Source organism: Epinephelus lanceolatus, chromosome 15 (genome assembly GCF_041903045.1).
Source record: "Epinephelus lanceolatus isolate andai-2023 chromosome 15, ASM4190304v1, whole genome shotgun sequence".
In the NCBI taxonomy this organism is placed as follows: Eukaryota; Metazoa; Chordata; class Actinopteri; order Perciformes; family Serranidae; genus Epinephelus; species Epinephelus lanceolatus.
Genome location: NC_135748.1, coordinates 19,404,087 through 19,543,956, shown reverse-complemented (window position 1 = coordinate 19,543,956; position 139,870 = coordinate 19,404,087). Strand labels below are relative to the sequence as shown.

Below are 139,870 nucleotides of genomic sequence, written 5' to 3'. Positions count from 1 at the left end.
AAAGGAAGCAGTGCGGCATAGAGAGTGAGGGAGAGTGTCTTGTGGACGTTTGCAAGAGACAGTCAGAGACCCCACAACATAACGCAGTGTCCTTCCAACTCACCCTGCCTCTGGTATCAACCCCCTGCAGAATTAAACAGATTGTTTTTTCCACAACTCTACAGGACATGTCCAAACAGCTTGAGCCTGTCCACTAAATGAGGTTAACGTCCTGTAATTGGGGCGCTGACCTTCCAGCTGGTCTGTCAGGCTCGTCGAGAGATGAGCAAAGCGGTGGTACAGATGCAGATGACGGGGTGCTGATGTCACGCCACACCTCTGCGCTGCTACAATTTGTTGTTCCGGTTGTAGGGACGAGTCTAGACACAGCGGACTGCACTCTGATAGAGCAACATGCCCCTATAAAGACTCAGCCTGCGGGTGACTCAGACAGTGGGCCTTCAGTACACGCATATTTCATGGAATTAAAGGTGGGTGACAGACAGCAGTCAGTCAGCAGAATGAGCTGCGATGAGTCACAAACATGAACCTAGGGTCTGAGTATTTAAAATCTGACTCGTAAAAATCAGAGCAATTCAGGCAAAGAGCTGAGTCATCATTAAAACACACCATGGGATGCCAGACACTCTCAAAGCCAGGGCCTGCTAGAGCGTGTATCCCTGTTGCTGAGCTGGCTGGGCTAGCTGGTGTCCCCAAGAGAAAGGACAGCATGCTGGAGTTGAAAGACTGTCCGTCCTGGGTCTCCAGACAGAGAGGGAATGAAGTTTCCCAGTGGACTGGGCAAGTGTTTCCAAAGCTGGGACAAAGGAGCCGAAGGATTGCCCTACAAGCTTGTAATTACTGCGTGCTTGAATGGGGCTAAGGAGCTGTTTGGCTGACACCATTGGCTTTCAAACAGGCACCCTACCATTTAGCCTATTGGCTCGCCCTGTCCCCTAATCTTCCCCTGCTCTAAGGGCTGACTGGGCTGTTGGGCAGCAGGCACAAAGGTCCCTCTGTACTGGGCAAGACTGGGGCCCCATTCCAACATAGTGAAGTCTTTGAAAACTGCCTGGCACGGGAACCTCAGTGTGGCTGTGTATATGAGTCCTGCCAGGAAAACCAAATGAATGAGATGCAAGGGCAACTGTAGAAACAGAGATGGAGCAAACACTGAACCAGAATTTGGAAACAAGGGAAGAATCAAAGAACTAGAAGGATACGTTCACGATGAGCACAGGAAGGCAGAGGACGGGCTCACCTGGACAGAAACATAGCAACAACGTGTGGTTGGGCAATATGTTAAAAAACTGCCACTGGCCATTCTCAGCTCGACAACCAGCAATTGCATACATATTTGCACATGTGTGTGTGAGTGTGTGGTTGATCCACCACAATCTGCCACTCAGTCAGAAACACAGCCTCCAGTTGGTCGACAAGTCAGGAACACAGACTCTAAAGTTAACAAACTCAACCCAAGGCATCATGGACAACTGACAACAACAATAACTATTTTCCACACATATAAATAATCACAGCAGACATTCAGTGTCAGATTTATCATTATGGATGTATTTTACAAAGTCTCCAAACAGATACTGCAGTTTATGGCTGGATTTCAAACCTTCTGTAAGGGATATGATCGCACCGGAGCAGCATGACACTTAGCTTCTGGCCAATAAACAGTAAGCACATAGCGTTCCATAGACATTTAACTTTAGTAACATTTTCCTAATCAGTCCTGGTAAATGCTTGGTGGTGAGACAGACAGAGACAGAAATATAAAACTACTATATTAACCGCTCTAACAGTAAAGTCCTTTACCCAGCTCCTTCAGTCTGCATGTCGAAGTATCTTTGAGCAAGATACTGAACCCTATATTGCTCCTGATGGCTGTTTCATAAGTGTGTGAGTGTGTTAAAAGCTGTGTAGCAGGTGGCATCCTATACGGTAGCCTCAGCCACCAGTGTGTGAATGGGTAAACGTGACTCATGGTGTAAAAAGCACTTTGAGCGGTCGGAAGACCAGAAAGGCGCTACGCAAGTGCAGGTCCATTTACCATTTGTTTGTATGTTCATATCTTTTTACATGTTTGAAATAAATATCAACATCAAATTAAGTAGTACTATTATGTTGAAGTTTAATGAACTACTGTTAAGATACAGTTAGAAAAGGACTGTTATAATGAAATTAATCAAAGCAGAACCACTTGTGCTTTTATTCTAGGGATAGACCGATATGGATTTTTTAGGGCCGATGCCGATACCGATTTTTTTCCATCACCCTTAGCCGATGACCGATTATGGACTGCCGATTGTCTTGAGCCGATATTTGGGGCCGATACTGCTTTTGCTCCCCCAATTTACATTAAAAAAAATGACACAATGATAACAAATATTACAGGTCTCAAGTTTAAAATAAGAAACATTTATTGAACAGTAAAAAATACTAAAACAAGATGGGAAGTTGAGGTAGAACAGGCAGAATATTATTATTATTATTATTATACATTCAAATAAAAAAAGAGTTCAGTGCTCTTAAATCTTCCAGTAATGTCTTTATAAAATAAACAAATATTTAAGCTGAAGCATAAATAAAACAACTACTGTACACAGTAGGATTCAACAGCTTTGTTCAACTTAACCAAATGAAATGAAGAAAAGGGAAAAATAAATCCGCGAACTCATGTGCGTATTGGCCAATGCCGATACAAGTAAAAAACTCAAATATCGGCCCAATATATCGGCTGGCCGATGTATCGGTCTATCCTTATTTTATTCTGAAGCACCTGGCTCATCTTGGGCTGAAAGTGCTAATGTTTTTGCTGTGAACTTATAGCTTCCAGTCAACAGCTAGCTGTTAGCAGAAGGTTAAACTGTTTAAGCTGTGGTATTAATATGAGAATTTATTCACTGTGAACAAGAAACAAACTGATAGCTCTCCAGTTCATATATTGGTAATATTTGCAAATCATGCTGGTGCTCCATGGTTGCAAAATGCGACTAAGTAGTCACAGTCTGGAGCCCTGCAGATACAAAAACACATGCCTCGCCTGCTCGAACACTATTGCCCAAGAGCGATGGTCTGGATGGGCGAGAGAGAGAGTGACTAATCATTTTCCAAACAGTAGTTTCATAGATCCCATGTGGAACAAGCCACAATACACAGAGTATAATCAATACAACACCCATCGCCCCCTACATACTGTACGTCACATTTATCTTTCACTTGCCTGATCAGACCGCATGAGATGTTCCATTTGCCCCAACACTGGGTTTACTTGCCTCATGCAAGTATTAATGTCACTCCCTGATTCTCCACTGTCTCTATCCACTGAGCAGCAGTTCTCACTCAAAAAAGGACAAAAATCGCCCAAAAAAAAAAACAACAACCAGCAATGCACTGAGCCAATTGCTGATAGCCATTTTGTCTCTGTGTAATTGCCCATCTCTACAAGAAAGATTACAACAAAAAGCAGAAAATTTCCTGTGTTGTGTTTGTAAGAGTATGACTCACACCACATATGAACTGACAGATGACTGAGATTTGGGGAAGTAACATGGGAAAAACCTGCCGAAAGCTACAGACTGGAGCCAGACTGCAGTTAAACTCTTCCACAGTGAGCAAGCTTTCCCACAAGGCTGTGCACCAGTCAGACAGAAGACTGGAGCTTCAGAAGAAAAAAAAAAATCAGCAGTAATAATAAATCCACTGACTCCTTCTCAGCATCATTTCCTGTCAAGGAGGGAGTTTTTGAGGAGTGAAGGGTTAAACTGAGGTCTTGACATATTCACCGAGGTGTAGCCTGACCACGGCCGCCCATAGGCGCAACAGATGCGCAGGAAGTAACAAAGCATCTCCACCACTCCCCTGTCTCCCATCTGCTCTTTTTTAAAACTCTTTTTCTGTCTGCTCCCTCCCTCCTGTACGTGCATCTGGCTGAGCACCAGGCACAAACCTGCCCGCCTGATTGAGCAAACCTGAGAACCTGACACCTCCAGAGAAAAACAGGCAGGCCCGCTGGCAAACAAACGATACTAGCATCATCCAACCGCGAGCCGACATCCTGGAATTTCACCAATTTCAGTGGAGGAAATGATGAACGTCTGTGGAGGGGAGGGGAGCTGGGAGGGGGGAGTGGGGAGGGGGAGCAGGGCATGTTCGGGCAACTTCTTAGAGAGAAGCGCAACACTGACTGTCACAGTGATAGTCTGTTATAAAACACTTTAAAGTCTGCCACCACTTTAAAACCACAGTCCTCCATCTTTGCAGCCAAGTTGCACTGAGAGCTTTGATCTATGAAACACCAGCTCCAGATGAAGTAGAACGCCACGATGAAATGAGAACTGAACCAACGAATTGTTCAACCGACCACACATGCAATGCAAACACCGCGTGTAGTTGGAGTGCTTCAAAAACCGGTGGCAGCGGATCGACATTCATCATCACCATTGTTCTGTGATGTGCTGCCGCTCTGCCCCGTCCCTGGGCCCCTCGCTATCACTGCAGCACAGTTCAGTGAGTAATGGGCATAGCTAACCACTGGCAAAGTGAATTTCACTCACAGCCTTACACAAGAAGACAGCTCTGGAGGAGCGCCAGGATATATTCATTGCCATTATCTCCAGCAGGGTGTCCTCGATCCTTCCTCTCTTCTTATCCAGAAGTACTCCACCGGGGTTTCACATTTAACGTGAGAGAGACAGCAGGATAAATAGACACTTGAAACACTTGACATAGTTTATAGTTAGAAATGGTAAACCCCGTCCGATTTCCAGTGTCATTATCTGGGTGGGCCGGGGGCTTGACAACGAAAGCCTTTGTCCAGCTCCTAGAGGACCATTTACCTCTTAAAAAAAGCTAATTGCATTGCTAACAGCTTAGGTGGTCTGCTTGTCCAGAGTAAAGAGGGATCACTGCTTCTTATACTCTAATCTATTAGCTTTCCCATCAAAACAAAAAGATGAAAAAGTCCATACTCTTAAACAGGCTTGTATTCCATTGATTTAAAGTATGTAAAGCCATCACCAACAGAAACTTTACAACTTTATGGTCAATAAATACATTAATCTACAGAGGGCCGAGCCAGAGTTGGTTCTGTGGCGTATATGCGCTGTGGTTTTATAGATGACTTGTCTTTATTGAGGAGGTTCAGATTTAAGCTTTAAAAGGCTATACGTTATAAAGAGCAATGGAGAGGAGGCAGTGTGCTGCTGCCTGAAGAGGAATGTAAAAAATTCTAATGAGGTGGCTGCCTGGCTGCTGCAGCAGTTTCGGAGCTGAGGTTTAAAAAAGTGGAAGTCTGCTCAAGGCTGCACTTTCCCTCTCCCTGCCCTCTCCGCCCGCTTCCAACCCTGAGACTCCATTAGTCAGACAGTGAGCTCCTGATGCACACGGACAGGTACATGCACAGACAATGGCTCACACGCATGACAAAGCAGAACCTTGGAAATCAAACACCAAATTCTGCAGAAACTACAAAAACACGAACCAGTCGATTTGGCTCATAAGAATAAACTCACGGGACAATAGCTATTTCTGGGTAAGACGATCCAAACTGCTTGTTTCTGCAAACATCAAAGACAGCACGTCTCTGTCCCCTGCCGGCTCGTGGAGATTCTATTTCTGCAATACCTGTCTCAAACTAAAATTTGCCATTCTTGGAAATCACATGTTTTAAATGCAAGTTATAGTCTCTGTGTAGAGTCCAACAGAATGGTGCAGGGATCATGTTTACTTGGTGGCCAACCTGGAGGCTAGCATCACCCTGGTTCCCTTGAGAAAAAAAGCAAATGTAATTTTTAGATTACTGCAAAAAAATAAACTCCATGGCAAACAAAAGTTTATGATACTTACATAAATTAACACAGCTTTTATGATTTTGAAAGCATAAACGCAATAACTATAAGTAAAAAGCTAACGTTTGACTATAAACGTACTACATCACAGTCGCATGACTTCATTATCACCATCACAATGAGGCTGTAAAGCATGATGATGTTCTGTAGTCTAGGGCTGCAACGATTAGTCGACTAATCGATGACTAATCGACTATTTAAATAATCTGTGACTATTTTAGTAGTCGACTAATCGGTTTGAGTCATTTTTCATAGAAAAGTACTATAAAAGTACCCCAAAATACTCTTCTTGCAGCTTCTTACGTTCAGATATTGGCAGCTTTATACACTCTCCCATGACGGTGAACTAAAACCCTTTGGTGTGTGTACGAAACAAGACATTAGATGACATCATTTTGGGGTTTGGGAGAGACAGACCGACATTTTTCAACATTTTAACACATTTTTCGATAAAATGATTAGTTGACTAATCGAAGAAATAATCGACAGATTAGTCGACAATGAAAATAATCGTTAGTTGCAGCCCTACTGTAGTCTCATTTAGTCACTTGTTAACAACCGCCCTTTTCAAGACATATAATGGCTTCAAATTCACAAGTGGGGTATTTATTGACGTATTTTATGTTTTAAAACAAAACATGAAAGTCTCGTAAGCTTGTGTTAACCACAGACCCTATTTCAGGCATCTGACCAAAAACCAATTTAAAAAAAAAAAAACTTTCTACTTTGAGACAAGGGAATAAGGAGAGCAGAAATGCTAACTCATTTCCATGTTTTAGGACTGATTCCTGCAGCACTCTGTCAGAGCTGCCCAGAATAAAAACATTTTGTCTCCCTTACCTCTCTTAATATCAATGAACAATAAATGTTTCGTAAACAAACATGGCAGCGATGTTTAACTCTGCAGCAGTGTTTCTGGCTTAGTTGGGCACCAAACTGTGCCCAGCACGAAGTGTTTGCAGGTGGGAAGTGGGATTATGTCCTTGTTGCACAACAATAGATGCAAGGTTGTGAATTGTAGCCCTCTCAACCACAATCATTGTTCAGTCTGGACCACTTTAGTCAAAGAAAACTTCATGGCTCTGTTCTGGGGCCTCTCAGCCTTTCCTAGGCCTACGCACAAAGCCTGAGGCAGACAGAGCAAACCTCCCTGCCCTTCCATGCGCCTACATGGAAAGCCTAAGGCTGGGAGAGCAGCATCAATGACAAACAGAAATGATATTGATAAGTCAGACACAGCAGGAAAAGGAGGAGCTGGGGTGGAGGTGGGTTGCAAAGCAGCTTGCAGAAGAAGCAGCAACAGTAGGCAGGTCAGAGCAGTTTAAATAGGGCGCCCTGAATGACATTCACCAATTGGCTGCATAGAAAGGAATCATGTGATCTATCAGCTGACTCCCTTCCATCAATCAGCTGCTCCATCAGTTTGAGATCAGCTGATGTAGCTGGGATGTGAGCTGAGCTTGACACCATGTCCTGCCTGAACTAACGCTATGCTCAATTTCTTTTCAATCTTTTTATGAGGTTATGAATAAAGGCAGTATGTCCGAGGAAAGTTACATCCCTATATCTGCAGTGTGTGACCTATCATATATCTCTATTGAGACTTCAGAGCCCTTCCTACTGCACGAAAAACCCCACTAACATCTGGCTTTTGTATATCATGAGGAAGGTCAGCTCTAATCTGCTCTGATCGGCAGTGATGGAAATACTATACCCCGGACTCGCTAATTTTAGATACTTTGCCAGAATGATGCAATGACAAACTGCCACAAAATATCATCCATCCAAGCAGCACTCGAACATTATGTAAAATTTGGTCGGCAAACAGTTTCAGAGAAAGACAAGTAAGTACGAGATATAAAAAAACAAGTAACCACCATTGCATTTTCAGTGGCCTACATGCCGCTTTCTACTGTTTTTTAACCTGTTTTCCAGCCTGTCTGTGACGTTGAACGTGACACACCAGAAAACCCAGCAAAAAAACCCCCATTTGTCGTGGGTTTCAGTTGTTTAAAAAGCCCACATACAGGCACTAATTTTGCTGGAAGAAGGGTATACTGTAAACTTTGCTGTACCCATGTTTCATGAACTGAAATCTGACAACTCTTTTAAGCAAAGTACTACATTTCAATAAGTTCTGGTCACTTCCAGAGTTTAGTAGTAAAGAAGTACGGTAGTAATGTGAAGTAGTGTAGTAGAAGTAGTAGTAATAGTAGCAGTGGCAAAGGTGGTGTGTGTGTGTGTGTGTGTGTGTGTGGGTGTGCTGAAATGTAGTTACAGACACAAGTCTTGTGTAATCACCGGTGATCAGGGATTTACCTGTTAGAGCTGTCTGGTAGAAATGGGTCAGACACCTGTTGATCACTGGCAGGTTCTCCAGTCAGATGGACGTGGCTTTTGTGTGTGCAAGTGTCACTAGACTGATGGGGCACCATGAAGATGAATGCAGTAAACCTTACCACGAGTGTTGGTGTTGTGCCAAACACTGATGACTAAAACCCAAAGTTCACCCTGTCAGTGGCCACAAGACTCTTATCAGCGGCTACAGGTGCTTGATATGCATACTCACATTGTAAACTTTAGCATTTTGGGGCTATTGTGGCTAAGTTTAACTATTCAAAATGAGGAAAGGTCTCTTAGATCACCATTAATTTGCTGCTTCTTTAAAAAAAGCTGAAACAACAAATTCCTGGACCACTGCAGCCCAGGTACACATACAATGGGAAAGGGAAGAGCTATGTAGATTAAATACAAGCAAACTCCCTACAAGCACATTTTTGAGCTTTTGTTTTATATTAATCTAATTCTGGCTTTCTACTTTGTTACTGAGCACAGACCAGTCAGTTCAACACATCAAGAGAGCTAGCCTGCTGAGGTTCACTGGAAAGCCAAACACACTTTGATATCAGGTAGCACAACCAACACAGGAGCTTCAGAAAACATCTTGAGACATTTAATATGACAATTCCACCTCAATCCTGCTGCTCTGCACAGAAAACTTACTGGCAACTGTTCTCACACAGGCAGGCAGCCAAAAAGCGCACCAGTTCCTCCAGGTGAAAAGGATCTGTGATTTATATGGGAATGCTTCTGTATGTGACTTCTGAGAGAGAAAGCTTTCAATTTCAAACTAACCCCAAGCTCTTGGAAAGTCTCCCTCACCTACTGTTTCTACTGACAGCTCCTATAAGAGGCAGTCATGCATCTGATTTTAACAACTGTAGGTTTATGGCTGCTATATTGGAATATATCCACTTCTTACATTGTAGTACGCAGCCATTATTTGCTGAACTGTGCAACCAGGCCACTTGGATTAAACCCCAATGCAATGGGAGCATTTCCCAGCAGCGTGCCTTGTTAAACAGGGCATTGTGGGCCGGGGCGGAGAGCCGTTTACAGGGGCACTGCATTTCCTCTGTTCCCCTAACAAAAGGTAAAGATGCCCATCTGAAAAGCAGTGAACCTATGTGTTACAAAACAAATACTCCCAGCTCAGCATGGGGCTGGCACACGCCTCTGTGTGTGTGCTCAAGTGTCTGTGTTGGGATGAAGCAGTTTCCATCAGTTGAGGATTAAAATAGAAGGGATGCGAGAGTAGCAGCGGTATAATTAACAGTGTTGATGCGAGAAGGAGGGCTGAGTGAATAGTTTGTGTGTTTGCCGTCTATAATTCCACCTCTCCACGTGCCAGAAGACGGGGGATGGGGCTCAGCCAGGGGGCCCGCCAAACACTTCCCCAAGCCTGCTATTACTTCATTCTCTGATCACAAGCACTCACGAGCAAAACAAATCATGAGTAAAGCCCACAGTGCTGCTCACACATCTTATGTATCTAGCATGTTAAGACTCATTTTGACTGGTGGATTGGATCGATGTCACATCCCTGCCAGCAGCAGCAGAGTTGTGGAGCGATAGGAACATCTGAACAAGGAAAAACAGAGTGGGTCAATCAATCAATGTCATTAGGTCATGGTCTTTTGATTGTACGAAGGCCCGTGCCGGAGATGATGTGTTTCGGTGTGACGCGTGCACCGCTGTCTGCTCGAGGCTGGGGGCATCCAGTGGTCACACACTCTGCATGCCAGAGAACCCTGCTGTGTGCATGTGTGTGCCCATCAGCGATTACCGGTCACTTGCCCACTGCCAGTCCTAGCTGGGCCCACGCCAATACAGCCATTTACTCCCGTGGCCCATGGCTACTGACAGTGGAGATAAAATGGAGGCAGTCAATAATATTCCTGAAAATCATCATGCTTAGAGACAACAAGCATGCATGACACAAGCAGATATCAATTACTGGAATAACCAATCATGTAGCCCCATTGCTGCTATTGGAAACAAACTAATCAGTGACTACATTAAGTCTATATGCACAAAATTGTTGTTATTTTGCCTTTATTCCGAAAAAGACAATAATCCTACTAAGGTGTAGGGGTGGGCGATATAGCCCTAAAATAATATCACGATATTTCAGGGTATTTTTGCGATAACGATATAATTTAGGAACAAAGACCTGCAATAAAATAAGAGCCATAGTCTTATAGTTTGCCTTCAAATATTCAGTAAAAACTTAACAAAAATTATCTCTCATTTCTTTAGTCTGTGAACAACAGTAACTCAGAGTGAGATTCAGATTCTGTGCACAATATTAATAGTACAACATAATAAAATCTTCCACAAATTACAAATTACACATTTAAACAGTTCCCAAATACAAAAAAATGTACCCTGTGACCTATTTAAATCAACAGGTGACTTCCTTCTCTTATTGTAAAATCCTAAATGACTGAGTTGTTTTTTTCCCACCTGGACCTTTATGCTCTGCCATTTCTCCTCTAATCATTACGCTGTAACCTGTGACAGGCTGTTATGATACATATATGTAGTTTTTTGTCGAGCCACAAGCATCACGTAGGTTTACATTGCCAAAGGTTTACGATCACAACTCCAGTGCGCGCAAGGTGGGAGAGGAGAGGGAGAGACACTGTGCTGCTGCCAGAGGAGCTACTGAATGAGTTCCCTCTGAGCGGTAACTCACTAAAAGATTCTGAGAGGTCCAGATCTGTTCATAAAACATTCAGGACGCCACAGTTTATTCCACACTACTGAAGCTGCTCCTCTTTTTGGAACTACCATGGAGTCTTTTATAAGCAACAATATTGCTTTCAGCCATGCTTGTTGTTGCCCTGAGTAACAGTATGCTGTCAATATGTCAACAAGTCGAAATATTGCGAGTATCACAATATGAATTTTTCACATCATATTAAAAATTACACTGGTATTAACGTGAACAAGATGATATGGCACACACCCACTAAGGTGTTTACATGGCTAATGAAAATGAGTATTCCATTAATATTCCTGTTTCCAGGCAGTTGTGCATACTCTGATTAACATGTCCAAACATGTCGTTTATCATGTCAAAATATGGAAAGGTAGACAGATGACTTCTTTCTTTGCATCAAAATAATATAATTTTTTTTTTTGAAGTTTTCCATTGGTAGCGTACTTGTTGGATGGTCCTCAAAAGGTTGGCGTTTCAATATTTGCGTATATGAAAAAATCTGTTGATATCCAAGTCTTTCATAATGTTTAAAAGTAGGAATTCTTCATCTGGCCAGAAATGTGGGATTTTCTTTTGGGTAGACATCTTCACCCCAGTCCTGCAAACTGTTGACCAGTTAGTTCATGTATAAGATATCCATGACAATGCACAGAGTTGACTGCGAACAGACAAGAAGCACCAACTGCAGTAAAACCCCAATTGAAATGCATATTCTGAATGCGCTGAATACACGTCCAAAGAATGCACCTAAAACCTGAATAATACCAGGATATCCCACATACATAGTCATTCATTCATAACACTGTCTCATTCAGAATAATAGTAGAATATTAGTGTGCATGTAAATGTAGTCACTGTTAAAATTTCAAACCTGCTAGTGAGAGCTCAGAGGACAATAATGTTGGTGTCCCAGTTGTCTTGGGTCAGTGAGCCTCCAGGTCCAAACTGCTGTTGCTTGCAAGTTTAGTCTTATCAGCCGTTACTGCTCTATTTCAAACTGCAACTGTGAGACTTTATGCATAAGCAAATTTGTTGTATGCAAGTGTGTGTTTTGGACGAAGACAGGGCCAGGGTGAGAGCACTTAGGTCTTCGTGTACAACTGCGTATGAGCAGCAAGGTCAGTCGACAGTGGCCCGACAGATTCTCACAGTGGAGGTGTCAATATGACAGATGCCTGTGATGTTTGGAAGTCATCCACTGCCCTGTCCTTTCACATCCTCCACCCGATTACACAGGTAGCAAACAAGCCAAATTGCAGAGGGCCATGAAGACAGAATCCTAATGAGACCACCCTTACCACAATAAAGTGCATTTTAATTTATCGCTAACTCAGAGTTAATCAAGCGTTCAGAGGGAAAAACACAGCCTGTGTGCCCATGCAAACACCAACCTTGTATTTGTTGCTAAAACACAGACACATTAACTGAATTCTCAGATCAGATAACAGCCTTGCAGGAGAAAAGAATGAAAACACTGTCAGCAACAAAGACACAGATAGTTCACAGGGAACATGAAACCCACAATAGGAACTCTTTGTGTTGCTAAACTGGGATTTTAAGAATGGAATACTTTGGCAATGACATGTTGGTTTGTTTTTCATTTTGACGGGGCTGTCTCGACAGGTTGTGGCAAGGTGATGTTATGGAAATGGAGCAGTTGTGATGGCTTGATAAGGCCGTTTGGGAAGGGTCGGGACCCTGCTGAGCAAACATGAGAAACATGAGCTTCACTGCAGCAGCAGCAGCATTGACCACAAGCTACTTAAAAGGCCCCCGGAGAATGCAATCAAATCTATCATACCATGCTCTACACATCCTTTAGAGTTCATTTTCATCAGTCAAACTGAGCTATCAATCGATCAACAGCTGCTTGGCCGACAAATACACCTCTGCAGCAATCCGAGTAAAGCCCATCAACTAATTTGATTACAGAGATGAATAGCCATAACGGGATGCATTGCAACCGGGCAAGGATTCCCCACAGACTAATATCAGTGACAGAGGAGCACGAGAGCACTGCTAGGAAACAATAGGATCCTTAGCTGACAGAGCAGCAGTCAAAAGGAGAACACAGGCAGCCATCGGGGAAGGCCAGAGTCAAGGTGAAAGCTTGATTAATATCCCCTCACATTGGCCAAATAGCTGCTGTGCTGCCACCACACATTAATTGTGTGCCTAGCGCACAGAATGTACTCTACAATTTTGTAATTAACCCTTTTTAGTTTGCAAGGAAGAAGGCGGTAACATAGGATCTTGCCAGATAAGCGATTTTACAAGGTAACAGCAGCACAGGCTGCAGTGCAGGGGACACGGGGAAAGCTTCTGTGTGAGTTGACATAAGAACCAGCGCAGTGAAAAGGGGGGGGGCAACAAAGGAAGGGCTTATTATCCTCACAGAAAACCTCAGGGGGATTCTCTGCCATGTCTCTGGAGAAGCCTGGCTGACTGCGTTGTCCCCTACAGCTTGGAGGGCAGCCTAATTCCCCCACTGAGGACTCAGTGGAAAGCTCAGGTGTGCCTCTGTAATCAGCATTACTGTGCTGAAATGAAAAGTAGTTTCTAAACGTACAGCTCTGCACGTGGAGAGGCTCGAGGGGGACTAAAAAACCACGACAACAGTGTAGCAAAGTTCTACACATAAACCATTTCCAGTCATTGATTTTGGCACGTGTCCCGTGCATAGCCCAGTGCACTTCCAGTCCAATTATAAACAGTCGGGCCGCAGAGTTAATCAATTCATACAGAGTCATTTAGACTGCGATAAGTCAGCTAGTGTTGCATAACAGTGGTGCCCTGCTGCTGGCACAGTCTGTGCCAGAAAACCACAGTGCAAACCTGCACGGCGTTCTGCTGCTGGCCTGCACTGCACTGCACTGTGTTTACTGGCACACTCACGCCAGCTGTGCAACTGTGGTTTATCATGTCTCTGAGCCAGTTCCATGCAAACCACATCTCATTTTAAACAGCGCAGTGTTTTCGATACTTTCCATTAAACACCAAGTACAAAACACCACTGGTTTTGAAATGAACAACAGCACAGAAAAGCGACCACATTAACATCTGCTTCATTAATCAGACAACATCCGACACTTGTCCCAGTAATTCTTCAGTTTTAGTCTTGGTTCACGGATACAGGGTGAAGCAGAACGCAATTAACACGGCCTCCCTCCCCTTTGTCCCCCCGGCTGACAATAATCAGGACTTTGCATCCCCAAAAGGAGGAGGATGAGAGCATGCAAGTTTTGACTGGAGCTCCCTCATTTGCATCTGCCAGAGTACCAGAGTGGTTGCCTGAGTAATGTTGGTAATTTAACACCTAATTTCTGGGGTCAGTTAAAAAAAAGAGCACAGCAGCAAACCAGGATGTGTACAGGTGCCGGCTTTCTCTTTCTAGTAGCAAACACCCACTGGTGACTTCCTCCTAATCAGCATTCAAGGCGAGTATGAATGCCACGTAAACACAAACACGGCACCAACAACACCTCCTCCCTGAGCTTTAACAGTAATGATACGAGGCACTCTCAGAGCAATATCTACATGCATGTATTCTGCAAACACATGCCCATGTTGATATTTACAAGACAGCTTTCAGTCTCAAATGTGTTTCTCGTGTTGCGACGCTGTCTGCAGGCAGGGTATCCAGGAATACATCAATGAAACACACAGGAAACAGGCAGCCAGAGAGGAAAGGCTGGGAAAGCAGCCATGTTTGTTATTAACCGGCCCTATCTGCCCTTTGCACCTGGAGCAACATGGGAAAAAAGAGTATGGCCTAATTCATCAGACACTGTTCTGTTGTACACTGCTTAATGCATTTAGTTTAACATCAAAATTGAGTGTATGTTTTTGAGAGCTGCATGTACACACTGCAGGAGTGAGAGTGGGACATTTTCCTACACTTCACTCAGTCCACCTGAACTTCTATTTGTTTATAAAGTCATTTGAGTCTCGCAAAAGACGCCTTTGGTTCACAGTGGTCTCATTCTTCTGTCGGCTTTACTGAGAGCAAAGCAGGAACTCACAGGGTGGAAAAGGATTCCCTGGATCCAAAGCAAAGGATGTGGAATTTTGGAGCAATATGAGGAGGGATTTTTTTGAGTTTCAGTACAGGAAACAAAGCACAACACAAACTACAGACAGAGTGCTTTCACTATTCTAAAGGACAGTTTTTGCTCAGGGTTCAGAGAGTCATGTTTTCCAGGAGAAAACCTCACACGGTGTATTGTTGTGCCAGCATTCCTGTTTTACTACACCTCGGATGGTGAACGTGGCTCCTGAAAGTTTAGGAAAACAGTTGTAAGCATGCACAGGAATGAGGACAAGCTGAACAGACCTGTCTACGCATTGAGATCTGTTTTGAGCTCAGCCATGACCAAGCCCTCATGCATTCCTGCCTGCTTCTCAGATTTCTGTCCACAGGAGGGACAACAGCAAAAAAAAAAAACCCTCTGTGGTTTTTTTTTGTATGTGGAATTATTTTTCCACCGCTGCCCACACAGGCTCTGCATGGGGCACAGGCCTGTAACGCCGCTTGATGTTTTGATTCTTCTCCGAGCAGAGTTCTGTGAGCCGTTCCAGCGCGAGTGTGCGCAGGCCAAGCACGGAGACAGTGTAGCAACTGGCAGACATGTCGAGACAATACCGAGCACGTCATCACTGTGTGGCAGGGGAGATAGCCTGCAGCAGCATATCATCATCATCATCATCATCATCATCATCGTCGTCGTCGTCGTCGTCAGAATTCCACATTTCATTATGGAAAGTTTTTTTTTCTTCCTCTCACTTTGAGTTTTTCTTAAGTGGTTGTTTGTCAAAGGGTTTTTTTTTTCTCCGTCTTCCAATCCCTGAGCCATGTCGTACTATTTTCAGCATGTATGAGGTTTGATGGGAGCAGAGAAGGGGAATTACACAGTGTCTGATCTCTACATGACTGTGGGTTTTGGTTTGGGGTTGAGAGTTGGACGCAGCATGACAGAACCAGTCGCACAGAGGTTGCTTTAGTTCATGAGCGAATGAGTAACAGACCACCGAATAGAGACCCAACTGTTAATCAGGTAAGGCCCAGATCAGAGTCTTAAGGCAACACACTGCACCTGTCCCACTCGGTGGTGTAGTGGTAGATGATTAGATGGATGTGCTACCGTGGATGGATTACTAAACGGGCCCCAAAGTCTCAGGGTACCCTCTGGCCTTCACTTACAAAATGTCAAATTAGCACGTACCGAGCAGGTAGGGCCTTAAAACGACCACTAAACAACCAAAAAATACAACAAGTTACCTCCAAGAGACATAAAATGACCACAAGGAGATGCATAACAACCTCTAAGAGATGCAAAACCACCACAAACTCTGTGTGTCTTGCTCCTATGTAGGAGAGGTGGTGGGGCTCTTTGCATATCTGTGCCCTGGGGCCCACTGTCTCTTAATCTGAGTAGGTTACCATAGGGGGAAGTGGGTATACTCCCCTATATATTCCAATGGCCTTCTAGCTGACAGAAAAAGAGGTTGATATACCTTGTCTACCTGCGTATACCCTCCACCACACCACTGGTCCCACTACTGAGCTCCCTCAGTGTCGTGAGCCCCACACAGTCTCCCACATACATAATTACAGTGTCCGAACTGCCGTGCATTTTTCTGCAAGGTTAAAATCCCCCAAACTTTGTAGCAGGTGGGGTGAAAAAGAGGGGGAATTTTTCCTTTGTCTGCACGCATTTACTCTGTGACAGTGCACTGAAAAGGGATTACATCATCACTATTGTAGCTTCCGAGCCCTCTGCTTTCCTCCATTGGCTGGCATACAGTGGACTGTCCGATCCAGACAAAGACAGAGCATTCCAACAGTTTAGCAAGCAGGAAGCGCGGACCCGTAGTCACACCTCATTACAATCAAACTCATCAACCCCCCTCGGGTCACCAGCGAAAAGACAATCACACGGAAAAACCAGCAGAGGTGATATTACCATCAAGTCATTTGACTTCTGACTACAGGCTGACTAACGTTAGCCAGACGCATCACTCATGTTAAAACTGACGGAGCTTCCCCTTTTTTTCTTGGTGTATTTCAGGCGATTACTTAAGGTTGTGTCAAAACTCATGACTCATGTTGGTGTCGCTAGAGATAAACAAGCATGAAGACACTGGCCTTGTAGCTGACATTGGCTGCACTGGTGCACCAGATCATCCAGGGTCACATCTGAAGGTCTGTTTAGTTTGTCATCTAGTCTGTCATCAGTGACAGGCAGCTAGAGGTGACAGGGGCGGCAGCCAGTCAAGTATGACTACACATTTACAAAAGATGAGATCAAGAAGTGTGAGAATTTTGCAACTTTAAAGGAGCAGCATGTCAGATTTTGTAGCATGCAGCCAGATGAAACTTCTCTGTTTGCTAAGCATGAGCTCCTGGTTAGGATTGCTTCAATGTCTATTGGTCAGGAAGTTTTTTACTGGGAGCTGAACTATCTGCAGAAGTCTCTTCCTCTCCAAAACAAACAGACCAGCTGATTTAAGCCAATAAAAACACTAAGTAAAGCAATCAGTGTTCTTCCAATGCTGTTCGGATTGCAAAAGAGGAGCTGCTTACTCTGACAGATGTGAAAATGCTAAAATGCAAATGGCCCTGTCTGGAGCCAGTGTTTGGTTTGTCCATTCAGGGCTACTGTAGAAATGAGGTGGTGGAACATGGCTGACTCTGTAGGCGAGAACCTGCTTCCTATCTAGATAAAAACGACTCATTCTAAGGAAACGAAAACAAAGCAATTCTCATTTTCAGGTGATTATACACTAAAGAAAACATAAGTATTATATTATATTCCATTTCTGCTAATATATACCCCCAAATTCTACACACTGCACCTTTAAGACTTTGTTATAGTAACCCAGGAGGTAGCACATCACTGGGAAAAGAGTGCGGCCAAGAACCCACTTTATGACCATCAAACCAATAAAGAACAATGCCCCCTGAACTCGAGAATTAATCATAACAATAATCTCATTATTCCTTATAAAATGTAAACAGTTAATTTAAGCATTTCGTGATGGCCACTTAGCATAATTGCAGCCCACACATTCCAGAGTGGCAAATTATAAAGCAGCACAATGCTCCTCTTGTTGTTGTCTTTTATCTCTGCTCGAGCTATTCCCTTCGAGCCAGTGCAGAAGAGACAAAAGAAACATAAGCTCAACTTAGCAACAGGAAGCATCCCTGCATTGCACGTTAGAAAAAGACTCATGCGACAAATGAGGCACAATAACTATTGTTATTGTTGTGCGAGAAGTATGATGTAAAAAAAGTGAAAATAGAAACGCTGTCCTTCAGTCATGAAGCAGGGGGGAGGAATATTTATGCTGATAAGAAATGTGAGAAGCAGCAGCTTTTTTTTTTCTCAAGGAACAATCGTGTTTGGAGTTTACATTTAGCAATGCTGTAATTACAGTAGGTGGGACACATACCCTTTAATATGTACCCTGCAATATATTGATAAAAATGTAGGCATAAATAAAAAAAATAACAAACAAATGGGAGCAAATGTAATTGCAACCATAAAGAAACTTACAAAATTGTTTTTTTTATGACTACCAGATCTATTATTAAGTTGTACTGCAGTTTGGCATGTGATTTTTCCACGTGGTGTTGCCGTACCCAAGCAGACCACAGCTCACAGGGTGTATTTAGCTAAGGTTAATGTCTGTATTGTGCTATATTCGTCATAGCTGATGTGAAGGCTGAGTAAAGTGTCAATCACTTGTGTAATGCATGTGTAATTCATTCAGACAGTAGTAGCTTTCATTCACTGCATATTCATATGGTGTATAGCCGTGCTTCCTCACGATAAATAATATATAATACAGAAAATATGAGTGAATTTTTTTTCTGCAGGGGAACCCCAACAGATTTGGTCCCCCCAATGGTGACTCCATGGCTACGGCCTTGACATTTAGGCACAGATGAAAGTACATCATATTAGCCTCACACTGCTATGGCTGCAAGTCTCACTAAATTAAATGTTTAGACCCACATGTGCAGTCATCTTATCTTAACCTTGACTGGTATTTTTGTTGGCCAATTGTGCCACATTAAAACAGAGCATGCACACTTTCCCCTCGCAGTAATACAAAGCTCCTGCATTTGAATTAGATTCATTCTTTATAGGAAATCCCATCAAAGAAAGCAAGACGCAGTCCAGTGTGAATAACAGCGGCGATTTAGACGGGACAAAGCTGAGATTAGACTCACCGCAAGTAAGAAAAAAAAATTGCAGTGCAGTGTACGATCAGTCATGCCCACCGCAGGTCAGCTAAGCCTATCAAGAATGCCAAAAATCCCTGATCCCTGCCAAATCCTAAACTCCAGAGCTTCCTTTATGCACCTGACTCGTGCCAAGTTAGCCAACAAGCTACTGGAGCAGTTCAGTGCCCAGTGAGTGTTAAAGTCCCACCTGCATGGTTGTGACTGGTTTGTTACAGCTGGTATTTTGTAAATATGCTAGTTTCGGGCACAGTGGTGCATGTTTGAACTTTGAAAGGTTGGTACAGTTTCCTGGTTGTTGCTATTTAAACAAACCTCTGTTTGCCTTGTTGCTCTGCATTGCCAAATCTGCTTCCTCTGTATATTCCAAAAAGTCCCTATGACTTGTTTTGGGTATATTCTGCACATTATGCATGGATAAATCAGCAAAAGGAGGGTCTGGTGTCATGTGTGTAGACAGGATTTAACATCTAACATGGTGTATTGATTAAGCTGAACCTTATCCACCATTCATCTTGGCCTTATCTGTCCAATACATGATAACCCAGGCAAGGCTGTACATATCAGAGCAGATGTGGCACAAGGAAATCACCTGCCTTGAAATCCCTCCTCGTGTGGCAACAACACACCATGCTGAAAAACACAGGTTTTCGGGTGGTGACAGTTACACAAGCAGACACATCCAACATGAAGTGGTGTATGTGCACGACAGGGCTACCACCTGTAAATCGTCACCCCAAAGCAGTGCCTAGAACAATGCCCTTGACATATACAACGACGCGGCGGGTACATGTACCCTGACAGCCCCGGTGATAGTCGGGTAGAAACGTTTCTCACCGACTCCACTGTTAGTTAAAGGGGAGAAAAACACTGGCACTGATTGCGCACTGGCTCCACACTGCACCTTCACACGGCACAAAGATGTGCTTTGTCCACAGACAGCCGACAGATGTGTAGTGAGCACCTTGTACCGAGCACCGACACCCCGCACATGACGAGCACCACGGTCCCGACTCACCTTTCCTCCTCTCGGCTTCAAGCTTTTAGATGTCACACAATACGAAGCGGGTTTTTCCTCCTTTTGTTTCAACTCGTAACAAGGTCCTGGAAGTCCCGACACTCAAACTGCGCAGCGCTCTTCCTTCCTTGCCCTCGCGGGAAAACGTATTCGCTCCGGTTGAAACCGAAAATGCCCCGGTGTCGTCCTCCCGAAGGCAACTTGGAAGTTTGATAGAAAGTTACGGGTTTGCCTGGCTGCGCTATGCAGCTGCTGGAGGGATGAGATCATTCAGGCTGCTTCCCCCCTCCTCCTCCTCTCTATCTCTCTCCCTCACTGGCTCGCCGTGCCCCGGAGTCTCGCGAGAAGGCTTTGCTGGGGAAAGCAAACGTTCCCGTGGCAACCGCGCACACCTGTAGTGGGTAGAGGAAGAGGACGGGAAAGGAAGAGCTCTCACTCTGCCTGGAAAACAGAGCCTGTGAACTCTGCAAGCTAAATTACCAAGACAGTAGAGATACACACTTCCAAAAAAATACGTAAAGCTATTATTTGATGAAGTCAGTGAAGTCAACAGGCTTATATTTGTGTGTCATGACATCTAAATACAATGTGTGATAGGCTGTCTTCCATGAACTTTCTGGACTCACTGAATTTATTTTAATTTAATCTATTCATGCCTTTTATTTTGCTTGTTTGTTTGTTCTTGTCTTGTCTTGTCCTGCCAGGTTTATATGTCAGTAATCTGTATACTGTGAGTATTATCGTTGTGTATTGTGCTGTCTTTGTTTCCCTGCTTTGCAAAAAGTTCAATAAAAATAAAAGGGCCTATATCTGGGACATTCCTTTTACACAAAACTGTTGCTCAGCAAAAATGGAAAATATCCTCCTGAGACCTGAGCTTTTGTTTCGTATGCATTTTTAATTTCTCCTAGCTATCTGGGATCAGTAGGACCTGATAACTATTAAAGAATCAAACACTGGCAACGACAATAAAGTCCCAATGTCCTCAAACAAGTACTTCCTAATTAATAGCCTTTTAGCTTGTTGCTGTTGCTATAACTGGTCAAATTTGTTGCCATATCAAACTACAAACATTATTAATCATGAATAAACAAGTTTCAACCATAAGATATGATCAGGTTTTGGACCTTGTCCACTTTTGTGTCGGGATCAGCTGCAGACTGACTTGGCAGAGATGGCTGCCATTTTGTTTTTATATGTATTACTGTATTGTGCTCTTATTACCGCTAAATGGCACAAATAGTGTCCACGAACGAGGACAACAGGCCTAAGTTAGGTAGAATGAAGTTTAAGGTCAAGTAAACCCAAAATATGATGTCCTCATATTAGGACACAGGGTCTCAGGAGGATATGATAAAATAGTTTATTTGAACTAGCATGAATATCATGTATGAAAATTAGGCTTTGAATGACATATCAGTGAAGTGTTATGATGCTTGTGTCACAGCACCCGAGGATAACGGCAGCTGACACAACACCACTGTATGATGCTAAAGCAATGTTCATAACTTGGATTAATTTTTCTGAAAAACACTTTTGATTCTTTCATCCATGGGCCCATACAGACTAAAGAAATATGAATTATTTACTGGGTAACTAAGGAATGGAAGCATATTCTGACTTCATGACAGCTTCAGAAGAAGAGAGTCACCACTTGTTTTTTCATCGTGCCGTTAAAGCTGAATGAATTACAGTCTTCTCTGGTGCTCATGGTTTCTGTAAAACGAAATGCACAGAGCTAACAATGTGTAGCATTGCCATATTAACAAAAGTTCAAACATTTATATTTGTATGTGCAATCTAAGCAGCAACTAACGATAGCTCATGTGGGTAGTCAACAGTCCGGTTTTATACATATAGGAGAATGAACTGCATAGCAACCAGAGCAGGCCTCTAACTGAGACGGGCCTTTATTTGTCAAAATGTGTAGCTACATTTGGCTAGTAAAAGGGACTGTGTGTTTCACTGGGACTTGGCTTTTAACTGAAGTTTTACAGAACAAACACACACAAAAAAGATGGTGAAAACATGACTAATGACAAAAGACTCCCAAAGCTGCTGGGAGAAATGGGCCACAGCACTGCAATTCATCTCATAAATTCTCTGTAAACATGAAATAATTTAATTAATTCTTTATTTCTTTTATTCATGATCAGTCTATTTATTTATAAGTTCTTTATTTCACTGAACTCCTTGGCATATTTTTATTTTCTATTCTTTTTTATTTTTATTTATTACTCATTTATTTATGTGTCTACTGTTCAAACAAACTGCCCCTGGTGGGATTAATAAAGTTGTTTGAATTGTAAATCTGATAACACAGCAGCAAGATCTGTGAGGTGTTTTGACCGTAAATGGGCGTCACACATAACAAAACACCCATGAAGACTGTTATCTGTATCATCTGTATAATCCTGCACGGACCATTTGCACTGTGGTGCTGATCTCTAAACTGTACATCCAGGTGAAGATTTCTGCGTGGGTGGTTTTAGAACATGTGTGTTTGTCCTTCCCAATAAAAACATGTAAGTAAAGGACTTTTATTTTGACAAATTTAAAGACATACACCATATATTGATGCAAAAAGACACAAATTGGTGCATTATAATTCACTAGAGCACAGGATTTTATTTTATTTTATCTTATTTTATTTTATTTTATTTTATTTTATTTTACTGATTAGTCAAGTCAAAGTTTATTGTAGCCCAGTCACAAAGCCTGCCTCAAAGGGCTGTACAAATTCTAATTTCAGTTCAATTTCAATTCTAATTTGACCTATAAAGTCCAAAATCACAAATCATAATTAGCCATAGAAGGCTTTAAAGCATACAGCATAAGGAAAAACTCCCCCCCAAAAAAACTTTTAACTGGGAAAGATGGGAGAAACCTCAAGAGGAACAACTAAGGATGGAAAATGGATGGATGGACTTGCTTTGTTAATGTTAACCTGTGTTTCCTATGCCAATGAAGCTTCTTTGAAACTGTAATTAAAATGAATACCCTCCAGTTTGTAGCCTACTCCAAACTTACACTTGTATCTTTTTCTGTGTAGGTCCAGTTACACACCTTATTATGTTTTACTGCTTATGTTTGTTTTAATTTAAACAAAATTTATTGTCTGGTTTCTGTTTTAATTTGCTTAGATTTGATCTTTCCACTGACAATAATGAAATGTAACCAGACACATGAGAGCTCCAGTGTAGGACCCATTTACTTATTGCTCATTGGAAACTAGCGACCTTTGACCTACTGTTGTAAATGTCTTGTTATAATTAAAGTTGGACAGATTGAGACAACATGTAGAGGATTTTGCTGCAAATACATGCAGGGTTATTTGGACCAAGCATGCGAATGAAAAGTGTTGTCGAGAGATGATTTGTGCAACACTTTCAACACAAATTAATGCTGCTGTTGGTCATGTATTGCCACTGCTGTGGACTGTATTGTCTCTATGATGAGGTCACTGGTTGCTATTCATTTATCCTGTTGTATGTTTCTTTTTACTCTGCCTGGCTCAGAAAACGCCCCTCAGAAATAAACAACATTTTTGTAATTGAATTGAGCATGTGATGAGACAGTTTTATTCTGTTATTTTTATGAGACTTTATTAGAGAATCGAATTAAGTGAATCATCTCTCAAACATAAACAATCTTTGGTGGTATTTTTCTGCAAGCTGGGTGTGCAGGGGAGCAGTGCAGAGGGGTGGTGAAGAGGCCCCTGGTATTCCTCCTCCAATATTTGCTGCCTCTAATAGGCAACATTACTCACCTGACTGTCAACCCCAGCCCAGTAGGCCTGTGGGAAATATATTAATCAAATGTCCTCATGTATCACGACGACAACACAAATATTCAAACGTGATATGCAAAGACAGTGAGTCAGGCTTTCTACAAACGGATATAAAACAGAGTCAGGTGACTGAGTGTCTCACTGCCGTCCCCGCAGCAACCTGCCAAAGACATTAGAGCGCTGCCTGGTCTGTGTAACCTGTGGCTGTGACATCATCGGCTGATGTGGATGTGAGCGGATGTGCAGAAAATCCACTGCTAATCTGCAGACCTTGCAAACAATGCACACTCTGCATAGAAAATTAAAGCTGGATAAGAGCTCATTACACAGTGGCAAGGTCAATGCTCTTGTAAATGCATGATTTGGGACTTGTCTCTGAGTGTCACTGTGGTGGTAAAGCATTCCTGCAGCTGTGCAGGGCCACTGGTGTCAGCAAATCTTACTTGGAAATGTAGATTCAGTGAATTTGGTAGAGACAGAAGATCTCAACAAGTAAAGAATGAATCAGCAGCATAGAGGATGCATAATGCAGAGGGATGGCCTGTGAGCTTTTAAATGTGCAATGATAACGTGCAGCATAATTCCACACCTTTCCCACTGTATTTCAAGCCTCATTACCGTGCCTACACAGAGCTGTTTCAGACGTGACAACAGCTATTCTTGTCAACCGTGCATCAGAGACACACATCTTCATAGCAGGTGCATCGCTGGTTAGATGGTCCAATTAAAAAAAGATACATCAGTGAGAGAGAGTATTGGATTTTAGGGTTTTATTCCAGTGCAAACATTTTGGGAGTGTGTGTGCTGTGAATGTTAATTCATGAAAGAAGTTCTATCTATCCAGAAGAATCTATGTGTATAATCAAAACTGTAGCACCATCTGCTGGCCAGGCTTGGATAAGACAAGAAACAGAAGAAAATACCTGGCTTTTCTATAAGGAATGCCCACTTTTGTATCATGGTACATATATTCAGTTTCTTCCTCCACTACTCTTAAGCACTTATGAGGCCTCAGATAATATTCCCTCAGCTTTTCAGAATATCACCCTCATTTAATAAGGTCTAAAAGTGTGGAGGACAGCTTTGACTGTGATGGATGAGAAGTCATTAAGAGGTGAAGGCTATTCTTAGGTCTTGGTTAATCTTAACAGTCTTTGAATATCAGGCTCTATGTCAATGGTTGGGAACTTTTTGCTGTATCTTTTAAAGGGCTCTCCCTCTGGCCCGATGAGGAATTTCTCAAAGTTCCAAGAGACATCGGTCCTGCTGATGGGACTCCAAACCAGAAATTTGGGGTCCTGCATGAGGGAGGTGGGGTCGTCATCGGGGTAGGGGAGCTTGTCTTTAAGATAGGCAAAGACCGGATGCGTGTTTGTTCCGTTGACGTCACACTTCTCAAAGATGGTGAAGCTGGGCTTGAAGCCGCCGCCTGGACGCACGTGCTGCAGGGAATTCAGGATCTCACCATTGCTGCAGTTCTCCTGCAAAATACAAGTGTTTGTTTTCATATTGTCGGTGAAGATTCTCAGCTATCCAGATTATGGTAGTCACAAGTGCTATATCGTAGGCAACTGGACTTTCTTTAGTTCTGAAGAAGCTTCTTGGATGAGAGGCAAAAGGTCTCCAAGAAACTCTAAGTCCAGTTGCCTACAGTATAGCACCCATGATTGTTTTCATATTGCCTAGATGTTTTGTACTTCCTGGCAATATTGTAATGGCTCTAAGGCACATAGTTAGCCTAATTATGGTGATAACTGGAATTAAGCTGATTACACTGAAAACAATAAAAGCATCTCTATAAGTGTGTCAGGCAGATCCTTGAAATCTAAATGTAATATCAAAGCTAAAGTAGCAGATATGATTTTCACACTATGCAGACTTGTTGTTCTGATGGAGCTGCTGTCATGGCATCAGGACTGAATGGAGTACAGACTCATCCCCCAGGCTCTTTTCCTGTTATATACATGATATTGGATTTTTTGCAAATATTCGATGTGCTGATATTGAACAGCTCATTTGACCGATAACCGATACCGATATATCCACTTTTTTCCCTACCTAATTTTAGTGATCATCAACTCTCTTCTGTAATGGATTTAACAATATATTATGCATGCATACTCTTATCATGATGGCCCACTTTATAGTAGGAAAGCACGCAATTTCAGCACATCATCAGTATCGGCAGAGAAAAGCTTTAAAATGAAATATTGGCATTGGCCTGAAATCAACATTTCTGCTGATAAGATGACACTTTAGTTATACAACATTAATTAGACAAAATAGGTCAGATTTGCTCTGGTCATGAAGTGTCAGGGTTGTTTCAGGTAGAGCATCATCCAAGCCTGGTAAAGTGGTATTAATTATACAGTATTGTTTGAAAATGATACATGAAAATAAATATGCCATGTTTTACATGCAACCTAAGGTGAAGCAGGTTTCTTTTTGTTGCTCAGTGAATGTGTACATTTTGAAAAGCATTGTATGTTACGTCAGCACCTGACGATGGGTCATCATGATGAGAGTGGGCATAATAACATATTATTCCACGACAGGAATGACTTCATATTCTCTGCAATTAGGCAGAAAAAATGTGCATCTATCAGTATAGCAATTTTGGTCAAAATTAGTTGGGAAATATCAGCATATTGGATATCAACATAAATGCAATGTTATGCATCCCTACTTTACAGGTATAATGGGAATTTAGTCTCAGTGGGTGAAACAAATATTGGAAAACCAAGATACAAAGAGAAAGCTCAAAATCCTGTTTAAAATGATCAAACAACTGATTAAATTGGCTTTAAACAGAGTTCAAGTGAAGCCTGCAATACAGAAAAATGTATTTTATATCCAGAGAAAGCACTAAGGTGGGTGAGAATCTGTATTAACAAGTCAGCTCATACAGCAGGTTTGACATGAATAATAAAACATCATCTGCATATATAGTAAATTGATGAGATTTACGGCCTATATGAAGACCAGATATTGTAGGGTTAACCGACCTGATATCCAAACTGGTTACAGGGAAAACCCAGGACCACCAGCCGATGTGGGTACTTGCTCTGAAGCTGGTTGAGCTCACTGTAGTCCCGGGTGGTGGTGCCTCAGAGCGAGGCCACATTCTCTATCAGGACCACCCGTCCCCGAAACACGTTGAAATCCACCGAGTCCCCCTCCAGCGTGGTGGCTTTCAGGTCGTAGAAGGTCTTGGCGATGAACGTCATCTCGACTCCTGTGCTTCCTCAGTGGAGGCAGAAGGGATATCAACGTGTGACTGTATCCAACTGCTCGGTCACCTGACTCACTTGGGGCAGAATGCTGCCTTTCATGGGTGTCGAATGGCTCTGCAGGAAACTGATCTACACCTGACACACGACACTCTTTTACTTTAAGTCCCAGATAGACTGATGTAACTGATTGTAAAACCACACAAGTACATGAAGTAGTTTTTGCATCATTTACAATAATGTGTGTTATCTATTTGGGATAAGCTTTTAAAAGTGTTTAAATTTTGAATATCTTTGCATTTATGTGCCGTTAATGATTGGAATACTTTTAATATTTAAGTATTACTCCGCGTATGTGTTTGACATGCTCATTGTAAAAGGAAAATAGGGAAACAGCATGTATTATGGCTTATCTCTACAACATGTATCAGTTTCCTCAGTCATCAAAAATTTAAAAGTGTGATCACCTGTCTTTCAGAGCAGCTGATAAAAAATAAATGAACCTACTGTCTGAACTCTGTGTTGACCTAACTTCACTCTCAATCCAAATGTAGTGACTCAGCAAGGCTCAGATACCCAATTCATTTCTTTTAAATATGGCAATTTAAATTTATTAACTTATACATTGCTTAAGTTTTTTTGCAACATCCATGAGTTTCAAACATTATATTAAAATGTCATATCTGTGGCACCTCAGAAAACCCTGAAAACATCATATTAAGCAGCAGTAATGCTGCTTAAATGCATAACATACAGTAGGCAATACCAGTCACATTCATAAAACAAACTGTACATATACATTCAGGATGGTAAACAAACATGCACTGCATTTAGAACAATCATCATCGAACATGGCACAACACTGCCTCCGTCGAGGAAATAAGCTCATTGTAAAAGAATCCAACCCTGCTTGGTTTGAGTTTCGAGGTGTAAATAATTTAACTCTGTCCTCTGGCTACCTTGTTGTAGCATATACACTGTTTGCAACTGAATAAAACGACCTCTTGGGTATGGATCCACAAGTTACCAATCGATTTGTCGATATACAGTGCACAATATACAAGTTATAAATAAAGAGAGCGTGTGCACTGGTAGTTTTGTTGGAGTAAACGGATACAGAGCAACCTTCATGCAGGGTTCAGTGATAATGCAACAGATTGAGCCCTCTGCTGATGGCTGCTGCTAACTACATTTACTGACTTAGGAAAAGTGAAACCAAAGGAGCACCCTCCTGGCCAACAGGTCACAGTATCTATGAACAAGGCAGAGGAGTGCTGAGTCAAGTCACAGTGGGGAATGAAATGTCTTTAGCTACAGTATTTGCCGTGTGACGGCCCTCTTTCTAACAGGCGCAGCTCTTCTGTGTGTTGTTGTTGTTGGTGGCGGTGCTTTCACTGCTTTTCTCTTCTTCCAGTCCAGCCTGCGCCAGATAATCATCCAGAGATCCCAACAAGTTGTCCACATCTCTCTTGTGAGCCTGCAGTACCAGTTCTGTCACACGAGTGAAGGCCTGAAGGAAGGAGCAAGTCAAAAAAAATACTTTAGATAATAACTAAGAATGTAGCAGGAAGTTCCCCGCAGTGTTTCATTCACATTTTTAACGTGACAGTGTCTATTGAGTTGCATCCTGTCTCCTACCTCAGTGATGTTACTGCTCGTGGAGGCACTGGTCTCAAAGAACTCCATCCCATAGGATTCTGCTAGCTGCAAGATCCAGTTGTAATGGTTAGAAGGAAGTACGACAAAAGGTGTTTGATAGCTTTAGCCAGTTTTCTCCACAAGTAAATGAACTCAGGGTTTAGGAGACTGGATGTTGGCACTTATTAACTGGCCTTTCATTTGTTTTTAAAGTGGAACTAGACAAGGGTCAAGGGTTTTCACTTTATCTTTATGAAGTACATGTTGATTGCACTGTAATGGCTACAGAATAATGACACCATCAACATTTCGATTGGTTCCATATAAGCCTTGCTTTCACTATGCAAATCTGTCTGTCTCTAGGTATGATCTCCTGGGAAAATGAAGGCTCAATTTATAGCACAAAGGAAGCATGTTAACCATTGCGCAACCAAAACGGGAAGAGGATAGCACTTTTGTTTTACCTGATAACTATCAGTTGCTATCCACTTTCCAATGGCTATCTGTATACATTTTTTGAAATTACTATCTCAAGTAGCGGAAATGGTGGACAGTAGAACAACCACTGAAGAAGCTTCTTGGATGAGAGGCGAAAGGTCTTCAAGAAACGCAAGCAAGTCCAGTTGCCTACGATATTAGCACTTACTAGAACAACCAAAGTAAAAGGACAACCAAAGGTAATCCTAAGTACTATATTGTAGGCAACTGGACTTGAGTTTCTTGAAGACGTTTCACCTCTCATCCAAGAGACTTCTTCAGTTCTTACGGACTGGTGCGGAGTCGCAGGCTTACTCTGTGTGGGTGTGAACCCTCACAGAGTCACAGAGGTCGCATGTGAATCGTTGATACCTGGCCATTATGTGTCGTTAGAGTTAGATGGGTCCAGGTGTGAATGGGTGTAAAGTCATTTGGGGAGGAATCCCAAGACTGCGTTGCCGGTGGGTAATAAGTGGTGTCGTAGGCCACCTCCTGTGTTTAATGATAGGTCGTTCCAAAGTAACAAAAGGGGCAGAAAAAAAGCTGAGAAGTCAGTTTCCACTTGGGTCATTTTTGGAAAAAATTAAATTCTGTTTTTACCATAATAAAGTATTAAACCAAACTGTTGTATTGAGGTGTTTGTCTTTTAAACAAGTCTGCCTACCATTTAATCCTAGCGACGACTACTGGGCATTTTTTGTTTCTTTTGTATGTAGGGTGTCTACAGGTACAAGACACTTTAATTCAATGCTTTTTAAGACTTTTTCAAAATTATTTTCAACCAAATTTAAGACTGATCTTTGAACAAGTCATCTTTATCTTATTTAAGCATTGCAGGTAAGTTTAAAGATCAGTATATATACAGTCCAATGCACAGGTAGGTTTTATGTAGGAATATTGTTATTAGAGTGAGTTAGGCTGCAGCCAAGACCACCTAAATGAAACCAAGTCATGATCAAGACCAGACCAGTGAAGAGTCCCACACCGCATGACACACTCAGGATAAAATGTGGAACATGAAAAACCATAGGCACTGCCTCAGAAAACAAATGAAAATTCCTCTTATTTACCTCTTTTATATCCACACTGTATAGACGGTATGTGTGTATGTAAAAGTGCATCATGAGAAATGTGTTGTAAATAATCAAAAGGCACTGCAGAAGTCAATTTTATGTTTTTTTTTCTTTGATTACCATAAACACACACATACAAACATACAACATACAAGTTGAAACCAACTCCTATACCTTTAATAAACTTTTTTACACATGCAATTTTGACTAAAATTAAGACTATTTAATGACTTTTAAAGGCCAAATATTTGTAAAGTTAAAGACATTTTAAGATTTTTATGGACCTGCAGACACCCTGTGTATATCTACAACATCCTACATGTACATTAACACCATCTTATGGAACTCTGTCTGTGTGTCTGTTCCACGTTTTTCTCCTCACTGACTTGGTCAATCCATGTGAAATTTGGCACAGTGGTAGAGGGTCATGGGAGGATGCGAATGAAGCAATATTACATCAGTTGGCCAAAGGGGGCGCTATAGCAACCGATTGAAATTGCAAACTTTGAATGGGCACATCTCATGCCCCGTATGTCGTAGAGACATGAAACTTTGCACAGAGATGCCTCTCCTCGTGAGGAACAAATTTGACTCAAGAACCCATAACTTCTGGTTATATAGATTTTCCGCCATATTGAATTTTTTTGAAAAACACTTAAAATTGATCTCTTCCTAGAAGTTTGACCGATCTGCATGAAACTCTGTGAACATAATCTAGGGACCAATATCTGAAGTTCCCTCTTGGCAAAAGTTGGAAAACTTACTAAAACTGAGCTTCTATAAGGCAATGAATATTGCGGAGGGCGTGGCTCATCACATAAAGGTGTATAACATCTCAAGGGTTTCACCGATCACCACGCAACTTTGTAGGCATATGACCACACATAATCTGAGGGGACCCCTCTATTATTGATCCCATCAAACAAAATGGGGGCGCTAGAGAGCTAATTTATTATCTAGGCCTAACTGCTATATCGATTTTTACTAAACTTGGTAGATATGTAGAACAGGACGCCTCAAGGTGACTGGAGAAATTTAACTCTAATTGGCAACTGGGTGGCGCTATAACAACAGAAAAATGATTAAAAATGGCTAAAATACGACCGAGCACTGTGGCTCCCCCTATGGACCAATGTTTTGTTTTTTTCTAATTTTTGGTATGACTAAGTCATGGTACGGTATGCTGTACATAATCACGGAAACTGTCAGTGTGTCATTCTGTCTGTCCCACGCTTTTCTACTCACTGACGTGGTCAATCTATGTGAAACTGCACATAGGCATTGAGGATTGGCATAGGTAGAAGGTGACAAAGCTACCAATGGGTATGGACTAGTATAAGTTATATTGCAAAAAAGACCACAAAAAAACACTAATAAAACCCACAAAATAAGTTTGAGTCACACCTTGCTTCCTTGTTCCCTTGTCACCTGCCTCCTCAGCTCTTCATCAGACTTGTTTCCTACCAAGATCCTCTGCACCTTGCCTGGGGCGTACTGCAAAACAACAACACCCAAATACCAGACAGACAGCACCGAGATAAGGGACTTCATCATCTTGTCACTCACACTAAGCCACTGGATGTGCAGGAAGCATCAGCAGCGCACTGAGAGGTAGAACAAATACTGAGTGACCGTGAAGGGCAAGCGAGTGAAATGAGAGTGCTTATTGGACTTACTTCATCCACATCACCGACCCACTTCACCAGGTGCTGAAAGGACGACTCGCTTGTGATGTCGTACACGAAGATGATACCCTGGACAAGAATCCATGAAAAGGGATTAAACAATGAATGCTACAGTAACACATGTGAGGGTAACTTGATCATACGGAGGGGTCACCTGTGCACGCCTGTAGTACTGTTTGGTGATGGTCTGATAACGTTCTTGCCCGGCCGTGTCCCTGCACAGAGGACAAACACACATCAGCACAGGAGGACCACACAATATGTCCATCATTAGCGTACTGAAAGTGCAATAAAATCATACATGACTCACCATATCTGTACTCGCACCCTGATGCCATCTAGCTCTAGTGTTTTCATCTTAAAATCAACTCCTATAACAAAAGAAGCAGAACACATTAACAGACACATGTTGTGATGCAGCTGCAAACACCTTCACAAGGTCAAACTGGAATCACTCGAGCACTTGTGACAGATTGGTGACAAATCTGGGCTATTGTGTGTTAGTGAGCACTTAATGAGTCCTGCTCAGAGACACTATTATCCCAAATGAGTAGTAGCTCAGGCACAGCATAGTGTCAGCTTTTAAATCACTGTGTGGCCACCAGGGGGACGTAACTGATGTGAACTACAGCTGTGTGTTTTAGCTGCTGGGTAACAGGACATATGTGACATGTGACAGGACAGGAGCTGCTGCCAACAACCAGGATGCATCACTTAAAATCAGTTCATCAGTTTATATTAAAGTCAGTAAATCAATTCTTGTGTGTTTTGTGTGTTATTTGGTTTATAATTATATTTTAGTCTTCCTAAACTGTTCTAACTAAAGGCCTACTGTATCAGTGGTATATTAGCTTCAGTAATAATTCATATGCTGATTATTTTCCTGATTATTCGGTGGTGGAAAAACACCCGTCACACTTTTGTGAAGTCAACATCTGCACGTTGCTTATTTTGTCTCACTAACAGTCCAAAACTCTGAGATCACTTAAGACAGAAAAGCAGCAAGGCCTCAGAGTAGAGAAGCTGTAGCAAAATAATGTTTCTCTGAAAAATAAAATCAAATGGTTCATTTATGGGGCTTTTTTTCTACAGCAGACCTGTCAAAGTAGGACAGGAGATGCACTTGTGTTAATAACATTAATAACATTAGTGTAGTTCAGTTTTCACACTTGCAGCCTCAGCTCAGTGACGATATATATTTTATTTTAATATTTTAATTTTTATATCCTAAGTAGCGTAATGCACATTCTATTTTTACTTTATTTTATTTCATTGCTTCATTACGGAAGCATATTGCACTCACTTGACAAATAAAATAAAAAAATCTGTTTTACTGAGTAATTTTTTCTGTTTTTCAGTGTAATTTTTTCTGTTTTTCATGGTATTTTTGTTTCTGTTTTTCGGGGTAATTTTTTTCTGTTTTTCATGTTATTTTTGTTTCTGTTTTTTGGGGTAATTTTTTTCTGTTTTTTCATGTTATTTTTGTTTCTCTTTTTCGGGGTAATTTTTTCTGTTTTTCTGAGTATTTGCTTCTCGCGAGATTTTGAAGTATCTCCTCTCCTCGTTCAGGAAAAAAAATTACCACGAAAAACAGGGAAAAAATTACTCAGAAAAACAGAAAAAATTACTCACAAAAACAAGACTTTTATTATTTGTCAAGTGAATGCAATACGCTTCCGTACTTTATATTTACTTGCTTTTATTTCATAATCTTATTCTTACTTCTTATAATTCTCTTTTCTTTACATGGGAGCAACCGTAAATAATCATAATTTCCCTTTGGGGATCAATAAAGTATTTCTGATTTTGATTAAAGGTATACTATGTATGATTTTAAAAAAATGTGGAGAGAAAGAAAAAAAAAAAGTAATTCCCTCTCAATCATCATTTATAACCCACTAGTGTTTTTATCTGCAAAGAGACTCTGCAGCCCTCTCCCTGTATATCTCTAACTCTCGCTTTATTTTCTGTGTTTGACATGTTCATGGGTGTGTACCCCTACGGCACTCAGGTGAGGTTGCAGCTTCATAAAAAGATGTGACAAGGTGCCAGACCGTAAGCAGCAGGCATCCAAGACAGACGGCAAAACCCCAACAGGTGCAAATCTGGAATCTGGAACAGTGTGACAGTGCAGATCCACTTCCTGTCAAGCAACTAATCAAAGAGTTGACTAAGCATTTCAGCTCCACTATACTTTCCTGTACTACACTATACTGTACAACTGCACTTTTTGCTTTTTCTGAATAGGGCATTTTGTTGATTTGGTGATATTTAAAGAGAGAGTGAAACAGTGACTGACTCCACAAGCTGGCAGAATTTCTGCTTAAGAAGTTATATCCACGAGTTTGATTTAAATATGAGACTTCAAATGAATCAGAGAATATGCCCTCTGTACACTCCAGTAAAATCATATGAAAAAATCTAATGGTGTTCCTTTAGTCAGTGTCAGGTAAGATAAGATAGATTTACAAAGATGTGCTCAAAGTGCATTCCGTATGTGCGACAGTCTCGGCCACATATTTTTTGGTGTTGACAAATAATACATCCACTGAGGGATGCCTGGTCTCCTAACCAACTTAAAAATAATACTTGGAAGAAAGAATGATTTTCAGGCACTCATACATGGAGCAGGAACAGATGCATTTGTATTAAGTTAAAAAGCTTTTACTCTAAAACATGGCTGCTTACATTTAAATACCGACCAGTACCAACCAGAGGTCTCTGTCAGGGTGTAAAAGGGTGCACAGGAGTCAAGTATTTTATAAGCTTGGCAGGGGGTGTCAGGCAGTCTTGGTTAATGAGTGAGCAAAGGTAGGTGACAGCATTGGATTACAGTGAGAGGCCATTTTGAAAGTGACACACCTCCACAAATGTTCAGCGAAAGAAAGAAAAAGCCCTGTACTAAAATCAAAAATTACTTCAATTACTACAAATATATATAAAAATAAATAAATAAAATAATGAAAAATTATGTAAAAAAAAAGAAAGAAAGAAAGTAAATTAATACTGTACTGGAATATGTACTATTTGATGATATATACCTTTGTTACACATCTCTTTTTTTTTTTTTTTTTTAAAAAGTAAAATAGTTAAAGAAAACTTTATAGGGTACACACACTGTTTAGAAAAGGATAAAGAGGAAAGACAGTCTTAAATCATGCTGGTTAAACTGCTGTAAACCCACAATACTCTTTGTATCTGCAAGTATATTCATGTACTATAATTTTTTTGTAATCGATTGTCTGCTTGCAATTATCCCTTTTAATAATTGGAAGAAAAGATAAGACCGTGTGTGATATTGGGCTTAAGAAGACAGTGTTTCAAATTCAAATGTATTTTTATACAGTGTTAAAGAACTTATGTCATGGCGTGTTTTCACTTTAAAACAAAAGCAGTTTCACAGTTGGTCCTCTGAGCCTTCGTCATGTGTAGCTCACTGTGGTCATTCTTGTGGGACATAAAACCTTTAAGCTTGCCCATCCTCCTGAGACCCTGTGTCCTCATATGAGGACGTCACATTTTGGGTTTACTTGACCTTAAAGGAAATGACCACTTTAGAATAAAAATACAGACAGTACTTACTCACCTTCATGCCGACAAGAAGTCCAGGGTAGTTTTTGGATCCACAAAACTCATTTGGGGTATCGGAGGATAACAGCTAGCCAGATTTTCCACACACTTGAAGTGCATGGAACCCCACGTCCAAAATCATTTTGAAAATGAAATAAAACTCCGCTAATGCATTTTGAAAACGTCAGAACGGCTCGTCTGTCGTAACCCAAGTGCCCTGAAGCCGCAGCATGCAAAACTGACGAAGATGTAATTTACTCCACTTTTATAGCATCATTTCTCACCATGGTCAGTTAGCCTGCAACTTGCAAGACTCAAGAACAAGAACGTCTCTGAACGTTCTCGAGTCCTGGGCACTTGGATTACGACGGACGAGCCGTTGTGACGTTTTGAAACGTATCAGCTGAGTTTTATTACATTTTCAAAATGTGGGTACCATGCACTTCAAGTGTAGCTGTTATTCCGGCTAGCTGTTATCCTCCGATACCCCGAACAAGTTTTGTGGATTAAAAAACTACACTGGACTTCTTGTCGGCATGAGGGTCAGTAAGTACTGTCTGTATTTTCATTCTAAAGTGGCCATTTCCTTTAACTTAGACCTGTTGTCCTCATTCGTGGACACTTTTTTGTGCCATCTAGTGGCAGTAAGAGCACAATACACTAATACATGTACAAACAAGATGGCAGCCACCTCTGCCAAGTCAGTCTAGCAGCTGATCCTGACACGAAAGTCGACAAGATCTAAAACCTGATCACATTGTATGGTTGAAACTTGTTTGATTATGATTAATAATGTTTGTAGTTTGATATGGCAACAAATTGACCAATTTTAGCAACAGTAACAAGCGTTTAAAACGGTCTCATTTGAGGACATTGAGACTTAATCATTGACAATGTTGAGTTTTTTATACTTATCAGGTCCTACTGATCCCAAATAGCTAGGAGAAATTAAAAATGCATTCCAAACAAAAGCTCAGATCTCAGGAGGATATTTAGAAAATGTGTCAGCGCTGTGTCACTAATGTTTATGTAACATAAGCAAAGCCATGTCTCCAACAGGTCTGTTTAAACTGCCGCAGTGTCAGAGCCTTCTTGTTCCCACAGCACTCTGACAGACACTGTGCTGAGAGAAACGGGGAACACAGATGTGGAGGGAAACCTTCTTACATTTCCCAATAATCACAACATCAGAGATCTAAAGCTTTCTCACATAACTGGGTTTAATCCCATGTAAAGCTCTCCTGAGATCCAGCGTGCAGCTCTCAAACCCTTTACCCTGAATTCACTCAGCACTGCAGCACTTTCTCAAACAGCCACAACACAGCACACAGCACACAGCCCAGCATGTGTCCACTGTTCTTCTTTGCCTATGTGGAAATAATTTACTTTTGTTTAAAGCCACTTCCCTTCCACTCATTAGCCAGGAAGGGGCAGCAGTGATATGAGGCACTAATGTGTGTATCTGTCTTCAAGTGTCATTTTGTGAATAAAAACAGGATATTTAACACTTTGAGGGCAGAGAAAATATTTATTTTCCTGTGCACCTTCCTGTCCATTGTTACTGTGACAGTTAACATCCTTTAATATCTTTCTTTAGGGATATATTTGTGTCAGAAAATATACATGTTAGTGTGGTCAGTGCGGCTTTGTGAGCACTAGTTTTTCAGTCAGTTTAACCTGAGGCACTTTGCACTAATCCTACCAGCTCAGCAGGCCTGTTTAAACACTCTGACACAAAATGGAAAATTACACTCAAGTTTTCTTAAATTCAATTAAAAAGTTGCCTCCTATACATTTACTCTGTAAAAAAAAACTATATACTGATGTTTATCCGGTTCAAGCTGCGGCCGACATGGAGCCACAGGATGGGTTTTCACACAGGCGTCACTGTAAACTTGTTGCATGTCTTACCGATGGTGGAAATGTGTGTGGGGTCAAAGTCACTCTCCGTGAACCTGCGCAACATGCACGTCTTCCCGACCCCCGAGTCTCCGAGCATCAGCAGCCGGAACAAGATGTCGTACTGTTTAGCCATGACCATAAACTATAATAGAGGACAAAGCATGACTCCTGCTGCATGTAGCTCTGGGCTCTGTGCTGCTGTGTGCGGCTTTCAGGGACACTCGGAAAACCCTACCTCTGAACTCGGTAGGTAACTCACAGCAACTGATGCGATTTTATAAAAGCAGGCTGTTTAGGTGGGTTTATTTGGGAATATTGCAGGTTACTTAATGTTTCCAGGCAGTTTATTTATTTGCAGTACTGTCCACACAAATTTATGGCTTTATTTGGGTCTATATTACAGCCCAGTATTTTAACATACACTTTTTTTGGTCTTATTTAATCCACGTAATGTAATAAATGCATCACCTTAGCTTTTGGTTTTGTCATGATTTGCGCACTTTCTCCTCTAAACTTTACACTAAGTCAAATACTGTAGATGATATCAGTTGGACTTTACGTTCCTGAGTTTTGCAACATTTCCTAGGTTCCTTGAAGGCAGCATCCCACCTGCATCCTTGAGGAGGCAGCCTGTGTCAGAGGGAGTGTCAGCCGGGACTCATCTCACTCAGCCGATCCTAAAACCAATATTTAAGACAAACAAAAGTTGCAGAGCTGTGGCAAGGTATTAGAAGTACTGAGGTCACGGGACACGGGGTTTCCCCAACGTAACCTTATCCAACAAACAGCACTTTGACTTAATACCAAACATTTAATTTTAAGATGAATAAAATGTAACTTTCTTTCATTTATGTTGTACCTGTGCACTGCCAGTATGTAACGTTGGTGGGAAATACTAAATCCCTAATTCATGGTCATTTATTTTTTATTTCACCTTATTTGTGCATAAAAATAATCAAATCTTAATATTTAAAGTCTAAAACTCTGCCCAATATGTGTGAAATCCCTCAATGTAAACACTTTTGATGTTATGCAATACACAGACTTTCCCCAAACATCACAAAGAATATGTCATTTATGTGTCATCAACAATAGCTTGAGTGCAGGCACCTGTCTCCTCAGGCTCCTAATGTCTGCTTAACCTGCTGACACTTGCATCTACATCACTTTTCCTGTGCTGCGTTCAGATGCCTTAAACCTCCAAATGCCGAGCAAATTTATTTTGAAATCATGGAAAAACAATAAGATAAGATAGTGATAAATGTCCAGAAAACTATATGTATAATTTTCCTAATCACATGTTTACTTTGTTCCCCCCGTGATTTTCTGGTTATTTTCTTGTACTTCTACTTTACTAATTTCTTGCTAATTTTTGGGTAATTTCTTTTTAAGTTGTTCATTGCCATCTCCCCATGTTTTTGAAAGAAATCAAGCCAATTTGCTCAGGTTTCAAAGGGTTAAAGGAATATTTTACCAACAAAATGAGAACTTGTATATTAATCACTTACCATGTTTTACCTTTAATTTGTGAAGTAAACTGTTTTTCTCACATGCTTCAACAGTGAACGAAGAATCCAAAAACAGAAGAGCATTGTTGACAAATTGAAGTAAAAGGGGGCCGTGTTTAATGGCAAAACTACGCTGAAACATCCGTTTACAAACTCTCACACAACTCGTGCAGTTCAGTCCGAAGCTCATTTATCCATGTTCAGTACTTCCTAAACACACGTGCTTTTGCTAAAACTTTGCTATTTAAAACACTTCCATGTCAATAGTATAAAATATAAATATTAAGGTTTTACCCAAAATGCACGTGTTTGGGAAGTATGAGAATATGAGTGGATAAATAAGACTTGGATTATACTGCACAAGTTTTGTGTAAACAGATGTTTTGATACAGTTTTACTGTTGTTAAACCCTTTTATTTCAATTCATTAAGAATTTTCTGTTTTTGGATTCTTTGTTCATCGATGAGGTGTGTGAGAAGAGTTTTGTCATGAATTCAAGGTCACATGGGGTGAGTAATTGATATAAAACATGTCTTTTGTGGGTGAAGTACTCATTTAATATCTGAAACTGAAAAAAAAAATATATTATGGAATGTTGACTAGATTTGTACCCCAAACCACAATTCAAATAAAGTGATCCAGAAACATGTGACATCCTCCAATAGTTGGCTGAAGTTTCCCTTTTGATCGCTTCGATCCTATCAGCATTTTCTTCAATTGGATTTAACACGTGATTATTTCATTAAATGTTTAAAACCTGAGCAAATTGGCTTGACATGGGAAGAAGGCCCAAAAAATGCAAGAAATTAGGAAAAAAGAAAAAATTTAAAACAAGATAATAAAATTTAAAAAAAAGTAAAAAAAAGTTAAAAACAAGAAAATGACCTGGAAAAAGTGCTGAAAAATTCTGTAACATAATTTTAAAATAATAATTATAACAAATATACATTTTCCTTAACTTTTTTCTTTTAATAGTTTTTTTTTTCATTTTTTGCAGTTTGTGTGACATTTCTCACGTTTCTTATAATTTCTTACTTATTGCCCTTTTTCCCATATTTTTGAAAGACACTGCACCAATTTGCTCAGAGTGCAAAGGTTTAAATACTTGCGAAACATGTCTGAACGCAGCACAGGAAAAGTGATGTCGCTCCAGGTTTCAAAGAGTTAACTGGGATGTGAAATAAGTTCACTCAGCTGTTAATCTCGAACCCCAAACACATTAAAAAAGTAGTAACTAGGGAAGGTTAGTGCACAGAAGATACCATGTCATTGAAAACACGTTGAGTCAGAAATACATCCCAAAAGGATAAAATAGTTTTATTTATAGTCTCATAATAAAGGTATGCCTTAACTTGCAAGACAACCGTTGGCAGTATGTACAACATACCTGTAATTTCCATGGAATGGAACAAACAAATATTGATTACGTACACACTAATTTACCTCTGCAAAGAAGGAAAGAAAAGAAATAAAGATAAACGTTCCCAGCACAGGCAAATATTTCCAGGGAAGGCTTTTCTTTGCAGAACTGACACCATTTAAGAGTATACAGTGTTATATACTACACACTGAAATGGACTTCCATTAACAAAAATAAAGTTCACTGCCCTTTAACTGCATTGCGTAACATTCAGTATCCATTAGGGGATTTTTTTTTGTTTTTTTTTTATACCCACATTTTATCTGATATTAATAAAAATAGAGGAAAATAAATAGTTGAACCTGTGGAAAGTCCACTGAAACAGCAGGTCAACTTATCATCCTCCTGTGCTCTCTGGAAAATCCAAATCCAAACATAAAGGAGATCAGGCGTGAGGGTTAGAAATCAATTTGATGCGTCACTATAAATAGAGGAATTCATTTGATTACACAAACATTTTCAAAGACAAAAACGTCAGCCACCTACACTGAATAAGGAGGGTTGCATCTTGCATAACAGACACGTTTTTTTCAAAAGCAACTTCACATTCTTTTTCTGGAAAAGTATGAATATTAAAAAGGTAAACTACCCCTAATTACCATTTTCTCAAAGGTCGAAAAGTCTCACAACTCCAACAGATTGCAGAGGTCGTCCCGTCCGAAACAACCCAAAGACGAAAAAAAATTATATTTTGTGTAGCTTTACTAAAGCGTCATACCTTGTCGTCTCCACGTTTGATTATGAACGGTTATCATGAGGTTTGAAAAAAGCATAGTCCTTCAAAACTGCAGAGCTGCCTCACTTTGGGGGTCTTAAAAGTCGTTGCTGGGCCACGAACGGAGTGACGGGATGCTTGCCAGGAGGAAAAAGGAAGGTAGAAGCGTTTTATACATAATAGCACCTCTCTCACACAGTCTCCACCTTGTCTCCTGGACTGGCGTTAGAAGGCAGGACTGAGTGCGGACAGGCGAGACGAGTCGGGGCTGGTGGGCAAAAAGAGTCTGTTTGGAGGACCGCGGGCGGTGCCCCGAGTCTAGCTGGGCTCCACGCGTAGCTTCTTTCTGTTGGGCGGCTCGTCCGGCTCTGATTCGGAGCTGGAGTCGGAGCCGCCGTCAAAGGCGGACACCGCGCTGCCCTTGCGGTTTGTGTACAAGCTGCTGTCAGAAGAGTAGTTTGTCTGGAGCTGAGTGTTCCCCTTGGCCTTCTCCAGGGCACGAACTGCAGTGGCCACAAAGACAAAGACGACAGTTGATCTTATCACATATTACATATAATAACGGACAGACAACATCACATTTTATTGTGAAAAGACTTTAACAAGAAGGGAAACTCACCCTGCTGCTCCAACAGTGCATTTTGTTTCTTTAAGTCATCGATGTCTTGCTGGTGGGTGTGGTTTTTTCGCCTCATGTACTGGATGTACTCGGTGGCTTTGTCTAGAATCTGTGCTCGGGACGCCTGTTTGACAGAACTCTGTCAGCAAAAATTTCAGAGAGCCATGTGGAAAAGCTGCAGTGTCTGTTTGTTCAGGCAGAACAACACCAACAGAGCCACAACAGTTGTGCAGTGATCACATTGATATAAATGTATGTTGCAATTAGCTTCTGCATTATAAAATAAGGGTAAAAAAGGACTTTTTTAAGGGGTCAGCAACCTTTGGCACATGTTATAGAATAGTCCCTAGCACGAATGCTGAAGCACCGTCACACCTGCATAGCGAATTACGCCATTGTAACTTGAAGTTAATTTGACCGATTCACGGACTAAAGACACAAACATATACACTGAGGACATGAACTGGACAATCTCATACGGCATCATGAAGGTAACACTGCTTTGGGGATGGTTGACACAACATCATTTTGCTTGGCGAGCCACAAAATGATCCAATGATAGACCTTGACCTGGCCCTTGACAGCTTTTTTCCCCCGGCTAATTCAGCATGTTGAATTGGCGTCGGAGCCATTTAGCTTAGTGCACAAGCAGAGAGACGAAAGTGAGGAAAGTAAACAAACGGCCAAGTCAAGAGGGCATGAGACTGAAACAGACTTGTTATATAAGGTAAGAATTGTTTTTCTAGCCATTGAGCGCTTTACCATAAACAGTTCGTAACCGTTTGTGTTACTGTTTCCTAGCATACGGTAAATATCACTTGTTCTTTCAACTTTTGGTTGTGTTGTTTAAGTGCTAACTGGCTAACTAGCGTCTTGTATCCGTCCTGTCAATTCTCGCTTTCCCACTTTGACTGATTAACACAGACAACAGCTGCCTGCTAGTAATGATGAGTTATTTCCTCACACACAGACACAGAACATACATGGGAGTTGGCGGTTAGCTGTAGTCTCTGCGGTGTGTTCAAGTGCAACTTTTTGACTGAGATATAAATGAGGTAAGGCGCACAACAATCGGCCTTGAACGACGCTAGTTCAACTTTGCTGTCGGTTTGGTGTGTCTGGGCCTTTAGAGAGCTGTCCAAGCAGAACATAATAAAAAAGTATAGCCTTTTATGGATACAAACTGGAATAAAATCTGATAATGTGGTTGAGTATTATGGATTTGGAAATGCAGCTGATGAGCTGCAGACTTTACCGCTGTGGGTGACCACGTTTACCGAGCTGTGAAACCAGTCAGAAAGCACAGCAGTGTGCACAGCAGTGCAAGATGAGAATAGCTGCAGCATTTAGCATTTTGACCTGTTCGTCATCAGTACCAGAGAAATGCAGCTTTATATTGCTTGTGCTGAAAGTATTCAGGTCAACAACAGTTCTCATGCACTGCGAAGGTGCTTTGCCTGTACATGACTAAATAAAACCTCTTGGCCATAAAGTGCAGTAAAGGAAACAAGAGCCCAAAGGTTGATCATTCACCGTTTGGCATCTGTTTGTTTACCCATCTCTGAGGACTTGCAGGTCAGACTTATGCTAATAGTAAGCTAGCATTTAGGTAGATGAATGCAGGGTCACACTCGCATTTCATATGAAAAAGGTTGCTGCACCCTGAGACAGACAGCTGACATAAGTCTTACCTTAAAGATGATTTACTATCTTTGCTGCTAGAATATATGAAATTCATGTATTTTCCTCTCACCTTCTCCCCTTGTAATGCGGGCACAGAATCTCGCAAACCATGAAAGCTGTCTTTAATGTGGTCCCTGCGTTTGCGCTCCAACGCATTGTGATGGGCTCGCTTGTCTGCCTGCAAAAGGACAGGCAGGGTTTACACTCAAAATGAAGAACATATATTCAAAAACACACAAGAAACAAAACCAAGAAAGAGACGAGACAGTGTGTTTACTTGACTCCCATGTGACTTTTTACATTAGAAAACAGGGAGTGATTTAAAGCTGCAGTACGCAAATGCTGCAGCTTTAAATGGCAAATAAGCAGAATAAGTAGTGGTGTTATCTTTCACTGGCTCCTTGTGTGTACGTGTGTAAATTTCCTCATTTTGCTGCCATCACACAGCAAGAACCTGTGGTGTAAGAACAGAGTTTACAAGGATATGATCTGTTTACAGAATATCAACTGAAGATGTTTGCTTTTAGCTGCCTGAAGGGTTGGACCAGCATATCCTGACAGTCTTGATACTTCATTGTCATTCACAGGAACTAAACATCAACTGCAATGTCTACCTTCTCTCTGTTGTTGAAAGGGACCAAACAGAACCAAGAGAAAATTAATACATAAAATCAATATCTCCCAAGTAAAACAAAATGCTGGCACATCTGGTGGAAGGGTTGAACTCATCCAATGGCTCTATTTGAGAGACACAAACTTAGCACTTGGTGTGGAAACTTCCCACACCCTGATTCTTAAGCAATATGGCTGAAAAACAGCAAATAAACTTGAATGCACTTCCTGATCTTCTTATAGTTACCATACATACAGTAAAGGATACGTACATACACATTTTAACTAAGATGGCTGCGTGTTACTAACAAGAGATGCCAGTGATAACAAATACATAAAATGAAAACTAGTCCTCTCCTAAAGTGAGGAGTGCTGCAGGAAGAGCCACTAAAATCATAACTTATTTTCATATTAAGGTTTAAACTATCCTGTAACATGTTCAAAAATGTGAGCTTAACAGACCTAACACTATGCTGTGGCTCTGGGATCCGAAGCTGGAGATCCCAGCTTACTGAAAGAGGGGGAGGGGAATCCATGGCTCTGAGAAATGTGTGACCAGATCGAGGATCTGACACGATTTTATAAGCACACTCACTTAAAACACCACAGCTCATTTGTGGGCAGCTAGATGCAGCCTGTTTGTTCACTATGGGGAATTTAAATTAACATGTTCAGTATGTTTCATGTTGCATTTGGCAAGTATGTGAGTAAAGTCGAGCAGCAGCAGGATCCACGTTGCAGGAGAACGCATTATAAAAGGTCCAGAAAGCTGCAGGGAAATAACAGACAAACTTGACATGTCCCTTATTGACACAACATGAAAACACCAACACAGCCCTCTATAGTGTCTTTTGTGCACAGCCGCTTTTTGGGTTTTGTTGCGCGTGTACTCGTGCTATTACGGTACCATTGCTTGAGATGGCCAAGATGGACGTTCAGAGACTCACTGAAGGAGACCTAAACAAAGTTACATTAACTACAATAAAGTCTCTCATTCCACATATCTAATAAAACAGTACTGAAAAATAATAACAATAAATATATAAATCCACTTCTTCTGTACGCAACATAATCTGCCAAGTATTCTTTCTCTTTCAAACTTGTCTCTCATTATACCCCATTACTCCAGAAATGCCACACCGAAGCTTAGATGCCCCAAAAACTAGTTGCAAAAGCCCCACCTGCCCCTTAATTTATTTATATTTATATAAACAAGCTCTATTTTGATGCTTTCTGTGCACTTTGGTGCCTTATTTTCATTAAAAGTAAAACAACTCTCCCAGTAGGGGTGTGTCATATCCTCTTGTTTACAATAATACCAGTATAATTCTTATTATCATATGAAAAGTTCATATCATGATATTTGCAATAATTGGGCTTGTTGGCATATTGATGTCGGACTGTTACCCACGGCAACAACAAGCATGGCTGAAAACAAAATAATTAGCAACTCTGTGTTACTGCTCAGAGGAAACTCATTGAGTGGCTCCTCTGGCAGCAGCACAGCGTCTCTCCCTCTCTTCTCTTGCCAATTCAGTCAATTCATTTTGTCAAAAACCTTTGTTAATGTAAACCTATGTGGCGCTCGTGGCTTGACAAAACACTGCATATATGTGAATGTGCAGTAGTTCTGGTATCATAACAGCCTGTCACAGGTTACAGCGTGATGGTTAGAGGAGAGTGGCAGAGCATAAAGGTCCAGGTGGAAAAAAACAACTCACAGACTTAGGATTTTGCTAAAAGAAGGAAATCACCTGTTGATTTCACATATATAAATCCCAGGGTACGTTTTTGTATTTGGAAACTACAGTAGATTTTATTTTGTTGAACTATTAATACTGTATACAGGGTCTCAATCTCACTGAGTTACTGTTGTTGTTTACAAACTAAAGAAATTAGGTAATTTTTCTTATTTTTTTTAATTAATATCTGAAGGCAAACTGTGAAACTAGATCACTTATTTTGTTAGAATACTGTTTTCTTAAATCAATAATTAAAAAAATATATTTTTTTACTATATTTGTCACATAATTAAGAATATGGTTATCGCAAAAAACACCCTGAAATATCGTGATATTATTTTAGGGCCATATCACCCACCCCTATCTCCCAGTGTGAATCACTTTATTTTCATTCTCAATCAGAAAATGGTAGACTGGCCACCTTGCAGCCTCTCGCGGGCCACACTGGGCCCACGGGCCCTAGGCTGAGTGTCATTTGTCTATACATTACAATGCCTATTTATAGTGGAGGTGATGGGACTCAATGTAATGCAGTGACCTTTTTGGCCGCTCCCAGCACCTGTACCGTAATTACACAAAAAGATAAGCATCAAAATCCAAACGACGGCTGTGTCAACTGGGTTTCAAAAACGACGGCTCACTTTAACGCAGAACCACAAAACCACGCTATTTCGACTTTCAGTAAAGAGCCAGCTAACAAGTTACCACTCCAAAAACACTTTAAAAAAATAGCCTACTTCCTTTTTGTCTAAAAATCCAGTGTTGGCCAAGACACCCAGCTAGCCAGCTAGCTAGCAAGCTAACTAGCTCAATCAGGTAGCGTAGGCTGGCAGGAATGTTAAAGTTGCTGTTTGGCTAACAATCCTGGCTAGCTACTTCTAGAGGAAACTAAACCACATACATCGCTGTCGACTTCGATGTCATCGTTTTCGCTCATTCTTCGGTAAACGGGTGCGAGAAAAGAAAACAAGCAGCTGTCAAAACAAAGTGCAGCGACAACTTGAGGCAAATAATGAAATGTAGCACGGAGCTTTGCTACAGCAGAGACATGACGATCGACGGGTTCTCTACACGTGATTCGCCTACACATGGACGGGAAAACATAAACAGCGCAGGCGCGACGGAACGAGGGCTTGTGGGTAATGAAGTACTGCGTCAACATGCAGCCCATTTTTTAATGGCGCTGTTCCTTAAGTGCGAACTACATTTCCCAGAAGCTAATGAATTTGGACGCGCCCACCAAAATATACCGTTATCTCCTAAAAGTTGCAAACAAGCATCAGGACATTTATTGTCATCACTCTAATGGACTACAACGCTCTGGTAGCCTATTATAAGAAGTAGAATTTCATCATTTTGTCATTTATACATTAGTGATGTCTTAAACATTAACATTCATATCTGATGTAAGATATTATCTGTAAAAATAGCTGCTATGCAAAAATGATTCTGTGCATAAAGCATTGTATTACAGTCTGCTGTTCCACTGGTCATTGTGAGCAGGGCAGTGTGTGACAATAACTAAGCTCTCCTCCCAGCATATGATTATGAGGCCAGATGGTGTCCTAGCTCACTATGGCTGCCCTCCCCCACTCACCATTCATGGCTGCACTCTTACCTCCATAGGGCCTTTAAATAGCTCCTACGGCAATCTATCGCTGCTTGTAAACACACTGCACCACTGTAATGATGTCATATTTTATCAGGGATGTGTTTTGCCTACTTGGAATAAGACAAACACTGGACATGGGTTGTTTTAGATCCTTTAAAACAGCATCATTAACACCTGCACCTGATCATTAATATTTCATTTAATAATGAGACAAAAGAGGGTGTCTCTGCAGCATATTACCTTCACTGTCATCACTGTATCATCTCTCCAACAGTTCAGAGCTGAAACACTGAGAGCAAGACAGAGAGACAGAATTCACTGCTGGGCTACTGGCAATATGAAATCCATGTCTATAGAGCTGTGAAAATTGCTTATGGCAGCCTAATTGCAGTTATTGTAAATCTAGACTGAAGCTTTAATGAAATTTCTAATTTTAATAATTTGTTATTTATATAGTCCACATTTACTGACTCTATACTTGAAGGACCCCGTGTTTCCTCATCTGACATCACAATGAAACGCCTCTCCTCAGCAGATAACTGGAACTGTGCCATCAAACAATGATTTCCTCTCACTCTGTGGGGAACGAGAATGCCATTTTGGCGGCATTCATGGCCCTAAGTGTAAAGCTTCGCAAGCGTAGATCTGCAGGATATTTATAATGACCATGATCATTTTGAATTAATTCATATACTAACTTACATATGTCCAATTCAGAATGTAAGCAGTACTCACAATAAGAGCTGCTGACTCTTCAGCTGCTCTTTGCTTCATGAAAGCAATCCAAAACAATGAGCAGAAAGATGGTGAATCTCTCCGCAGGGCTGAAGGGAAGAGTTTGGTATTTCTTTTGGTATACAAGAGTCCTGAAGTTAAATTTCATACCTTCGAAAGATCTTTTTAAAAGACTTTTAAGACATCATTGCCTCTTTGACTTTGAGTCCAACCATTTGTCCAAAAAATAGCATATCCCCATTCGCTTGATAGTTTAACACCTGGAATAGAGGAGCCAAAACTCTATCAAACTGCACTCAGTCAGTCAGTGAGCACACTAGTTGCCATCCGTCTCACCTAAAACCTTCCTATTTATGACTGAACTGAAAGCGAAAAACATCTACAGTCAGGTCCATAATTATTTGGACAATGATACAGTTGTCGTCATTTTGGCTCTGTACACCACCACAATGGGTTTTTAATGAAACAATGAATACCTGCTTAAAGTGCAGACTCTCAGCTTTCATTTAAGGCTTTTTTCAAAAATGTAGTATGAACCGTGTAGGAATTACAACCATTTCTTCACACAGTCCCCCAACTTTAAGGGCTCATAAGTATTTGGACAAATTAACATAATCATCAATTAAACAGTCAGTTTTAATACTGGGTTGCAAATCCTTTACAGTCAATGACTGCCTGAAGTGTTGGACACATAGGCATCATCAGATGCTGGGCTTCTTCCCTGGTGTTGCTCTGCCAGCCCTTTACTGCAGCCGTCTGCACTTCCTGCTTGTGTTTTGCCCTCAGTTTTGGCTTCAGCAAGACAAACACATGCTCAATTGGATTCAGGTCAGATGATATGACTTGGCCATTGCAGAACATTCCACTTCTTTGCCTTAAAAATGTCTTTGGTTGCTTTTGCAGTATGCTTCAGGTCATTGTCCATCTGCACTGTGAAGCATCGTCTAATGAGTTTTGAAGCATTTGGTTGAATCTGAGCAGATAATGTAGCCCCAAACACTTCAGCTTTCATCCTGCTGCTCTTGTAAGCAAGACAAGACTTCACTAGAATAAATACAGAGGGTTTATCACAAGATGCAAACCATTGGTTAGCCTTAAAAATGGAAGGCCAGATTAGAGTTTGTCAAAAACCATCTAAAAAGCCTGTACAGTTGTGGAACAGCATACTATGGACAGATAAAACAAAGATCAACTACCAGAATGATGGGAAGACAAGAGAAGGAAGAAGGGAAGGAACTGCTCATGATCCAAAGCACACCACCTCATCAGTGAAGCATGGTGGAGGTACTGTTATGTCATGGCCATGTATGGCTGCCAGTGGAACTGGTTCTCTTGTATTTATTGACAATGTGACTGCTGACAAGAGCAGCAGGATGAAAGCTGAAGTGTTTGGGGCTACATTATCTGCTCAGATTCAACCAAATGCTTCAAAACTCATTGGACGATGCTTCACAGTGCAGATGGACAATGACCTGAAGCATACTGCAAAAGCGACCAAAGACATTTTTAAGACAAAGAAAAGGAATGTTCTGTGATGGTCAAGTCATATCATCTGACCTGAATCCAATTGAGCATGCGTTTCTCTTGCTGAAGCTAAAACTGAGGGCAAAACACCCAAAACACAAGCAGGAAGTGCAGACGGCTGCAGTAAAGGGCTGGCAGAGCATCACCAGGGAAGAAACCCAGCATCTGATGATGCCTATGTGTCCAACACTTCAGGCAGTCATTGACTGTAAAGGATTTGCAACCCAGTATTAAAACTGACTGTTTAATTGATGATTATGTTAATTTGTCCAAATACTTATGAGCCCTTAAAGTTGGGGGACTGTGTGAAGAAATGGTTGTAATTCCTACACGGTTCATACTACATTTTTGAAAAAAGCCTTAAATGAAAGCTGAGAGTCTGCACTTTAAGCAGGTATTCATTGTTTCATTTAAAACCCATTGTGGTGGTGTACAGAGCCAAAATGACGACAACTGTATCATTGTCCAAATAATTTTGGACCTGACTGTATGCTCTCTTCAAAGCCAGACTCCAATACTAATGTTTGTTTTCTTTTAACAAAAATGCATGTGTTTCGGAAGCAATGAGCATATGACTGGATACATGAGACTTGGATTATACTGCACGAGTAGTGTGAGACTTTAAAAATGAATGTTTTGATACTACTTTCGCAGTATCGAATGTGGTCCACAATCATTAACCTGCCATTTTCTGTGGAGGCAGGCGATAAAAACAAAGTTTTCTTCATGAATCCAAGATAACATGGCATCATTAATTGATTCACAAATGGTAATTTTGTGGGTGAAATATTCCTTTAAAGGGAATACTTTGCTGATTTTCAACCAGCTCTGTATCATAACAATGTAGGTGGTATGTGTAAATGAACTGTCTAACCTCCCTCCATCTTAGCAGCACCCAGATCTCCCTGCTGATCTCACAATCCCCTTTATTCCTATCAAAGTTACTCAGCGGCACATGAAGCCAAAAAATTCAATGTTTCGACTGTCACTGCAGTGATAGTCGAAACATGTCAAGGTAAACTACATCTCCTTAAAAACTCATTGTCTGAAAAAAAGAAACCTTTCAACACTGAATCTAATTTGAGTAGACAAAATGAACCTATTTACACTATGAAGCCAAAAAAGTTCAACTGCTGAGTATAAAATTACCCAAATGATTGGAACTGCTTCTACTGTGTACGGTACAGCAGGAACACAAGAGACTACCGCTGACCGAGCCGACTAGTTCTGGTTAAGCGCTCCACTGACTGGAATGGGGATAAAATTATTCAATCATAGAGCTTTTCTAGACTTTCTAAATGTTACTGGACCGAGTGAATCAAATTCTGATAGTGAAACAAATGATTTTGGAGGTTTTGATGCTCAAAACAAAAATGTATCCACTGATTCATAGACGTCTCTTTTACTAAGTCAATGAGAAAAAGTCTTTTTGAGCCACAGGGCATCATTTGATGTGATGTATTTACACCATTTGGCAACTACCAAAAACTAGCTTCAAAGTGATTACATCATACTGTTTCTTGTATTGTAAACACAGAGGGTGAAAACACTGACATCAAATGGTAAAACTAAGAAGCGTTGATAACATATGAACCAGGATTCTGATACTGTGTTGCCTTTTACTTGCCTTAAATGTTGTCTGAAACATATTTTAGCTCACTGATTAGCTGTTACACAAGAATGTTGTTAATAGCAGGCTATTGTATTGTTTCCTGTGTTAAAACAGACAAGCTGTCATGATGTCACCCACCAGCAGGAGCCCTTATAGGTCCGATGTGGCGCAGTGCATTCTGGTAGTTGTAGGATTTCTACCTCTTGAGCAAAGGCAACTGCCACAGCCTTCTGCCTCTATTTTCTCTGGTCATGTAGCACCAATTTCAGCAGTAAAATACTACTTAGACTTTTAAACATTTCTAAGGCTCTAAATTGTTGCTGTTTATCAGCTTTTGATATTTTAAGACCCTACAGACACCCTATAATAACATTCCCATCAGCCCAGCTGAACTTTGTTCAGTGCTAACAGCAAATGGCTAATGCTAACAGCCTTGCGACTGGTAGACTTCAGTATCACAGTGTTAGGTAGTGCCTTGCTCTTTGTCTTTATGTGTATGTTTTCTGATACAAAGTTCAGTCCCATAACCAGTTTATTTAGCCAGTTTTAATTACATTATGGCACTGATGCAAAGCACTAAAAACTGCAAAAAATACCAAACTTTTCATTCCAGGCTTTTCAAGGCCCCCTCCTCCCACTGGGGCCCTGGGTAATCAGTCCAACTTTTAATCCCTACTACGACGCCCCTGGTGATGCTTTTATTCCAGTGTGGATTCGCTGATGAATCTTTAAGCATCCCAAATGTCTGAAACTGTCCCCACACTGGTCACAGACGTGAGGTTTATCTCCAATGTGGATACACTGGTGGATTTTAAAAGGTGTAGACTGTCTGAAACTCTTCCCACACTGGTCACACACAAAAGGCTTTTCTCCAGTGTGGATATACTGATGACTCTTGAAGTCCCCTAACTGCCTGAAACACACCCCACACTGGTCACAGACGTGAGGCTTTTCTCCAGTGTGGATACGCTGATGAATCTTCAAGTTCCATGGGCGACTGAAATTCTTCTTACAGCGGTTACAGCGGTGCTGTTTCTCTGTAGTTCGGGTGAGCTTATGTTGGTCCAGCTGTTCTTAACTTATACTATCCTTGCCCTCACCATGGGGTCCTTCTAGGTTTTTGCAGGCGTGTTTCTATGAAGTAAAAAACAAATGGACAGAGAAAGAGACAGTCAGTCACAAGCATAAGAATATAAAATGGAATCCTAATTTGTAATTACTTGCAATAAAGTTGTTCTATACACCGCAAGTAGTGCCTAAGTAAGAAATTATCAAATTCCACACAGTAAATTACTGTAAAACTTCAATAAAAAGCCAAGTCCCAATTAAACACCCAGTCCCTTTTACTAGCCTGGTGTGGCGACACATTTTGTCTAAATCAGACGCCTGGTCTGGTTGCTGAGCAGCTCATTTAAGAGAAGATTAGTTAGCTATTTAGGTCACACATACACATATAAATGTTTAAACTTTTGTGAATAAGGAGTAGTAAGAGCACCAAAGAAGACATTTATTTATTGAAATTTACTGGCCTGGTAAACAAGAGAAATGTGTGGAATTTGATAATTTCAGAGTCAGAATATTTGTCCATTCCTCAATTACCCAGTAAGTTATTCATATTCCTTCAAATTTCAACAAAAGAATCAAAAGGTTTTTCATAAAAATTAATCCAAGTTGTAAGTATTGTTTTAACTGGATAAAGTGGTGGTGTGTCAGTATGCCGGGTGCCGTAATCCTCTGGTGCCATAAAACCAGTGATGCCCTGTCTGTCAGAGCTAGATCAAATAAATGATTCATAATTGAGCCTAATCTATAAACAAGTTATATTCCATCCATCCATTCATCTTCTAACCGCTTCATCCTCTTGAGGGTCGTGGGGGGGCTGGAGCTTATCCCAGCTGACATTGGGCGAAAGGCAGGGTACACCCTGGACAGGTCGCCAGACTATCGCAGGGCTGACACATAGAATGATGAGAAACATTAAAGGCCTGTCCCAAATATAACTGGACATTGTCACCTGCAGTGCACCCATGACTCTCATGCATAGTTAGTCTACACTGCTATTTATTTATATTCATATTCATTTAACTGGTCATTTATTCCATTATGCACTTTAAATACCAGACGCCTCTTAGTCCAGGGCTCCTTACACTCTAAGTGTGCTTTTATTTATCTGTATATGTATATACTATGTACACATGTATGTATACATGTGTGATGTGTATGTATCTTCTATAACTTGACATGATGTGTATGTGTATATATATTTTTGGCAACTTATTATCTCTATATTTTTATACTTGCAATGTGTGATATGTATATATTTTTATCTTTGTATTTTTATATCCTGTAAGTGTATGATGGCACCTTGGGGCTGGGAAAAAGTGCAATTTCATTCCCATGTACTCTGTATGTGGAAATGACAATACAGATACTTAACTATAGACCTGTTGAGTTCAGTGATTTAAGCAATCAATAGCTGGAGCTACTAACTGAAGTTTTACGGTATAAATTATAGTAACCTACCTTCACTGGTGAACTCTTTTGCTGTTTGTGTTACCCTTTTTTTTACCACATATTTTTCCATCTGCAACAATGTAAAATACAGTAAAACTCATCACCCAAACACATGAATAAATAACCATCTGTTTCATTGACCTTGAACCATCAGATAGATAGCATTTATCCAAAATAGAGGTATTGTCTCTCACTGTGCTTTAGGGTTTGCCTTTTTTAATAACTGCAGCTTTAAAATTAACTAATGAGTTGATTGCACTAAATACCAACATGTGTTTTAGAGTGTAAAATAAACAAAGATGGCTGGTTCCTGGGTTGGTTCCTCTATCAGTGTCTTGTGGTGAGATACTCAGTGGTGTAGAGGGTTGCCTGTACCATAGAAATATAGTATCATTGCTAACAAATGTCTGAGTGAGTGTGATAACAGCGGATATAAACCAGGGCTTGCGCAGGACTGAGTGACAGAGGGGGTGTGTCCATGGGTGCAGATCCCGGGGGGGACGGGGGGGACATGTCCCCCCCAAATTCTGAAAAACTATATTCTAAATAGCTTAAATGATTGAAATTGAACAAATGTATACAGTAGTCCTATATACTGGGAGAAAGGGAAGATGATGAGGAGAAATGGGAATCCGTGAGAGGCGAGAGATGAGAACGTGAGTGGACATAACATGCCTGAGACCCTGAAACTAGAAGTAGCATTAACTAACAGCGAAGCAGTGAAAAGGAGGGTAATGGCTGGTTCCATGTACTACTGGCTGTTTAAGAGAAATAAACAGTAAAGGTAAGCATATGATTCTCTTTGTAGTGCTTTTTGAATGACTTGGTGATGGTGATGAGCCTCTATGAAATCGTGAAATATGCTGGCAATCTCAAGCACTCTGTGGGCATGATTTGCACGCGTGCAATTAAAAAAAAATCACAACTGATTGTGCCCCCCCCCCCCCCAAACTTGTCATCAGATCTGCACCCATGGGTGTGTCTGTCCCCCGGTCAGTGACAAGGCGTGTAGGGCTGTGGAGAGCTTAAAACGCGGGTGCTTGGAGCCTCAGTCCCGGACACCAGCAGAGCAGAATAGCGACACTGTATTATCTCTTATGTGAAGCCATGTAGTGATGAAGGACCGCCGCTTAAAACATGTCACTAGCAAGGCTACCTCACAGTCCAAACCCTGTTTGTGTCCCCCAGAGAGAAGAAGACAGGTGTCAGTGCTGGCACCAGCTCTGGGGGAAACATACAAGTTGTAAAGTCTAACCTGAGGAGTGATGGGCGACTAAACACCTGTTTTAGACTCAGAGACACTGAATACTGACCTGAAAGACAAACACAGCCGCGGTGTAAGATGTCGACAGGTCGGCTCAGCTCCTTTAAAATAACCGCCGAGTGAATGAGAGAAATGACTACTTCGTCCCGTCCTCTACTTCTTCTTCGGGGTTTAAATGGCGGTTGACAAACCAGTTTTTAGGTGTATTACCGCCATCCAGTGGACTGCTGCTGGACTGCAGTGTAGTGCAGTAGATAGGCAGGAAACAAAATAAAAACAAAACACCTAATTTCTCTCTATAATTCCTGTTCTCACTTAAGTAATAAACTAGAAGCTGACGTACTTTCCTATTGTCTTGTAGGCAACCTGCATCTCCAGAGCCATATTTATTAACTCCTGTATTTATTTTACGTCTATTTTTACTATTTTTGGCACTGTTTTTTGCTCTTTGCTCCTTAAACACTTCTTATCTTGTATTTTTTTTTAATATTTTGACTGATACTAGGCCCAGTGTGTGACCTTGATCTGTGGAACCCTGTGGTTGTTCTGGTTGTTACTGGTTTGTGAACATTAATTGTTGTTGCTGTAATATGTGTTACTCTCATTCAAAGCATTCTCTGACACAAGAATTTCCTTCAGGATAAATAAAGTTATATCGAATTGAATTTTCTCCAGTCAGCCCATAACGTCCTTCATTTTTCATCACATCACCTGCAATCTATTGGTATGTTTCACAGTTTCCAGTTTGTTACGGTGACTAGAGGACGTTGGGTTCTCATGTCACCCTCATGGAGTCTGTTTCTGACAGTTTGGTCAGAAACATGCACACCAGTAGCCTGCTGGAGGTCATTTTGTAGGGCTCTGGCAGTGCTCCTCCTGTTCTTCCTCGCACAAAGGAGCAGATACCGGTCTCTTGATGTCTTCTCCATGCTCTTGAGACTGTGCTGGGAGACACAGCAAACCTTCTTTAGTATGGATGTGCCATCCTGGAGAAGCTGGACGGCCTGAGCAACCTGACTGGGCTGCAGGTACCACCTCATGCCACCAGTAGTGACAAGGATACTAGCAGAACACAAAACTATAGAAGAATCAGGAAGTAAGGATAAGGAGAGAGCAACTGTCTGTTGCCACCACATGATAAACCGTAAGTGCTAATATCGTAGGCAACTGGACTTGCTTGCGTTTCTTGAAGACGTTTCGCCTCTCATCCAGGAAGCTTCTTCAGTTCTAAATGACTGGTACGAAGTTGCAGGCTATAAACCCTGTGTGGGTGGGAACCCTTGCGGAGTCGTTAAGGTCACAATGACTGTGATCTTAACGACTCTGAAACTAAGAGCTCACATGACCCCTACGAGTCTGCAAGGGTTCCCACCCACACAGCGTTTACAGCCTTCAACTTCATACCAGTCTTTTAGAACTGAAGAAGCTTATTGGATGAGAGGCGAAACGTCTTCAAGAAACGTAAGCAAGGCCAGTTGTCTACGATATTAGCACTTACGATTACCATGACCTAGATGACTGACAATATTCACCGACCACATGATAAACCATTCCCTTTTTGGGCTGTCTTGCTTTTGCCTCTACTTTGCACCTCTTGTCACTTTCATTTGCACCAAAGCAGGTGAAACTGACTCACAATCACTTGTGCTTCCTAAATGGACAGATTAATATCCCTGAAGTTTAATTGACTTGGTATTATACTGTGACTATTAAATGTTCCCTTCATTTTTTTGAGCAGTGTTTACTAGCTGTGGGTGATATGAATGCTGATATCTCATGATAGTCTAGAGAATGTTGAGATTTTATAGGGCCTGGTCACAACACATCACACACCTGTCTCCATGATATTAAAAGTTCCATGGCTGATAAGCTTCAGCAGAATAACGTCTGTGAGTTTTGGGAAGAAGTTAAGGTTATCAGTAACAGTAGGATTAACTTGCCATCGAATTTTGATGGGGTTACTGGGTCTGACAATATTGCTGAACTGTGGAGAAAACATTATTGGAATATTTTAAATGTGTTAAGATGCATTGTTTTTTTTTAAAGAACTACTAATATAACATCAAAATGTAATGAATGAATCCTTTAAACTGCTGTTTCTGTAAGCAGCTCCACTGAATGTCAGCACGTGAGGTGCATTAAGATTCAAGGTAAGGCCCCTTTAACTTTGACTGAAGCATTAAGGCAACAACATTCAAGCTTTGTCTGAGATTTGTGATCAGCTGTGTGATTTGCAAATAAAAGGTCTTGGTGGACAAAGTGCCCCAGGCTCACAATGAGAGAGGGCCCCTTTTGAAAAGACTGATAACTCTGCCAGGCAAACTGAATCCTCTGCATGGTTGCATCACATTAATTAAAGGTCTGTTTACACATGCAAGTTGGGCCAAATGAGTAAAGTGCCGAAGCAACGACATTCTTTCCACATTATCTCCGCCACCGATGCCCAACATTTCCACAGTGCCCTGAAAAAGAGGAACTATGGAGGAGGAACTCACTGAGGAGGAGGGATGACTTCCAGTAATTGGACTAAGAGCTGGATTCACTGGAATTCTGTGTATCACGTGAAAACGAAAGCAGTTGTGTACAGAGTGGGGCTTTGATGGTGATTGCAGTGTTTACACCTCCTGTGTTGCCATGAGCCCATGTGACAGAAGAATGGGGGGAGGCAGGGGCTTCACACAGGGAGAAAAGGAGCAAGGCACAAGAATGTGAAGAGAGATGGAAACAAGAGCGTGGGCGAACAAAGTGAAGTTGTAGTAGCTGGAAATTAAGGTAAGAAAGTGACTTTATTTCTTAACTTATCATTATGATATATTTTTATTAGTAAGGCATGAAGACATGCTTATTGCACAACGACTTTCTTTTTCTTTTTAAATAAAAACAGTAACAATATATGGGTGTCCGGGACGGTTTCAGTATTTAAATAAGTATCTTCAAGTTAGGCATCTTTCAGTGGGTGTCATGTGTAAGTGTAAATGTAAATGTAAATGTATTCTCTTTAACTCTCAAAACGTATGTCAACTTCTCCATCACTAAAATTTCTTGGAGAGTTTCCAGCCTGTGTTCCTGTTTTGGGGACTCTTCTTTGTGCCAGTGCCTTGTGATAGCTTTCATACTTGACTCAAGTAAATATCTTTTCTCATCACAGCACCTTTTATGTACCCGTGATACATCACAAGGCAGGCATTTGGGATTTTATATCCCAAGGCATTTTTAACAGCCACATGAGTATTTTCCCATTATATGACCTGATCCTTACAGTTCCAAAAAACATGGTCAGCCTCCCTGTTCCCACACAGCCTCCAGTGGCATTGCTGTACACCCAGCTGCCTGCTTTTTAATTTGGCTGTTATGAAAAAGCGGGTTAACATTCTTCCAGCAGAACCCCCCCCCCCCCGTGTCTCAACGACACGGGGGGGGGGGGGGGGGGCGGTGGTTGCACAACACTATTTAGGAGGATTACATAATGTCAGATTCTTGTTTACACCTGCAGATGTACATATGTTGACATATCTGCAGGAAAATAAAGTAATAACTGCTGAATTTTAAAGATTACACCAACTACACACAATCAGTTGTAAAACTATTTTTTTAGCTACTATCTGAGCCCGGTCTCACTCTGAAGTTGTCGAAATCCCGCACTTGGGCAGCGACTTGCGGCATCGGAAACCAATGAAAAAGGCGTCGTTAAAGGCCTTTAACGTCGGCATGATACACAGCCGGTTGCCATTATAGTTTATTCGCACCCGACGGCGTCAGGGGGAAATGCGGCGGGACAAGGACGAAAGATTAGGTGGTGAAAGTCCAAGTGGAGCGGACTGGAGGGGTGGTGGATGGGTCCAACAAACCACAAGTTTCACCCGAGAGAGCGGTGTTCGCATCCCGTGAGATACTAAAGCAAAACCCTGTTCTTTTTTTCCTAAACCTAATCACATGCTTTTGTTGTGTTTGTTGTTGAAGGAAAAAAAAGTCAATTCGCTGCATTGTTCCGACGTAGTGCATTTATTTTGAAAGAGACTGTTTGTAAATGATTCATTTCCTGTGAAAACAGAAGTGTATTGTAGAAGCAGACAATGCACGTAACAGGCAGAACTTGACAGTGTCCCAAAACGTCAACAACCAACGCACCCAAGGTACCTTGCACTTTGTATGTGAACGTGGAAACCAAACGTCAATATGTGACAAGGTTGGAGTGAGAATATGTTGACTATAAGGGGTTTTGAGGTTGGTAGTCAATGGGGAAAGTGTTTTTCAAACTAAAGATTGATTTTTTTTTTCTTTTGCAGCACTTCTTCAAGGCTAAATCTATACTCGGTTCTCTTAAAAATCCCCTCCGGACATGTTTTATACCATATAATACATGTCTGTTTAGAATAGTAATGTGTGTCTGATGTGGGTTTTACTTAAAAAGTTAAATTACTTGGTAAAAAAAAATCCAGAATATGCAAATATTTTTCATAAAAAAATTAAATGCTGGACATAAACGTTCTTTGAAAAGAAGAAGAGGAAGTACTCTATGCAGAAATATTTAAATCCATTTAATAAATCAAAATTATCCAGAAAGCAGCAAGACCTCTTATTTAAGAAGCTGAAACCATGAAATGTTTTTGCATTTAAAAAATGACTTCAACAATCATCATATTTTAATGATTGTTGAAGTCATATAAATTTTTCTTTCTTGACTAATTGTTACAGCTGCCCTTTCATATGTATTTTCATATGATTCGTGAGCAAAGTTCTGAATTTGTTAAGTAACTAGTAACTAAAGTTATGAAATAATTGTAGTGGAGTAAAAAGTACAAGATTTCCCTCCAAAGCAGTGGTTCCAACTGGTGGGTCATGGTCCAAAAGTGGGTCGCAGGTCCACTCTAAATGGACTGCAAGTGACTCACAAGCGTGTCAAGTTCGAGAAATCACACTTCATTTTTATGTACAGTGAATTTCCAGCACAGAGCTTTTATTTTGAAGTGCTGTTTTCTGCTGTAGAGTGAGTAACGGACACCTACTTTACAGAGACAGCAAACTATCTTGACAACACTCTAATATAGTGGATGGTCGGTAGGTTGGTAGGTCGATAAGTCGAAAGATAGGTCAATTGAGATAGATAGATAGATAGATAGATAGATAGATAGATAGATAGATAGATGAGCCCTATTAAAGTACTGATTTAATGAATAAACAGAAACTACATTTACATACAGAGCTGAGGTGCTTGTTTAGGAGCGCAAAGTAAAGTTAAATAAGTACCCAACTAAATTAAAAGCACCCCAAATTTGCACCTCAATACATTACTTGAATGTTGACATGCAGGTTAATCTGTGACTTTAAATTGCCCATAGGTGTGAATGTGAGTGTGAATGGTTGTCTGTCTCTATGTGTCAGCCCTACTGTGGTAGTCTGGCAGTCTATCCAGGGTGTGCCCCACCTCTCACCCAGTGTCAGCTGGATAGGCTCCACACCTCCTGTGACCCCCAACAGGATAAGTGGTTACGGAAAATGAATGAAATTGACCATGTCAGAAACAAAGATGGAAGGATTTTGGAGTTCTTGGCACAGTAAGGGTTGATGAATCATTCACCCTTGTACAATATTAAACAGACAGCAAGTATGAAAAAACTTGTATTCAAAGAAAAAGAATAAAGAATGAACAAAAACTTCTTCATTTGGAAATTTGCAACGTGCTAAAAGCAAATGAGTGGGTTCATGAGTGACTTATAAGCTGCTTATATGAGATACATTACATAAAAAAGGAAAGTACTCAAACTATACAACCTAATACTGAATTGACTGCATCTATATATGTGTATAAAAGTCTAATGAAGAAAATCTAATACCTTTGTTGTTAAAGTATTTGATGTTCTTTGTGTGACAGGTGAAAGACACAGCACTGTAAACACACAGTGTTTGGACGAGCGCGACAATGAATGTGACAGAAGTCTACAAGGGAATAGCCAATATCTATAAAGAGGGAAATGCCTCTGGCAATGGAAGCATGGGGCTCTTCAACATCCCCCCCTCCATAAACAAAGCAACCAATGTCTTCTCCATTGTCATCCTCTTCATCACCATGATATCTCTCGGCTGTACGATGGAGATTTCCAAAATCAAGGTCCATCTCTTAAGGCCAAAAGGAGTAGCCATCGCACTGCTGGCCCAGTTCGGCCTCATGCCCCTGACTGCTTTCTCTCTAGCCAAAATGTTACAGATGGAGCCCCTGAAGGCCGTGACTGTGCTGATCTGTGGCTGCTGTCCAGGGGGAAACTTATCAAACATTTTCTCCCTGGCCTTAAAGGGGGACATGAATCTCAGGTAAACCCTCAGTCATGGATTGATTCCTGTCTTGTTGGAAGATTACAAAGTCTACTAACACAAATGTTCCTCTCAGGTGTGTTGGTCTACTAATGTTTCTTTATTCTCTGATACCCTCCAAGCATCGTGATGACCACCTGCTCCTGTATCGCAGCACTGGGTCTGATGCCTTTGCTGCTCTATATCTTCAGCCAAGGCTTCCCCGGTCTGGAAAATGCTGTACCGTATGCCGGCATCATCTTCGCTCTCGCATTCGCCCTGGTGCCTTGTGGCATTGGCATTGCCATAAATCACTACAAACCAAAGTACTCATCAATCATCATAAAAGTGAGACTCCTAAAATGCATTTTCTGTTAAAGACAGTCCTTTTTTCATAGCAGACATTAGTTGGGTTTCCATCCACCTATTTTTATTCGCATTTTCAACAATTGCGAAAAAAAACTTGAATGGAAACACCAGAAATTTGAAAAAAGTTTTAACGCTTGGAGGGGGTGGAAAAGTCAGTGTATCGATATTAGGAAAATGCGACTTTTGGCAATGGAAACAGATTTAGCGAATAAACGATGACGTAGGCTACCGAATCCTACTTCTACTTCACTTCCACTCCACGAGTCCACAGTTTGGGAGTGAAGTGCTGCTGGACAACTACTTCCCAAAAGTCCTTTATGCGCCTACGTTCCCATACACACGGACAACGACGCGATGGTCCCCTTCTCCCAATTTCTAACAGTAGTACTCTGGTCAGCGAGTGTAGTCTTTCTCGTTTCTTTTTCAGGACACTTATGTATGACAACACTGATATGAGTGTGATGAGAGCTCTCGGAATAGCCAAGAAGTTCCCAAGGAATCTCTCCATCTCGTTGTAGTCATGGATGTGCCGGTAGTTGTTTACATCAGTTGTGGACATGAGACGTTCTCAATGACGTCATCTCACGGCACCCTCTTCTTCTACAGGTGTTCTTTTGCATTTTTATTTTTCACAAGAAGCGCCACCTACTGCTTGACCTGATGACTCCCAATACTGGCAAAACTTTAATGAATGGAAACATGCATAAATTCGCAGTTTCTTTTGCGCATTTTCACAAAATTCGCTTAAAATTTGCGATACATTTGGATGGAAACCCAGTTATTTTTGACATATCGTAGGAGAGAAAGCCAGCCTTTCACTGCTACACATCCTGCCTTTTGTAAGAAAGAGTTTTTTTCCCACAACTCATCATTACATGGCGTGGTTATAATTTGTGGTCCAAATACAAAGGAAGCCATAGTCCTTTAAACTAAGAGCAGACTTGAAGGTTGCAGATACGTTTTGCCACATTTGTGAATATGGAAGAAAAGCGAAGGAACATGTTTTGGTGCTGATGTTCACGTACCAATTAGGGGAGATAAACAGACCCCATTGACTCATATCACTTTCTCGACAGGGTGGTCTCGGCATCCTGATGGTCTCCTGCCTTGTAGGGTTCACCCTGTTTGGTATCGTTGTCAAAGACGTACTGTGGATGGTTCTAACACCCGATTTCCTGGTTGTGGCTGTGCTGATGCCACTGATTGGCTTTACGCTGGGATATGTCATGTCTGTCCTATGCAGACTCAGTCCAAAGTAAGTGATTACACGCTAGATGTACCCTTATCTGAGTTCCTTTCTTGGTTTTGTTTAATTTAGGGATTTATGGTGGCCTTAAGAGGTGAACCGTACCATGCATTTTTCTCATGAAATACTAGATATTTCATGAGAAAAATGCATGGTACGGTCTATGCCATTGCTCCAACAGCCCAAAATTCTGAAACCCCATTAGTCTGAAAAATGTTCCATTGGACCAAAAGCCCATTGCTTCAAAAGCCTGTTATCCCAAAAACAAATGGCCATTGCTCTGAAGTCCCGTTTCTCCAAAAACACAAAGTTTCTGCAGTTGTTTACCAACCCATCCCTGCTTGTCCAGCAACTTTTGTACCCCTAAACGAGGGTATTTTGTTAAGTATAAGCCAACGGTATGTTTATTGGGTTAATTCAGCAGTCTGTAATGATTTGGTACGGTGAACGATAACGGAAATGCTAATGCTAGTTTGCTAACTAGCTAATTTGCGGTCGTCATTTCCGGAGAGCAATAAACGGCCGTGTTTGGTTTGAGACAACACTACCCTGTCGAAATTTGCACACTACGCCAATTAGTACATACTGCATATAGTATACTACATAGAAGTATACTAATGGAAGTATGTGATTTGAGAAACACCATAAGACTATAAAACTCTGGGAAAAACAGTGGTTGGCTCCTGTATAGTTTCTTTGTTTAAAAACTAAAAGAAACAAAGGCACCTTCATACAGAAAAGAAAACTTTACAAGAAACAGTTTATAAAACATAAATTAAAAAGTAATGTAAATGTAAGTAATGTGAAAACAAATAATGTACCTTGCCAGACTGGAACACGGTTTCCTCACACAGTCGGAGACATGTAGGTGACTGGAATCTATATGTTTAAAGAATCATGTTAACATTACATAAACAGGACTGAAAGCATATTTTTATAAACAATAAAAACATCTTTGTTGAAGAAAGGCCCAGGTGAGCTCCCTGTCCTTTTTATAGACTCCACCAGTTGCTTATACTGCCTGTTACTTTCCCTACATTTAAAACAGCAAAATTCTACTGAGACATGAATGCATCAGTACTCTTCATCACATAATGTAACATGTAATAGTCAGCCCCTCGCAGGAGCCATTTTTCAGTTTTATAAGTACCTTTACTTTTGATAACTTATGGAGATTTTGCTAAAAACACTTCTCTCTTCACCTGTCCCTCAGTATTTCAAACTTCAGCTTTTTAAAATAAGTGGAGAAAAGCTTTAAATGAACAACTGAAACCTGCAAATTCTGTTATGTCAATTTCTTTCTTTCATTAGCAACAACACAAGTGCGTTTGAGTATGACATTTGAATAATGTAATATAAAAACTAATGACTCTCCTCTTTTTAGATGCAGCAGGACAGTCTCCATGGAAACAGGGTGTCAAAACATCCAGCTGTGCTTTACCATCCTAAAAGTGGCCTTTCCCCCTGAGATCATTGGACCCATGTTTTTTTTCCCAATGTTATACTACACGTTCCAGTGTGGTGAGGCCCTTCTGTTGGCCCTGTGCTTCAGATGTTACCAAGCATTCAAGCCGCCATCTGAGGGTAAGTGTCCCAGCTACCTGTGTGCTTCTGCAGAGTGAGATCAAAGGATGCAGTGGTCTAATATCTCCCTTCTTTTACACAGACGGTGTTGACATTAAAGGGGCAATCGAGGAAAAACAGAATCCTGTGAAATGAGGATGCAGCAATTCAGCATCCTCGCTGTCTCCATATCATCTACACATTCCCCACTCAGGCCTTAGATACTGACAGAAAGACTGTTGAAGCATGTGCAACTAATATTACCTAGTTATTGTTTACATAATCAGTATTTATATTTTTGTATTCAAAATATCTGATGTAAGATTGAAATTTGCAATTTTTATGATTTGAGTATGAATGAATGAGTTTATGAAATCTACTGAAGTGTCAATTGTTATTTTTTAATTGGAGAGTTGAAAAGCAGTCTGATGAAAAGGAAGGTTATAGACACCCCAAATAGTATTTAATCACAATGGCGGCAAGGTATATATACGTACATATACATTATATATATATATATATATATATATATATGAGTCAGTCACCATAGTCAACCTGAATTAAAACTTTTTACATATCTTAAAATACCATCTTCATGATTAAAATAATGGCCTTGGGGTTGTATGCCTTCGCTGACCAGTCAAATTGCAGTTAAAGTTTACATCCAAGTCCGTCTAGACTCACATGTAGCCATGACAGTTGGCAATGTTTCAAATAGGTTATGGATCTTGCTGCAAAGAAGCTAGCTGAAGTTATGCCGTTCAATAATGGCCAGAGAAGTGTTTTTGCATAACATTATGATGCCACAGTGAAGTTAACCTTTGACCTTCTGGATATTTAAAATGTCATCACTTCATTGTTTTATTCTATTAGACATTTGTGTGAAGTTTTGTCATAATTACATATGAATTTTCGAGTTATGGCCAAAAACATGTTTTGTGAAGTGATACTGACCTTGACCTTTGACAATCAAAATGTAATTAGTTCATTCTTAAGTCCAAGTGGGCGTTTGTGCCAAATTTGAGGAAACTCTCTCAAGGCCTTACTGAGATATTGCGTTTAGGAGAATGAGACGGATGCAAGGTCACAGTGGCCTTGATCTTTGACCACCAAATTCTAATTAGTTCATTGCTGAGTGCCAAATTTGAAGAAATTTCCTTAAGGAGTTTTTAAGATAACACATTAGCGGGAACGAGTCCAGTGCAAGGTCAGCATATGAATTCTTGACTTATGGCCAAAAACACCTTTTGTGAGGACACAGTGACCTTGACGTTTGACAACCAAAATCTACTCAGTTCATCACGGAGTCCAAGTGAACATTTATGGCAAATATGAAGACATTCTCTCAAGGCCTTCTTGAGATATTGCATTCACAAGACTGGTACGGACGTATGTACAGATGGACAGACAACCCGAAAACATAATGTCTGCGGCCACAGCTATAGCCAACATGGAGGCATATCAACAAAAACTCAGTTCGTCAGTCCAAAAATAAAGTCAATGGACAGTCAAACAAAGTCAACACTGACATTACACTAATCTGTACACTTGCTCGTTGTTGTGTTGGACCTACCCAACCATGTTTACAGTGTACAGTGTAAGCAGCTCCACTGAATGTCAGCACGTGAGGTGCATTAAGATTCAAGATACGGCCCCTTTAACTTTGACCTAACCATTAAGGCAACAACATTCTGACTGTACTTCTGCAGTCAGAATGTTGGATCAAGTGAGAGACCAGTCCATCTTTTTCGCTCTCAAACTTCGACCAAACTCCAAATGGTAAAACTTTCTGATCAAATGTAAATCAAGATCAAATGTAAACATATCGCCCCATTTCCTATCTAAAATGTCTTCAGAAACATATTTTAGTGCGCTGTTTGGCTGTAGTATGAGAATTTGTGAACAGGAAGTGGGCGCCACACTGTTTCCTGTATTGTAAAAACAAAGGCTGAAAAACACTGAGATCAAACGGTAAAACTAAGCACTGTTGGTGAGATATGAACCAAGATTCTGTTACTGCATTGCCTGTTTCTCACCTAAAATGTTTTCATAAACACAGTTTAGCTCACCATTTAACCGTAATTCAAGGTTGTTACCAGCTGGCCACCATGCAGCTTCTCTACCTCTTGAGCAAAAGCTGATGCACCCCGTCTCCTCTGTTGTCTTTGGTCCATCAGACCATCTTTGCAGCAGTGATAGAGAGCTGGTTGATGGCTTGAGCTGTAGTTGACTGCAGGGTTGACACTCACCATGTTGCCATGTGCCCATGTGACAGAGGGGGAGGAGGGCAGGGGATCCACACACAGAGAAAAGGAGCTGGGCACAAGAATATGAGAAGAGATGGAAACAGGAGCGTGAGCGAACACAGTGAAGTTGCAGAAGCTGGCTGGAAATTAAGGTAAGAAAGTGCCTTGGTTTCTTAGCTTATCATTGTGATATCTTTTGATTAGTTAGGCATGAAGGCACATGCTTTTAGAACAAAACAATGGCTGCTTCAAACAGGAGAAACAGATGTTTGGATGAGTGGGAAATTGGTAAAGTGGTTGCACAACACTCTTTGGAAATACAGGAGGTTATATAATGTCAGATTTACATCTGCAGATGGAGATATGTTGACACCTCTACAAAAAATAAAGTATTACACACACCTACACAGAATTAGTATTAAAGCTGCTTTGATTGTTGCAAGTATAGGGGGTTTTGATGTTGGTAGTCGATGGGGAAAATGTTCTTTAGACCACAGCTCTCCTAATGATCGCTTCCAGACATATTTTCATACGTATAAAACTACTCTGTTTGGAATAATAATTTGTGTCTGATGTGGGTTTTCCTCAAGAAGTTAAATAACTTAATCAGAAATCCAGAATATGCAAATATTTTTCATTAAAAACTGCTTCTGAAAAGAATGGAGGCTTTAATTTTCCACATCACACTTGTGTAAGCTGCATACTGGACTGAAAGTGGCTGCCACACCAGATGTGATGACACATAGTCACAATTATACACACGTCTCTCTGTGCTCCCCTCAGCAAACAGCAATCCAATGAAAGTCAGGTTTGGAGTAAAGCTATTATTGTAGCTGTAAACTGGGAGGGAGTATTTTGATCCTTTCCTTAAGTAAATTAACTTATATCAAACTGTAGAAAAACTTGATAGCAAAAGTCTTGCATTGAAAATGTTACTAAAGTAAAAATATGTAAGTACAATTAGGGTTAAAAGTAAAGGTGCTCAATGCAAAAAAATCACTTTAATAAATCAAAAATAATGTCCTTATATTTGAGGAAATGTTTTGCATGGAAAATGACTTTAACAATCATCGAAACTACAACATTTCCCAAAAAGAAAAAAAGAAAGAGAGATTGAGATTAAGATATTTCTCAAACTTAAGGGCAGTACTTGAGTAAATCAGCTTCTATCACTGGATGAAACCAGCTCAGCAAAATAAAGAGCAAGTCATTCAGTTACATATATTGGTGGTAAAACAAAATAATGAGTTACATGGCAGTTCCAGATGCCGTTATAGTTTAACGTCGCCCAGCGGTGTTAGAGGGGAACGTTACGGGACTAGGACCAAAGTTAAGGTGGTCAAAGTCAAACTGCGACAGGCAGGAGGGGTGGTGGATAGGTCCAACAAACACCAGCTTTCAGAATGGTGTTTGCATCCCGCAAGATCGTAAAGCCAAACCCTGTTTTTTTTTTTTCCTAAACCTAACCACGTGCTTTTGTTGCCTAAACCCAACAATGTGTGTTTGTTGTTTGACGAAAAAAAACCCATCAATTCGTGGTCTTGTACCGACGCACATTGCATGTGGACGTGGAAAGTCCATGACCAGACGTCAATATGTGACGCTGTCAGAGTGAGAATGTGTTGGCCATGTGGGCCAGATTTCTCCTTAGTCATTAGTTCAAGGTCCCACAGTTTATTACATTAAGCATTATACTTGCGTTTGACCACGTCGTCGAGCTAGTTTGCTGTCTCTGTCAAGTAATTGTCAATTAGTCACTCACTCTACAACAGAAAACAGCACTTCATAATAAAAACTATGTGCTGGAAATTTAGTGTGTGTGCTTTTTTTTTTTTTTTACAGACTTGACATGTTTGCGAATAATGTACAGTCCATTCAGAATGGGATGCGACCCACCAGACCCACTAGCGCACTGCCACTGAAAATAATTCCCACGAATTCCCTCAATACTGAAATGACTACATTTTTATATATGTATAAAAGTCTAGAATCCATTACTATAATACCTTTGCTGGTTAAGTATTTAATTTGCTTTGTGTGACAGGTGAAATCCGCAGCACCATAAACGCAGTGTTTGGATCAATGCAACAATGAATGTGACGGAAGTTTTCAAAAGATTTGCTGACATCTCCAATAATGGAAATTTCTCTGGCAATGGAAGTATGGGGCTCTTTGACATCTCCCCTGTCATAAACGCACTCGGCAACATCTTCTCCATTGTCATCCTCTTCATCACCATGATATCCCTTGGCTGTACGATGGAGATTTCCAAAATTAAGGTCCATCTCTTACGGCCAAAAGGAGTAGCCATCGCACTGCTGGCCCAGTTCAGCCTCATGCCCCTGACTGCTTTCTCTCTAGCCAAAATGTTACAGATGGAGCCCCTGAAGGCCGTGATTGTGCTGATCTGTGGCTGCTGTCCAGGGGGAAACTTATCAAACATTTTCTCCCTGGCCTTAAAGGGGGACATGAACCTCAGGTAAACCCTCAGTCATGGATTGATTCCTGTCTTGTTGGAAGATTACAAATGCATTCAATCATTAACTACTTAAGCTGGGACAGCACAATTGGTTGTCATATTACAGACTGTTGATGAACTGAAAGTTCCTTTCAGGTATGACAGTTTACTAATGATTCTTTATTCTCTGATACCATTCAAGCATTGTGATGACCACCTGCTCCTGTATCGCAGCACTGGGTCTGATGCCTTTGCTGCTCTATATCTTCAGCCAAGGCTTCCCCGGTCTGGAAAATGCTGTACCGTATGCCGGCATCATCTTTGCTCTCATGTTCTCCCTGGTGCCTTGTGGCATTGGCATTGCCATCAGTCACTACAAACCAAAGTACTCATCAATCATCAAAAATGTGAGACTCCTAAAATGCATATACTATTAAAGACAGTCCTTTTATACAGCAGAGATTTTGACGTGTCATAGGAGAGAAATCCAGCGTGCATGCATAATGCCAGGACCCTGAAACTGCAGCAGCTAAATGGAACTCAGTACATTCATTTGACTATTTTCACCTGTGCTTTTACTGCTACACATCATGTCTTATGTGATAAAGCTCTGTTGGACACAAAGTGTTTCCCACAACTCACCACTTCATGGCGTGGTTATAATTCGTGGTCCAAATAAAAAGGGAGCCACAGGGGCATTGGTGGCTTAGTGGTAGAGCAGGCGCCCCATGTACAAGGCCGTTGCCGCAGCGGCCCGGGCTCGACTCCAGCCTGTGGCCCCCTGCTGCATGTCCTTCCCTCTCTCTCTCTCCCCCCTTCACACTTAAGCTGTCCTATCAGTTAAAGGCTAAAACACCCAAAAAATATCTTTAAAAAAAAAAAAGCGAGCCACAATCCTTTAAACTAAGAGCAGACTTGAAGCCTTCAGACGATATCTACTACATTTGTAAATATGGCAAAAAAGAAAAGAAACATGCTTTGGTGCTGAGATTAAAGTATTTGGGGAGATATACTGACCCCATTGATTCTCCTAACACGTCTCTTTACTTTCTCGTCAGGCTGGTCTCAGCATCATGGGTGTTACCTGCATTGTAGGGACAATCCTATTTAGTGTTGCCTTCAAAGACGTACTGTGGATGGTTCTGACACCTGATTTTCTGGTCGTGGTCACACTGATGCCAGTGATTGGCTTTACGCTTGGATATGGCATGTCTGTTTTATGCAGACTCAATCCACAGTAAGTGAATACACGCTAGACGTATCTTTATTTGAGTTGCTTACTTGGTTTTGTTTAATTTCAGGATTTATTTTGGCCTGAAAAGGTAAGTGCATCGAGTAATTCATGAGAAAAAATAAAGAAATAAAGGTCACTTTGTGAACGTTTTTTTAATGCCTCTGTGCCAGCAACAGCCAGCTTTATAATTCTAAGTTTTGGGGTTGTCTGTTCATCTGTCTGTTCGTCCCATTGTCATCATTACGATATCTCAAGAGCGCCTTGAGGGCAGAAACGTTAGCTTGAACTTAACAATGAACTGATTAGATTTTGATGATCATAAGTCAAAGGTCAAGATCACTGTGACTTCATCTGTCTCATTCTTGTGAATATGACATCTCAACAACAGCTTCAGGGAATTTTTTCAAATCTGGCAGAAATGTCCACTTTTAGTCGTGGGTGACCTGATTAGAATTTGGTTGTCAAAGATCAAGGTTACTGTGACCTTGCATCTGTCTCATTCTCGTGATTGGAATCTCAATAAGGCCTTGAGAGAGTTTCCTCACATTTGGCACAACGTGCACAATGTGCCAAAATTTCAAACAAATGTCTAATAGGATATAATGATGAAGTGATGACATTGAATATCCAAAAGGTCAAAGGTCAACTTCATTGTGACATCATAATATTCTGCAAAAACACTTTTCTGGCCACAATTCAACGTCATATCTCAGGAACAGAGGGGGAGATATTTGGTCAGATACTGAATTGGTCACACTAATCTTGAAACTGTGCTGATTGTATAGATCTGTGCTGTTAGGGAGGAAGATGTGTGAAAAATCCATATTTTCACAGTAATAGATGAATAATTTTAATGCAACTTGAGCGTTTTGCAGAGGCATACAACTGCAAGGGGGTAATTCTAGTTTGTTCTTCTTTTATGCCGCATTCCCCCTGCATGGTACAGATCCATGCCAAATTCTGAAGCCCCACTGATCTGAAAATTGTCCCATTTGACCAAAAGCCCATTCTTAACAGCCTGTTTTTCCCAAAACAAATGCTCAATCCTTCAAAGTCCCGTTTCCCTACAAAAAAATGTTTTTACTGACCCTTCATGGCGTTTGTCTGCCATATTTGAGCCACTTAACTCAGGTGTTTTTTCAAACACAATGGGTTTTTGGTCCAGTGGGACATTTTTCGGACTAACGGGGCTTAGGAATTTTAGGCTGTTGGAAAAATGGGCAGTCCTCTGTGGTACAGCATGGCTCTAACTGACTTTTTTGGTTTTCCATTAGCAAAAGCTCTGGATAGTACCTGGTACTTTTTGGTACCATCTCAATTAAAGTTCCAAACAAGCGGAGCTGTTACTAGAGGGTGGATTGGTCAGAGAGAATCGTCACTAGAAATGTTTCTTGCACGACACAATACCTCTTGTACAAACCTACCATTTTTAAATACCAAGCTATCATCACCTGGAAATTAATTCTCTTTCATTAGCAACAACACTATGTAATATGTAATATTAAAACTACCTCTTTTTAGATGCAGCAGGACAGTCTCCATGGAAACAGGGTGTCAAAACATCCAGCTGTGCTTTACCATCCTAAAAGTGGCCTTTCCCCCTGAGATCATTGGACCCATGTTTTTCTTCCCCTTGTTATACTGCATATTCCAGTGTGGTGAAGCCATTCTGCTGTGCCTGTGCTTCAGATGTTACCAAGTATTCAAGCCACCAACTGACGGTAAGTGTCACAGCTATCTGTGTGTTTCTGCATAATGAGACCAAAGGACGCAAAAGTCTAATATCCCCCTTCTCTTATACAGATGGTGTTGACTTTAAAAACGGGACAGAGGAAGAGATTACTACTATCAAATGAGGATGCACCTCTCACTCTCTCAGTATCACCTACATATTCTTCATTGTTCTATACAATATTAACTACAGGTAGTGCCTGTTTAAGTAGGACGTTAATGATTGAAAAATAATGAAGTATTTATATTTTTGTATTCAAAATATCTGATCTAAGATTGAAATGCACTAATTTTATGACTTGAGTATGAATGAATGACTGAAGTACTCTGTGTGTTTGAAGTCAGAGCAGATGACTGTGACATGTGGGGTCCTACAGGGATCCATTTTGGGACCCGTCTTGTTTAATCTCTATATGCTTCCATTAGGCAGAATCACACAAAATAATAATGCAGCCTACCATAATCATGCAGATGACTGGTAAATATACATATCACTTTCACCAGGTAATTATGGACCTGTAGAATGCCGGTGTCACTGTATTGAGCAAATAAATGATTGGATGTGTCAACATTTTTCTCCAACTCAACAGGGATAAGACTGACAATTATCTTTGGCCACTGAAAGAAAGACAGTGTCAGCTCTCACCTTGAATCCCTCTCTCTTAAGGGTCACACAAGAAACCTTGGCATTATCCTGGACTCAGATTTAAATTTCCACAGCCACATCAAATCCATAACGTCATCTGATACCATTTAAAAAACATTGCTAGAGTCAAAGCAAGACCTTGATAGGCTCACCTACGCCTTTATTTCCAGATTATATTACTGCAGTGGTCTGTTTGTATAATTTTCAAAACAAGCTGTACGGCAACTTCAGCTTATTCAAAATGCTGCTGCTAGGGGGACCTGACAAAAACTTGGAAATATGACCACAGTACTCCAGTCCTAAATCCTTACACTGATTACTTGTAACTCAGAGAACTGATTTCAAAATTTTGCTGCTTGTGTATGAATTACTTTGTGGTTCAGCGCCCAAATATATCTCTGACATACTTGTGACATATGAACTTTTCAAGACCCTGAGGATATCTGGGGCTGGCCTACTGACCGTCCCAAGAATCAGGACAAAACATGGTGAAGTAGTGTTTTGTTATCATACAGCACAAACCTGGAATAACCTCAGATATACCAGATATGTTAGACAAGCCCCGACTCTGAACATTATTAAGTCAAAGCTAAAAACATCCCTTTTTACACTACCTACTCCATCCTGTAATGACTGCAACCTCATTTTTAAATAATATTTTTTTTTATCTTTGCAAATTATTAAGTTGAATTTAATACTTTTTAATACCTTTTTTAATACCGTCACAATATTTTTTAATACCAACGCGACTTCAAGCTGCAACTGTGGTGGCAACCTTTCGAACTTCAGTGTTGGGGGTAACTAATTATAAAATAACGGATTACTGTCATTTTCTTACTTAACTTTCTGAGTGAGTAAGTGTAATGCTTACAATTCAAATCAAGTACCTATTATTACAGTTACTGGATACTTTGTTACTTTTTTGCCTAAAAGAAAAACACTGACCTATACACAATTATTTGTTATTTAACCCTAACCCAAGACAAAAAGTTATTTCATTGTTATGTGTAGGAAGAGCACACACCACTTCTCCAGCGCTACACTCTTTCTTTCACCATCATTCTATCTCAATGAAGACAGAATGACAAATGAAAATCAGAAAAGGTTTAAAAAGTTAAAAACAGAAATGTTTAATTAAATGAATTCAACATTTAACACATGCACAGTTCAAACAGAGAGAGAAAAACTGTCCAACACTGAGATAAAATTAGAGATGAATTGAGAGGGGGGGGTAGTTGGGAGATTCCCGCACGGCTCTATAAAACTAAATGATGTTCTTGTGACTCAGGACACTGAGAATCTCAGCCTGGATGAGGAGACGAGGAAATGAGAAACTAGAGGGTTATGAAGAGCTTCCTTAGCTGCCAGCTTAACAGTTCCAATATCTGACACTGATGAGGAAACATGACCTTTGAGAAAATAATCATCCCTTATTGGATGTAAAGCTAAAATCTGTAGCCTTTGATTTAATCCTGACAGTGTCTCCAGGATGTCTGAACCTTTGTCATAGGACGGACCATTCACACTGCTGTGACAAACATGCTATTAATCTCAACTGACATATAGGTCATAACCTCTGCATATGTGGAATACGTAACTGTTGCCAAGCAACACAATAACTAACCATCAATTTGATAAAATTGTACAACAACTGCAATCAAACACCAAAATATTAACAGAGTAACACAATTTTCTAACAGAAAAAAAGTATGTTTTCCTATTCCACGTGTACGGTTATCCGTGTGTGTGTGTGTGTGTGTGTGTGTGTGTGTGTGTGAGAGAGAGAGAGAGAGTTACAAGTGCCTCAACTGTGTGGCCTTTTCCTCTATTATTTTGTCCATTTGTAGCAGTTCAGCTTTTTTGTCTTTGAATCTTCTGCGAAGAGTGTTAGACTTTGTGATTAGCTCGGCCATCTTCGTTCCTGCCTTTCCCTCAGCCATGTCAGCTAACTTGTCTGCGTCTATTTGGAGTGACTCAGTCACACTGCTGAGTACCCGGCGCTTGTTCCGGAGGTCCTCAAGCTCATCCTCTGCTGCTTACCTCTTGAGTCCTTGTGCAGCACTCTCTTTCTTTTTTCGTTCATGCTCCAGGTATAGCCTATACTGTGACCTTGCTGAAGCAGCAGAGGCCAGGAGCTCCTTGGTCAAAGGCACTTTGAGAATGCCACCACAGCCGCTGACCTCATCACAAATTAATCTCAGTGCTTCAAGAGATTCGTCAAGGTTACACGTTTCCACCTCCTTGTTAACTGAGAAGCCCCTCTCTACGGTGGCTTGTCCATGGGAGAGGAGGAGAACACTTTGGCAGAACCTTAGCAGCTCAGGGTGGGACGTGCTGAGTTTGGAGTGCAGAAAGACATCCAGACGCTGCTTCAGTGGTTGAAAGGACACAAATTCTTCATCTCTGCCCTCAACAGAGAGTAAGGACGTGAACTGCTGAATGATGACATCACCTACAATATTGACAGGAAAGTTAAGATATAATTATTCATGTCAGTAATACATTCCAGTCAACTGCTTCATCATCCATTTGTAGTGTACATACATCACAGCATGATATAATTATTCATGTCAGTAATACATTCCAGTCAACTGCTTCATCATCCATTTGTAGTGTACATACATCGCAGCATGACATAATAGTATCCACATAGAGCTACGAGTGCATATATTTAAATTTGGCAAAAGCAAGACATTTTCATGCTTCTCAGAGTAAAAAGGCAGAAAATCACAAATGAAATTTCTAGCACAAGACCTTAAGCAATTTGCATAACCTATCCATTTCTACTGTCCCTATACAATATTTTCTTACCAGCTGGAATGCCACCTGTCAACTGTTTTCCCTGGACGAACATTTGTACTATACTCTTCATCTGTGTGATGCACCACTCAGGATCTCTGTTCATTCTTGTGGGATCCAAACAAGCAATCTGCCTGACCACAGGGAATTTCAGGGGACATTTTTCCTGCAGCTTCCTAACCACCTTAACCAGGCACTGCAAACATTCTCGCCTGAAGGTGAGCACAGAAAGTTCACCTATCTTGCATCCTGGTTTGCCCAGAAGCTCCTAACAAGGAACATTAAGGAACATGCATGTCAATAATTAGACAGGAAATGTTTACTTTTTAAATCTAAATCTGAATAAACTTCTTATGATGATAATAATAATACTGTACTGAACATATTGCATTTGCTGGTTGATTTGTGCAAGCATCACAATACACATATACACCTCCAAAAAGCCAAACCAAATAACCTACAACAAAATTACCTTGATGGCACACTCAGCACCCAGGCCTATGTCAAGATTTCTAAGGGAGACCCAGTTCTTCTCCTCAGACACCTCGATTTGGGTCAGCTGCCGGGGGGTTCGGTCCTGTAGGATCTCCTGTTTCACGAACCGCTGCAGTAAACTCTTATAATGACAACAAGCAGTTAGTAACCAAGTCATTCCTATCAATTGATACAGGTTAATCAAATTCTAATTAATTAATCAAAATCTTAACAGTGATAATTACCATCAAGAGCTCGGTCAAATCTTTGGCCAAAAATGGCAACACTGGCTCGTCTGTTTGGTATCTGGTTAAGGAGGGGTTAAAGCTTCTTGATATGGCAAGAAAGAACTGCAGTTTCGGGATGATAAGAGGGTCCCCTTGTGCTGCCAAGATGGTGTCGTATGAGGCCGTGCTGGGTTTTTAGACCTTCTTCTTCTCTGCAGCATCCACGTACATTTGAAGCATGGGCCAAACTGCTATTGCTCTCTCTGCCACTGGAACATTTTCGATCCATCTATGGCCGCAGAAAGGAAGGGGAAAGCAAGAGGACCTGGTGAGGTTGGTGAAGTCCTCTCTCCGGGCAGGAACATTGTGGAATAGAAAATGCATCCCTCGCAGGAGTTTTTCAAGCTGCCATGCTGTGAAGCCTGCCTTCATTGCGTTGTGGAGGGTATGCAGTCCACAGCTGCCAACATTGATGACTTGAGCACCTCCATGTAGCTCAGCGTGCTCCTTTTGAAGGAGATCCATCAGCTTAAAATTTACATTTGGGCCATCCATTCCGACCGACAGAAGTTGCCTCATGTTCAGTTGTGCAACACATTCCTGTGAACACACAGGGAAAAAAAAAAGTTAAAAAAAAAAAAAGTTAAAATAAAAAATTGTTGAAATAAACTGCATTTAGTATACAGACATGCTTCAACATTGAGAATTCAGACAACCTTAGCCTACAACTATGGCATTACATTTTCCTTAAGTACAACATGAGCCAGGTGTTGGGCTACATATGACAGTGAGATAAGTCATAGGCTTTGTTGTTTTTTAATTAAATAAATCTGCCAATATAATAGCTACTATTACAGACGATGAACAGTAGGCTAAATCGATTAAATCATCACAAATCCATGAAAATGTTCAAATGCTTTGCATGAACATCAATGCCCCTATGTAAGATGGGGGTGTGCAAAGCATCCAGTATTTGTATTTGTATTTTTATTTGTTGAGGGATAAAAAGTATTCGTATTTGTATTCGAATAAAATTCAAATTAGGTGTAAAAATGCAGGTTTTTTGAGTAACACTTCTAATTAAGAATATGTCAGTGTAAAAACAAGTATTCTTTAATTAACCATTGTAAGAATTATGGATGTATATGCAATATTGGTTGTTTTTTCATAAATACAGCAATAAACATGTAACGAGGAACATCATTGAAAAGAAAATAACATACTAACAGCGATTACCTCATCAATGCTTAAACCAACAAGTAATAAATTTCCTTTGAATGAATGGGGGTGAGGGGGTTTACTGTTGGTTCTCTCTCTCTCTCTCTCACTCTCACACACGCACGCACACACACACACACACACACACACAGTCCCTTTACTGTCTTTCTGCTCGAGTGGGCTGCTTGTCTGTTCTTCTGAGCTCCCAGATGTGATGGATCTGTATGGGCTCGGTCCGAACCGAGAATTACATCGGGCCCCGTCAAGTCTGGGCTTCAGTGCCCGTGTGACGGGCCGCGTCTGGTTTTAATCAATACGGGGATTAACATAGCACACGCGCTCAACAGCATAATTAATAATTATAAGAAAATATACTTACTTTGATGTGCTGCAACAGGTCTTCTGCCCTCGCATGTCCCAGGAATTCGAAACCAAAATACCTTGATGTCACACAGCCATCCTCCAAATACCGAACGTGTATGTCCATCTGGTTTTTTTTTTTGAACATGTATTAAGACTTTCATCAAACATGAGGACGAACGGTCCAGCTTTGTTTACACTTGCAATGAGTTTCTTCTTAAAGTAAGGCGCTAAACCAAACTTGATGATGTAGCTCGTCTTGTCCTTGCCACACGCAAAGTTTTTTGCTATCTCTGAATCCGTAAACATGTTCCTGAAGAGCTCTCCTATCCCCTCATTGGAGCTGTATGAGTGGTGTTTCGTTGCTGTTCCCAGGCACCACAGCACCTCAGCTCGCAACGTTAAAGTGGGGCATAGAGTTTGCTGTCTGAATTGTTTGTTTTGGTTTTTTTCCTGACACTGACTGACGTCACATCCTTGATATCACTCAGGTCCTACTCGCACATATAATTTATATAATAAATAAAAAAAGAGGATTTTTAGGATTTTTAGCCTGCACTTAACACAAATGGAAAAAAACTCATAGTTGGATAGTGGTTTGAAAATTTAATACCTCCTCAGATTACATTTATTACTTTTTAATACCTTTTAATGGCCTTAATTTTGGTAAATTTCATTTACTACCTTTTAATACCTTTTACAACCCCGCGGATCCCCTGTGTCTGCACTTTTGCCATTTTTAATGGTGATTTTTTTTTTTTTTTAATTGTAAATAATTTATTAATTTTTATCTTCTTTTTTTAAGATATTTTTGGGCATTTTGAGCCTTTATTTGACAGGACAGACAAGCGTGAAGGGGGGAGAGAGAGAGAGAGGGAGTGACATGCAGCAAAGGGCCACAGGCTGGAGTCGAACCCGGGCCGCTGCAGCAACAGCCTGGTATATGGGGCGCCTGCTCTACCACTAAGCCACCAACGCCCCAATTTTTTTTTATCTTTTTTGCCTTTACTCTTTTCTGTATCCTTAATTATGTTTTATATTTTATTGCTCTGTAAAGCATGTTGAATTTCCTTGATGTATAAAATGTGCTACACAAATAAAGCTGCCTTGCCTTGCCTATAAAATCTACTGACATGTCATTTGCTCTTCTGAAACTGGAATGTTCAAAAGCAGAGATGAAAAAAAAAACATTACAGGCAATTTGAACACCTCAAATAATATTTAATCAAAATGGTCATATGGTATATACACAGTTAACATAACTTAAATTTTTTTACATATATTAAAATACCATCTTCACAGAAACAAAAAACTCCATTCCTCAGTCCAAAAGAAAATTCAATGGACAGTCAAACAAAGTGAACACTGACATTACACTAATCTGTACACTTGCTCGTTTTTGTGTTGGAGCTTCCCAACCACGTCTACAGTGTCACATATAACGTGCCTGCAATAGAATCAAAACTGAAGCGGCAAAGTGAAAAGACCTACTTTTGTTTGAAGGTTCACAAGAGCTGTGGAAGCATCAAAAGAAGCCATGGCTGGTCAACAGCATTCTGGACACAAATAAATTAAATACACCTTTTAGTTTCCTGTTTACACTTAAAAACAGGAATTTTCCAAGCAGCCTAAATAAATTAAGAGAATAATATTTTCTGGTGTACAAGTGATGTGTCTGACAAAGCCACACATAACATCACTAAGCAGTGGAGGCATTTCACTAACATTCATTTTTAAAATTCCTTATTGTACATATTATAGATACCTGTGCATAGAAGTGTAAAGCTAAGGCCATTGGGGACAAGGGGACGAGTATGAGTAGAATACATCTGAACGCTTTGCAGGGGTGAAATGTGTTGAGTGCAGGCCTGAAACAACAAGTCTCTCGAAATGTTTGCCCACAGTCCAATCAAAAACGCAGCAGACTGAACTCTTGGGTGGACATGCAGCCTTAAACTGTACAGTGACGTGGGGAATGGCGTGAGTCGTGATTAATAACACCTTAAATAAAGATTCATAACCACAAAAATCTTTGAAGACAATGCTGTTAAGTGTGCATGACTTGGACAACAATCTAGATTACCTGGCCTTCATGCATCTTTGCTGATGTGTGACCTAAATGATGTGATATGTGGTCAAAAGAAAAGTAACAGTAAACAAGACACTGAGGAGATTATTAGCTCCCAAAGTGAGTTTGCAGCTTTGCCCATTCAACTGAAATACATCAGTCATTTTTTTCAACAGCCTTTAAGACACGCTCCCTCATGAGGTGCCTGTTCCTTTCTCTTTTTGTTCTGCATTTTCAAACCGAGCTTCAGACATTAGACGTACATACACAGTGTAGGAATTCCTATAAAAAAATGTAAGCATGTATGTACATGTAAATCCCTTCTCTGCTCTCCTTTGTGGTTGGACTGAGGAACTATTCTGAGTAACCCACAGCTTCACTCAGAGCCTCTTAAGTTGGCCTCGTCTGTGTTGACAAACTCACAAGAGGCCTTCCGCTCACCAGTACAGGTCAGTAGATAAGTCCTAAGGCTGCTGCATTTTTCAGGCCTCCTTCAGCAATGGCATATCTGTAGACAACAGACAAACACTTGCATCAGTACACAGTGGGGATTTTAAGTCAGTAAAAAGTGTGTTTGACGAGGGCTTTACCATCAGAGTAGTCCATCTCAGAGTCCAGAGACAAGCTGTGTTGGTCGCTGCCTGCAGACGGCCTTCTTTGTGAGGATGAAGGGGCTGCAGCACCTGCGTGCTCCAGAACCCAGGTAGAGGATGAGGGTGAGGGTGACGGGGATGACGAGGACGGTGGCACAGGGTGCACCACAGCCATCTCTGACTGCTGCTGTTTGAGGGAAGAAGGCCTAGAGGGGCCAGCCTCTGGCGCTGGGGCATGCTGACCCTCAGACAGCACTATCTGGACTCGGGACTCAGAGCTGACAGCTGAGGCGGAGGCTCCGCTGGCATTTACAGCCTCCTCGTATGAGGGTAGGGTCACCTGGACTCCTTCCACCATGATAGACACGGGCTGGCCAGACACACCCTGATCACGTCTAGGTGTGGAGGACAAGAGGAAATTTAAAATCTTTCAACTTGTTACTTCTACAAATAGTTTCCTGCCGTATATTGAGGGCAGACTCACCGATGGAGGGACTTAAGTTTTGGCTGCAGGAGTACAAACAGCACCACCAGGAGCAGGATTAGTGCCACTGAGCTGGCTGTGGATGCCACTATGGACAAGGCGGGCATTCCTAATGGTAAAGTTGGATCTCGGTCTGCGAGACAGATAACAGTTAACACAGTAATGTGTGCAAAACTTACTGTAATTATTCATCTTATTGTCCAAATGTGTCATCTAAATTTTTTTTTACCTTGCTCCATGAGGCAACTGAGCTTCATCTGACTGTCCCACTCTCCATACTGGCAAGTAAGGTATTTATAGTCTCCCTTCAGAACGTAGCCTTCATCACAGAAATATTCAATCACAGTGCCATGAGAAAGTCTTTGGCATGGGGCAGGGTGGCAGGTGTAGCCCCCGTTCTCTGGCTGAAATGGAGGCTGGCATACTTTTAAAAAGAAGAAAAGAAAGGAAAACAGTAAATACACAAACTCCAGTGCTGCATATTGTTTCGGTAAGCTATCAGTGCTAAACTGACTTGAACCCTACTGGAAAGGACTACTTTTTGTAGACTGGTAATTATACATCTGAGGGTACAAACATGGCATGAGGAGTTCCCCAAGGCTCCATTCTCATGCCCCTTGTTTTTACAGTAACATTTAATTTGACGGAACAATAGAAGTACAATTACATTTTCTTGTGCCTCTTATCTTCACATGTTCTTACTTGCTCACATTATGGTAAACAACACAATATCTTGAGGAGGTTTGTCTTTACCGTCACTGCGTATACAGCGAGGAGGTTCAGAGGACCAGTGTCCCAGTGTGGAGCAGGTGAGAATGCTGGGTCCATCCGGCAGGTAACCAGGGTCACAGCGGTACACCAGTACTGTGCCCACTGGGAACGAGCTCCTGTTGGTTTCTGTCAGATTAGTTGAGCCATGCTGCACCGTAGAGGGTCTTATGCAACCTTAAAAATGGATGACAGTCAAAAATACAGGTTATAATAGCTGTACTAACCTTCTGATTTGTTCATGTAGCACATTAAAATGTTACAACCTTTTAAGGACATAGGTAGAATATAGTTCAATAAAGTAGTAAATATATAATACACCTAGAGCTGATAGCATCTGTTCATTCAGATTACAGCATGTGTTGATTCCAGGTGTAAAGAGGGTCACAAATGCAGACGGTACTATGAGGAGGTTTGTGTTTACCGTCACTGCGTATACAGCGAGGAGGTTCAGAGGACCAGCGCCCCAGTGGGGTGCAGGTGAGGATGCTGGGTCCGGCCGGCAGGTAACCAGGGTCACAAATATACTGCAGTACCGTGCCCACAGGAAACAAGCTCCTATTGGTGTCTGTCAGATTAGTTGTGCCATGCTGCACCGTGGAGGGTCTTACACAACCTTAGAAAGGGGACGACAGTCAGAAATACAGTTAATATCTGTACTTGTTTTTTTAAATAATAATAAATATAGGATTTGGTTATGTAGCACATTTATGCTACATGTTACATTACAGGTAAAAGAAAGAATTAAAAATAGAGCAAAAAAACCAATAAATTAAAATTAAAATAACGGTGAGCTTAACATAAAAAATTGTTTTGAAGAAGGTTTATATTAAAACAAGATCTTCCGCAGCTTAGACTGTTGATAGTATAAAAGACAATCTCTATGTGGACTGATTTATTCAAAATATCAAATGACAAGTGGGTGTTAAAGACCCATGATGGACTGATAGGTCTGGGTTTGAGGACTGACTGACCTTGGCTCACACAACTGATCTGCATGGGGCCATCCCACTGCCCATCCTGACAGGTCAGGTAGTTATAGTCTCCACTGAGAACAAAGCCATCGTCACAGAAGAACTCAATCACAGTGCCATGGGCAAACATTCGGCAAGGGGATGGGTGGCAGGTGTAGCCCCCATTTTCAGGTCTGGAGAGGGGCAGACAGGCTGAAGGGGGTAAAAAAATGCAACATATGAAGTACCAGCTCAGTTTTAACAGTGCATTGTTTTCGTATTTTTTTAAGTTTATATGTTAGCAAAATTGGCTAAAACAATTACAGAGACTATAGCGCTAAAATAACAGAAAATAAAGATGTATGAACTTATGAGAGACAGATTTTTAAATGCTGCTCTCGACACAGTCACTCCTGATTACTTCATGGGTCAGAAAAAACAGCGGTGGACCAAAATATCTTACCACCACTGCGTATACAGTGAGGAGGATCAGAGGTCCAAAGTCCCAGTGTGGTGCACGTGAGGATGCTGGGTCCGTCTGGCAGGTAACCAGGGTCACAGCTGTACTGCAGCACTGTGCCAACAGGGAACGAGCCCCTGTTGGTTTCTGTGAGGTTTACCCAGCTGTTCTGGACCATGTACGGCCTTACACATCCTGGGAAGAGAAGACCAAAGAAGAATGAATTCTGTGAAACTGCTCAGGTTTTCAGTAGAATTACTATGACAAATATTTTGAACCTGGTTTGAGACATGTTATCCTGTGAAGCCACCAGTAAAAGAGACACAGAATGACCTGCAGTAACCAGTGGGCTCTGCAGCCATGGAGTTAAGTGTTAACAGATGCAAAAAGCAACTTAGAGATACACAAATTGTACTTAATGTGGATTGGCTGTGTCATGGTGGATATAGTGTTTCCTTTGCTATTGGAACTGTAACTAAGGACTGAACTGTCATGATTGTTTTTGAGGCCACTGGTTCAACTTTGACATAATTCAACCACTGGAAGTTTTTTTGTCTAATAAGTTGTAACCCCTACATGGTCTAGATGCACATTAGTGAGATGAATGATTTGTTTTGCTGGGTTGACAAGACAAAGAAAAGTCCAGCACCTTCTTCATTTTTTGGATGTGCGCGGCTGCTCTTTTTGTATTCATTGTTTTGCTGGCTGGCTTTTGGCCAGATAGTAGACTACTTTCTTAGTGTTCAGTGTTTTCCAAAGTGCACACAATGTCCAGCGGGATAAAAAAAAGTAGCAACACTAGCAAAAAATTAATAAACAAAAATAAAGATCATCCAACTAAATATGATATTACGTTAAGGAGCTTGTCTGAATGTCACGAAAAAAAACGCTTAAAAAGCAACGCCAGGCTGTTTCTGCTAACACAGAAAGGAAAAATAGTTAATGACAGATGAGGTCTATCTGTTCATAATCACTGGAGCCAATTAACAGTGAGTTGATTATTTTTCTAATAAAAGACAATATTTTGTTTATATTTCCAGTTCTAATCATAATTAATTAATGTTATTTTGTAGAACATTGCACAATTAAAATGCAGCTAAAATCATCGATATGTGATTACTATCGCTGTGTGAAAACTATCTCTCTGTTGTTGGAAGCTCTGTTATAAAAACAGAGTTGCACAAGACAGCCTGGAACAATAAAATGATTCTACTGACCTATAAGACTATACATTTGTTTTACCTGTCACCCAGGACTTTCGTCTATGCCTGTTTTTTTTTTCCAGTGATCTGATTCTTCAGTGTCGGGGTGTTGATTGTGATTCGATCCTCTGATGTAAACCTACTCTAGTAGTTTCAGCATAAATTACCACTGTGATATATCCTGTTACCTTGCAAACCTCAAGTACTGCTTCATAGTAAAGGCCTCAGAAGCCGAATTACCCACAGGAGGTCTCCACCTCCTCCTCCTCCTCCTCCTCCAAACAGAACCAATAATTAAACAGGTAAAAACACTGAATAACCGTGCATTGCATGCACTTGAGGAAAACACTGTTTTTTGTCTACTGTACTGTGGCTTTTAACGTATTTCAAAACTTTTAAGCTTCCAGAGTGGTTCATTATATACTGTAGTATATTCTAAAAATAACACCTCAATGAAACCGATAAATATCAGGTAGGTATAGGGGTGTTTTATTACAGGGTGTCTACAGGTATAAGACACTTAAATCTAATGCTTTTGAAGACATTTTCTAGATCATTTTTAAGCAAATTTAAGACTACATTTTTGGATAAGCATTGCAGGTAAGTACAAATTTTTAGTATACAATGTACGTGGTCCTGTGCAGAGGTGGGCTTTATGTAGAAATATGGTTATTTGAGTGAGTTCAGTTAATCCATGTTTTGTCAACATGTAAGTACAAGTATAAAGTAAAAAGACAGCATCAGTTTCAGTGGTAAGATTTATTTTTTTGCTTTTTTTGTTTTTTTTTTATTGCTATTTTATTGTTTTGCCTTTATCAAGGGTGAAGATTACCCTTACCAGACCAACACAGATCAACACAGACCTAAACAAGGACCATGGGAACAAAGGGATGACCCCCTTAATATTTACAATATGGTACTGATTTTCTCACCTAACTCTCGACAAGAACGCAAATAATCATTTCCCAAACTATTTCTTTAAAATGTGCACCCAAACACATGCCAATCCACATGAACACGAGTTCTTTATTTAGTCATAGATCAGACAGTTTGTGATCAGAGTTTGTGTAAACATCAGAAATGATGTTTACGCACAAGAGTTTGACTCATGTTGACAAAAAGGAATAAAAAGATGGATAAATGAAATGAGACAAAATGTTTGTGGCAATTAAGATGTCACAAATTCAAATGTAAGCATATTTAATGACTTAGTTTTTAACTAAATTTGAGACATGTTAAAACTTTTAAGGACCTACAGACACCCTATATTAACGTTGTACTATTACTGATGATAAACTGGCATATGTTTAAAACTATAGATAAGCGGCAGTCGATCAAGTCTCCCCTGTGCAGTAGAATAAGCAAAACATCCTGTGCATGTCAGGACGCCCTGACAACATCCATTTGGTCTGTGTTGAGACAAAATTAAATTTGGTATTGTTTCTTTAATGGAAAAAAGAATGGTTAACACATCCTCCATAATGCTTTGTGTTTTTTTCTGGGTGTCCAACCATAAATTCTGCCTCTTACCTGACCCTTGCCCAGTGGACACTGCAGTCAGTAGCAGCAGCAACAAGCAGGATCGTTTCGTGGCTGAGATGTGGGGCCAAAAGGCGTTTGATATTGACTCTGCCATTCCATTGCACATCTTCCCCTGCAGAGTCAACTCAACCTGGTATGAACAGGGAAAAATAAATTAAGTAATTACAAACAATGTACACATATATCATGTTTACAAAGCAACCCCTCATAGCGTGGCCATATGCTGTCACCTGCCTGGCGCAGGTACTCTGCAGAGCTTGGAAAGCTGCCAGCGAAATGGGTGTGATTGTGGTAAAATGGTACAATGACAGGACTGAGGGAAAAAAACAACTAGCAATAATGGTGCTATCATTTAGCAAGCTAGCGTCAATTAGAAACCAGTGCCAATTCCTCTGTTTACAGCCGTTCATTCTTCAAGCGAAGCAACGGCTTTAGATAATTATATCTCCCATATCTAAGACATAACTCTGGTTCTGAATGGTTCTGTCTCAGCGGCCATACACCCATTTTCGGTGCTTCCTTGTTAGCCATTATAGCCATGGTTGATACCGTTACAGAGAACAAGGCCAAAACGAAATATATAAACATTTACATATTGCATGTAATGTTTATGATAACCAGCTAGCAACTACGCTGCCACCTATAGCTCATTAACATCAAACAGAGAACACTACAGCTGTTTTTTTTATTGTTGCTATAATCAATACTAGCCTTCCTAGCTTGGTAACGCTAGCTAAACATGAAAAAGGCTCGTTGGTTACCGTTACCCACCACAAAAACACGGCCTCGAATCCTCCACCCTCGCTCTCTCACACCGTAGACATTTATCCAGAATATCTAAGCTACATTTACGATTTTAACGTAGCTGCAAAAATGACGATAATATGGTTTAGCGAGCCGAGCGGTACTGCTGTAGCTAACCGCTAGCTAGCTCCCTATTGGCTAGCCTGTTACCCGCTACGCTAGCTAGCTGCATCAATAGAAACATCAGCTGGGCTGCCTCGATTTCGTCCGGTCGCCATAGTAACATATGCATACATCCATAGTTACAACATCCGGGAATGTTTGCGTCCGTAGTTACCAAAAAATGGGAGGGCAAACTTTGGGAAGTTTCTGTTGACAATTGGTTTTATTTACGCAGCAGCACTTTAACAGTAGTAAATACTTATTTTTTTAGTTTTCTTCTTGAAATACAGCAAAGAAAATCAAATTATGGAAATCATTAGAGGTAGTTTAGATGACATTTCTCGACCTGCATCGAGTGAGCAAACAGGTAGCCGTGTGTCCAGTGTGTCATTGCCTCATAATGACAGAATTTGTCCTACAACTCCACGCAACAGCAACGCCCTCGTTGTTTTGACCAACGATGCTCCTGATATTCAGGTAAAGACCACGCATCGACATTACACTACTCATGATAACGGACTTACAAAGATGGATAATTTTCAGTAACTATAGAAAACAAATCCCTGTAGATCCAGAGCAGCTCTGATGAAACAATCAACTCCTCAGCCAGAGGTCCTGACAAAGGTAAGTGTTCTGATGGAGCAGCTTTTAGGATGGTCCAGTTTTAAGTTACCCCACACTCTATATAATGTTTGTCTTTTAGGTCAGAGTCACGTTGATGTTACTGATGAAGAGGAGGAAGAATCCAAACTGCAGAGAGCCATCGAGAACATGAGACGACTCGATGAAATACTGTCTGCAAAGATCTGTATTGTAAAAGAAGTCAAACGTCAAAGGAAAGAGCTTCAAGCAAAACTCTGGCAAGAGCTCCTGGTAGGCACAATCTTTACATTCACTCCACTTACATTACCAATTCACATGACAAGTACTGTTTCTGACTAAAAACAGGTGCTAAGTGTATGGTGTGATGGTTCACTGTATTTTTTCTGCAGCAGAATAAGCCTGAAGGTCACTCTGAATGTGCCCGAGAAGCCATGAACACAAGGTTGTTTTTGGCTCTGGAAGCGTCCACCGGTGAGCATAGGAAATAGTATACAGATCAGCAATAGTACACACAGTCACTGTCAGACAGACACAACTTAAATGTGGTTTTTATCTTAAAGTGACAGAAGAGGAGGACGACTTTGTGCCTGTGTTTGAAACTCAGGTTCCTGATTGTGAACACGAAAGAAGGAAAAGCCAGTACTTGGAGCGAGGTGAGTTAGCAGAGGTGTGGACTCGAGTCGCAACAAGTCGACTTGCAATTCAGCTTGGACTTAAACACCAATGACTCGTGAATTCACGTGAGCCTTTTGATTTGAAAATAGTTGATACCTTCCCCCAAGCCCAAAGATTAAAAAGTATGACGCATTATGCCTTGTGTAGGACTCAAAACTCAAAGTTTAGGACTCGGGACTTGCCTGTCTTGACTTGGCACTTGAGTACAAAGACTTGAGATTTACTTGTGACTTACAAAACAATGATCTGGTTCCACCTCAGTCAGTTCGTGAAAATTGAACATGATAGAAAATGCAGTACATTTATCACCATGCTAGTTGAGTTCACAGTTGTGCTACCTAGATTGTCCACTTGATGGCACCATGAGCTCAGGGAACTTACAGCTTCCTTTCCCCCTTTATAGTAGGTTGGTGCAAACAGTTGTGCACTAACACAATTTTCCACAAGTAAATGCATAACAGTATACCCGCAATGCAATTCATGAACAATTTCCTGATCAAGATCTTGTGGCTTTTTATGATATCCCTGAGGAAAAATATAACATTTTCTCCCCAAAAGCAGCCCAGGAACTGTGAGGAATTCAGTGTGTTGCTTTGTTTAGAGACATTTAGGCAGGTTGGCTGCATGTTATTATGGGGCCTTGAACTTCTTACACATTAGTTCAAGCATGGTCTTCACATTCATGAGGAGAGTAGTCTGATTTTTATATTTCAGCTTTTAAAATTGTTCAGGCAGCTGCTAAGTCTTTAATTGTGCGGATCAGATGATGGAATAAGAACTCATGGTTGCAAAATGACTCCCATTGAAACTCTGTGATTTGTATCAGATTTTACTAATGGTTATTATTAGAACTCTGACCTTTGACTTACTTATTCAATATTTACCCTTTGGAATCTTAACTGTGGCTTTCTTGACAGGTGAAAGGAGGCCAGACAGCTCGAGAGGATCACTTGAACTGGACCATGAGGAGACTGAGGAAGAGCAATTTGAAGGTAGCCGCTGTGGAGCTTCCAAAGGCAAGAAAAGACAGAAGGACTTTGTCAAGAGAAACATCGAGGTATGTCAAAGTTCACTTTGGGCCAGATGCAGTCCTGGTGTATGTCGCATTAGAGCAGGCCTCTTGACTGTTTGTTTTTCCAGTTAGGAAAGTATTTGGCTGTAGTGAAAGAGAAAGACATATTAACACTTAGCAGGGCACCACTGAAAAGAAGAGAAATTTTATGCAAGTAATACTTTTAATTCTCTCTGTCTTTATTTCAAACAAATTCAACAGCAAGTAAGTTCTGAGGGGGAGCACGTGCCTTTGACTCAGGCAGAGAAAGAGCGTCTGGCTGAGCTCCTCCGAGAAGTAGACGAAGAGGAAGAGGACAGTGCCAGAGGCGCAGACGACGAGGTAGGCTGACATGAAGCCCTAACAGACAACATATGCTGTAGGATGAGTCTCTCTCCTTTTTAAGTTCCTTAATACTTCCCCCTCATGTCCAGAACTCTTATGGGGAGCAGGAGATGATCCCATCCACTGCCTCTGCAAGCAACGTTTGATCTAATATTGTGATCTAATGTTTTCTACATTGAAAACATTATCGTTAAGCCACAGCCTTTAAAAACAATCTTGCTGTCAATAAAATGTTTCTTTCATTATCTTAATTGTTAGAATCTGTGTCATCATCTAACACTTGGCCTTTTGAATGCCGTTATTAAAGGCATTAAGTAACTCAACGAGACTTTGGCCCCTTTTAACGGCACATAGCGAAACATTGGTCAGACATCCATGTTTTGATGACTGCTTGGCAGCTCAGACGGCCTCTGGGCAGAAGATTCTGACTCCTCAAAGCAGTTCAGATTATGAACCAGATGTCAAGTGCCATATGCAGTTCACATGGAAGGCCGAATGTTATGGACTCATTTTGTTACCAGGCTTTCATAATAATTCCCTCTGTGGCGTTTCTGTGAAATTCGTATAGCCCTAATATCAGCATTAAAAGCGAAGGTGTGCTGATAAAGCTTAAAGCTAAGAGACTGAGGCCTCTTGTTTTTCTTTGAGGATTCATCTGAGACCCTGTGCCACCTGGAAGCAGTAGGCTGTTTCACTGTCAACCCATCTAAACTGTGCAAACTTCAAATGTTTTTTATTTTAAGTTTTAATTTGCTTTAATAGCCCTTCTGGCAGCTGTGAGGCCAGTTTGAAGTCAGATGGGATGAAGCCTGTTGGGAAGCAAAAGGGAACATACTTACCTTTCACATACGGTTCCATTTAGCTTGACCCCGACAGCTCTGCATCCGTAGGACAGCTTGCCAGAGTTTTTTTTTTCATGTCTTGCTGCTCTATTTATGATGTTTGCCTTGACTTTTAGAACAATACTGCAGTAATTGTGATGGCAGATACCAAACTGAGGGGAGCGCAGATGCTCTGGGTTTTTTTATTGGCTTGAGGAAGACTTCCTGTTATTCCGAGGCATGCTATTATGAATGGTCAAAACGGAGCGAGCACATTATTTATGTCACCAGGACTTTGGCAGTGATGTGTCTTTAGTTCTGAGGACTTCACTCAGTTCTTGGCAGAATCCCCTGGGACACATCAACCACAAGCTGCTGCTCCCTGTTTGCCTCACACACGTTTTGTGATGTTACTGACTCTCATCCTAACAAGTTGCACAGTTGTGTGTACTTCTGGTAACCCGAGGCAGTAAATCAGTAGCAGTCAGTAATCGTAGAATATTTTGGTGCCGCAGTAGTGCACATAATGTCTTGCTTTATCAAAGGAAAGCTTTGACATATGTAAAATTCTTTTCTGTTTTCTTATTGAGAGTTAAGGAAGAGATTGATCCCACTCGCATGTATGTACAGTAAATCTAAGGCCATAACCAGTAAACTTGAGAGAGACCAATGGGCCTACCCTTTCAAAACATTAAAACCATTTGTGGGTGAAGTGAGTAACATTGATCATTTTGTTACAATGCAATGTTCTGCTGAGAAACCTTGGGTCCTAGCATTCATGTGGAGGCCACTTGACTTGCCCCATCAACCCAAACACTGCTGCAGACCAAGTATACCCCCTCAAGGCAACAGCATTCCCCGATGGCAGTGGTCCCCCAGAAGGACAATGCACCATGTCCCACAGCAAATATGGTTCATGAATGGCCTGAGGAGCACAACAAAGAGCTCAAGGTGCCGACCTGGCCTCAAAATTGACCAGTTCCCAATCTGATGGAGCATCTGTGGGACGTGTCGGTATCCCAGAGGTACCCCCGATCCACGGTGGGGCCTCCTCGGGTCAGACTTGGCTCTGACCTGTTGAGGCATGGACCCAGGACCACTGGGGGGTGTCCTGTAGTGTCTGGTACTGGGGCATCGGCAGTGGATCCTTTGAGTCCTGTGGGTTATGAGGTGAAGTATGGACACGTCCCACAGATGCTCAATTGGATAAGGATCTGGGAAATTTGGAGTTGAGGTTGATGCCTTGAACTCTTTGTCACACTCCTTGGGCCATTCCTGAGCAGTTTTTGTGGTGTGGCATGGTGCATTGTCCTGCTGGGGGTCCACTCCCACTGGGGAGTGTCATTACCATGGGGGTGGTACTCGGTCTACAATGGTGTTCAGGCTGGTGGAGTGTGTCAGATGGCATCCAAATGAATGCCAGGACCCAAGGTTTCCCAACAGAACATTGCATTGTAACAAGATGATAAGATAGGGTGTTGGATGGCCCACTGACCATATTCTAATTCACAATGAAAATAAATTTATTCACACCAGGATTTTTTTTTTACACATTAAATGTAAATAATGTAGTCAAAATAGAGCCTGCTTATAGAAAAAAGTGCCCATAGAGGCTCCTCAGGACTTCCCTGACAGACTAAGCCCAAAAGGTCTGTGAATCCTAGAGATGCCCCTTGATACACCTGAACTATGCAGGGCTGCTACTTGTTTTTAACTGACCTCTGTTGTTTTGCAAAAGTGCCCCCTTGGCAAAACAAGTTGAGTATCCCTGGTATAAAATTTCTGTTAACAAAGAGAAAGGCAGAAGCACAGTACTTAAATTTTTTTTTTACCCCTACTCCCCTTCCCTTACCCCACCTCAACCTCAGATAACAAACAAAACAGAACCAAACAAAGTACACATTAAGGGAAAATAAAATAAAATATGTCACAGGGAGAAAAAAATAAATATAAATTATAGCTGCTGCGCAGCGATGGGTCAGGTCCGGGCATTTTTAGGCAATTCTGAGCAACCTCTGGAACCTAAGACGGTCATCTACCGCTCTGAGCTAATTGGCAAGTAGCAACTCAACAGTGGCTTCACAAATTGAGTAAGCCATTCACTGTTGTGTAGGAAAGCAGCCATCCGTGCATGGAAAGGCAGATTTGAAACCACTGTAAAAAATTCAGGTATTAAGACAAAAATCTGAAAATACACATATTGCATCTAGACAGCATGGAGACATTGGTAACGTGTTTGTAACAATGATTGATTTGCTCCATAAGTGAAAAACTGATGTTTAAAATTGCCATTTTTACATTGACGCCAATTGTTCACATTAGAGCAAAATTCAAAATGCTGTCAAAAATTCAGTTTTTGAGATAAAATTCTGAAATTTGCCACACATCTACCATGACTCTAGAATTTTGTCATTTTTTTCATGAACATTGAAGATTTAGCAAGAATTTGCATATTTGCAAATTTTACAGTTTTTGAAAAAAACAAAGTGATGAACTTCATAATTTTTAATAGGTTTAAATGTACAAATGTTTCTTCAGTATGGGGGCTACAGTTTGATGAAAGTTGTGAAGTTGTAGCACGTATGGTTGATTTGTTATGAATTTTCAAAGTTTTGAACTTTAGACGTTTGCTGTAGCGCCACCATCAGGACTATTGGCTTGAGTTTACAGCTGAGGATATCTGGCATGAGACTGGACCTTTGTGCAAAGTTTGGTGAGTTTTCACCCATGGGAAGTATGATTTCCTCGGAAGAAGAAAGAAGAAAGAAGAAGAATACCTAGGATTACAATAGTGTTCTGGCAGCTTAGCTGCCCGGACCCTAATAATAGTACGATTCAAAAGGATTCAGTCTCCTAACTTGTCAGGCCTAGCTTAATATCTACCAATACCATTACTCATGCTAAATATGAAGCTAGAGCCAGGGTGTGATGACAGCGAGGTTATGGACCCAAAATGCAGACAGACCGAGGGAAAAGGGTTTAACAGTTTTATTGAGCCAGAATGATGCAGAGAACAAAGGAGATCCGGAGTCCAGGTGCAGAGTGGGATAACCAGGTGAGAGTGCTGGGCTGTGGGCTGCTGTGAGGCATGGAGGGAGACACTGGAAAAAAGGTAGGAGAACGAGGGTTAAACACTCGACGAGCAAAAAACACAATCAAACTTGCAAGATTGCTCAAATCACTGGAGGAAAAGAGGAGCCGAGATACCACTGCATGCAGTCGCAAATACTCTGGCACTGAGGCTAGAGTCGGTGGCAGTCTTAAAGCCCGTTGATTGCAGATGACTCTCAGGTGTGCACATTCAGCCTCAGTGCAGGGCGGGGGAGGGGAGAAGCCTCTGGAGACAGGTAAACACAGCAGCACACAACCCACACAGGAAGTAGACTCCGGAAATGTTCATAAAATAAAAGCCAAAAATCCATGCTCACCACAGTACCCCCCTCTCAACGGACGCCTCCTGGCGTCCTACCAGGCTTGTCCGGGTTAGCAGCATAAAAGTCTCATAGCAGGGATGCGTCCAGAATGAGCCTCCGGGAGATCCATGAGCACTCCTCAGGGCCATACCCCTCCCAATCGACCAAGTACTGGAAACCCCGTGCTCGGGGCCGCACATCCAGAATCCGGGACACAGAGAAGGCGGGGTGGTCGTCAATGATCCGGGGGGGTGGAGGGGCGATGGCCGGAGGGCTCAGGTCACAGGAAGCGACAGGTTTCAGGAGGGACACATGGAAGGTAGGGTGGATCTTGAGAGTCTGGTAACTGGAGTCTGACAGCAGAGGGGTTAATGACTTTGACGACAGGAAAGGGACCAATGAAACGGGGTGACAGCTTACGTGACTCAGTCTGTAATGGGAGGTCACGGGAAGAGAGCCACACCATCTGACCGGGACGGTACTCAGGGGCTAGGGACCGGTGTTTGTCCGCTATCCGCTTAGTCCGGGCTGCATTGCGGGTGAGTGCCCACACCTCTCGCAGGCACCTGACGTGCTCCCTCACCGACGGGGTGGCCACTGCTAGCTCCTGGTCGGGGAATAATGGGGGTTGAAAACCACAGCAACACATGAAGGGCGACATACCTGTGGCCACGCTGGTGAGGGAGTTGTGCGCGTGCTCGATCCATGGCAGGTGGGAGCACCAGGTGACCGGATGGTGAGCCGCAACACAGCGCAGCGCAGTCTCCAAACTTTGGTTGGCCCACTCTGTCTGGCCGTTGGTCTGAGGGTGGTAGCCAGAGGACAAGCTAGCTGTTGCGCCCAGGGACTTACAGAAATCCCTCCAAACCTGGGAGGAAAACTGTGGACCTCGGTCCGACACAATGTCACTGGGTATCCCATGAAGTCTGAAGACATGGGTAATCAGGAGATCAGAGGTCTCACGAGCTGAGGGAAGCTTGGGTAACGGCATGTAATGCACACACTTAGAAAATCTGTCAATGATGGTAAGCATAACTGTGTTACCTTCAGATGGCGGCAGTCCAGTGACGAAATCCAGAGCTATGTGAGACCAGGGACGGGATGGTATGGGTAGAGGGCGCAACAGACCCACAGGAGGCAGATGAGAGGCTTTGCCCCGGGCGCAGACTGAGCAGGCCGCCACAAAGTCCCGGACGTCCTGGGCCATCCCTGGCCACCAGAAACTTTGGCGGAGGAAGTGGAGCGTTCTCTGGATCCCAGGATGGCAGGTGAGTTTTGACGAATGTCCCCACTGAAGCACCTGAGAACGGGCAGATTCCGGAACGAACCTCCGGTCCGGGGGTCCAGTCTTGGGGTCTGGTTGAGTCTTCAGTGCCTCCTCAATAACTGCCTCTATCTCCCAGGTGGCGGCGCCGACGAAGCAGGTGGGTGGGAGGATGAGGTCCGGTTCACTGGTGTCTGAAGGAGAGCTGAAGATTTGGGAGAGGGCGTCAGGCTTGGCGTTGCGGGATCCGGGTCTGTAGGACATACTAAAGTTGAATCTGCTCAGAAAAAGTGCCCAGCGGGCTTGGCGGGAGTTGAGGCGCCGAGCAGAGCGCAGATTCTTGTGGTCCGTCCAGATGATGAAAGGAAGGTGTGAACCCTCCAGCCAGTGCCTCCACTCCTGCAGGGCTCACACCACAGCCAGCAACTCTCGGTTATCCACATCATAATTTCTCTCCGCAGGAGACAGGCGGCGAGAAAAAAAACGCACAGGGATGCAACCTCTGCGTCTTGGGGTCCCGTTGAGACAACACCGCTCCAGCACCAGAGTCGGAGGCGTCCAATTCCACCACGAATTGCAGCGACGGGTGAGGATGTTTTAAAACAGGAGCGGATGTGAACAGAGCTTTCAATCTAGAGAATGCAGAGGCTGCCTCCGGAGACCAGAGGAAGGGAGTGTTAGGGGATGTGAGGCGAGAGAGAGGAGCAGCCACCTTACTGTAGTCCCGTATGAATCTCTGGTAGAAGTTTGCAAAGCCGAGGAAACGCCGCAACTCCTTGCGGGTGGTAGGAGTGGGCCAGTCCCTCACCGCCTGGATCTTCACCGGGTCTGGCTGCAGCTGTCCCTGGGCTATCACATAACCCAGGAAACCAACCGACGAGGTGTGAAACTCACATTTCTCGGGTTTCACATAAAGGCGGTTCTCTAACAGCCTCTGAAGAACCAGACGGACGTGCTGCCGGTGCTCCTCCTCATCCTGGGAGAAGATGAGGATGTCATCCAAGTAGACGAACACGAACCGGTTCAGCATGTCCCGGAGCACGTCGTTGATCAGGGCCTGGAAGACAGCTGGGGCGTTGATGAGTCCGAATGGCATTACTAAATACTCGAAGTGACCAAGTGGGGTGTTGAATACCGTCTTCCACTCATCTCCCTCCTTGATTCTGATGAGGTGGTAAGCATTCCGTAGGTCGAGCTTGGTGAAGATTCTGGCGCTACACAGGGGTTCGAAGGAGGGATCAATGAGGGGAAGAGGATACTTATTTTTAACTGTGATCTCATTCAGGCCTCGGAAATCTATACAGGGGCGAAGGGAGCAATCTTTCTTTTTAACAAAAAAGAAACCAGCTCCTAGTGGGGAAGAGGATGGCCGAATGAGTCCTGAAGCTAAGGAGTCCTGGATGTAGGACTCCATCGCCTCCCTCTCAGGACGGGACAGATTGTAGAGACGGCTACTGGGAAGGGTGGCACCAGGAAGGAGGTCGATGGCACAATCATAGGGGCGGTGAGGGGGTAGGGATAAGGCCAGTTCCTTGCTGAACACAGTAGCGAGGTCATGATACTCTGAGGGAACACTGGTGAGAACAGGTTGAGCTGGGGTTGCCATCTGTCGGCGGGAGAAGGGATTAGCGGATCTGAGGCAGTGGGAATGACAATGGACGCTCCAGTTGGTTATGGTGGCAGATCTCCAGTTAATTTGCGGATTGTGCAGTTGTAACCAGGGGAGACCAAGAACTATGGGGGATTGAGGAGAGGGAATGACATAGAGCTGGAGATCTTCACAGTGACTTCCGGAGATGATAAGAGTTAAAGGGGCAGTGCGGTGGGTGACATTGGAGATGAGGCGGCCGTCTAAGGCGGTGACTTTCTTGGGAGTGGGAAGGGGCTCCAACGGGAGATTGAGTTGTTCAACTAACTCACTGTGAATGAAGTTGTCATCTGCACCAGAATCGATGAGGGTCTGCAGGGGTAGAGAGTCTCTCTCCCAGAGGAGGCAGGAGGGCACAGAGATTCGTTTAGGAGAGCTGGAAGGGGAAGAGGTGTGGCTCACCAGTGCGCTCTCACTTACTGATGAGCTTTGTCGTTTAACTTATGAGGGCAGGTGGCAAGGAAATGGCCAGCTTGGCCGCAGTAGATGCAGAGTCTCTGAGTGATGTGTCTCTGCCGCTCATTAGGGTGCAACTTCGCCCGCCCCAACTGCATGGGCTTCTCCGGGGGCAGACTGGAGCTGGCAGGAGAGGGTGGCGAAGCAGAAGGTCTTGTCAGACCGGTAGAGGGAGCCATGCTACAAGGTCTGGATAATCGATGCTGAGTTCTCTCCCTGCGTCTTTCCCTCAAGCGATTATCTATGCGAATCACCAGAGAAATTAACTCCTCGAGTGAGCCTGGCTCATCTCTGGAGGCTAGCTCATCCTTAAGCTCGTCGGACAAGCTTCTCAAAAATACCCCCTTTAATTCTTGCTCCCCCCACCCGCTCTCTGAAGCTGCAATACGAAAATCAATGGAAAATTCTGCCACTGACTGAGACCCCTGAGAAAGGGAAAATAGGCGCTTAGCTGCCTCCTGGCCCTGAATAGGGTGATCAAAAACTCTGCGAAGCTCCTCAGAAAAACTAGAAAAAGAACTTAAAACAGGTGACTGCTGGTCCCAGATGGCTGTGGCCCATTTAGCGGCCTTACCCCGTAACAAATTAATGACATAAGCTATCCTGGCTCTATCGGTGGGATAACTAAAAGGCTGCTGGTCAAAAACTAAGGAGCAACGTAGCAAAAAACCCCTGCAGCTACCAATCTCCCCAGTGTAAGGCTCAGGAGGGGGAACATAGGGCTCCTTGGGGGAAGAGGGAGAGGGAGAGGTGGCTGAGGTGTTAGGAGGGGGGGCCGTACTCACAGTGGGAATGGAGCCGGATGGCTGGGGAGGTAAGCGGGAGACAAGTTGCTCTGAGAGGTGGGAGACTTGAGCACTGAGGTTCTGTAGAGAGTCCATGAGACCTTGCAACATGTCCTCATGCTGTCCGAGCCGAATTCCTTGTTTGGCAAGAGCTCTCCTGACGGGGTCTGAGTCTGCTGGGTCCATGTTTGGCCAGAGTATTCTGTGATGACAGCGAGGTTATGGACCCAAAATGCAGACAGACCGAGGGAAAAGGGTTTAACAGTTTTATTGAGCCAGAATGATGCAGAGAACAAAGGAGATCCGGAGTCCAGGTGCAGAGTGGGATAACCAGGTGAGAGTGCTGGGCTGTGGGCTACTGTGAGGCACGGAGGGAGACACTGGAAAAAAGGTAGGAGAACGAGGGTTAAACACTCGACGAGCAAAAAACACAATCAAACTTGCAAGATTACTCAAATCACTGGAGGAAAAGAGGAGCCGAGATACCACTGCGTGCAGTCGCAAATACTCTGGCACTGAGGCTAGAGTCGGTGGCAGTCTTAAAGCCCGTTGATTGCAGATGACTCTCAGGTGTGCACACTCAGCCTCAGTGCAGGGCGGGGGAGGGGAGAAGCCTCTGGAGACAGGTAAACACAGCAGCACACAACCCACACAGGAAGTAGACTCCGGAAATGTTCATAAAATAAAAGCCAAAAATCCATGCTCACCACACAGGGGATGATTAGCCTACCGAAAACAGGGAAACTAGCTTGACTCATTTTGAAGGTAATAAAATCCCTCTAATATACCACCTACAAAGCTCACTAAGTATCACGTTATGTGTCATTCATTGAATCTGTAAAATTAATAAACAGTGGCAGTCAGACTCATGCTAACTTTCTCCCTGTTTCTAAGCTTTAAGCTAAGCTAAGTTACAGTAAGATAAGCTAAGATAAGCTAAGCTAAGCTAATTGGCTGCTGGCTGTAGCTTCATATTTATCATCACCATCCCAAAATGTTACGCTGTTCATTTTAAGATGGACTTTATGTGTTAGCAAAAAGAAGAGTTAGCATAGCATCTTTTCTCATCCTTTCTGTTACTCTTTATGTTGAATCAATCACTGTGGAAAAACCACCACATTCATTTAATATTAACTGAGCTAATACGGCTCTACCATCAGTGGGACGGATTCAAAGTGATGCTGAATGAAGAGTAAAACTTTGCTCCAAGGCTGTGTTTTACATCTAGTCAATGAGTTTCTGTGTTCCACTGTAAGTGATGGTGGGATTTTATCCTTCTGTCCTGGACAGTTTTATGTGATGTCTGTTTAACAGCTCACATGTTCATGCAGTGTTCAAAAGACGTGAACACAAAGAATAAACTGTCTGAAGTCTGGCGTTAAAGTATTCTGTACATCCAAGTAAGCCACTGCAATGGTTAAACCATTAGAGTAGCTTCATTAGAATAGATCTGCAAATACGAAACAGGAATCATTGTCACAGTAATTTGTTGCTCTCATTTGTTATGTATTGGCTCTGCGTGGTGCTCCACCTAGTTGATAGACCCCTGTGTTTGCTGTTTTCCTCTGCCAGTTTTCTTCTGCTCCCCCCTCTCAGAGTGCTCGGAGGTCACAGCTGTGTTCTTTGCAGAGTTGTGATCTTCTTTGGCATGAAAGCCTTACTGAAAGATCTTATCTCAACACTGGGGCTGCGATGAGCTCACCACCCACCCACTGTCTCCCATAGGACATAAAGAGAGTCTCACAAGGAAAAAAAGCAGTCACCATGGGGAGGAGGCAATTGTCAGAGTTTTGGCATTTGACTAGAAGAGTGATTAGCACCCTGTTCACCATCCAGAAGTGAATACCAAGTGGGAGAGTCAGACTTGTACATCTTCCCTGTCTCAGACATCACTGTCACAAAGTTGCTAAATAAGCAATAGATGCTAATGTTCATCAGTCCCCTGTTAATGTTGCCAATGAATGAAGTAGGCCTATAACCCTGTGTGCCATGACTTATTTCATCAACAACTCTTTTCCAGGAGGACATGTGGGCTGTGTCAGTCCTGACAGGCCAGGGTTACACCCCAGAGCCCTCTGACCTGGAGCAGCTGATTGACATCGACTCCAAAATCCGTTTTCTCCTTCCTGTCGAAGAATTTCTCTCGGTGCAAAGCTCATACACAAACCTGAGCGTGTCCCAGGTACGTATCAAGCACCACTACTGTCTGCATTACTACAGTAATGGGTTTATATAGAGTGAAGTTAACTCCTGCAGACAACATCCAAGACTGCACTTAGGCCATGTGATTAAGCCTTACAAGATCAGCTCAGTATGGCATCGATGGCAACATCTCATAAAAACCTGTTGTTATTGACCCTCAGAGAGTCACTCCCTTATTCATAAGCGGGGAAAAACGGTATTGTGTAAGCTGCTGTAATTTGGAGCTGAGGGTTGCCTCACTTTTCCATCCACTTTTCCACATTTCCATATGAAGGCCATATAGAGCCTCTTGTACATCATGTGCTCCTACTAAATTTTGAAGTAACAATTTTGCTTTGACTGTCGTTTTATTGTTCTAATTACTATTTTCCACATGAGCAGGGGCAAATTTGATACATTTAGGCATTTATAATATTTTATGTATCCCTCGTTTTCACACCTGATGAGTTGTTTGGCCATTTTGTCTTGTTGTTTTGTGATTCCATTTTCTCACTGAATACATTTTGAATTAAAGGGGAATTTAGGTAATTTTCAACCTTAACCCTATTTTCTCATGTTTTTGTGTCACAGTAACTAATGGGGACAAACATTTTTGTATTCAGTCCAGTATTGAGCTGCAGCCGCAGCAGCAAAACCAGGTGCAATGTAATCCCTGTGGGCAACTGTGCACTGTCAGTTTACTACTATTAAAAGTGCTGGGGCCAGTTACACAAAGCACCTTAAGTCTGCTCCTTAAGTATGACACTTAAGGCTTACATGAAATACCTCGCCAATAGCTGACTGGAAAGATCCTGTTGCATAAAACCACAGTGCAATCATTAATTGTAAAGGGGCTGAAAGAGCACAGCTTTGGCAAGTTGAGTGATCCAACCCCAAACATTCACAATCATTAAATGACTTCTGGTAAAATTTAAAGCGCAAAATCAGTTGCTCATCATTAAGGGAGCGATCACACCGAGATGAAACGCTAGAAACGCGACGCCAGTAAAACCATTGTTTTACTATGATACGGCGCGTCTGACTGGCATTCAAGGGTCTTTTTAGACGGGCGTTTTTGTAGATGCTTCTTTTTAGACGCTTCTTTTTAGACATGCGTAGACGCTGAAAAGTTAAAATATTTTCAACTTTTTGAGCGTCAGATGCCAGTAGCTAGCGCGCATTGAATAAGCGCTTCCAGCGTTTCAAGAGTCTTTGAAGCATCCGCGTCTCTAGCGTCTCATTTCTGTGTGATCACCCCCTAAGGGTCCATTGGATTCTCCCGGTAGCAGAGCACTCTTCTTGGGATGCCTTAATTTTTCTCATTTATCTCCATAAACTCAACCATGTTGCAGTTAAGACAGAATCAGAGGTACTTTATGTTTTTGTCCTTACTTTGATCAGGTTCCTGCGCAACGGTTTAATCTGTAAGTAAACATTTTAAGGAAACCTTAAGGAGAAGACCTGAAGATGTTTCGTGCAACCATTTTTTCCCCAAGTAAACGTTAACTCAGACTTTGAAGAAAATCTTAACTTAAGGTGCTTTCTGCAACCGGCCAACAAACAACAGTGGAAACGTGAGTGAGGAGTGCCAGGAACAGTTTGTTGTGCTGGAGTACAGAAAGCTAATCTAAAACATTTTCAGTGTCATGGCTGAGTATTTAGCTGATTTCGACAATCTGGAATAGTCCATGAGATATCAGAACGAGACTTGAGTGAGACTTGGTTACACACACTAACAAACAGACCGGATCAGTGAAAGGTAAGGAAAAACATTTCATTTCTCTGTAGCGTCATTTCCGTAATGTTGTCAGACACTTGTAATAACAATCTGAGCCTGCCAGTGGCAAAAACAGGCAGTTTTTTTGGAGGTAAATTGACAGTGCACAGTCGCCTGTAGGGATTACATTGCAGCCTGTTTCGCTGCTGCAACTCATAACACATGACAAATTTCAAAAATATTGTCTCCATTTGCCACTTAGACACAAAATTATGAGAAAATAGCTTCCAGATTGAAAAATACCAAAGTTTCCCTTTAAGATAACTCATAATGCTCACCCTTTAAGTGCTGTTCATTGTCTGGGTTTAGAGTACGATCTCCACATCACAACCACATCAGACAGTGGAGAATCAACTTAACAGATATTTATAACAGTAAAAATTTTCCAGGCCTTGGTCCTGAGTTCGGGCCTGCTGCAAGACGTGAGCTCAGCCAGTTATCTCAGGACCTTATCTCACTACATTTTAAAGGCCAGATGGCATGCTCATCATTTGCGTAGACTGTCAGTGGAAAATGGTGTTTTTGAAGTCATAAAAACTTTATCATGCCGTTTTGTGAACCCAGGGTGCCATTTTGTATTACTGCTACTGGATGTAGACAAGGAAAAACTGCAGTACTTAAATCCCAGCACTGGAGCAGCACATAGTCTATGTCATGATGTCCAGAATATTAATGTTGCGGGCCTAATTATTTCCTGCTTTCCTGCTGTCATTCTTTTGATGTTGTAAGGAAATGGCGAAGCTTAACACTTGAGGCTGAGATCATCTATGTAGTGCCCTCCAGCTTTCTGTCTAGGTGATAAGAAATTTTTTAAGGATTCTTAATATTTCTACTGTCTTCAGTGGGGTGTAGCTTTAAGATAAGTATATGATCAGTGTGATGTGACACGTGGAGCAGAAATGAGTTCAAACAAGTTAGTTGATTGACAGAGAATTGATCACCAACTATTTTGATTAATTGTTCAAGTCATTTTTAAGAAAACTTTTCCCTTGTGCTCTCCCTCTGCGGCAATAATAAAAAATAAAAGAAATCACAAATTTACTGCCAGAAAGTCTGGTGATGTCATATAAAGAGTGACAAAGTCCACATGGAAGAAGTCGTGGTGGATGAGTGGGTCAGGCACAGACCTTTCACCCAGCAGACCAGGGTTTGTGTCCCATGCGAGTCAACGTGCTTATTATTTTCAGACTCAGCTGACTTATTATTGTCAGCTTTTCGGATGAATAAAGCTGCCAAATGCACACTGTGTACATGAGTCAAGCACAAGGCTGCTGTTTTTCTCAGAATATTATTCCCCCCCTCGCTGGCCCTAATATGCCGTCGCACTCTCACACATGTTGTGAGGTGGATGTTTGGGCCAAATAGAACGAAACTGTGATATAACTGGGCGACTGTATGTGTTAATATGTGTAACCTACTTTTCCCTCTCTTCCCACTCTTTCATCATCTTGTCTGGTAATAAGAGTTTTGGGGAAAGTAAAACTCCCCATCATCCATCATCTGCTCACCATTAGTGCTGAAACCGCCAATGCAGGCATTCACTTTTCAATGATATGAAATATGACCAAAGGTGACGAAAAATTAAAAATTCACAGCATTTTATTGTTTTCTTGAAATAAAGAGTGAAAGGTGGGTGAACCGAACACCTGTACGGCTTAAAAAGTAGCTGTTTCTTTAACCCACCTTAATCCCGTCTCACTGGTGTGGCATATATTAGACTGAACTGACAATAAATCTCTTTCAAAGCCAGTCATTCATTCCACATCACTGCCTATAAATCTTAAATGTGGTCATAAAAGTAAATATGCTTTTGTTTTGCGAGTACCTTTTTTCTCTGCAGTAGCTTGCACCAGTCAGATTTCCTAACTGGAACCATTTGGAGAGCAATTCAGGAACCTTCTTGTTTGCTTGAAAATTCCAGGGTAGTCTCTAATGTTCACAGAAGAGATCATCTTATCTCTTATCACATCTTAACCTTTTTTTCCCCCATGATAATAAATCACGGCCTCGCCGTCCACGTTTGCTGTTGTGTCTTGTTTTCTGGCCGGCCACGTCAGATCTGTCAGGTTTTACATGGAAGAGGGAGTTATTCACCTCTCCCCAGTGAGCACTCGCTCATAAAGGATCAGTCAGGGCTTGAATCTGTGACCTCAGAACTTGGCGGCATCCTCTCCCAATAAGTCGTGATTGATATTCTGAGGAAAAGGCAGCCTGTCCGTTCCTGTGCACTCACCTTAGTGTTAGCATCTCTTGCTGAGCAGGTCATTCGCTTGACGCTTTTGAGGGTGGATGCAGTCTTGTGAGGCCTGGCACCAGCCAAGATACTGCCACAGAGGAGAGTCATCCCCCCATCAGAACCTAATTACAGAGCTGGTGGAGGTAGAATCGTGCCAGGTCCAGAAAAGGAACAAGGCTTTCCCTTTCATTTGGAAATACATATGCAGAGAGGCTTACTATATATATGGTAAAGACTACTGTATGCTGCATAGGAAGACCAATAAGCCACATATTGCAACCAATAGTCTAATTGTAGTGATATATTTTTGTACAAAAATGTATGAAATCATACTTTGTACATTTTGTACAAATGTCTTAATCAGAGAGGGAGTTTGTCTAGGTTGTAGACTTACATGCTTAGCTATAAAGCACATGGGACGTGCACTAAGACCAGCTATTTGTCTTTAGTTTTATTCGTTTTTATTTTTTGGTGTTTGTGAGGCAGTGCTGCACGGAAGTTTTTTTGAAAACCAGCACAGACATTAATATCGCCCTGGCTCCCTCTGCAAAAATACAATGGGAATTTGCCATTGGATTTTGGATTATCGCAGAAAACAAATTTTTTTTGTACTTACTGCTGTTATAATTTTTGAAGCCTAAATACCACTGTCAGAAATAAAAAGCTGACGTTAACCTAAGGAACTACACCACAGTCGCATGACTTCATCGTCACCTCAACAAGGCCATAAAGCTGTGTTTGGCGAGATGACGTTCCGTAGTTACATTTAGCCACTTGTTAGCAACCATCTTTTTAAAGACACGTAAAGGCTTCAGAATCCACAAGTGGGGATATTTACTGACATATTTCATGTCAGAAGTACAAAATGTGAAAGTCTCTAAAGCTTGTGTTAACCACAGACCTTATTTCAGGCATCTCACCAAAAACCCATTCAATAAACCCATTGACTTCGAGTCAAGGGAACAGGGAGTGCTAAAATGCTAACACATTTCTGGGTTTTAGGACTCATTCTTGCACCACTCTCTGGCAGGTGCATATTATGCTGCACTGACTGAATGATAAAGCACAGAAAATTCCATGTCATAATGCCATAAACCGCAGAATCGGTATTTGTGGAAGCACTGTATCACTCATCATACCACCACAGCGTGAGTCAGTGATGAAGGTCTTGATGAGCTAAAGCGTTGTTTTCTTTGCCTCTGGTCCTTTTTTTGAAGCTTTCTGATGACAGGGAAAAGGTCAGGTGGCTACAAACCCTCCTTTAATGATCCGGATTGACTGGAATCAGAGCACAGTTTATAAAGTGTTTTCCTTGGATGATATTAATATTGTGCTTATGACAGCATTGCTCCTTTTGCATTCTTCATTTTCTCCCATTTTCTCAGGCTTTCAGCTGAAATAGCCTTTTCTGTCATTAAAAACATCTGTTGGCACGGACAGTTAACGTACAGTACACCCCTCCTACTGTACCACTGTGTGGTAATGCCTGCACCACCCACAGTTTGAAGCCAGGAGATGGGGATTCTGTCATGAGAATCAGCTGCTGTTGGGTGTTTGGTGACATGGGCGTGTAAACGTTTGTGTGTGTCAGAAGTGTCCCAAATGTGTTTTTTTTTCCCAAGTGTGGTTACAATGAAAATTAATAATTGGTATCATACAATGGTTTTCAGTCACTGTCCCACTGTGTTTGATTGCATCGGTTCCCTCCCCTAATCATCAGGGCTTCAGCTCCATCTTTGTTTGCATAGTAACTCCAGCGGTGTTTTTGTTGTGCATTGGTTGGCTATATTTTGATGTAAGACGATGAGGTCACTCAGTCACACTGTGTGGTTGCTGATGAGCACCCATGATTTTAACTGCAGCCAATGTTAAGTGAGAGAGCAGAGTTTTGGGCAGAAAACGCCCTTTTGACCAACACAATGTGGTCAGCAGATAGTTTGCAAATTTATCTTATTTGCTTCGGGTCATATAATTAAACAGCTGTGGAAAAGCTTTGGTCACATTATGAACATCTAAAATGTAGGGTCGTTCTTATTTTATATCTTCAAGTGTAAGCTGTGTTAGAAGTCATGATAGAAAACAGAGGCGTGGACTTGAGGCACGTGACTTGACTTGACTCGTGTCACACTTGACTTTAGACTTGACAAATTCAAAAAAGACTTGCAACTCAACTTAGACTTTAACACCTGTGACTCGTGACTTTACTTGGACTTGAGCCTTTTGACTTGAGAATACTTGATACCCTTCCCCTGAGACCACGATTAGAAGTATGTTATTTAAAAGTCTGCCAGGAATTAAATCTTTTCCTTTCATTTCCTGATTCAGCTAACATTATCACTACTCATTCTCAGCATGTCAACACTTAAGGTAAAGTAAGGTAAGGTCAGGTCAGGTCAGGTCAGGTAAAACTTTAATGTCCCTGAGGGGCAATTTGAGGTACAGACAGTAGTCAAAAGTAAAACAAAACAGACAGTACAATACATAACACACAACACACAGAATCCAAAATCACACACAGTATTAGGGGTAAATCATGGACCCTTAGTGGTCACTGCTGGTTAAGATAAGTGATAGCAGATGGGTCAAAGGAGGATCAGTAACCCTTAGTGCTACATTCAGGGAGGCAAAACCTCCGCCCTTATGGAAGCATCTGAAACTTAACATGGAGGGTATGTTGAGAGTCTGAGACAACAGACCGAGCTTTAGAGGTAGATGCTGCATACAGATGCTGTAGATTATTGAAGGTAACATCGGTGATCTTGCAGCACAACTTGACCACTTTTTCCAACTTGTTCTTGTTTTTAAAGCTCTGATTATCAAACCAACAATTTTAAAAGAAAGAATGGACTCAGTAAAAACAGAATAGAACAATTTCATGATCGTCCTATTTACATCGAAACTCCTCAGCTTCCTTAAAAAGAATAGCCGTTGGTTTGCCCTCTTACGGATGCTGACAGTGTTCACATCAAAATTCAACTTGTCATCTAAGACAGTGTCCAAATGCTTGTACTGTTGCACTCCTGCCACTGGCTCTCAGGTCCACTTTGTTTGAACCAATTCAAGAGCATTCAGTCAGGAGAGAACCATGAAGAACTAAAGTTACGTTACTGAGCACCGCGTCGAAAGGGGGTCCGTTGAGGTGGTTAGGGCATCTGACCAGGATGCCTCCTGGGTGCCTCGAGTTAGAGGTGTTCCGGACAGGTCCCACAGATCAATCAATCAATCAATCAAACTTTATTTGTATAGCACTTTTCATACATTAAAAATGCAGCACAAAGTGTTTCACAGAATAAAAACAAACAAAAATAATACATACATATTGAAAACCCGCCCCTCCCACCCCCACATATAAACACACACACACACACACACACACACACACACACACACACACAGTCAATATAGTCAATAACATGGCTGGGCGCTGAGGAACCAGGTGAGGAAAGAACCACCTATGGGGAGCCATCCACACTGAGAGGCGCTACAGCCCACAGCCACAGGGAGCGCCGCCACAGAGACCACCCCAACCAGACAAACCAGGGTGGACTCCACACATGGTGTGGAGATTAGGAAAAATTAAAGAGTTAAAGATTAAAATAATATTAATAATAATAATAAATAAATAAATAAATTAAGATTTAGAGACTAAAATGCATAGAGATTTAAAAATAAATAATTTAAAAGCATTAGAAAGTAAAAAGAACATATAATAGAAGAATTAAAAGAGTAAAAGAAATCAGTTAAAAGCTAAATTAAAAAGGTGAGTCTTGAGCCTCCTTTTAAAAACATCAACAGTCTCTGCAGGTCCTGATGCTCTCTGGCAGGCTGTTCCATAAGTGAGGGCCATAATGGCTGAATGCAGCCTCCCCATGGGTTTTTGTTCTAACTCTTGGAACAATTAAAAGGCCGGTGCCGGAGGACCTCAGGATCCGCGAGGGTTGATATGATAAAAGCAGGTCAGATAAATAAGATGGCCCAAGACCGTTAAGACATTTAAAAACTAATAAAAGAACCTTAAAATCGATCCTGAAACACACGGGGAGCCAATGCAGCGATTGTAAAACTGGTGAAATGTGCTCCCGCCCTCTGGTCCTCGTCAGCACTCGTGCGGCTGAGTTTTGGAGTAGCTGCAGATTAGAGATGGTCTTTTTGGGAAGACCAGACAGCAGGGCATTACAGTAATCTAAACGACAAGAGATAAAAGCATGCATCAGCACCTCCGTGTTAGCCTGAGAGAGAAACGGGCGGACTCTGGCTATATTCTTAAGATGATAAAAACCTGTCTTTGTTACATTTTTGATGTGTGGAATAAAACTAAGCTCAGAGTCAAAAATGACGCCCAGGTTCTTTACACATTGTGAAGGTTTAAAATCTTATAGTTTTGGTAAAAGTTTCTCTCTCTGGCCTTCAGGACCAATAATTAAAACCTCTGTTTTGTGCTGGTTGAGCTGTAGGAAATTCACTGCCATCCATGACTTGATATCTAAAATACAGTTAAAAAGGGTATCAATTGGCCCTGTGTCATCAGGAGACACGGCGATGTACAGCTGTGTGTCATCTGCGTAACTGTGGAAGCTGATGCCGTGCCTCCTGATGACGTCCCCAAGGGGAAGCATGTAGAGGTTAAAAAGAATTGGACCTAAAATTGACCCTTGGGGCACCCCACACCTAATTTCATGCGTTCTGGAGGAACATGTATCCATCCTTACAAAGAAACAACGATCTGTGAGATAAGAGCTGAACCAGTTAAAAACAGTACCAGAGAGGCCCACCAGGTTTCTGAGTCTGTTTAATAAAATGTGGTGATCTACTGTATCAAAGGCGGCCTGCTGCCCCTGCGACCTGGCTTCATAAAGGCAGTTGAAAATGGATGGATGGATGGATGGATGGGTGGATGCATGCAACAACTTCCAACAAACTTATTTTAACAAATCAATACAAAATTTTAAAAGCATTAATGATTTTTGTAAATTTAAAATATTATTAATCTGATGTTAAAATGGCATTACATTTGGTGAAGAGCTCATTATGACTTGTTCAGGAATTGAAACTGTGTTTAGGACTTGGTTCTTAACCTTAGACTTGCCAGTCCTGACTTGAGACCTGCTTGTGATGTGGTCCTACTTTGGATAGAAAGATTCCAGCTCACCCTTACATATTCAGGATGACAGAGATGTGATACAGATATTCATGTAATATTCATTATGGTGTCAAAATGAAACCAAGACTAGAGAGTTAAAAAAGGCAGTGTTATTTTTACCAGAACAATATGTTTCTCTTTAATTGTAATGACAGCAGGAAGACATCTTATCCTCTGAGCTAAGGAAGAAAGTGTCCTCTCTGGAATATAATGTTCATGTCCTTTCTAAAATATTGGAAATATGCTACTTCACAACACAGAAGGATGTGACTATTTTGTACCAGTGGCTGAAGTTTGGCTCCAGCGCCAGCGACTAGATGTGCTTTTATTTATCAGCATGAAAACATTGGAATTTAAGAGTAAGCTAATATGAAAAGTCTCATATCAGCTATGCAGCCTGTGCGGCTCTACATATTCCGCAGGAGTCTGGCTCCACAGCTGCATGGTGAGAAGCGAGATGTCAGGTCTGTAATGTGGCATGCTTGGTGTTTTTCACAAGGTTAACTTGGCTGAAAGGAATAAACTCCACACCCTTCCCCACCCTATAATTCCCATGAGACCCGGTTTATTGTCTTCTTATAAACGCCTTTCCCATTGGTGTTATCCACAGAAGCAGTTGTGTTAAGTGGTTTAGAGAGATTTTCCCGTTATGGTTGAGATCTAACTTTCAACTGTTCCACTCATTATGACACTCCATAGTGGATTGTTCAGTCACAGAATCATCTGTTAACAATAAACAGTGCTTAAAATATTCGCCAATCTCCTCCATAATCCAAATAAAGTATCATTAAAACATTTAGAATATCATCACAGCCCTCTATTCATTGTGTTTGAATACATGGCAAAGCTCACTGCACTCTGAAGGAATAGTTTGACATTTTGGGAAGCATGCTTATTTGTTTTATTGCAGAGATTTAGATGATAATGCCAATAAAAAATGTTTGGGTATGTCACGCCTTGTGAAATAGGGACGCCATATTTTAGGTATGTGCTCTATTACTTCTATAATCAGAGCGTATGCACTCATTCCAAAAACAAGACAGTTTACAATATCTGGGTGTGGAGGTAGTGCATCAGGGTTCTGTAATCCAGGCCTGGGGCTGCCAAGTTTTATGGATATATGTTGTATCATGATTAGGCCTACTTGGTCCAAATACCGTTGCTTGACATGGGGTGATGTAAACTTCACATTCTCTATACTACTCTCATGTCTGTACCTAAATCAAAGACTGTGAAAAGATTGGACATAGCTACCGGGATGTCACCCATTGGTTTGTGAACTCCCGTTCTAAAGCCTCGAGTTCGTTTATTTATCATTTAGGCTGTCGCTATCTTGGGTTTTAGCCAGAAGTGACTATATTTGGATGAGAGGCTGAAGATGTTTAGGAGCAAGGGGTCCATCTGACTGAGAAGCCAAGGACACTATCAGCAGACCGCCTGTCACTCAAAGCAGCCCACCCTTAATCATATGTAACTTTAAGCCTTAGTTAAATGTAAATGGGTGAGTTATATAAAAATTCATGGCCATACAGTTGTCACGAAGAGAGACATTAGCTATAAAGACCTAAATCGTTTTTTGCACCAGGCTGTAAACATGCTGACTCCTGCTGTAAAGTCGGGCAATTTAACATGGGTGTCTGTGGGGATTGACTGGCTGCTGGAGCCAGCCTCAAGTGGCCATTCAAAGAACTGCAGTTTTTGGCACCTTCGTGTTGACTTAATTTTTCAGCTCTGAATGTTGCTACTTGACCTAAATATGATGCAACTACAAGAAGCTGGCTAGCTTAGCTGAGCACAAAGAGTGGAAATGGGGAACCAGCTAGCCCGACTCTAACTGAAGGTAAAAAAAATCTGCCTAAAAGCACCTCTAGCTGTGAGTTCAGTTAAAATGTCAGACAAATTTTAAAGGTGGCACAGTTGCATAAAGTCGATGGAAAGATGGGATTACTTTACAGCTAATGTCTAGCCAGTAGCCACAAGTCAACAAAGATTACACAGTCCATCAGGGAAATTTGTGCAAAAGATGGGAGGTAGGCTTGGGCCATATCTGTTTTTTCATGTCTTCGTGATATTTCACCGGGGTATGGGGTCTATGATTGTATTTGTGTAAAAAAACAAAAACAAAAAAAAAACAAAACTTATAGCTGAGCTGCTGGTGATAGAGGTCATTGTTGCATTGTCTAGCCTACAATGCTGTGTGTCTAATATGCAACAAGGCTACTTAGACAAGTCTCACTGGGCCAGCAGAGACTGACCTCTAGTGGCATGTGCTGTGCACTACAGTACATCACCTCAATACAGCATGTCCGTATCAGTCTTATAGAAAGAGAAACATCCATATTTTTGAGGGTATTGAAAATAAAACCTTTAGGATGTCTATATACTGGTATACCCCAATACCTTGATAATGGTCCAAGCAGAATGCAAGGCAACATTTGCAATGCCTTCTGTTTCAGTGCACTTTGAAGCTAATTCCTACATTACATCTCATCTGTTTAATTCACACAAAGAGTAAAATCAACATGTTGTGGTTTCCAACGCAGCCAGGCTAGCTCTTGGCTGACAAACCGTTCTTTCAGGCATCTCACTGACAAGCTGACGGCCCCATATTTTATCGCTCATCATTGAAAAAGCACAGCCTCATTGTACAAAACTTTGAGTAGCTGAAATGTAGGTCAGATACTGCGCCTGACGATACACAGCATGTGTCAACGGGGGACATGAAGTGCAAAAATGATGCTTGGATGTTTTTTTCCTTCCAGATGTTTCTGATAAACATTTAACATGGTCTGCTTCTTAAGCTCTTTGTTCCACTTTATTTTGTCTGTCATTATTTGGCAAACACGTAAATTACCTTATATTAGTGAAGCGATGCTGGGTAGAGCTGACCTTGTGAGTCTCTGTTAGCCACAGTAAAAAGCCACAGACTGTGAAGTATTTACAATGATTTGGAGGGATCAAAGATGCAAGACTTTCTTCCACAACACGAACAGTGAAAACTTCAAACAGATCAAACATTTTTCGACCTTTGATTGCTCCTTGGATTCTGCTTAGATACTGAGAACACACAGGTGGTGTAGATATTTTAACCCAGAATCACATTCACCATGCTTTTTTGATTGTAGGATGCACCAGGAGGTTTTGATCTGCGCAGCAGTGATTGCTTCAGACCACCCTCAGTTCTGAAAAAAGAAAAAGCAAGTATAAAGTCCAGATGACCCACAGTGAATCTTGTAATACTTCAGGAATGTTCAGCAATCACCAAGTCATCTAATACAGATCCAAAATACTGACGTAAAAACATGACCTCTGGAGGAGGAAAAGACAACTCAGATACAAACAGATTTCATATTTGGGACATGTTTAAGATGGTGATATACAAACCCTCTCATTGTCTCTGATGGAGCAGTATTAGATCGGTTTGACCTCACAGAGATGGGAAGGGAAGAGTCAGCTTTTGTGCAATATGAGTGATGCAGGATCAAACATTTGCATTATCTTGCTTGCCCAGTTGTCAGCATGCAGGTAGGTATATAACATGGACCACAGACATCTGTGTTACAGCACCTCTGTCTCAGAACCTGGCAGACGACTTCAGGTCACGGCTGGGCAAAATGTCAGTCTGGGAGACGGAGAAAGAAATACGGGAAAAAGAGAGAAGTCAAGGGAGTCTCAGCCGTAGCTTCCGAACAGCTTACTCCAGAGCTCTCACAGGGAACGCTCGTGGCAAGGCATGTGGACAGGCCTTGGCAGGTAGCCTGGGTCCACGTGGCACAGCCAGAGCTCCTACTATACTTCAGATTTGCAGAGAGAGAAAGAGAGGAGTGCGTGTTTTGAACAGCACCAGCCATCCCAGGGTGAGTCAGTATAGCTGGCTCCCTTTCATCACAGCACTGTCCCTTTGCAATGTGCAGACAAGGGGCGTTAACAAGACGTATTGTCAGAAGGAAGTGTATTTTCCAGTCAATCGGACCAGTTTGCAGAAAGGTAGACTGTCAATGTATCATTAGGAGTTACACTGAGTTACTAATCAAATTAAATCCATGACAACAGCCCTGTGTTTATGTAGCTCAGAGTGTTCAGTTTTTCATGCTGTCGACTGTGCTGCATTATCCTGAAAAGTGCACTCTGCCCTCTGATGAAATGGAGTGGATTTCCATTGTAATCCAGTTCAATACACTACACTACTACTGAATACAGAATTTCCACAGCATATTGTAGATTTGAATCAATATCTTAGTTTTAATCATTAAAAGTATAGTAATTATTGCAGGACTGAATGTGATGGCATTTGATTTACAAATAACTCATGGGCAAATTAACAACTATTGGATTGGTCATTGATTGCACCATTATTTGTGCCTCACTTGCAGCCGCTCTCTGCCCTGTCTCAAGGTCCGACTCACAAATGATATTGCACTAACGGTATGACAGTGGAAACATGCCCATAAAGTTGTGCAGCTGAGTGAAACTTCCCTTTTTTGCATCTGATTGTCATTATGCATGTGGCAAAGTTTAAATGTTGCGCCAAGAACACAGTCGGCAGAACAATGGCAATGAGAAAGAGAAAACTGAAACTTTCAGACCATGAGCTATGGGTCTTGGCAGAAGAGGTGCAGTGCATTCCTCAAAACTTAGGGCAGTCTTGAAAGCCTGGGATTGACACCCCTTATAAATGTGCTTCACTTACTGTCAACTCTCTAAAGATGCTAATCATTTCACTGTAACTGTGTACGGCTATTAGTCAGTCCCTCTTTTGGTGATTGTTGTGACCTGAAATGCCTTAGGGGCCATACACATGCCACGACTTTAACTACCTGGAAACCACAAGGTTGGGCATTGGGCGCTAGTTTTATACCTTTTTTGTGCCAGCTTTCAAGAGCGCTGTGGCAGGTTGAGTCTGAGGTTGTTAAGCAACCTTAACAAGCGCCACATCATAGCCTATTTACCTGAAATCCTGAGTGCAGAGCTGACCTTCTCCCAGGTGCTGTTTGTAAGTGTGTAGGCCTATCGTTCATGGGACAGATGTAAAGCGCTGGTAGCCCTGCACCAAAATGACCAACTTTTCCATATTCACCACAGACTGATATTAACGTAAGAAGGCAAAGATATCTGTCGGCTGTGTATGGTTGTTCCTTGTCACATGACATGTGGTGTGCGCTGCTGCGTTTCAAAATTTGAACTCTGTTAACCTCAGGATGCAGCCGTCACGCCCTGTAAAATAGGCACTTGGGACCGCGTGTGCGCCATGATGACATTGTGCTTTCATTTGAGAGTGCCTGTTGTGTGTCTTCATCGAAAACAATGACTTTGAGGGTGCAAAAAATGTGGCATGTGTTCGGCCCCTTAATAACAGCTTTTCTAAACACGCATGACGCATGTTGCTTTGTTTTTAGCTGTTTTTTATATGGGTTGTTGCTGCAGTTTGAAGGAGTGCTGAAGGATGTCTCCATGAGCTGCTCTCCTCCTGCTCTCTCTGTCCAGTTAGCTTGAGCTAACACAGCAGCAGCAGCAGCAGCATCCAACAACCAAAACTGAGCTGTTAAATGCTTCCACAGTCTCACACTGACATTGAAACAGCTTGACCAATAATAACCATTGGGTAGCGTCATGTAATGATAAATATTGAAATGAGATTTTACCCATTTAAATAGCCAAATATGTGGTAAAGTTGCAGTGATTGGACAAAAATTGCAAGGTTGTGCAGAATTCACAGGGATCAGCTAAATTTGCCTTGATTGTTGTGATTGCATGTTGTGATCTTTGCAAATTGGGCTGTTTTTGCAATACATTTGCTTAAAAAGGGGGCAATTTGCACCAAATGAGTGCACATTACCTCATTTAAATGCTTGCAAATAGCACAGGAGCACCGAGACACTATGTGCATAGCAGCACAGTTAAGGGTGCATTTCAGCCTTTGCGGGAGAATCACACAGTTTGATTTTTCCTATTTGTGCAGGTTTAGCAACCGCAAAAACCATACAGTCCTTTTGTGAACTTGCCCCACTGTGTATCACAAAAACATGCTGCTTTAATTATTTGTGTTGCCTGTTTTTCAATGATTAAGTGACTTAATGTGACCACCAGACATTTTCAATATAAAAAAGGCCCCCAGAGTCAAGGCCAATGAGCCATTTTGTGGCTACTGCGTGCTAAAACAAACTGCTGTTTGAAATACTGGACATCATCCACATCACCTAAGTGTTTTTCAGGGAAAAAACCATTGAGTGTTCTTTTATTTGAAATTGCGTAACGCTTTGCATCATGTTTGGAAAAAAAAAAAAAAAAAAAGGAAAATGCCCAGAAGTCTCTATTTTCCTCCCTGAGACAGCTTGTCCATCTATTTTTGATTTTGAAAATGGTATGAAGGACTTGGTTGAAAGGGCGACATGTGGTTTGGATTAGTTTGTTTGGAGCATGCAGTAGCATTTATGATTTTACTGTTGACACTTCCTTGGATTAGCTTCCTTTGAGCATGCTATCCCCGATGAGCTTGTCTTGAGTGTGTGAACAAGGTCATCAAGCTCTCACAGCGGTTCATGGTCTGGTGTCAGGCCTAATGCAAGAAAGAACCAGAAGCAAACAGTAGTCTGGCACACCCCACTGCCATGTCTAGAATGCACATATAACAGCAGGACACTTATACATAATGGTGATCTAATCATTGTCTTGTTTTCTTGTCCTGTTTTCCTGATGTATCTGACAATACGTCTGCATGAGAGCATCCAAATGTTGTATTTGGCAAATCACAGCACAGATGTAGCCCACATTGGAGCAGAGAAGAAGCTCCAGGCTACCAATCTCAAGGGCTCCCTCCACTGTCTAACACAGCAAGTATGATTGATGTGATATAATTATATTCCTTTAATGGGAACATTGAAGTGCAGCTCAGCTCGGTTTTGCTGAGTGTTATGCATCCAAGATTTGTTTTGAATTATAAACATAAGATAATCCCCACAATTTTTTGTTATTTCGTCACTTTGGACCACATCGACTCGTCCATCAAGCGCTGCAGCTGTTTTCACACCATGACAACCGCGTAATGGAATGTGTTGCCTCTATTTGCAATCATAAAATTGATCGCAGGATATCAATAACGTCTTAATGAAAGTGAAATGTATGCTTGATTAAAGTTATCTGATACAAATAATCTACTTACAATGGGTTTGCTCCCAGCATCTGGCAAGTATTCTTTTTTTCATATTGTGGGAACGCAAAATCTGAACCATAAGGTGAACCGAGGACAGCTCCTCAGCCGCTGTCGTATCATGCACGAATGACCTTTTCCTGTTTTAATTAACATTCTGCATTCATTCAAGGCGTGCTTGGCAGTCAGGGTAATATTTACAATCCTGCATTTCATATCAGCACATGACACCAACGCAACATCAAATTCCTGGGCATCCATTTGTTATTTAATCAATAGGCTGACATACTTTTCTCCTAAAAGATAATAATGTTTGACATGTTTTTTATACTGAAAGAAAACAAAGTCTGGATTTCTGTGGCCTCCCAGCAGTCTTGTGACCCAGATAGGTGATGTGATTATTGGAGATCTTCAACGGCATGTCAAGTGGCTACTCCAAGGAGAGCCAATTACCAGCATTTTGCTGATGTTTGGATAAGCTTGTCCCTTTGTTTTGAAGTCCCTCAGTCTAACCTCATATTAGGTTAAAGCTATCACACATTCCGGGAGAGGAAGCACAAATACTGTAATGTATTAGCACAATCACTGGAGTCTATTAAGGTCAAGAAACATTAATCCCTCAGTCCTCTCCAAGAAGTGAATCATTACTAAGATTTGACTGTCACAAGATCAAAGACTAATCTACTCTTTATTCTGGCCGGCGCCTTGGAAATGGATCTGTTACACTCATTTATTATTACTGCTTAATCAATTATATATTTAGAAACATTATGGACAAAGTAGTGCAAATAATAAGTTATAGGCTACTGAGACGTCTATGAAACAGAAAGTGAACCCTGTGTCAGGTTAACACTTATGATCTCATGCAGCTTTCACTTGTCAGTTGTCAAAGCAAGTATACACTCACATGATGTGTTATACGGTTGCCAACAATATCAAATCTGTTTGCCATTTCATTTCAAGCATTAGAACTAATATGCCCAAATGAACCTTGCATGATACTGACATAATAAGGTTTACTTTCTTGTGATTTTTCAAGTCAAGGCGTGGCTGTAAATGTCAGTCGGCTGGTCGGTCCACCTCTTTGGTCCAAACTGAAATATCTTAACAACTATGTGATGGACTGCCATGATAATTTGCGACATTCATGGTGCCCTGACAATAAATATTTTTTGGAGACTTGGTGATCTCCTGACTTTTTTAGGAGCGTCACCAACAGATCAAAGGTCACTTATCCTGTTAAACATCCCCACATCTACTGGATGGATTATTAGTAAAGATATTCATGGCTTCTCGACAGTAAAGCCTGCAGACTTTTGTGATCGTCTGACTTTTTTCAAGTGTCATCATGAGGTTGACATTTGTGGTTTTGAGTGAGAGTTACTGGATGGATTGCCATGCAATTTGGTACAGACATTCATGTGGGGACATGTGGCTCATTTGTAGAGATTTTTGTGATACTGTAACTTTTAATCTGGCGCCATCATCAAGTCAAAATAAACTATGGTTAATCATATCAAATCAAGTTTATTTATATCACACATTTAAAAACAACTGCAGTTGACCAAAGTGCTGTACTCATTAAAACAATGACACAGAAATATAGAGCAATATAACATGTACACAAATATAACCAATATACCACTACGAACAACCAAAGGCCATTAAAACATGTACATCTTAAGATTTGTCTTAAAAGTGTCAGTGGATGGGGAGCATTTGATTGAGAGTGGAAGGCTATTCCAGAGCTTTGGAGCAGCTACTGCAAAGGCACGATCTCCCTCACCCACCAGCCTTGATCGCGAGAAGTTAAAAGACATTGTTCTGCAGATTGAAGGGGGCGGGAGTTGTAGTAGGGGCAGAGAAGTTCAGCAATGTACTGCGGTGCCAGCCCATGTATGACCTTAAAAACAAATACCTTGGAGAACAACGCTTTGTACCTTGGAGAACCTTAAAATCAGTGCAGGGATGCTAGCAGTGGTGTAATGCTGTCTCTTTTTCTGGCACCAGTCGAGACAAAGACGACTGGCCATCACTCAGTGACCAAATGACCAAAATGACCAAATACCTGCAAAACTGATGACATACCCTTCAGTCTCAGCTGTAATTAGCAAATGCTAGCATGCTAGCACACTTAATTAGAATATAGACAATAATAATCACAATATTTGTTAATAATAACTTCCGGGTAGAGATCCCCACATATACGTATGTAAAATGTTGCGCAAATGCTGCCTCTGTTGGGTTGTTTTAGCCACCTAAAAAGGCCCACCTAAAGAGATGAATATCACTTCAACTCTATGCTATATTTAGAATATTTTAACCGCTTTCAATGGGGAACTGAAGCCGTTATTTCAAAGTCACCAGACTCCATTGACAAAAGCAGTAATAAGCAGTAATTTGACTTCACAGAACAGACGAGTTGTTGGACCTATGGCTACGCCCCCCTCCACTCACTCGGACAAATCAACATTCAGTGATCGGCGCTATGGCAGGTGTCACAGTACACGGCATTTTGCAGGAGGCAATTGATGATTTTTGGGGACATAACGATCAGATGTCATTGAGAAGTAACCAAAAGGGCCTAAGCTACGCATTGGAGGGATATATTCATCATTTTATTGTTGACAAGGTCGATGAAAAGCTTAAATTAGAAGCCAAAATTTACAGGTCATAGTGTAAGCGTGATAAACTGCATCTCGTTGCTGTCGCCATCAAAGACAACAAGTTTAAGCGCCACTGAAGTTAAGGTTTTTGGCTCAGAATATGAGAAAAGGATAACGGCCTTTTTACCATCTTTACCAAGAGTGTCTCTCCGTTAGTTTGGTGCTACAGTATTTACACTGAATCATTCAGCATAACGTTTGTCAACCTTTGTTATCTCTGCGATTACAGATAAATTAATGAAGCTAAGCTCCAGAAGTTAACGTTAGCTTAACTAGAGCCCTTTGGACAACAGCTAACAATGATGTATAATCACCAAAGTACAAAACTAGAACGAAATAGGCTAATGAACTAACAGCAAACAAGGTGACATGATGAACAATGTAGCTAGGAGCTAACGTTAGGCTAACTTTAGCTAACGTTAGCTAGAGATGTTAAAGATAACTTTATATTTCTTTCCAGCAAAGTGACAATATGTTGCCTCAAACACAATGTTGACTTACCTTAGAACAGATGTAGACATCATTGTTAATCTTATTCACGCGGTTGAGTTGATGTTGTGGTCTACCGCACAACTTTATCCAAAGGAGACACTTTTCTCGGTTGAGATGTGGCTTAGGAAAGGGTAAAAAATACACCCCGTCGCCCAGCCTCTCAGGATACCTTGTGTCGGAGTTGCATGTACCCCATGCACACCATTTGACCATTTTTACACTTCAAATCTCAAAAAAAGCTCATAAAACCAAACAAAACTGACTTTCTGTAATGCATTTCAATGGACGTCCAGGCAGAGAATGTCCGAGTGTATGGGAATGGCTATACGCACTGTGATTGGCTCATCACATTTGAGGGTGGGGCTTAGCCATAGGTCAATTAGCGTGTAGAGTAAAGTGGAGCAAATATTCAATTTTTTTTATAGCATACTCTGAATCTGATGTAGATTTTTTAGGTGGCCAAAATATTTTTCTGTGACCCTTGTGCACAGTAGTACATTGCTTAGCTTTTATGCTGTTATAGGCTATCTAGTTTATCAAAGACGCTAGCAAAGCAACACAGTGCATGAAACAAGCCCTGCAGAAACATCAGATAGACTGGGCCACCATGTTTAACTGTAAGTCTTTAAATGTTACAGTTACAACTGAAAATGACAACAGAAATGAACAAGTTTGTCGATTTCAAGTATCTCCATACTTCAAGTCAATGGCCAGTTGTCTGCCCAGAAGAGACATCACAGTGATAAGGTCTATGATAAACATTATGAGCATCAGAATGTTAGCATTGTCATCGTGACCATATTAGCATGTTAGCATGTTGATGTTAGCTTAAAGCACAGCTGTGCAGCCTCACAGAGATGCTTGTTTGACTTTTACTCTAGTTCATTGAAACAAAAAGTATAATCTTGTTGATTTAGTTTGTTGAATCTGACTAATTATCATATGGAAGGATGCTTTATTTTCTTTTGTTGTAACTAAGCTAATACAAGACACAAGTAGGCTAACTTAAAGTAATGAGGATGTGAAAGCCAGGAAAGATGACGTGTAATTTGTGAACCATCTATCTTCGCTGTAATTAGGGTCAAATCATGAAGTTTACACAAAGAGACTTTGGACTTTCCCCTTTGACTCACCAGAATTCATAGGGTGTTAATTTAGCCCCAGAGAGATGGTTTAGTCAGAAGCTATGTGACGTGCGTGCCAGATTTATTCAAACTTTGGTCAGAGATAGCTTTATCATCGCTAAGCCCCGCAGACAATTTTAACGTCTGCCATCTATAGATCTTGAAAAGTAGGGCAGCTGTCGTTTCCAAATTAAATAAACTGTTTCTCCCAACGATTTGGGCTTTTTTAGAAACGTGCATTTAGTGGTGTGAGGATGGTGGTAAAGCTAGACTTTAATTTTTATTTTTCCTGGTTGGAACGTTGTGTTTCTCACTCGGGTGCATGACAGGAGTCTGATCCTGTCCTGGTCCTGGCTTTTGTAGTCTGGATGAGGGAGTCTTAAGTGAAGGGCTTTAGTCAGGACCACTTAAAAGAGGCTTCAGATAGAAGCTGTCATTATTTCCCTATTGAGAGACAGAGGGCACTGCTAGGTGAGACCACACACACTTGGGAGAAATCTTTGTTTTTGCCAAGATTTTAAAAGTTAAAGTTAAGCTGAAATAAATGCAGAACATGATATTACTAGAATAGACATGTCTGTTTTGCTTGTTAGCAAAGGCAGAAGCTTTCATTCTTCTTCTCAACATACTGGCTCCACTAACTGAACTCCCCTCCTGCCCTGGGTTTAACTAAGATTACATCCTATCATAAATGTGTCAAAACAGATTTAGAGTTTTTATTTAGAGTTTAAGTTCACAATTTCTGCTGGATCCTGCTGGATCCTGCTGTCTCCGCTAACCTACCATTTTGCTGTGTGCAAGTCCCCATTGAGATGTCGACATTTTATGAAATATCCATCAATTTCAACATTATTAGATCATACATACGCCTGCCTGGCATCCAAACTAACCGAGAGAGATGGAGATTTCAACCACATGGCGCTGGACTGACACTCCAAAACAGCCCTGCGGTTGGCAACATCCTCCCAGACCCAACAATTTTTTTTGACCTAGCTGCTGCTTTTATAGAGTGGTTGTTTATTTTTAGAGGTCGAAACACTGTAAGACCGTACCACAGGTCATTCACTGGTCAGTCTCGACATCATTGTTAAATTTGTCATGTTTTTCCATTGTTATTATAAAGAAATAAATTGCGGGTGGAGTGGGGAAGGATATGAACAGTTTGACCTATCCTTTGAGATTTCCACAATTACGCCCACTTTTCAGCACCTACTGTTCATCATGCTTCGTCTGCAGAAGCTACACCTCGTCGTAGCGTAGTGTTTCAGTACGTGACAGATTTATGACCTGTTTAATAATTTGCTTTAGACAATCACTTGATTCTGGTGACTCTAGATTGCTCTCTGTGATGGAGCCCAAATGAAATGGTCAGCAAGACAAGCCTTTGACTTATCAGCTGTCTGTCGATGGTCCTCCAGGCATGACTCTCCCATTTCCTCCTGACCCAATTTCAAAGTTTGCCTTGGATCCAGCTCATTGTGTCAACCCAGTGCACGTGGATGCCATTAATGTGTGATTTATTTTGCACCCCATGTGGACTGTAGCTGTGGCTGAGGTATTCTCAGGTCTTACAAAGTGCTCCAAGAGAAAGATTGGTGTTCATCTCTACATCTATAGAACACACCACCACTGATGACATTTTAACAAAGATAAGCATACTGTAACTCATGAGTCTTTGAGGGATGGAAAAGGTTCACTCGGATTGATCATGATGAACTGTTACATGATTTTGATCCTCGTTTAAATGTTTCCTAGTGACAGCCATAAGCTGCGAGTAGGCCTACAGCTCTTGGAGAGAGACCCAAGCATGTCCACATGTGAGATGAGTTGTTTGTCTCCCTGTGAGAACCGGTCGTGTCTGTTGTGTATCAGGGCCGTGGCTCGGAGATTGGCTGGAAGTGCGATGGGGACCCGCAGCCAGGAGAGAAGGTCCTGCAGGATATAAAGGAGAGGAGAGGGCAGGAGAGACGGCTCCAAGAGATCCAACAGCAGCTGGAGATACTGGGCCGGGGCCAGGAGATGACTGTGAGTTCAAAGCAGCTATGTTCGTTCACACACAAAACACATGCTCGTATTCACACGAGTGCGTCCATCCACGCACTGTCTGTGTTGCGCTTTATAACACTCCTCGGTGCTTCTATTCGTAGACACGTGTGTGACAAATTATTACAAGTGAGCAGCTCCTTCTCAGTCATTCTCACAGGGGGACAATGAAATCACATGCAATATCCGAGTCTCTGCAGGCCCATATTTTTTGCTCCTTTTCTTCTCTCCCTTTCTATCATTACCACACTCTCTTTACAGTTTTGTGCAAAATGTATGAGATAAAATATCTTTCTCTGCTTTGCTTTGCACACAGGTTTGACCTAAGGGCGAGGACGGTCATTTACTCCACTGATAGCCTTTTGTCCTCTGCAGTATTTCATTGCTCTCTAGCATTCTTCTCTGAGATTCGATGTCCACCCTCTGCAGCGTTCCCTAGAAACCATTGAGCTCTGTCTGGTTTTAGGAGCCTCTGCAGAATTACAGCCTCAGAAGTGTTTCCCCCAAACCCTGTAGCTAAAGGCACAACACAAGAATGTCTGGAGAACAAAAGGAGGATAGCTCTGATTTCTGCTTTCTCTGACATTTATGACTTCAGATTTTGTGTGCAAAGAAAAGGAAAACATTTGAGATAGATTCAGTGTTCTGACTATGTCATTGTTCGTATGGGGTAACTTCTCCCGCTCTTGCGCAACAAACTCTCCGTTTGCCTCCTTGCAGCGCTGCTGTCGATGGAATACAAATTTAAATGTGTTATCCCTAACTGCAGTTCTCACACTGATGAACCACAACATGATGCATATATGCCTAATTTAAACATAAAAGATGCTCACAAAAAGTGAGGTAATAAAAACATTAAGTGGCAGCCACACCCTTACATCAAACAAGGCACCATGCCATGCAACCTCAACCTATTCCTGGCCTAATTAAGGACACACAAATGGAATTTTTTGCTAATGAAGCCAACCTCCGTTTGAGGAAACTGTTCTCTCTTTATCATCACAAAACATCAAAACCACCAGTCTCTTAACTCATCGTACAGCTAGCCACTCTTTGTATATATCTGTGTCTCACTGCGTTTTATATACTGTGACTAAATCATTGAAGCCAGCCAGTGACTGCAATGTAAACAGCACACTCTCTGTGTATATTCTCTGTGCCACCGGGCTTGTTTTGTGGTTGGGAAAGATTTATTTGTATGGAATTTGTCTGGGAGGGCATTCTCGAACAGTTTCACACAGCTCCAGTATACTCATAAAGTTGATTTGTGCGACATCCGTAACTCAGATGTCTTCTCACAGTCTCTTTGCACCTGAAGTGTTTACCAACTGCGAAGGCTTTTTGCATATTACTCTGGTGTATTAAAAGAGCGTGATAACTGAGATCAGTTTGAGAGTTATTTTAATTGAGCTATGAAGTCAAAGTCAGAGCAATTTAGGAACATCTTTTTAACATCTTTCTGCAGCTCCAGCCCAGATGTTTCCTCACAAGTTCCAAATCTCTTAGGTTTTTAAAATACCTTCAACTCTGGGTCATTCAGATTATAATATATGCCCATTTGTTCACATTCACTTGGCATTGTAGGGGATCCTTTTGTTGCATAGATTCACATGTAGCTAAACATTCATTCTGTGAACTCTACCCTAGCATAATATAACAAATAGGTTTCAAGATTAGTAATGCTATTAACACCAAATTCACCAAAAACCCTTACCTATTTTCTGTAATTCCAAAATAGTATCATCACATAATTTTGCCTTTTTTAGGTGTCAGGAGTGAAAATCCTCAATGTTTGCTGTGTTATGGTTTCAGAATGATGAAGACAGATGGCGAACACTTAGCTACAAAATAGGACATAGGCTCTACAGGATGCTTTCTTTTCCTTGGCAGCTATCATGTTTTTCCTAAATGATTTACAGACTTTTAGGCTGTCTGTTATCTTAAATGGATGAAAAATTATGTATATAACTGCTGTAAATGGGAAAAAATCTCCCCAGTAGAAAATGACCCTGGAATTCCCTAGATTTGGCCAGAGTCTCAAATGTTTACAACTGTCTGGCTCCGCCCCTGATCGTTTAATATAAAGCAAGTATTCCTCCAAATGGTACCAAAACTATAAAAGTATTAGTCATTTTGGAAGATGTACTTATTTTTGTTATTTCGAGAGTTAGATGAGAAGATTCACTTTTCATTTAACTCTCTGCAGTAGTGAATTGAATTGCGTTTCCCAAAACCCCAAAAAACAGTATTCATTTAACTACTACTATTCATACTTTAAAGTGGAAGCACTGAAGCAGACAACTTTTAAACACACCTCCACCCCACTTAGTGTTTTCTAGTGGTACTATTGTTGGCACCACTGTTGCAAACATGACCGTATGGCTTTTCATTTTCAGGTTTTCACAGACAAGGCCTTCACACACTGAGGCCTCATTTACACCACAAGTGATGCGTTCGCGATGCGGTCCACAAGCGTAGCGGCAGCACACGTGTATTCACACCAAAACCAAACAGACATGTCACGCAACGGCCACTGCTGTCCCGTCAAAATACAAACCACACCTGAACAGTTGGTGGCAGTAGTGCATCATGTTTGCAAATCTCCAATAAACCCCAAAGAAGAAGAAGTGAGTTTGGACCCAAAGCCCAGGTTGGACAAGTTTGTGCGCCAGTGATTATTCCAACGCTTGGAGAATTAATATTTAGCACTACAAATGGGTAAATAGTCTTCGTCTGCTTTGTATTACTACTAAACATGAGTTTGCGTGTGTTGTGACCTCTCTCAGCCACCGTTGATATCGATTTTTTGTTGAATACAGCAACTGTTCACTTGCGACTCGCACAAAAAATCAGCGTCTCTTCTATTTATGAGCTAAGAGCAACTGTTCGCAAGCGCTACACGAACGCATCGCTTGCGGTGTAAATGAGGCCTGAGTCAGTTTTTTTCTTCCGAAATTGTCGCACGTCTAAAAATGAATATGACCTCACGTTGTGTCAATCATGTTTGTACGCTGAGTCCGAAACTTTCATCTGTGATTAAAATGTTTGTAGCAAGTTTGAGTTTCTGTGTTTTTCACATCTGTCAGAAGCCTTTAGAGACGTTTGACCGAGAATCAGTGAGGAACATGTGGTGGTGGGACACAGCCGCAACACAACAGAGGAACGGGGGTCACAGAATAATTTCGTAACTCAGATAGCTCACGTTCAACAAGTCAGATCGTAATATTCAGGTGGATGATGATGACGAGGAGGAGGATATGGACCGCACACAGACAGAAATGGAGGACACCTCCAACCCTTTATGTAGCTGCGGTGCCAAATGCAAGACAGGGAGGGAGTGGTGACAGCCACATAAGTACCTCCAGTGGAGAAAGGCAAAGGACGAAATGTGCCCTTTCATTTTGTCACGTATTGTGAATTCTCACAATGAATACAACAATAAAATGCATTGGAATCAGTGTGCAAGGTTTCTGTGCGTAACAGTTCTTTTTCAGATGACCGATTAAAAAAAACACATCCGAAAGAAATGGACTCAGTGTGCAAAGGCCTTAACTGTGATTGCTCCACCCTTTGTCACATGTCAGTTTAGAGGAGGACCCAAATGCAGGCTAACAGACTGTTTGATTTTGAATTTAGCTGATTGAAAACATTCAGTACAGGCAAGCAACTCAAAGTCCAAAACGAAAGCAGAACAAAAACCAGACTGAAAACCAACCGAGGAAAACACATTGAACAGGAACGAGCACAGGAATCACGCAGGGATGAATGCTGGAACGACCACAGAATGCACTCAGGAGGAACACAGACAAACTGACAAAGGGAAACACACAGGTACATACACAAAAAACTAACCACAAGAACGAGACACAGCTGGAGAACGAAGACATGGGCAAAAGGAAGGAAATGGAGATTGGCTGACAACAAGGGTGGAGCAGACAAGACTAATACAGAACAGGTGTGAAGGGAAGACTCAGGGAACTGGGAAGGACTAACGAGACAGGTGTGACAGAAAACAGGCGGGACAACACACAAAGACAGGAGGTAAAACCAGACACGACACATGAGGAGAGAATCTACAAAATAAAACAGGAAGCAGATTAAACACAAGTGAATAACATGAAACAAGGACCACAAACAAAATATAAACAAACCCAGGATCATGACACCCTTCAGCATTTTAGCTTCTGGGCATAGTACTGCAGGAACTTACTCACTAACTGATGATCCTCCTCCTGTCTTGGTTGTGTGATGGTTTACACGCTTTCTTTGTGGCGTAAATCGAGCCTTCATTTTCCTGGGAGATTGTACGCGACGGCAGACAGAGTTGCATAGTGAAAGCAGGAATTACAGGGAACCAGTCTAAACACCGATGTTGTCATTACTTATATTGTGCAATCAACATTTACTTCATATAATACGTTAAAACATAAAACTTCTCTGTGTCCATTTTAACTTAAGTACCCCATGTGTCCCCTTTTAGCATTCATGGCTACAGTCCATGAACAGTTAATCCCTAATAGTGCCTTCCATGAAGTGATATCATTCACTTGGAATGAGTTTTAAAATCTAGTAAAAAAACAGCAACACTTAAACAATCTGTGATGCTACTGCCGAGATAATTCCATTTGTTTCTGTCTGTCAAACCTTTTTAAGAAGTCGTGTGCGCCTATAATCGGTGATGACAAGAGTTACAATGAATCCCGAATTCTAGAGAAGGAAGCTAACATAAGAGGTTGACTGTTTATGAAATTGTTTTAGGAACATGTTTTGAATAGAAATGATTTACTGAAGTACAATAACTCCAAAAAAATCACCAGGATGGACTGGATATTAGATGTTTTCCTTCCAATTTGGAAGTATGCCACTCTCTGTTTAGTCTGGCCGGCTGCTTACCAACTGAGAGTGTGGCAAATCAAAAGGTTAGTCTCCAACATTGTGGCAGTGACCACAAACTACTCTCCTCTCTCCTCTCCTCTTCTTCACTTTGATTGATTCCAGTGTGCGCTGTTAAGAATTTAAGTGTTTGTCTAGAGATCTACCTGATTTACCTTTTGGAGTGATTTGTTTAAACAAAAGCTGTGTTGTGTTGGATTCAGATCTGAGACCTATAATTTTGTGGGTCATCTCTGCTTCTCCTCTCGTTCAATCCAAACAAACCCCCCATTCCAGTGAAATCTAGCTCTTTGCCAAAGAATCTCTTCTCTTACCTTCCATTTTCCTTTTTTTTTTCTCCCGTTGTTGATAATATTTGTCAGTGCAGAAAGGTCTTGGCCTTTCCACTATAAAGAAAGGTATTAATGGTATGATTGTCATTGTTCTGTGGTAATGACACATAGAGTACTGTAGAACTGCAGTAAGACAAACATTTCTAGAAACAAGAGTTCAGCTGGGTTGATTTAATCTTTTAAAGCTAAATCTGCGATACTCAACAGCTGATCCGGTGCGAGTTTTCCTGCAACTTCATTTGGCTGCATTCCTGGATCAACTGCAAAAGGAAGGACAATCCCAACATTTACAGTAAGGCCGGAAGGTTCCAGCAGAGCAATCATTAATCATACAATCTACTTCATGTTAGCCAGGATTCTCGAGTGCTTAGGGACTAGAATAGCTTTCATTTGTTGAAACTGTGTTGAAACAATGTGAGAACCTTTTATGCATGGTTCAATGACAAAACTTATAAGAAAACCACAAACAGTAACCATAGCATGCTGGAATGACACAGAAGTATCAGCTTGAAACTTGTAAATGTGAACACACTCCTACAGTCCTTTCAATGCAAAGAAGTCAAAGTTGTCCTGACTCTCTGAGGTTCACTGTTCAGAGGTTGTTGAGCTGCCTTTTTGTGCCAACTCTGCAGTTTCACAACTCTTTTTTTCCACAGGACGTCGGCAGGTTTGCCAGAAAAGAGGAGCCATGGAGAGAAGGGATTCTTTCTCTCTCACCCTTTTCTCTTCATTCCATCCATGGCTGTTGGCTGTTAGCTTTTGGCTTGTCACACTGTCTGCTCTTGTTTGCCACTTTATGATCTCCTGAAATAGACACAGTTTGACAGAAAGGGTTCTTCACAATTGTCTATCCTTTTCCTGTGTCACTGTTTCTAATAAGTGGCGGAGACGAAGGTGTTCCCACTCGTGGACATAGATGTTTTTTGTTATAAAGATAGTATTTGTAGTATGTGCAATGGTATTTGTGAACCACACTCTATACCCAGCTGCACTACTGCCTGTTTTCATTGCCCTCTCTGAGGCCATATTTACATGAAAATGATCCACTGAAAACTGAATTGTTTCTCATTTTCATTTTGAAAAAAGTTCCGCGTTCAGACCACAACCTTTTGATAACAATCGCTGTGCACACGGATCCACAAAAATGACCAAAAACACTGTAGTATACATACCAGGCCAGTAGTTGGCAGTGTGACTTTGTAATGAAACAACACTAGCCTGCACACACGCACAACAAAATGGCAACCGCACCAACGTTTGTCTGGACAGATGGTGAGGTGGAGTTGCTGCAGTGAATCTACACTTTGCTGGAGAAGCGTTGATACATTCAATAGGGTGAGCAGCACAAACAGAGCTCGGAGTCTGCCACTGTTGTTGTGATGGTCGACATTCTTTCGCACACCTTGTGACTGGAACCATAATGCGCATGAACGAAAAGTCTCCTTTTTCAGAGGAACTGCATTTTGCAAATTTACATGACAACAGAGACGGTGCTGTTTCTAAAAAAATTGCGCTCTGGAACTCGTTTTCAAAACATTGCGTTTCCAGGCACCCAGAACGCTGCTGTCGTATAATGATCATCCAAGCTAAAGTTTACCATTTGTGGTTGAAATCGTTGTCATATGAACAGGACCCGAGTTTCCTCCTAGGGTCACAATTCTCCCATATTTCAATTTATGACAAATTTTCGCACTTTTTTTTCCCTCTTCATCATCAGAACATGTTTCTTGCACCGTATATGACTCTCAACGTATATTGTTTCCTTCCCACTGGAGCTTCCCCTTCTCTCCTTCCTCGCCAACCACATGTGAGATGTACTCGTGCACAACTGCTTGTGGACACCTTGTCTCTGTGCTAGGGTTTGAGTCTCCCGTTACGCTTCGCTTAAACATCCAGGACCCAAGAGTGTGGGGACCTTGGAGGACAGCCAGGGGTTGGTCCCTGTTGCGGGCCATGCCTAAGTAAGTAAGTAAGTAAATTTATTTATATAGCACTTCTCACAGAGAGGACTCACAAAGTGCTTCAGATAAAATACAATAACAGAAACAATGCAAAATACACAAAAACAAATAAAAAGTAAAGTGCAGCGAAATTCAGAGATGATACAATGGACAATTAATGGAACGCAAGCCTAAACAGATGTGTTTTTAACTGCTTTTTAAAAATGTCCACGGAAGAGGCCGCTCTCAGTTCATGAGGTAGTGCATTCCTCCATTTCGGTGCAACAGCCTTAAAGGCTCTATCACCTTTCGTCTTTAATCTTGTGTGAGGGACAGTAAGTAGGTGGCCTTCAGCGGACCGCAGTGACCTGACAGGACAGTGAAAGGACACCAGATCCGTCAAGTATGCAGGTGCTTGACCATGGAGGGCTCTGTAAGTGATGGTTAGAATCTTGTGCTGGATCCTGAAATTAACAGGGAGCCAGTGCAGGGATGCCAGGACTGGAGTGATGTGAGTGAACTTATGAGATCTGGACAGAAGCCTGGCGGCAGCGTTCTGGACCAGCTGGAGGCGGTCTAATGAAGTTTTATTTAGACAGGTGAAAAGAGAATTACAGTAATCCAGACGTGAGGAAATAAAAGCATGGATGATCATTTCTAGCTCGGAATAAGTTAACATGGATCTGAGTTTGGAAATGTTTTTGAGGTTTGTTTTTGTTTTTGAGGAAGCCTATAGCCTGGCTTCCCTCCTTCCCCTGGTACTCTGCTGGAGTACCAGGCTCATGAACCAAAAATCCAAGCCACATTAAAAGTAGGTTATTTGGCATAAAAAATGCTGATGCAGTCTACTTATTATTATTTTGTCATTTTCATTCTTTAATAGTCAACAGCATGCAGAAAACAAAGTCTTTGAAACTCTCTCTAGAGGAGGACTCTCAGACCCTACACTTAAGTTTCAAAATCCTCCCTTTTTTTAAAGGCCATAAGGTTGGCAAGTATGAGTGTGAGTCACATGCACATTATTTTCATTCATGCAATGAGCGAGGTACCATGTGTGAAATGATGGGGTGAAATAAGGATACTCCAGGAATCATTGCTATAGATTGACATTAATGAGGTGCCTCAGAAAGTCTCAGGGGGAAATTATTATCTATATTATCCACGTTAACTGACATTTGACATACTTGCTTTAATCCTCCAACCTTGCTTTATTCACTGTGATGTCATGGGTGTTCTACAGCAGAAAGTATTGCCAGCTTGCCTCGTTGAGTTGGTCTCAGCATCTGAAAGGGAGCACATATGGAGTGTAATGAATAGAAAGCCTCTCAGCATTAGTGGAGAACTGGCCCCTGGGTCTCTGGACGATAAAGCTGAGGTATTTGACTGATGTCAATGACCTTGAAAGCTGAGCCGCCCACGCTTTTGGTAAGCCGGTCCTGTGTGTACAGGAGCCAACAGTGAGCTGTACAGGGGCGGTGGTCCATCCCAGGGCAGATAACTGGAGGGCTGAACAGTTGTGCCTTTGTCAGATTCATCACCAGGTGGGATACAGTGACCAGGAACTTTGATCTTTTACCAAAGGTTGAGGGTCCACCCACCCTACCATTGTCTGTTTGTGAGAGGAACTGGACTCTCCTGTCTGGAGGGCAGACAACAAACTAAACTCATCGCCACCATGAGTGCTATTTAGACCCACAAGGAAGAAGAGTGAAGTGATGAATGACAGTCCACAAAGTCAAAATGAATGCACTTTTAAAAGCTGCTAAAAGGGGCAGTGACAGAGGTTTTTCCTTACGTTCTCTGCACATAGTTTTGTATGGCGACAGGCCAGACTGAGACAGATACAGTGAGCCCGCCCGGTCTGGATGGCAGGTGGGAAAGCAAAGAGCACAGGGAGCAGTATGAGATGTCTGGAGCTGTGATGTTGGCATTCGGACAATAACCACCAGACATATCGTGCTTGAGGATTTATCTGCCTCTAGCTTTGTTTTTTCCAGGACTTACTGACTTCAGTGATGTGTCAGTCGAGAGCCGATGTGCCTGGGGCAAACGCTGTTCTTATCATTTGTGGAATCGTGTATTCATGAAATACTAGATAATTATCTAATAAAGTGATGGGTTCATGAGCAGCCAGGCCAAAGCCATTTCCTCACTGATGCGTTGTTCTGACTCAGATCAATCGAAATGTGCACAACTCAGAGCAGGCAGTGGGGGAGGAGTGCTATCCAATTGAATACTTCTGGAATTCTTTAATCCAGATCTCAGCTGAGATGCTTTGGTTGCGTTTAGTTGCTATGATATTGAATATTCATGGGAGTAAACAAGTCAGTACAAGGTGGAGTACTTGCTGTGGATGATGGGAAGGCTGTGGCAAGCAGGGAGAGAGGTTGGAACCAATAGGTTCATGAGAGGAAACAATCAAGCAATCAATCAGTCATTGATCACATGGAATTAAACAAGGTACAGTTCCAGTGAAATGTGATCCCATAGTAAAACTGATGTTACCCATCTGTTTAGCAGAAACATGGCAACCACCACATCCACCTCAGTGATGTTGGTCTTACCCCTGGCCCAATCGTAACCCTTCTTCTTAATTTTTGGTTCCTTTTACCTTCTCCTCCTTGACCTTTTCTCTTCCATCTTTCCTTCTTAAAATGCAATGTGGATTTCAACGTCTCATCATGAACTGTCAGATTAACAGTTCCTGACGCTCCAGCTGCCTTTTCTCTTTTCCCACGACCTTTCCCGTGTCCTGTTTACAAGCATGAACACTCCCTGTTGCTATGGCTACAACAGTGTTGTGAAGCTTGGTCCGAGTCACTTTGTTTCAGTACCCTTTACAGAGCCAGGGCTGTGTATGAACATCAGATTTTTTTCAGCTCATACACAGAGACAGTTAGCTGACTGTGAGAAAGTGTAAAGAAAGTGTATTGGACGAGAATCCCAGACTCCACCTTTAACTAGTGCACTGTGATTTAGTTCTTTTATGCATCTTCTTTCATTGTTAGCTTTATAATTGTCTGACTGGTAATACATAGCTCCTGGCTGTGGAGTGATTTAACTGTCCACACATTCTGACCTCATCAAGATGGCTGTATGGTCACTCCTCCCGAACACAGGCAGCGCAGTACTGCAGCCACCCCTATACAGATTCAGTGATCCACAGCAGGATCAGGACAGCACCTCTCATTTCCACTGTCACACCAGTCCTTATTTATGGTAAAGCACTCAGTTCCTCTCCTTCTCTCTCAAATTACAAAACCGGCAAATCATTGTGATGTCATCTATTCCAGGAGCCCGGTAAAGACGTAGTAGATAAAGGATCCTCCCCTATGAAGTCTAGATGCTGGTGGTAGTAATGGTGGTGATGAGATGAAGAGGGAGCTGAGGATATGGATATGAACAGGCATGGGCTTTTGTTGAGCTTGTCCGGGGCTCTGGTTAAGGTGACTGGATGTGAATGGGGTGGAGGAGGGCGCAACGATCCTGCCTAAAATGACAGCTGACAGGAGCAGAGAGGAGAACAGATTTAAAGTTTGGCAGCAGGAACATGAATGACTGAAGGAGATCATGGCAAAGTTTGATGGGCATGCGGAGAGGGAACACCCATAGTCAGCTGATGGGTGGAAGTGGTCTGAATGGGATAGCATGGGAGAGAATTGTGAATGGATATAGCATAAAGAAAGTCTTCCTGATAGAACTTAGGCTGAGCTTCATTAGATCAAGCAGTGCTAACAAAACATAAACATACTGGTAGTCTGCCATTAATGTTAAGGTTTCTGTCGCATGCTCATTACACAAAGTAGCAAGTGGCATGTGCAAATTGAGATGACGTCATCGTTTCTCAAGCGCTCCGTTTTGCACATCCTCACAGATACAAAGTAATTGGAGTTTTAAAAAATCTGCACTGTAGAAGGCGTTTTCAAAAGTCTCCATTTCACTGACCTAAATCTGTTTGCATGTTGACGAGAGGCCAAAATGTGGAGGGCCCGAGTCCATAGATTGTCCAGCTTGGATTTCACATGTTTATGCCAGAGGATGTATGTTTTGGGAATAACTCCAAAACCAGCCTCGAGTGTATCAGCTCACACAGCTGCGCACTTCCTTTGACTCGGCAACGGTCGCCAAGAAAAAATACTTATCTTTATGTATGTATTTAGATCTTCTCTCGCAGTGTGTTTGCTCTCACAAAAGCCACTCATGGCAGCTTGAAAACAGAAGCTTGTTTAGTTCTGATGAAACTTTTAGCTCCTGCTGCTCTATTCATCCGTTTCCTCGTGGAATCAGTCTGATGATAATGCTGTGTTGACAACTTCCAACCAGGCTCGACATTGTTGTTCCTGTCTCGGTGATAAATCAGTGGAAGCGGGTTATTCTCTGGAACCACCTCAATCAAACATATTGTGTTTTCTTTGGACAGCTTTTCTGTGTTCGCAGCTCTTTACTCTGCTGGTAACTGAAATGAATATGGCGTCTGCCGTGAAGCTAAAACTGGGACTGTAAAGAGCTGAGCTGGCTGTAATAGTTTTCTTTAACTGGCTTTTTAGAGACTAGACAGACAGGAAAACACATATCAGTCACCCACAGACACTCTTGGCCTCCCTGGTATTAAGGGCACCTGAGGTCAACCGCTTTCAAAGAGTCACAGCATTTTGTCACGGCAGTAAAAAATACACTTTTCCCCATCTCTTTTTCCCTCCTCTCTGTCGGAAAGTCTAACTTGTATTCCGCATATGTCCGGCTGGTACTGGTTAAAGGCATTTCTGGCCATTAGTACTCCAGCCAGTGGGGCACTTTTTTATTGCCCCATTCACGACACTCAAACGCTGACATGCCTGTAATTGACGTGACTTTTTTTTTTGTGCCACATGTCTCAAGTTGCTGTTATGGCTCACTTATGTTTGTGCAAATGTTACAGTTCCAAGCAAATCATTTATTCTTGGAGTGTGATGTCATTTACACCTATTAAGATGTAGGATAAACACAGAAGGGAAGCAAAGTGTATCCAAAATGCTGAGACATCAACTTGGTACAAGTATATATGGTTTTGTGCATGCACAATTTGGACATAGGACTCTGTTATTCTGCTTTTTCATTTAGAGGTGAAGGTCAAGTCCAGCGGCATGTCTTGCTACATGCATGTCAAAAGAGAAACATGCAGTGCTGCAGGGGGCACAGAGGCTGGAATGTGTCAGTGGTGCCTGTGGTCTCCTGTCCGTTGGACGGAGAGGATTTGCAGCGTCTGTGTAATGTGTAATTGAAGGGGTCATAAATGTGTAACATGGCCCAACCTGCCATGACCTGAAGGGTGTCATTACATTCTGAAGGACTTTGAACATGGACTAGATTTTTCTGAAAGATGTCCATCAGCAGCGGGGTCCTGGTGAGATGCTGGAGAGTTTCAAAGGCTGGGCTGGTAAGAGGAGGAATACAAATGATCGATGAAGAGTATTAGATTCAGCTAGTGGGGATAGATGAGACACAGGAATGTGATTTTGTCCTGAGTGACTCAGCGGGATGTGGGTAAAAGGGGGAAAACAGCTACATGAGCACAAAATTTGCTGTGTCTCAGGACAGATGCGTCACACTGTGGTGCCAGCTGTATTTTTTCCAACACCCAAATATAAAGGTTATTATTAAAGTTGCATTTGAATTTCTGTCTGTGGATCTCAAAACTGCAATAATGAATACTTGTATATATAAATTTGTCATTTGACATGTTGGGAAATATGCATGTTCGCTGTCTTGCACCGCTACAGTATGAAGCTAAAGCCATCAGCCACTTAACTTAGTTTAGCATTGAGTCTGGAAACCGGTAAACCTGATTAGCACGTTGTGTCTTGTTGCAAAGCAAGCCAGTGTCTTTGTGCTATGCTAACTTAGCACAGCCGCAGCAGGCAGCTGTTTTCAGCAAAAAGTCCCTGACAAAAACTCTGTACCCAGTGTCATTCCATGAGCGCTGCAAGGTTTGTGTCCCCAACATCTAAAGAGAAAAACGAGGCAATATAAAACTGTCAATTTTTCTTTCAGTGTCTGAAGACACTACTTGAAGTGTACTTATTAGCATGGAGTTAAATAAATTTGAATAATAAAACTACAGTTTTTACATTTTTAAAAGTTTGACCATCTCTCACATTCATGTGAACAAACGGTCAATAAATATTGTACTTTAATAGGTACACCTTGCTAGTACCAGGTTGGACCCCATTTTGCCTTCAGACCTGCCTTAAAGGGATAGTGCACCCAAAAATGAAAATTCAGCCATTATCTACTCACCCATATGCCAACGGAGGCTCTGGTGAAGATTTAGAGTCCTCACATCCCTTGCGGAGATCGGCAGGGGGAACGGCTAGCGCACCTAATGGCTGACGGCGCCCCAGACTAACATCCAAGAACACAAAATTGAAACCACATAATATCTCCAACATGCTCATCTGTAGTGATCCAAGTGTGCTGCAGCCGCGACATAAAAAGTTGTTTCGAAAAACGTCATTTGTTTTTAGCCTCACTGTAGCCTGTAGTCACATAAAACAACCTTTTATGTCGGGGCTGCAGCACACCTGGATCACTACGGATGAGCATGTTGGAGATATTTTGTGGTTTCAATTTTGTGTTCTTGGATGTTAGTCTGGGGCGCCATCAGCCATAAGGTGTGCTAGCTGCTCCCCCCGCCGATCTCCGCAAGGGATGTGAGGACTCTAAAACTTCACCAGGGCCTCCGTCGGCATATTGGTGAGTAGATAATGGCTGAATTTTCATTTTTGGGTGCAGTATCCCTTTAATTCTTGGTGGCATAGATTCAACAAGGTGCTGGAAACATTCCTCAGAGATTTTGGTCCATATTGACATGATAGCATCACACAGTTCCTGCAGATTTGTCGGCTGCACATCCATGATGTGAATCTCCCCTTCCACCAATCCCAAAGGTGCTCTATTGGATTGAGATCTGGTGACTGTGGAGGCCATTGGAGTACAGTGAACTCACTGTCATGTTCAAGAAACCAGTTTGAGATGATTTGAGCTTTGTGACATGGTGCGTTATCCTGCTGGAAGTAGCCATCAGAAGATGGCTTCTTCTATTGTCCAGTTTTGGTGAGCCTGTGTGAATTGTAGCCTCAGTTTCCTGTTGTTAGCTGACAGGAGTGGCACCTGGTGTGGTCTTCTGCTGCTGTGGCCCATCTGCTTAAAGGTTCAGCGTGTTGTTGGTTCAGAGATGGTCTTCTGCAGACCTTGGTTGTAACCAGTGGTTATTGAGCTACTGTTGCCTTTCTATCATCTTGAACCAGTCTGGCCATTCTCCTCTGACCTCTGGCTTCAAAACTCACTGGATATTTTCTCTTCTTCAGACCATCCTCTGTAAACCCTAGAGATGGTTGTGGTGAAAATCCCAGTAGATCAGGCACCAACAACCATGCCGTGTTTAAAGTTACTGAAATCACCTTTCTACCTCATTCTGATGCTCAGTCTTGACCATGTCTGCATGCCTAAATGCATTGAATTGCTGCCACGTGATTGGCTGATTAGCTATTTGCATTATTGAGCAGTTGAACAGGTGTAACTAATAAAGGGAGTGAATGTATGTACTTTTCAAATGTCTCATAAAATCAGATTTTTTTCATCTTGCTGCATGTTAAGCATCTTTGCATCCCATCACATAACACCCCATCACATATGTCTGCATATAGTGGGTTTAGAAAGTGCCTGAGCTTGCACAGTCTGTTTTATTGCAGGTCTAACATATTCTTCATGTTATAAAACACAATCCTACATTTGGTTCTACTCAAAAACCTAAAAATTCCAGTGTCTAATCTGAACAGTTTCCATGTGGCGACCCATCACTGCCCAGAGACAAACAGTTGACACACAAGGTTGGAGCAGCTAAAAGGCCAGATACTTCCCTCAGGAGTTGATGGAGACCAAAAGAGAGCTAAACGTGTTTGCTTATAGTATTTTAGCTTGATGAAGTAATGATATTTCAATGATATTTCGATTTCAACAGCTGGTTCCGCTGCCCCCAAATAGCCAAAACGCTTAAACAATGCCATCGCATCAGGATCGGGGACAGAATAACTAGACCAGGTCATCCCTTCGTTAAAGCCAGGGACATTCTGTTCAGCGTGGGATGACAGCAAGAAACAGGAGTGCACATGCTTGGACAACAGTGACAGTGATTACTATTCCACTCAGATATTTAAGGTCTGGCTCTCCTGGACACCTCTCTGGCATAATGCTGGTGTCATGAAACGGTAATGACTTGATATTACTGGAAGAAATTGACTGTCGGGTTGCAGCTGTCTAAACAAAGTACAGCATTCTCACATCAAGAAATGGCAACTGTCTGTGATCCGTCATGCGTAGGTAAATTAATCATGTCACGCTTTATTATTATGATAGAGGAATTAAAAGTTTACACAGCCAATTTGGAATCAGAAATAACAGCTGCCAGGTGACGCATCAATCCTGTGAATAGATACAGACGTTTATTCAAATTCTGAACCCTTTCCCTCGTAACCTACTTTTAAAAGGCTGGCGTTTCTCCTTGAACTCACATGCACTCCCAGAAGGCTGCATGTGAGGAGTCTGACTTATCAGTAGAAAAACAACACTTATATCCAACTGGAAGTGTTTGTCCCGGACGGCTTCCAACTAGGCACAGGGGGAGGAGCACAGTTATATTATTATGAACTGCCACTGTTATCACAGGTCATGCATTAATACAACAAATTGTCTGGATTAGTCATGAGTACAGGTTTAAGCCCAGTAATGGATCTTTGTAATAGGAACACGTTTAGGGAGGGTGTTAGGAGGACAAAAGCAGTTAGGATGAAAAATATTCTGTCATCGCCTCTGTAATAATTGGGACATGTAACCTCGATGCTGCCAGAGGTCGACTGTATGCACATTATCATTGACTATGTTTTTATGTAACCCCATCGCCTAAAAATCATACAACTTTTAAAGTCATACATGCATTATGTTTGTGTCGTCCTGCAGAACGAGTCACCAGATCTCACTGAGGAGCAGTTACTTCGTCTGTTGGAGGAATGCAAGCTCACAGAGAGTGGCACCCAGGATCTTGAGATGATTGACAGCGCCACAAGACCCTCAAAATGACTGAGATGACCCTGACCCATCTGAAGCCCTGTTATCAGAGAGTCTATTAGGATGCATCATTGCCGGGATGTATCTATCAGGTTCATAGGGGGCTGTAAGAGAAACTAACTGGAACCTAAACATACTTTATGACCAGAATTTGTCACTTTCACAATAGACATTTTAAACTCACAAACTCCTCGTGATTATTTAGGACACTGTAAAGCTTTTCGATTTATGTAGATGTAACTAAACTGTCTTTTATATGTGCATCGTCCACCATGTATCAGTATTGAAAAAATAAAGTTCTAACTTTTGGTTATTTGGCACCTGAGGAAGGGAATTTTTTAACCTAATTGGTGTCTGTGTTTTCAATATGCAGCCGGATTGTGTCCCATTGTTTTTATTTGTGTTTATAGCCCTGCATGAGGAAACAGAGCAGCAGGGCCACCCTTTGTATTAACCCGAGTATCATAAATGAGAACAGAAAATTGCTGTCATTAAATCTAATAACCGGGTACGGTGGCCGCAGAATGTTCTATTGCACACATAAACACTGAGCTGATAGCAGCGGGGCTGCTGGGTGGATTCTGAACACTATATTGTATTTACTTTAAAGAGATACTGTGCTGATTTTCAACCAGCTTTGTATCATAACAAGGTGGGCAGTATGTGTGGATAGAATGTGGCAAACTTTTTTGCCTGGGCCCAAATGTTTAGGATTGTCGCCGGTTCTTGGGCTGTTGCTCAAACTACAGATTGTACTTCTGCACCACGAACACAAAGGGTGCTTTCACATCTGCCCTGTTTGGTTCGG

General features: G+C 41.6%; 7 protein-coding genes and 1 pseudogene across 11 annotated transcripts; 3 read left to right on the top strand and 5 right to left on the bottom strand.

Moving 5' to 3' along the window:
• Positions 1–24,713: 24,713 nt before the first annotated feature.
• On the bottom strand, positions 24,714–27,287 carry gpx2 (glutathione peroxidase 2). Its single transcript, XM_033643227.2, has 2 exons — positions 26,964–27,287; positions 24,714–25,439 (listed from the first exon to the last, which is right to left on the bottom strand). The coding sequence occupies exons 1-2, from the start codon at positions 27,183–27,185 to the stop codon at positions 25,086–25,088; spliced, it is 576 nt and encodes a 191-aa protein (XP_033499118.2). The 5' UTR covers positions 27,186–27,287; the 3' UTR covers positions 24,714–25,085.
• A 470-nt stretch (positions 27,288–27,757) lies between these two features.
• On the bottom strand, positions 27,758–37,747 carry LOC117266752 (ras-related protein Rab-15-like). The gene is made up of 7 exons (XM_033642084.2): positions 37,543–37,747; positions 32,372–32,432; positions 32,216–32,276; positions 32,053–32,130; positions 31,781–31,870; positions 28,827–28,892; positions 27,758–28,698 (listed from the first exon to the last, which is right to left on the bottom strand). The coding sequence occupies exons 1-7, from the start codon at positions 37,670–37,672 to the stop codon at positions 28,531–28,533; spliced, it is 654 nt and encodes a 217-aa protein (XP_033497975.1). The 5' UTR covers positions 37,673–37,747; the 3' UTR covers positions 27,758–28,530.
• Positions 37,748–40,333: 2,586 nt separating this feature from the next.
• On the bottom strand, positions 40,334–46,935 carry LOC117267233 (protein max-like). 2 transcript variants are annotated; one of them, XM_033642988.2, is made up of 4 exons: positions 46,734–46,935; positions 43,549–43,656; positions 41,796–41,934; positions 40,334–41,679 (listed from the first exon to the last, which is right to left on the bottom strand). In XM_033642988.2, exons 1-4 carry the CDS (start codon positions 46,920–46,922, stop codon positions 41,495–41,497), a joined length of 621 nt encoding a protein of 206 aa, XP_033498879.2. In that variant the 5' UTR covers positions 46,923–46,935; the 3' UTR covers positions 40,334–41,494. The 2 variants fall into 2 exon arrangements, with proteins under 2 accessions (XP_033498879.2, XP_033498880.1); XM_033642989.2 differs by having other exon boundaries at positions 41,796–41,919; positions 46,734–46,920.
• A 10,737-nt stretch (positions 46,936–57,672) lies between these two features.
• LOC117266932 (hepatic sodium/bile acid cotransporter-like) lies at positions 57,673–64,938 on the top strand. Its single transcript, XM_033642369.2, has 6 exons — positions 57,673–57,865; positions 60,966–61,402; positions 61,525–61,729; positions 62,827–63,005; positions 64,381–64,580; positions 64,663–64,938. Exons 2-6 carry the CDS (start codon positions 61,014–61,016, stop codon positions 64,713–64,715), a joined length of 1,026 nt encoding a protein of 341 aa, XP_033498260.1. The 5' UTR covers positions 57,673–57,865; positions 60,966–61,013; the 3' UTR covers positions 64,716–64,938.
• Positions 64,939–66,826: 1,888 nt separating this feature from the next.
• LOC117266933 (hepatic sodium/bile acid cotransporter-like) lies at positions 66,827–72,544 on the top strand. The gene is made up of 6 exons (XM_033642370.2): positions 66,827–66,957; positions 68,850–69,284; positions 69,466–69,670; positions 70,322–70,500; positions 72,019–72,218; positions 72,301–72,544. Exons 2-6 carry the CDS (start codon positions 68,896–68,898, stop codon positions 72,351–72,353), a joined length of 1,026 nt encoding a protein of 341 aa, XP_033498261.1. The 5' UTR covers positions 66,827–66,957; positions 68,850–68,895; the 3' UTR covers positions 72,354–72,544.
• A 1,435-nt stretch (positions 72,545–73,979) lies between these two features.
• On the bottom strand, positions 73,980–78,707 carry LOC117267472 (uncharacterized; annotated as a pseudogene). The gene is made up of 5 exons (XR_013493350.1): positions 77,972–78,707; positions 76,393–76,974; positions 76,146–76,289; positions 75,686–75,938; positions 73,980–75,326 (listed from the first exon to the last, which is right to left on the bottom strand). The product of XR_013493350.1 is annotated as an uncharacterized LOC117267472 (transcript).
• Positions 78,708–79,152: 445 nt separating this feature from the next.
• LOC117266572 (sushi domain-containing protein 4-like) lies at positions 79,153–87,020 on the bottom strand. The gene is made up of 10 exons (XM_033641819.2): positions 86,794–87,020; positions 86,011–86,152; positions 83,282–83,473; positions 82,840–83,031; positions 82,290–82,481; positions 81,851–82,042; positions 81,327–81,521; positions 81,098–81,230; positions 80,611–81,008; positions 79,153–80,528 (listed from the first exon to the last, which is right to left on the bottom strand). Exons 2-10 carry the CDS (start codon positions 86,126–86,128, stop codon positions 80,503–80,505), a joined length of 1,638 nt encoding a protein of 545 aa, XP_033497710.1. The 5' UTR covers positions 86,129–86,152; positions 86,794–87,020; the 3' UTR covers positions 79,153–80,502.
• Positions 87,021–87,111: 91 nt separating this feature from the next.
• fsip1 (fibrous sheath interacting protein 1) lies at positions 87,112–139,375 on the top strand. Of its 3 annotated transcripts, none has more exons than XM_078175026.1 (10): positions 87,112–87,405; positions 87,498–87,552; positions 87,632–87,801; positions 87,924–88,002; positions 88,092–88,184; positions 89,124–89,263; positions 89,480–89,599; positions 100,010–100,171; positions 122,625–122,777; positions 138,955–139,375. In XM_078175026.1, the coding sequence occupies exons 1-10, from the start codon at positions 87,235–87,237 to the stop codon at positions 139,072–139,074; spliced, it is 1,263 nt and encodes a 420-aa protein (XP_078031152.1). In that variant the 5' UTR covers positions 87,112–87,234; the 3' UTR covers positions 139,075–139,375. The 3 variants fall into 3 exon arrangements, with proteins under 3 accessions (XP_078031152.1, XP_033499312.2, XP_033499313.2); XM_033643421.2 differs by having other exon boundaries at positions 87,921–88,002; XM_033643422.2 differs by lacking the exon at positions 122,625–122,777 and having other exon boundaries at positions 87,921–88,002.
• Positions 139,376–139,870: the final 495 nt, after the last annotated feature.

Bases quoted from the DNA above. Each gene is read 5' to 3' on its own strand.
- LOC117266752 (XM_033642084.2), bottom strand. From the start codon at position 37,672: ATGGTCATGGCTAAACAGTACGACATCTTGTTCCGGCTGCTGATGCTC. The intron at 32,433-37,542 runs GTAAGACATGCA...CTTTTGTTATAG, and splicing joins CACACACATTTCCACCATCG to GAGTTGATTTTAAGATGAAA. The intron at 28,699-28,826 runs GTAGGAGACAGG...TCCTTCCTTCAG, and splicing joins CGAGCAGTAACATCACTGAG to GCCTTCACTCGTGTGACAGA.
- LOC117267233 (XM_033642988.2), bottom strand. From the start codon at position 46,922: ATGTGTAGGCGAATCACGTGTAGAGAACCCGTCGATCGTCATGTCTCT. The intron at 41,935-43,548 runs GTGAGAGGAAAA...TTTTGCTGACAG, and splicing joins CCGCATTACAAGGGGAGAAG to AGTTCTGTCAAACAGGCGTC. The intron at 41,680-41,795 runs GTGAGTTTCCCT...TGGCCACTGCAG, and splicing joins TGCACTGTTGGAGCAGCAGG to TTCGTGCCCTGGAGAAGGCC.
- LOC117266932 (XM_033642369.2), top strand. From the start codon at position 61,014: ATGAATGTGACAGAAGTCTACAAGGGAATAGCCAATATCTATAAAGAG. The intron at 61,730-62,826 runs GTGAGACTCCTA...CTTTCTCGACAG, and splicing joins ACTCATCAATCATCATAAAA to GGTGGTCTCGGCATCCTGAT. The intron at 63,006-64,380 runs GTAAGTGATTAC...TCCTCTTTTTAG, and splicing joins CTATGCAGACTCAGTCCAAA to ATGCAGCAGGACAGTCTCCA.
- LOC117266933 (XM_033642370.2), top strand. From the start codon at position 68,896: ATGAATGTGACGGAAGTTTTCAAAAGATTTGCTGACATCTCCAATAAT. The intron at 69,285-69,465 runs GTAAACCCTCAG...ATACCATTCAAG, and splicing joins AAGGGGGACATGAACCTCAG to CATTGTGATGACCACCTGCT. The intron at 69,671-70,321 runs GTGAGACTCCTA...CTTTCTCGTCAG, and splicing joins ACTCATCAATCATCAAAAAT to GCTGGTCTCAGCATCATGGG.
- LOC117266572 (XM_033641819.2), bottom strand. From the start codon at position 86,128: ATGTGCAATGGAATGGCAGAGTCAATATCAAACGCCTTTTGGCCCCAC. The intron at 83,032-83,281 runs GTAAGATATTTT...TACCCCCTTCAG, and splicing joins TCACTGTATACGCAGTGGTG to CCTGTCTGCCCCTCTCCAGA. The intron at 82,482-82,839 runs GTCAGTCAGTCC...CCCCTTTCTAAG, and splicing joins GATCAGTTGTGTGAGCCAAG to GTTGTGTAAGACCCTCCACG.
- fsip1 (XM_033643421.2), top strand. From the start codon at position 87,235: ATGGAAATCATTAGAGGTAGTTTAGATGACATTTCTCGACCTGCATCG. The intron at 87,802-87,920 runs GTAGGCACAATC...TTTTTTCTGCAG, and splicing joins AACTCTGGCAAGAGCTCCTG to CAGAATAAGCCTGAAGGTCA. The intron at 88,003-88,091 runs GTGAGCATAGGA...TTTATCTTAAAG, and splicing joins GGCTCTGGAAGCGTCCACCG to TGACAGAAGAGGAGGACGAC.